The sequence below is a fragment of the Helicoverpa zea genome, chromosome 2 (genome assembly GCF_022581195.2).
Source record: "Helicoverpa zea isolate HzStark_Cry1AcR chromosome 2, ilHelZeax1.1, whole genome shotgun sequence".
NCBI lineage: Eukaryota > Metazoa > Arthropoda > Insecta > Lepidoptera > Noctuidae > Helicoverpa > Helicoverpa zea.
This window is the reverse complement of record NC_061453.1, coordinates 6693120-6803006: the sequence shown is the minus strand read 5'-3', so window position 1 is coordinate 6803006 and position 109887 is coordinate 6693120. Positions and strand designations below refer to the sequence as shown.

The 109887-nt window shown below is 36.8% G+C and overlaps 9 protein-coding genes across 22 annotated transcripts; 4 read left to right on the top strand and 5 right to left on the bottom strand.

Moving 5' to 3' along the window:
* Positions 1-4769: 4769 nt before the first annotated feature.
* LOC124639682 (small integral membrane protein 8) lies at positions 4770-5826 on the top strand. The gene is made up of 2 exons (XM_047177131.1): positions 4770-5246; positions 5503-5826. Exons 1-2 carry the CDS (start codon positions 5145-5147, stop codon positions 5656-5658), a joined length of 258 nt encoding a protein of 85 aa, XP_047033087.1. The 5' UTR covers positions 4770-5144; the 3' UTR covers positions 5659-5826.
* A 110-nt stretch (positions 5827-5936) lies between these two features.
* On the top strand, positions 5937-13352 carry LOC124639673 (rab-like protein 6). The gene is made up of 12 exons (XM_047177121.1): positions 5937-6575; positions 6653-6807; positions 7692-7882; positions 8091-8237; positions 8657-8831; positions 8992-9150; positions 9224-9348; positions 9431-9577; positions 9667-9980; positions 10133-10173; positions 10260-10695; positions 12179-13352. Exons 1-11 carry the CDS (start codon positions 6464-6466, stop codon positions 10449-10451), a joined length of 1758 nt encoding a protein of 585 aa, XP_047033077.1. The 5' UTR covers positions 5937-6463; the 3' UTR covers positions 10452-10695; positions 12179-13352.
* An 805-nt stretch (positions 13353-14157) lies between these two features.
* LOC124638808 lies at positions 14158-29216 on the bottom strand. Its single transcript, XM_047175919.1, has 10 exons — positions 27875-29216; positions 23692-23905; positions 23115-23271; positions 22872-23032; positions 22233-22399; positions 21628-21768; positions 20588-20752; positions 19874-20099; positions 19288-19444; positions 14158-18852 (listed from the first exon to the last, which is right to left on the bottom strand). The coding sequence occupies exons 1-10, from the start codon at positions 28715-28717 to the stop codon at positions 16941-16943; spliced, it is 4143 nt and encodes a 1380-aa protein (XP_047031875.1). The 5' UTR covers positions 28718-29216; the 3' UTR covers positions 14158-16940.
* A 307-nt stretch (positions 29217-29523) lies between these two features.
* On the top strand, positions 29524-73772 carry LOC124644477. Of its 9 annotated transcripts, XM_047183883.1 has the most exons (14): positions 29524-29786; positions 32168-32498; positions 46431-46947; positions 52858-52970; positions 60311-60428; positions 61825-61907; positions 65761-65882; positions 67875-68086; positions 68770-69122; positions 69931-70094; positions 70469-70624; positions 70981-71272; positions 71637-71803; positions 72012-73772. In XM_047183883.1, the coding sequence occupies exons 3-14, from the start codon at positions 46613-46615 to the stop codon at positions 72150-72152; spliced, it is 2256 nt and encodes a 751-aa protein (XP_047039839.1). In that variant the 5' UTR covers positions 29524-29786; positions 32168-32498; positions 46431-46612; the 3' UTR covers positions 72153-73772. The 9 variants fall into 9 exon arrangements, with proteins under 9 accessions (XP_047039839.1, XP_047039904.1, XP_047039887.1 ...); XM_047183948.1 differs by lacking the exon at positions 46431-46947 and having other exon boundaries at positions 29525-29786; XM_047183931.1 differs by lacking the exons at positions 29524-29786; positions 32168-32498 and adding an exon at positions 39147-39455.
* A 294-nt stretch (positions 73773-74066) lies between these two features.
* On the bottom strand, positions 74067-78137 carry LOC124644525 (zinc finger CCCH-type with G patch domain-containing protein). 2 transcript variants are annotated; one of them, XM_047183959.1, is made up of 10 exons: positions 77443-78137; positions 77138-77338; positions 76890-76964; positions 76609-76746; positions 76421-76515; positions 76219-76336; positions 75707-75893; positions 75320-75489; positions 75068-75238; positions 74067-74568 (listed from the first exon to the last, which is right to left on the bottom strand). In XM_047183959.1, exons 1-10 carry the CDS (start codon positions 77482-77484, stop codon positions 74152-74154), a joined length of 1614 nt encoding a protein of 537 aa, XP_047039915.1. In that variant the 5' UTR covers positions 77485-78137; the 3' UTR covers positions 74067-74151. The 2 variants fall into 2 exon arrangements, with proteins under 2 accessions (XP_047039915.1, XP_047039923.1); XM_047183967.1 differs by lacking the exon at positions 76609-76746.
* Positions 78138-78268: 131 nt separating this feature from the next.
* Positions 78269-83225, bottom strand: LOC124644537. 2 transcript variants are annotated; one of them, XR_006986079.1, is made up of 4 exons: positions 82832-83225; positions 82542-82703; positions 79019-80537; positions 78269-78755 (listed from the first exon to the last, which is right to left on the bottom strand). XR_006986079.1 is itself a non-coding variant. In XM_047183984.1 (3 exons), exons 1-3 carry the CDS (start codon positions 82879-82881, stop codon positions 79136-79138), a joined length of 1614 nt encoding a protein of 537 aa, XP_047039940.1. In that variant the 5' UTR covers positions 82882-83225; the 3' UTR covers positions 79016-79135. The 2 variants fall into 2 exon arrangements, 1 of the variants encoding a protein (XP_047039940.1); XM_047183984.1 differs by lacking the exon at positions 78269-78755 and having other exon boundaries at positions 79016-80537.
* Positions 83226-90216: 6991 nt separating this feature from the next.
* LOC124638234 (zinc finger protein 622) lies at positions 90217-94990 on the top strand. The gene is made up of 6 exons (XM_047175137.1): positions 90217-90848; positions 91227-91427; positions 91832-91986; positions 92210-92359; positions 93070-93198; positions 93712-94990. Exons 1-6 carry the CDS (start codon positions 90390-90392, stop codon positions 93821-93823), a joined length of 1206 nt encoding a protein of 401 aa, XP_047031093.1. The 5' UTR covers positions 90217-90389; the 3' UTR covers positions 93824-94990.
* Positions 94991-95055: 65 nt separating this feature from the next.
* On the bottom strand, positions 95056-101497 carry LOC124638245 (arginase, hepatic). 4 transcript variants are annotated; one of them, XM_047175157.1, is made up of 8 exons: positions 101372-101497; positions 98529-98688; positions 98008-98193; positions 97584-97770; positions 97180-97290; positions 96801-96928; positions 96342-96588; positions 95056-95463 (listed from the first exon to the last, which is right to left on the bottom strand). In XM_047175157.1, the coding sequence occupies exons 1-7, from the start codon at positions 101435-101437 to the stop codon at positions 96362-96364; spliced, it is 1065 nt and encodes a 354-aa protein (XP_047031113.1). In that variant the 5' UTR covers positions 101438-101497; the 3' UTR covers positions 95056-95463; positions 96342-96361. The 4 variants fall into 4 exon arrangements, with proteins under 4 accessions (XP_047031113.1, XP_047031104.1, XP_047031124.1 ...); XM_047175148.1 differs by lacking the exon at positions 95056-95463 and having other exon boundaries at positions 95958-96588; XM_047175168.1 differs by lacking the exon at positions 95056-95463 and having other exon boundaries at positions 95958-96588; positions 96801-96889.
* Positions 99456-100434, bottom strand: LOC124638259. Its single transcript, XM_047175191.1, has one exon. It carries the CDS (start codon positions 100432-100434, stop codon positions 99529-99531), a length of 906 nt encoding a protein of 301 aa, XP_047031147.1. The 3' UTR covers positions 99456-99528.
* Positions 101498-109887: the final 8390 nt, after the last annotated feature.

Here is a 109887-nt window from a genome sequence, read left to right as displayed (position 1 = left end):
CTAAATTTTAATGAGGTGATTAGCTATTTTTTTGAAAAATTAGCTAATTACTTATAAAAGACCTTTTTATTGTTTACAATAAGAACTCGAATCGATTTTTAACATACCTACCCTCATAAGTGCCAATTTTGGAAACCATATAAATAGGTGCATTACTTGAAGAGCATTAGTTGTAATTTCATCCTCATCCGAGTGTTGTCATTATGTCTTTTCACGGTTTCGGTACTTACCTCGACCTTTACATTTCTCTACGTGAAGGTGGTGATATTCGGGACTATAATCAATTATTTACGTCTCTGAAAACCAATAGTGATTTTCAGTTAAGAGACGCAGTTGAAAAAGAACTTAAAGAATGGTGTCGTAGATTTTGTTATCGGATCTATGCTAAATGGATGAAATCTTCAAGAAATCAAGAAGCATTTATGCGGAAGTATTCCTCCTGGTTGCAAGCAGATATCAAATGGCCAGAAAATTGGAAAGAGAATGTTATTATACCCGAAGAAGAAATAGACGAGGCATCTGAAGAACCAACAGCGACAACATCCGATTCTTTCACAAATGTTGTGATGAATCCGGAATGTCGGGTTTCCGACGCATCTACATCTACTTCGATAGAAAGCCGCAAACCTTTTGAAGAATTATCGAACAAACAAAAAAGAAGACGCACAGAATCGAGTTGCAGCTCCTATAGCACGGAAGAAATCGTCTTCTCTGCTCAAACGAGCCTCAAATCATCTGGAAAAAAAGATGTGGCTGAAATCCTGCAGTACCTTTTAGAAAATCCAGAGCAAGTCTCTAAAGTAAAGCAGTTTATTCAATTTGGAGAAATGAAAGAAATATCATCCCAAAAAGCTTTGGCATTATATGTCACTTTAAGACTATCAAAGTTTCGATACATAACACTAAGAGATTTCAGTGAAAAGGAAGGAATTTGTAAATACCCTAGTTATTATAAACTTCAAGAAGAGAAGAAAAAGTGCTACCCTGACAACAGTGCTGTAACAATAACAGAAACTTCTGTTAAGATTAAACTTCAAGCTCTGTTAGATTTAACTGTAAATAGACTTATTCAGTATTTGGACATAAGTCTTGACAAAGATGAACTCCTGCTAATATGCAAATGGGGGTTTGATGGAGCCTCAAATCAAAGTGTACATCAACAAAAGTCGGATTGTTCAAATCAAGAACTACAAAGCGTGTTCATGGCGAGTCTTGTGCCATTGAAGCTCACAACTCAAGATGGATGTATTATTTGGCAAAACCAACGGCCTTCATCAACGTCTTTCTGCCGACCCATTATGTGGAAGTTCATGAAAGAAACGGAGTTTAATGTTAAAAACGAAATGACTAATATAGAAACAGAAATAGAAAGTTTAAATCCAACGAAATGTGAAAATGCAACTATCAAGCATAAATTGCTCTTGACAATGATAGATGGAAAAGTGGCATCCTATATCTCTGGCACTTCTACAGCAGTTTGCGATTTGTGTAAGGCGCGTCCGAAGGAAATGAACAATATAGAATTGGTTCAGAAAAAACCAGTGGACGAAGATATGTATAAATATGGATTAAGCAGTCTTCATGCATGGATCCGTGCCATGGAATGTTTGCTTCATATAGCATATAGATTAGACATTAAATCTTGGCAATCAAGAGGAGACGATGCCAAAAAATCTGTAGATGAAAGAAAAAAGAACATTCAAGACAGATTCAGAAAAGAAACTGGTTTATTATTAGACGTTGTAAAACAAGGCAGTGGGACGACAAACAACGGAAACTCAGCTAGAAGGTTCTTTCAAGATCCAGCCAAAACTGCTGATATAACTGGACTAGACGTTGCTTTAGTGCAAAGACTTGGTGTGATCCTACAATGTATTTCTTCTGGTGAAAAAATTATTGTAAACAAATTTAATGAATTCTGTATAGATACTGCAAAAATGTTTACCAATCTTTATCCATGGTATTATATGCCTGTGAGTATTCATAAGTTGCTTATTCATGGAGCTCATATAATTGAGCATTTGTCTATAGTGCCAATCGGTTTTTTGTCAGAAGAAGCATCTGAAGCGAGAAACAAAGATTTTCGTAAATTTAGAGAGTCTCACTCGAGAAAAAGTAGTAGTATTAATTGTAATGAAGATGTACTTCATAACCTGCTTCTCACTTCAGATCCTTTTTTGACAACCATACGACCAAAATTGGATCGTAACGTAAAGAGAAATATGTTTAAAGAAGTTTATGAAATGATAGTCACAGAAGAAAATCAAGTAGAATTTTGTGACGTTATGAATTTAATATCTGATAGCGATTCTGAAGAATCTGAAATAGAATCTGATGATGATATTTTCTGTGACTAACACTTTCTTTTAGACTATTGATTTTTATGATGCTTTATGATGCTGTTCTTCGTTTTGTTTGTTACATTGAATATTTGTTTTTACTGTTTTTATCATGTCTAAATATTAGTGTCAACCAATTTAAAATTTTGTCCTTACTTTATCATTATGAAATTAGTTATTAGTAAATTGTAGTTAAGTACTTCAATAAATATCTTAGTAATAGAATTGTAGGTATATTTTGATGTTTTTACATATTTTATTATTTGTAATTTATTATTTTTTTAGTAACTAAGCGTGACAATAAAATATTTTTTTGTTTTTCATAAAAAACGACTGCTTTTATTTAATTTAATTTCAGTCAACCATGCGCCTATTTATATGGTTTCCAAAATTGGCACTTATGAGGGTAGGTATGTTAAAAATCGATTCGAGTTCTTATTGTAAACAATAAAAAGGTCTTTTATAAGTAATTAGCTAATTTTCCAAAAAAATAGCTAATCACCTCATTAAAATTTAGGTAATAACAAATTACCAAAAATTAACAAATTACCTCATTAGTAGTATATAATTATTTCCAGAGATTATATTATCGGTGCACCAATGAGTTATGGCCTGACCATATCAGTGAGTCACCACTGAAGTGAGATTCAGAGATAAAATATGTGAAACTTATAAATAAATATGTAGATGATATTGCAAAAATCGGTCTATACTTGTATCTTAAAACGGGCACATTTATCGCACCATGTTTGTTTGAAGAAAATGTGCCAAATATATGTCTTATTACCATATAAAAAATCAACTCGAAAGGCGAAGGCAATCTCGAGATACATCAGTTTTTAAGTCACTTCCCATACATTTAAATCACATTTTGCGCTATAGCTCTCGATGTAAGAGTCCAATCAGAAAATGCTAGTAACATTTTTAACAGCTAATAAGAAGACAAATACGATGGCATAACTCGTTTTTCAAAAATTGACATTTGGATATTTAAATATCCTATGTCCCAACGCTTGTATGGCGTCGATCTACTGTGCGTCGGCGCGCCGGCCGCGAGGTATAAGCTTGCTGTCACCGCAAACTCAATATTATTTTAAGACGATTATGATCGATGTTATAATTGAACACGACGTAATGAAGTTGTTTCGCTGCCGGCTCGGAGTCGGCGCGCAATTAGCACGCCGTCGGCGCGCTGTACGCATGAGGTCCGCTCGCTTGCAGCACGCGGGCGGCGAGTCGAGTTGTGTGGAAGCGGCAAGCACGCTGACTGCTCGCCGTTTGCTTTTTCATATTGACATTACGAAATATATTATAAAATACATGATTTAATGCTCTAAATTGAATGACAACTTAAATGCTGGTGTGGAGCCGTGCTGTTGCGGTGCCGCTATTATGTGCCATAACCTTGAATCTGGAAGGATCATATAACCAGAGTACATCTTGATTTATATATGACATTCAAATATATTCAGTAGTTTAGTGAGTAGTGGCCTAGTGGGCAAAGAACCAACCTCTCGAGTATGAGGGCGCGGGTTCGAATCCAGTTCAGGCAAGTACCAATGCAACTTTTCTAAGTTTGTATGTACTTTCTAAGTATATCTTAGACACCAATGGCTGATAAAAAGGTAAAGGAAAACATCTTGAGGAAACCTGGACTATATAGTCTGAAATCACCAACCCGCATTGAGCAAGCGTGGTGATTAATGCTCAATCCTTCTCCGTGTGAGAGGAGGCCTGTGCCCAGCAGTGGGACGATAAAAAAAAGGCTGAAACTGTAATTGTAACTGTAGTAGACAGAGGATATTAATTTTATTATATTTTTATATTTGCCCGGTATATGAGCTTCGCTTGGGGTATACATATAAAAGACTGCGCTATTGTTGTTCAGTGCTTGGAATCCAATACTGTTTGAACATTCTTGGTCACTGTTAAAGCCCCCAGTACACATTGGCAAAAGCACGGCCAATACACGCCATCACCAATGTGTACACGGGGTATTGGTGCATGTTAGCGGACATTTGTCAAGGTTGGCGCGCATTCGGCGAGTTGTCTGTTTTTTGGGCACACATCAAAGGAATCGTGGCCCAGCGTGGCGTGTGGTGTTTACACATTCTGCCAATGTTTAGTTCATCACCGACCGCTGAGGATAGTACACTTTTGTGTTGCGTTTAAAAATAAATATCATCATCATCATCATCATCATCATCATCAGCCTATCGCAGTCCACTGCTGGACATAGGCCTCTCCAAGTGCACGCCAAAATAAATATAGTAGTGTAGTATTTATACTAATATGTATAGTAGAGTAGTATAATATAAATATATATTGTAGTGTACAAATAAATAGCCGCAGCCTTAATTACTTTGACGTCCATCGCAAGTGGTTTGCCAGGCAGCAATGAGCCATGCGCCAATGTGTAAACACCATTTGATCGTGGCCTACATTTGTGCATTGCAAAGCTTGGCCCAACAAAGGCCAATGTGTACTGGGGGCTTAAGGACTGACAATGAATGACAGGCTGTCATACAATGCTGTCATTGTCATGTGTCATGTGATAATATGCTTATGTTTACATCTCGACTTTCGTAGGTTAGTTTTATTTGAAGATTTGAGTTAAGAAAAAGGGAGTAGCAACCTGATTCAGAAATCCAAGCAATTGATAAGTTGACATAATTTAGTTACGAAAATCGCAAACGGCTCAAAGAACCAAATAATTATGGATCACTATCACAACTTCTGACAGATAATAAGTAAAGGCGCTATAATTTCTTGAAGAACCTGAGATCCGCAGCAAGTGCGTTAGACATGGACTCCAAAGATAAAGAACAGAAGCCCGGAGAGGGTATACGATCAATGAGATCGACTACAGCATTTCGAGTGATCAATTTCGAGCTCTATGCAAAGCCCGTAAGTAAAACTGCATACCTAACCTAAAATATTTATGTAATACAATACAAAATTTTGGGACAAAATTTTACCCTATCTAGAATATAGTGTATATTTCATCCTAAGAAATTATAATTTAGTATGTATTGCAAAAATTGTTAAGATAGAATAAAATTACTAGTACAGATAATTACTAGTATTAGGTACAGAGTCCTTTTTATATGAAGTCTAGACAACTTATGTTCCTATATTAACACTCTTAATACTTTTGTTTCAGAACATTGTTATTATGACTATTGGAGCTGCATGTTTTACTTTTGCACTTGGTTATATTGCATACATGCGAACAAAATATGAATCAATGGGATACTACGCTGCTGTAGATAAAGATGGTAAAGAGATTTTTGAGAAGAAGAAATCTAAATGGGACTAAGATAAAATGTTTGTTAGATGTAATCAGAGTTAGTGATGTGCAGTGAACTTTTTATAATTTACAGTATGTTTGTTGTTTTATTTACTGTACAAACTTCCATACAAAACTGTGCTTTATTTATTTATTTAAGCTATTATTTAAATGTGCAAATAAACTGTTAGAACCATATACTCTTGTCTTTCTTCACTCTTTTATTTTATCTACTATCATGCACATGCAGGTGCACCCATTCCTCTGTGTTCATTTAGGTATGGAGGTGTTGTGTTTTACATGGAACTTAATATACCCACAAGCTCCCCTATTTTGGAGATTCATGTTAAATGATTACAGATTAAGTTTGATTTGATGAACATCTTTCGTAGAAGGAGTATATGCAGTCTATGGCTAAAACCAACAGGGGCTCCGTTGTGTGACGGGGCCGCGCAAGCAGCGTGTTCGCAGCGCACCCGTAATGCATTTTCTCATTTGCTGCTCGCCCGCATCGCCCCGTAGCCGATATCCTATTCCGCTTGTGTAAAAAACATGTTTTATTTATGGTTCTACGGCCTCCTTTTATATCTGTGCTGTTTTTATGTGTCACTTTGACATACGAATGACATAGATAATAAAACGCTACGGATTTCGTTTCATGATTCGATGTCGTAGATTTTGTATTATTTGTATTGTAGTTTTTTCGCTATCATGTTTATATTTTAATATTTATCTCAGCTGGTTTACGTCCCCGCAGCTTAGTACTGTGGTGTATTTACTTATATATTGCTCATGTTACCTTTCGGTTAAATTAGCAAAGGAATAAATATTAAATATGTTTTCTGCTCTCAAGAAACTAACGAGAAGCGGAGATGATCGCTGTCCAGCTCCTTTGCCCATGTCTTCTTCTTTGCAGAAGAAGTTTTCCAAGGGGGTTCATTTTAATAGTAAGTTATGTGAAGAACTGCAAAATATATAATTTGCATTAGATCATTTTTAAAGTTAAGTTATTTATTGATTGTAGTGAAAATACTGATAAAAGGCGACAGGAATGTTGGAAAATCGTGCCTATTGCAGCGTTTACAAGGTGGACCCTTTATCGAAGATTATGCGCCTACTGATCAAATACAAGTTGCGCCTATACACTGGACATATAAAAATACTGATTACATTGTTAAGGTAAGTGAAAGTGTATGGTAAACATTGTACACTTGCTTATTTGTTCGGAAGATTTAGCTAGATTTATAAATGCAAGTTTATTTGAGCTGGACCGGGATGGTATGTTTTAATTTACATATGTAAAATATTACAGTCAAGCTGCACATGAAAAGAGAAACAGCACACTAATATCTAGCTGGCTACATATGGTAATCTGTGCTCATCATTAGCTAATACTTAATTAAAATGCAAATATTCCCATAAATTTTAAATTCTCATTTGCAATTCCACTTTCACTAAGAATTTTCTTTTACGTTGTGTAAACAAACACTAATCTTTTATTAAAACTACCTTTTTCTAATTCTTAGATCTGCTATGTATCCATTATTCACTAATGGTACAGTTCTTGCAAAAGTGAATGGTCCACCCATTTCTTTCCACTTCCATTCAGTCCTGGATTTATGAATAGGCTGTATAGGCGGCCTAGGGGCAGCAGCGTCTGAGTGGCAGCAGATTTCAGAAAGATAGACGTCAAACACGTCCACTCGCTAAAAAAAAAACAAAGGTCCCCTTGGCCGAATTTACAACAAATGGAAAGTTATTATTTGTAAGGTTGAAGGTACATGGGGCGGCGGAAATAAAGTTGCCTACACTCATTAAAAATATAAATCGGGCACTGCTTCCATTCCTGCCACCTGCTGAACCAAATCATATAATTAATTCGTCATTGCTGAAAATGTCAGCTCAACAAATAGTTTGGCAGGATTAAGTTTTTGACTAGCTGTGTAAATTGTCTTACTGCTGAGGCAATCTCACATTCGCAACTAGTGTGACGTTTCATAGGCCTATTTGAAATAAAAACAATTGACTGTGACAAATAAATAAAAATACTAATTCTTTATCAGGTAGAAGTATGGGAAGTAGTAGATAAAGGTCGTACAAAGAAGAAACCGCCATTAGGCTTAAAACTGGAGAACCAGTCCGCTGCAGCAACCACAGAAGATGGTTATGAAACCCCAGTTCTTGATGCCACATTCTTAGATGTATATAAAAATGCCAATGGCGTTATTTTGATGCTGGATATTACAAAGCCTTGGTATGAATTTTTAAGTTTTCTTTTATATGACTTTTTTCTCTATTTCTACATACTACATAGGCATACATATAAGCCTTAATTGAGATTTTATTGAGCTACAAGAACAGCAGTTAACATCCTGATAAGATGTGTCTCCCTCATATATTGAAACTACATAAAACTTATGTCCTCATAGGCTTTGCATTATATCATTTCTCTTATCTTCTAGGACTTTTGACTATGTGGTAAAAGAGTTATCTCAAGTGCCAGCTGATCTACCAGTTGTGGTGCTAGGCAACCATTGTGACATGCAGCACCACAGACAAGTGCATCCCCACCATATTGAACAAGCTCTTCACCATGCCAAACTTATAAGGTACCTCCTGTCTACTTTTATGATCATCTACTTATCATTGAAATAAATATTACCTAACTAGGTATCTACTTTTAGGATCATCTACTTATCTTCTCTTTAACATAAATGTTATCTAACTACTATTGAAATAGATTTTCTGAAAAATAATAAAAATCGCGAATTTCCAATGAGAATACCAGGAATATTAGGAGCCATTCCTAGACCCACTTGACTGTCACATGCGGTCTTAGTTAGATTTGAACCAGTGAATATTGAATATTGACCCACCTTTGGTAGTCGACCGCACGACACGGAAGCGTGAATCTGAATTAGCCAAGATCAACTCGCGTAACATGATATATTCACATTAACTGCTAGTTAAGTAATCCTTTCAAATTTCTGCACAAGTATGGTGAATAAGTTAAGTTTCTTTTGTCCAGAACTGCTCCTGTGCGTTATGCGGAGTCTTCAATGCGAAATGGGTTTGGACTTCGATTACTGCACAAATTTCTCAGCGTGCCATTTTTAAGGCTTCAAAAGACAAGCTTATTAGAACAACTACAGAGGAATCAGAGGGATGTTGAGGAGATTGAAAAGGAACTTGATGACTTCCAGGTTAATAACTAAGTTAGCACAAAAGAAATGCAAAAAAACATCAAAATTGCGATTCTGCTCTTTTTTGGGAAGTCTGTTAGAAATACTTTGCACAGGCCTCAAGATTTAATTTAAAAGGTCTAATGAAGATTGATTAATTCCATGAGTATTATTGTTTCAGAATTCTGAAGAGTCCCATTACAATCTGTTTGTGGATCGCCTTGCAAATAAACGACGGCAAAGCGCGGGCCAGCTTGAACATCGCCCAGCTAATGATCGTTCTCCTAGCATCGTGCTTGGAGCTGGCAAACCTATCGTACCGCCTAGTGTCAATCCTCTTGTAAGTTAGATAATATAACTACTTGTTATGTTCTTACTACTTCCATGCGTGGTAACTTCATTATTTATTCCAGGTAGCGCAATCCTTAGCTGGCAATGGATTGAAAACACAGAGCCACTATGTTAGCTCTGAATTAACAAAGCCTAAAAATCAAGTTAGTATGGAAATGACGCCACCTCGACTACCTCAACAAGACAGGTAGACAGTAGCTACGATAGAAGCCAATAATTATCTTTGAGTTTTTGATATACTTACTAATTTATATGTTTGCGTATTATAGTGGACCGAGTACGCCATCTGGCGTTAATATATCCGCCTCATCTGGATGTCTGGATGAATTTTATGCAGGTACATTGGACAGTAGCTTTTTGGAAGACCTTCCAGCAATATCCACCACCAACCAAGAAATTGCATATGACACGGACAGGTACTTACGTTTCGCCAAGTTATGGCTTAGGTCTGCTGTTGATTCTTGAAATACCTAATAAATGATTGTGATCGTATCTTACTTTTCAGTGAAGATGAAAATACTACTAATCCTAAAGTAACAATCGATCAGGAAGACCTGGACTTCGAAATTAGTTCATCAGCGGAACTTAAAATTGAGACAAAGTTGCCAACGGAAAAAATATCAAGAACAAACCAAGATGAAGACAACCTTGATAAAATGATGAGTCGAATGAAAATGGAGGAGGATGTTGATAGCCATGGTTCGGATATAGGAGTCACGCCTATATTTGAAAAAAGTCGTCATATTGACTTGCAAATTTCACTGGACAACGACTTTCCACTGTGGGCTGGCGATACGAGTGCAAGAAGATCTCCTGAAGGTCAGCTATATTTTGATATCGACTATTTACCCGCGTCTTAAAAATACTACTCTAAATACCACTACTCTACCTTTAAACCCAACATATACAAAATTTTATCCAAAACATTTCTGGTTCTTCTTTGTATTTTTTATAACGTCATTATTATGCAGGTGGTGAAGATCCTGACACGGCTAAAGAACCCAGTGACAAGGTATTCAAGTTTATTATTTTTTACTGTTCCATTTATATAAAACTTTCGTTATCAATCGGTATATTAAAATTTTTGTTTCATCTTAGGAAAAAAAGCACAAGAAGAAGAAATCAAAGGACAAGGACAGAGGAGATTACAACGAGAAATCCGAGAAAAAAGAAAAGAAGCATAAACATAAGAAATCAAAAAGTGATAAAAAGCCTTCTCACCCTCAACTGGACTTACTGGCACCGTCGTCGGCAACAGAGTTTAATTATGAAGAGTATGATAGCATTTAACATCAATATTCTATTATTTGAACTTCTACATTCCATTCGTCTATATTCGTGTGATTTTTATAAATGTCTGTATGATATGACATAAATATAATCTTTATTATTATAAACCAATAGTAAAGATGACGGCATGTTTCTAGCCATTGTTTTCTGCAGCAAATTGATGGCTCTAAATACAACTGCACAGCATGGACTTCATATAGTCTGACTTACAAGCACCATAATTTTTCGATTTTGTGTAAATGAGTTATGATTAGGGCATGCAATACCGGTTTATCGGTTTCGGTTTTACCGGTAAAACCGCCCATTTTCGCGATTTTTAATTTACCGGTAAAAATAATATGTAACCGGTAATTTACCGCTTTTTACGTTTTTGTGATAATGTATAGCAATTGTTCATTTAACGTCAAATCTTCATTATGTAGCCTGAACATAATGTAATATTGCATACATTACATATTGTAAGAGTGTTAAAGTTGCTGTTTTTTAGGAAAGTAAACTTATGTGACTCCTTAACTATCTCTAGGTTACATACAAATCTTCATTATCATCTTAATTTATAATATCTAAACAAATTTTATTCATTCGGTTATTCTGAATTTCCTCATAGCTGTCAGCTCCTATTAGGTAAAAATGTAGCTTATGCTTATTTGACCTACTCTATGACCTTATTGAGCAAGGGCTTTTAATTCACTACCATGCAGAAAGCTCTGAGGACACGGTGGAGCACACAGTCTAGGTATGCACGGCCTAGGAAGGGTACCGCCGTGTCGTCGTCGAGCCAATAGGCAGCGGCGACCTCTCGCGTCCGGCCCTGGTTCAAGCCATGGTCCGGAGCGAGAGGGAATGGGAAGCCGTCGCCTCCTTCTGCGAAGCATTCATGCTCGAGAAGGAGATGGTGGAGCGCCTGCGAGTTCGCACCTCTCATCCAAGCCGCAGTAGTGGACCAGGAAGACACCACGGGCGCCGAGTGTCGAGAGACAGCTCCCGGCCACCGTAGGCGTCGGTCTGTGGGCGGTGAGTTCGGGTGGCTCATCGTTCCTCCGTCTGCATAGACAACAGACCAGTGTCGGCGGCCCGAGTTGTTCCACGCGCAGGGCCAAGGCCTGCCGGGGCTGCGGGATTGTTCGAAAGACCGCGACCCTGGTCCATAAAATGCCTACGATTTACTATAAAAAAGGGCTTGCACTTCAATGAAAAAAATGTTTTTTTTTTCACGGTTATTCTTAGCGTTTATCCCGTCTTGTGACGGGGTCCGCTTTCCGTATCTTCTTCGTCCACTTCAATTTATCCAGGACATCTTCCTCTTCGAGTTCGTAGATTTTCATGTCATTCATTACGACACTCAACCACCACAGTTTCGGCCTGCCTCTGCGCCTTTGACCGGGTATATCGAGATTGAGTACACAACATTGGCGATGTATTCAGGTGGTCTCCTTTTTACATGGCCGAACCATCGCAGCCGTTTCTCTTGCATTTTGTCGACGACATCGCGTACGGATGGTTCTGATATGTTTTTTTGTTACGGCCCACGTCACAAAAAATGTTTACCACCTTATACCTTGTATTTTTAATTATTTTTTGCTTTTAAACTACCCAATCTTATTGATATCATATCACATTTAAAAAAAAAATACTAAAATTACCGTTTTACCGGTTTACCGGTAAAAATATTTTAATTACCGAATTTTTACCGGTAATTTTTATTTTACCGAAATTGCATGCCCTAGTTATGATAGAAGTACCTCGCCAGCGCATCTGGACTTTCCAATTTATACTTTTGAATTACCGGATGTCTAGGCATTCATCCTGAAGCACTCAATTAAAAAAAAAAACTTTCAATGCATATGCAGGCAAGCATACCCATTACCATATATAACAAATATTTTTATTAATTTTAATGTATTAAATATTTAAATAGATACATACAGAAATAATAATAATCGGGAAGCATAATTTATGGAATCTCAAATTTAGTATTGGCAGAAAGCAAATGTAATAAATTTTCTAGTATGTAAATATAAAAACTAGTTTAATCTATCTATAGCCATGAAATTAAAAGGTCAAGCACATTATTTTTCCAGTATTCTTTGCAATTTTTTTGCATATAAATATAACTTTGCAGCAATCATTTGATTAGAATATTGCATTTGAAAGCTGCTTATTTATTTCTATGGGTAAAGGAACAATACAACACACTGGTAACAATACAATACTGGTATCTAGTGCATTATAATTTAACTAGCTTCTGCCAGCGGTTTCACCCGCATCCTGTGGGAACTTCTGCATGAACCCGGATAAAAAGTAGTCTATAGCCTTCCTCGATAAATGGGCTATCTAACACTGAAAGAATTTTTCAAATCGGACCAGTAGTTTCGGAGATTAGCGCGTTCAAACAAACAAACAAACTCTTCAGCTTTATAATATTAGTATAGATACTCCAGTTATTCCACAGATACGGTTAATCCAGTAAACTTTCGTAAAAAGTGAAGTGGTACCCCTGGGACTAAGTATGTTAAAATTCAATAGGGTAGTTTCAGGACGCTGACTATTTTGTCTCTGTTCATAAGTTGAGATAGATTTGCACTTATTTGTATGTCTAGTTATGTCGAATGGTGCCAAAGTGGATTCTAATTGTAAATCAGATGATAATGGCCTTGGATGTGCATTTATTTTTGCAACGGATACCTATTGATGAATGTCTGCCTTTTTACTGACATATCCCTTTTATAATATATCTAGCTTCGTCTTAACAAGTCTGTTATTATTGAAAACGTGCAATGCAATTCGTATAATGTTTGTAATCGTAAGTTAAAATTGAAATTAAATACCTCGTTACAGCATAAAATATTTTATCATGTTATATGTATGCTTGTTGTCTAAATAAAATGTTTTAACAACGCATTTCAATTTTATTTTTTTGGCCACTATTCAAAAACCATACCAGTCATGTGAAATTTTTACTGTCTAGCTATCAAGGTTCATGAAATACAGCCTGGTGACAGACGGACGGCGAAGTCTTAAAAATGAGGCCCTGCTTTTCCATTTAGGTACGGAAAAAGATATTATTTTCAGCATGATAATAATTTTACAGTATTTTTTTCTAATTTTATGAGTACCTAAGTGTTGAGAGCATGGGGTCCAACTAAATGAATCTGCGAATGTTTGCTATACTTACCACTAGCCGTTTTCCCGCGGTTTCACCCGCGTCCCGTGGTAACTACTGCCCGTACCGGGATAAAATATAGCCTATGTTACTCGTGAATAATGTAGCTTTCGAATGGTGAAAGAATTTTTAAAAACGGTCCAGTAGTTTTTGAGCCTATTCATTAGGGTCGGTTCATATCTGACGGAAAATGCGTCGAGCGTATCGTAAATGTATGATTGACGTACTATATAACGCATCATCGGTTAGGTGTGAATGATTGAATGTTTTATCGTATATTTGTCTGTTTTGGCGTAACGCGACCGAAAATACGCGACGTATGTTCCGTCAGATATGAACCTACCCTTACAACCAAACAAACAAACAAAGTTTTCCTCTTTATAATATTAGTATAGATGACCAACCTTTGTCTACAAGAGAAGACAACTATTTAGTTATGGTGTCGTGAATTGGGTAACCTGTATCTTCTTCGTTTCGTAAGAAAATGCTATACATTCGCGATAGCTTAAAATCAAACGGGATATGTGGATTAAATAGATGGGATGATGTTTCTCAACAAAAGAAGTTTAATAAATAGAGTACATTCTATTCAAAATGTAAATGTACAACCACATCGATATTTTATTGGTTAGATTATAAAAATTGGACCACCTGTAAGAAGTCCGCGCAGTAGTGTAACAATATTACAAACAAAAAATCTCTACATAACAGAACTTACAGATATTAGTCAACTTTATTTTATACATACTATAGTACACGATTATTTAACATAATATTTACCTAATATTATATTTATACATTCTATGTATAGAAGATAATAATTTTTCATTTTTTAATAAGTTAATAAAACTATAAAATATCTCTTCAGTTAAAAGTTAGGCATTTATAAGGCTAATGTAGGTATTGGAAACAATATTTGGTGGTTTTAACGGTCTCTTTAAATACAACACGAAGTATGTACCTATGCAATATTATATATATCATTTATAAAAAAAGCACTTTGTACTTGGCTTTAATTTTAAATAAATATTTAGGTTTGATATTTAGATTTCTCTTTCTATCAAAATCTAACTTTACTAATAAAAAGTATAAAAATATAAAATGATGTTACAAAGTCAAGCACAATCAAAATATCGAAAAAGGAATATATGACAGTGGATCTACAGTTATAGTAGGTAAGATCGTGGTTGTATCTACTCAATTCAAAATGTTTTGATATTGAATGTTCTAATAGCTGTGTCTTTTGAGATTCTTATTCCAATTAGTCAATACTGCAACTCTAGATCCATATTCGTTACATTAACAAAACCTTTTTGGACATGGATATTTTATAAAATTGAAATATGTATAATACTTCGATGAAAAGTAAGATAAAAAAATCACAAAGACCATTATTGTGAATCTGGTGTTACGATTTATGGCATGATTTAAATTACCAGGTTAGACAATTTCATAAGTTTAAAATGCAACAAAAAGTAATAATGATAAATAGAACACGCACGCACTTGAGTTGGTTAAGTGCTTTAAAAAAAAAAAAAACAAGATTGGGTTTTATTTATGTTTTAAGCCTTTTCGATAAAGGTAACTGTCAAGCTAGAACAATGAAGGTGAAAGTGCTACTAATGAAATGTAAAACTTATTATCTATTTTGATTGTATTGCATTTCTTTTAATAAATGTAATCTTACTTTCAACAATTGCTTTATGAGTGTATTTAGACGTTTATCGAAAAGGCAGCACTCAGGTTTATGTAATGACTGTCTAAACATAGATATGAAACTGTTGAACTAAAGCTAGAATACAAGAAACCTACTGTTTTGAATGACACTTCAGTTAAAAGCACATGATTGATCAGTTTCTGAAAGCCACTCACTTTTTTTGATACCCAATGTCACGTTTGGCTGTAGTAGGTATTTGTATCATGCATCGCATCAGATAAATTTGGATCATTATCTATGTAACAAAATAATATATGCAAATTGGAAATGATTAGACCATTAAAATATTTAATAGGTGTCAATAGTAAGTTTTTTAACATTGATACACTATTCAAGTTGAACTCTGCTAGGGTTGTTACTTGTCAGTATTGATCAGGCTTTCAGAAATCTAGCACTAGTAGGCAAAAATCTGTAACATATGTATATAATTTAATGTAGCTGTTTATCTTATAAAATAGCTTGCATAATTAGCTGCACCAACTTAAACATTAATTGTGTTATTAAAAGAGCAAATACTTCATGTGTTTTTGATAAAATTTCATAACCAATACCTATAACGAACAAATCAATTGTGTGTTACCATCTCATCTCTGGTGCTAGGAGCCTGATCAATTTTCCGTTTAGAACTACTTAGTGATTGTATGATTCAAATAACTACCAACACCAATCTTATCCCTGTGACATGAGACTGTTTTGTAATGAAAAGGCTCTCAGAAACTTACGATTATTTATGGAACACAGCTTGCAAAGTTGTAACAACACTGTACAAACATTTAATATATAATAATGACATGCTACTAGTCAACTACTTTTTCAGAATCATGTGTTACATCTAACGCAATTAGACACCCATCGTGGTATTCCCTCTTTATTTATTTGAGTTACAAAACAAAGTATGTAAACTTTATACCTACGTTTATGGCCTATACTAAAGCATGTCAACAATAAAACTTTCCATTCACTGTTAACACAACAATATCTAAAATATCTAACAACGCAAATAAATAGGTTGAGGGGGGCAGGCAATTTTAGATTGAAAGGGTGATACAATTTCAAAGTCAGTACAAAACGGAATGTTTTCTATTGCAATGATTTAATCGAAAGTTTGATAAAAGATTTTATAAAAAAGTGACCGCTTTTAGAATGGAACAAAAATGCACATGTTTGCTGAAAACTATTAAACTCATTTCATTTAACATACGAAAATATAAAATTGGATAGAAATAAATTAATTTTGGCCTCAGTGAAAACAGGTTTTGGCATTTAAAATAAAGACTCATTTTAAAACCTAACTCATGAGTATAATCCAACAATATCTAAGTCGATGGATGAATTTTACTATCCTTAATAATTATAATTTTCTTATAATATTTTATATAATTTCATAAACTATCGGCTGCAAAATAACATTAATGCATTCCTAGCTTCATTACTCTTAATTCTAACTAAATAAATCTTATTTACAATGTCTATCATTTAATTGTTCAATCATTATTAAATACAACATCACCCTATACCCCTCCAAAGAAGGAATTTATCATATAATATATTTTGTCCATAACAACATACAGTTTCATTCGAGTAACTAAGCCGAAGGCGGGTCGGAGTGTCATTCTACGCGAGACGTCTCTGGAAAATTGTCGTCTAAATAGTTCTGCAAGGAGTGCGCCTGGTGGCCCAGGTGACTACTCAAATCGAAACTGTTCTGATCTACGAACGTGTTGTGCACATGGTGAGGCTGCTCACGGAATTGACCAAAAGTCCACGGATCACTTAAATCGTCATTAGGTCTTGAAACACTAGTATCGAACGATGGTAAACCGGGCCACGTCTGTGGCGACGGCGTGTTGAGCATGGCGGGAATGTTGTCCACTCGAGGAGGCAGCGGAGCCGGCTCCGTGTTGAACGCCGACGCTCCCCACACTAGCGAATCGATGCTCGCGCTTGCGGCGTTACTTAGCTGATTATTAAATCTGTCTATTCCCCAAGAGTTGGGTATTTCCGGTTGCGGTGCACTACTGTGCATCATATCGAGGGTTTTATTTACAGTTCTTCCATAGATGTCTTGTTGTCTGCTTCCCATCGTAGGTCTGGTGGTTGAACCTCTGTCTGGGCTAGGTAAGTGACAATCTGGGCGCATCATTGGGCTGTAGTTACCGACTCCAGGACTTTTCTTGTTACTATAACTCACATCTACACTTGGTCTGGGAGAATAAGGGCTCTGGTGAATGCGATCTTGTCGTGACATTGGACTATATTGTCCTGGAGTTTTATTAGGATTACTTCTAAGGTTTTCACTTTTTAAGCCTATACCTGGGTCTGGACTAGCATGGGTTGATGGATGAGGAGAAAATGGTGGGTGATGTTTGGGCATAGGACTGTAGTTACCGGTGTTCCAAGCACTTGTCTTCTGTAATTCGGGTTTAACAATTTGACTTGTGTCTGGGCTGGGTTGAGCTGAATAGGGACTAGGCTGTGAGGAGTAAGGGCTCGGCTGTGTCGAATACGGACTAGGCTGTGTGGAATAAGGGCTGGGTTGAGCAGGACTCGGTTGAGCGGAATAAGGACTTCTTTGAGAGAATTGACCATCTTGTCGGGGCATCGGGCTATTAATAGCATAGTTCCAGTTATTAGGATTCTTCATGCTTTCTTGTTTCATACTATGGGTTTCAGGACTAGGTTTATTATCGTGAGAAGTTGTTGGACTGCATTGCTCTATAACTTTACCATGTTTTAATTTAGTGTGACTTTCTAACCTACTTAAAGGACTGGCTTCAGACTTGTGAGTGGGTGTGGTTTTAAACTGTCCAAGATTCCAAGAGTTAGTCTTTATACTTTGATTTAACAATTCTGTCTGGACTTCTGGACTATTTTGTACTTGACTGTCTGGTTTTGGTACTGGACTGAAGTGGGGACTTCCAAGATCTTTGGAAGGATCCGATCTGGGCGTGGAAGAGGAATCTGGTTTTGACTGTGTAGCAGGACTGAGTAGTTTCGGAGTGGACCCTCTTGAGGATCTTTTCCCTTCAGGTACTAAGGCTATCATTTCCTTGCCCTCTTTACCAGATTTCCTTTCAAGTGTTTTACTATCTGGTGATCTTATCGGCGTCTTCTTAGAAGCTGCGGTAGAAGGTGATTCTGAAAAGCTTTTCGGTTCTTGAAATACGGGCGACGAGATAGTGCCTTTAGATGAAGAAGACTCTGTTTTGGTATCCGATTTATCGGATACGTCTGCGGAAGGTTCTTGTTTTATTGATTCTGACTTGGAATCAGCTGCAGACTTTTTAACACCTTTTTTAGTCTTGACACTTTCCTCGTCTTTTTGATTTTCTTTGGCTTTAATTTTTTCTGGATCTAAGCTATCTTTAAGGTCTTGTATTTCTTTCCCCGTGTACAAGCGTTTCATTCCCCTAGGAAGAGCGCGACAAGAACTCAGGTTTATAGACTCAATATGTGGGCACTTTAGAAGGACTTTCTTAATTGGTTCCAAGGACACCGAAGAGCCACATAAGTTTAGTATTCTGAAAAGTAAGGACATAGGTATTGAAAAAATACGACAAAGATGCTTTCGACTAGCGCTAGTCCTAAGGGCGGTATCGTGACGGCATGGCACTCGTTGACATCTGAACTCATATCGTGCGAATACGATATAAAAACCAATTTTGTAAAATGAAGTCGTAGCATCGACATATTATTGTAGAACATATAGGCCAGATATAGGTCAGAATGCTATGGCTCAGTTCTACTGGTTACCGATAAAGCATCAGTAAGTTATCTGATAGTTGATGCTATCTGCCAGATAAAGGCTGCTTAAATTTTTTGCCAGATATCGCTATCCGAGACCAAAGTTATAGTCAGATAAGTTCCTGATAGACTATCATATTCTTTAACAGACACCCGTGAAACTGGCCATCATAATTATTGCGTAATTCTATCTGGTAGTAACTGTAGCGTACCTGAGCTTGCTGTCGGGCGAGTCGGCGAGCGCGGAGACGGCGTCGTCGAGCACGCGCGCGGCGGAGGCCCACGACAGGTCGAGCTCCAGCAGGCTGTGCGACCACTTCTCGCAGATCAGCTCCAGGCACGCGCTGCTTTGCCGCGTCACGTTGCAGCCTGCGGAAGATAGTATGTGCTCGGTTAACTAAGTACTAAGTATATAGGGTGTATGTATCCTGTGCTTTTAGCAAGTCTTATATCTTTTAATAGGTTAACGAGTGCCCCATACTTGTTGGAGCCTTACAAAAGACTCAGCAATTTTACCCCTCTAAAGCTTGCAACTTCTAACTGTGGAGCAGTCTATTGTATAAATAAATTATACATATGCGTCAGTTAGGGTGCATCTACATGGTGCAAGTAGCTTGCGTTACATGCATTTTAAAAACATGCGGGTCCAGCGACTCGTGCATGTACCAAAGCAAAATACTCACCCGCGTGCTCATCACTTGCGCATGTTAACTTGCTCCAGCTACATGCACCGTGTAGATGCACCCTAATAAATGGTTCAGTTCTAGGACGTAAGCTGTAGATTATAATAACTCTTACCTCCAAGAAACAGATGTTGCAGGTCCCACGCCGGCACCCTAACGAGGCCGGAGTCAGTAAGCCGCTGTAAGCCGCGGAGGTCGAGCAGCCGCAGCCGCGTGGCGCCGCGCACGAGCCTGGCCAGCGCGTCGTCGCCGAGCCGGTACTCGCCGACGCCGACCCGCTCCGTCGCCGCCTCGCCTGCTATTGATAGCTCCTCGAGAAGAGGCCAGCCTTTGCATTCCATCTGACGGGAATAAGTGATGGATGGATTAGATTAGTTATTTTAAACGGACTTTCCAAAAAGGAGGTTCTGAGTTTGATTTTTGTTTGTTTGTTCTCAAACCCTAAGAAAGTCCGTTCGGATGTTTGTAAGTATATTTTTTTTTATGTTTGTTCTCAAGCCCCAACAACATCGCAGGTGTTTTGGCTAGTCTCAACTGTTGAACATATTCACTAATTAATAAACGGCTTAGGTATTGTGATGGGAAGCCGTTAATAATACTAAAAAACAATGTATATGCATGAATACAATAAAACGATTTCATTTTGGGCCCATTGTGGTACGCAAAATTTTTGTGCAATTAATAGCTGCAATGTTGGGAAAAATTTGCCTGGTCATTACAAAAATATTTAATATAAATTGACGTCCGAGCCGTGCAGCTGCAGCCACATATTGCACAAAAATCTAGCCCATCTAGACGCGCCCTTTATTCAATGATTTTCAAAACCAACCTGTTGCGAAGTAGTAGCATTAGCAAGCACCAGCTGTGAGTTAGCGGCGCGGAACACTCGCATCTTGGGACAGCCCTTCTGCAGCGCCTCTAAAGGCACGGCGGCCGGGTGCGACGCCGCCAGCGTCCCCGAGATATCTAGCACTTCTAAGTTGCTGCAGTATGTCTGGAAATAACCAAATATGTAGAAGACATGGATATTTTGCTGGAATTATTTATAGTATTTAGGTGTCTCTAAAGATTCAAGCCTTTTAGTAATTTCCCAGCGTTTTATCCGCGTTCTAAAAGAAAAGTTCTTTTATACTAACTAGATTTTGCCCGCAACTTCGTTCGCGTGGAATAGTGACCTCCGGCAGATTCATCACCAATCATGAAGGGGTAAAAAACAAACTCGCATTTATAAAATTTGGTGGAGAACTTATTGTTATTTTTCTCGCATGAGACAACTTTTTTTTATGAAGGAGGAAAAGATTGAACAAAACCCAAGATCGGATTAAAATTACTCGAGAGTTAAAACTATCACGATGACTAAACAAAAACCATACCCTAATTTGAGTTACGGCAATCATAATTTCGTGGAATTTTCAAATTGATTCATGAAGCATTGAACTGCTGTCATAAAAACTCGTAATGAACTTCATACAATGGTTACACGTGGTATGGTGACTCACTAAAGCTCGACGTATCGACCTGTCGATGTTTTGGCGCCATTTAGGCTGACGTCATTAGATGTCCTTTGTAATGTCTCCCTCCATATTAGCGAGTGTTTTGTTAAGGACCTATATTGTTTACTGTTTCTCTGCGGTTTCACCCGCGTCCTTCTTCCCGTAATCGGATAAAATATAGCCTATGTTACTCTGGGATTGTGTAGCTTCCCAACAATGAAATATTTGTCAAACAGGTTCAGTAGTTTGGGAACCTTTAAAGTACAAACAGATGAACAAAAAATGTTTCTTCTGTAACACATTAGTGTAGAAGCGTAGATTTAATAATCTTAATTTTGTAGTAGGTAATTAAATCCTTATCTAAGTTTAAACATACCGCTATTGACTGCAGTATCTGCGGCATTGCTATGAACTTGTTGTTAGCCAGCATGAGATGCGTGAGTCTTGCGCCAAAGTTCTCCGTAATGCGCGTCATGGAGGCAGCTGACATGCACGTACTAGAACCGCCCGTTTCAGACTGTAACAATAGAAGATGTAAGCTTAGTGTAAATAATGTATTTGTTCAGTAGTAACTAGGATGTTTGATCGAGTGTTCAGGTCAGGCAATCCTAGTTGAAATGTGTTGTATGACAATCATTAAAACACGGAGAGATACCCTCTTCGAAAATGTATGTAAATAAACATGTAAATCCATATAAGGTTTTGCTTGAATTGCCCTTTGATTGGTCCATGTTTGATTCTTATTTGAAAAAAATAAGCTTTTTATTTTTTTAAGCTTTTCATCTATCGGCCTTGCTGATTAGGCATTTTAGATATGGCATTTTTAAGGTTTTTACAGGAGCATTTTGAAAATCGCTGAAAAAGTCCGCTAAACAACAAATCCCTTTTCTTTTATAATTTAATTTTCCTTTTTTAAGAGGATCATCGCGAAAACTCAACAAATTCACATTCGCATTCACAATATAAGCTATTAAAACATACCGTGAGCGACAAATCGATCCTCTGCAGCTTAGGCAGAGCCTGCATGAGGTCGAACAGCTGTTCGGACGTGATGCGGCTCCAGCCGGCCACGCTGAGCTCCACCAGCTGAGGACAGTAGTCCGCCACGCAAGCCAGCACCCACGACACGTTACTCACTTTCCACTGAGCTGGAGGCAATACAAATATTGTTAATAGTTGATTCTGTAGTTAAACGGTCTATGTTTTTTAAGATCTCAGAGGAAGAGAGGGATAGAGGATTATTAAAACCTCATCATCTTCCGAGCTTTTTCCCAACTATTTGGTTGGGGTCGGCTTCCAGTCTAACCCGATGTAGCTGAGTGAAACCTTTACCTACTCTTAAATTAAGAAAAGCTTCGTAAAAACTCTTTTGTATTTTTTTGGTTAGCAACAAGATTGTCTTACGTCATAAGCACTATCAAGAAGTAAACATAATATTCGTAAGAAGTTCCGTGTGTCTACCAGAGTACGATTGCAGGTGCTTTTTGCGAAGGACCATATTGATATACTATTAATATACCATTTATGAATTTTAGACGCAAGAAGTAGGTAACAGACAAAATATATACATAATTTTTGGAAACCGCCTTTCGAATTTCCTGTTATGAATTGTTCACTTACCAATATTTAAGCTTTGACATTGTGACAACCGGTTTTCCAGGAGCCACACGAGTTTATAATCCGTTTTACATTTTTCACTAGTGTATTGCGCAAGGTCTACATTCTTCCACAATTCTGGTCTGCAGCTTACACTGTGCCATAACCTACATACTCTACCAATTCTGAAATTAAAGGTTCAATCATTAAGTAAAGTTTTATGTGATTAATGAATTTTAAATTAAAACTTTGAAGTGTCAAATTTACCTGATCACAGAAGGCAATGTGCCCTGAGAGGCCACAACATATTCAAATATCTTTAATAGAATTTCCTTAGGCATAGAATGTCCCCAAGGACTTTGTGGTCCAGTATCTTTACTTTCAGCTCCACTAATCCTAGTTCTTTCAGTCTTTTCACTTTTCTCTGTAATATAAACATAATTAGTAGAAAGACAAATAATTGAGTTTGCTGTTACATCATCAAAAAAAACGTAGGTGTTTGTGGTGTAAAAGTATTATGTATTACATGGTAGTTTAACTATGTCAAAATAAGCTGCAATTTATTGTTTGCCTAAGTTTCGTACGTAAGGATAACCAGCAGCTAAAGTTATTAGGATCAGAAATATATGCATGTGTCTATAATGTACAAAGGCTATGTTATCTTGTTATCTCTTGGAGCTTATCAAACTACAAACATGAAATAGGCAGCTGAGCCAGGGTGCATTTCTACATAGGGTATAAGGCATTCAATGTTGTGGTGTGATTTGAGAATTATTGTATCGGTAGATAATTAATTATAATCATTATTATGAAGATAAATAAAAGTTTGTAAGGTGATACTTACTTTGCTTACTTTTAGAACTGGTTGATTTCTTAGGCTTAGGAGTCTTAGGTCGCGGGTGGCGCGGCTTGGGCGCGGCGACGCTCATGGCGGCGGCAGTGTCCCCGCGTGACGGGTCGTACTCCTCACCAGAGCTCACGCTAGCCGGCGACGCCGCCCGCTTCTTCTTAGACTTCCTTTGACCAATATCGGCAACCGAGGTTGGCGTTGGCGTTACCTGTAAAATTTTGTTTACATCAATTATGGTTTTAATATTTTCCTTATCCAGTGATAATATTAAGTTGTGTATTACAGGTCTTTGATAAATCCGATCCATGATCCAATAAAAATAAAAAATAAAGTAGGACAGATTAACCCAGCCAGTAAATATTAAATTAACTAGTATATTACATAACTATATGAAAGCACTCCTTTTGGAATATGGATGGCGATACGAGGACCACAGTGTCTTTACCACCACACTGTAAAGCTATATGCCTGCTTTTCCCATTTGAATATATAGCTGCGATGGTATGTACTTTAGCAGAGGAATTAAACAAGATATGACCAAGGGCGGATCCACCGTTGTGGGCACGATGGGCATGCCCACAACCTTATTACCTAGATTTGTGACATCACACTTTTACGGTTTTTTTAAATCGATAGGCTGATGATAACACTAGGGAACAAAATAATACTTTTTAGGGTTCCGTAGCCAAAATGGCAAAAACGGAACCCTTATAGTTTCGTCATGTCCGTCTGTCCGTCTGTCCGTCTGTCCGTCTGTCACAGCCGATTTACTCGGAAACTATAAGTACTACAGTGATGAAATTTGATGGGAATATGTGTTGTATGAACCGCTACAAAAATATGACACTAAATAGTAAAAAAAAGAATTGGGGGTGGGGCCCCCCATACATGTAACTGAGGGATGAAATTTTTTTTTTCGATGTACATACCCGTGTGGGGTATCAATGGAAAGGTCTTTTAAAATGATATAAAGTTTTCTAAAAAACATTTTTCTTAAAGTGAACGGTTTTTGAGATATCAGCTCTCAAAGTCGTAAAAAGTATGTCCCCCCCCCCTCTATTTTTATAACTACGGGGTATAAAATTCTAAAAAAAATAGAGGTGATGCATGCTAATTAACTCTTTCAACGATTTTTGGTTTGATCAAAGTATCTCTTATAGTTTTTGAGATAGGTTGATTTAACTGTAATTTACGGAACCCTTCGTGCACGAGTCCGACTCGCACTTGGCCGGTTTTTTTTTGTTGCATTTAATTTTATGACTGTTGTTTACTAATTCGAGATCACCATATTTTTTTTCTTACAGCTTCAGTTTTTGAGGTACTTTTGTGTCCCAAAACTCAAAAAAATTCGCGTTCGCTACGCTCGCGGCTTTTTCACTTTGCAGTGGTTTAAGTCCAATGTCGAAAACGTTAGATTAGTTTAAGTTAAAATTGAAAGTAGAAAAGGATAGCACCCCCATAACGCCCTCTTTCAGGACTTTCTGGTTAACAAAAAGCGAAGAACAAAACAAACTTCCCAGCAACACAGCTGTCAATTACAATAAAATTATTATTATTTACAATAGTCACTATTTTACATTTTTTTGTACAAAACAGTACCAAAACTCAAAAAATCTCGCGCTCGCTACGCTCGCGGTTTTTTCACTTAGCAGTGGCTTTTTTTTTACTCGTTTCTGTGATTTCGTGTCCCAAGACTCCAAAATTTTGCGCTCGCTACGCTCGCGCTTTATACGGTTTCATACCACGTCTTAATAAAAACGTTTTTTTTAGCATTATTAGATTGGTTCGTAATTTTATTTTGTCGTTTTTTTTTTTTGGGGTGCTCAATAGGTAGCTGCCCGGGGTGCCACCCGATGCTATGCCGTCACTGGTAGTTGAGAAGTGCACCAAATGCGTCAAACCCTTCCTATATTGGCTTACTGGCTACTAGAAGTTATTGATTGAAATAGGTTTGGATCGAAACTATTTTTTTTATCGGGTCCAACTTCCTCCTAAGTTTATTTTCATTCCTAATGCCAAAGTCCTGATGCTCAGAAAAAGGAAATAATTTCATTCAAAAGTTCATAAACGACTTGCATAATTTTTAATGAGCATGTTCATGCTCCGACTTTTACTTTTCTAGTAGCCGCTTCTAGTTGCGATTTTCTAGTAGCTGTGACCACAACCTTTTTTGGGGGCTGGATCCGCGCTTGGATATGACACTGATATCAGATGCTTATCATGTGCTTCTTATTTATATAGAACATAAAATGTAAAAATATAATTAGATCATTGGGTTTATTTTTAAAAGACACCATCGTCCATAGAATTGATGAAAATAACTGCTGACTTTAAAATTTTCCATAATTCCGGTCCACTTCCAGGTCAAAAGGAAATTGATAATTTTATAAGTTGATTAGCTTGTTTACTACAGATCTTATCAATAAAACTTGCGCCTTTCAAACCATCTTAATTGGGTACCTACTATAGCATGTCAATAGCAATATGGCTTAATGCAAGTATACTTATTTACAAGTATACTCAAACAAATGTTGTTTAGTAAGTAAATATAATTAAAAATTTCAAAGTCAATCAATTTTCTCCTTAAGTTTCCAGGAAATCATGTTATATCTTAGAGTACCTACTTAAACATTTCTTAGAATATGATGACTATAATGGCATCATCTACCCAATTAAGTATCTAAGATCAATTCTATTATATTATTATAAATATGAAAGCTTTATAATTATGCATATGAACAAAATCTTTATAATTTAATTTATAGTTTTTGGTAAAATTATTTGGCATTACAAGTTGCCCTTTGTCAACTTTTAGGAGAATAATTTATTTGTTTAAGGATCTCTGTTTAGGGACTTTCAAAAAACATTCTAAAAGAATAATAAGAATCCATTCATTTTCATCAACTCCCGAGACTTTTCCCAACTATGTTGGGGTTGGCTTCCAGTCTAACCAGAAGCAGCTGTGTTACAAGGTATGGTATGTATCTAACACAATAATAAGAATCCATTAAGAGCAGATTAAAGTGTTTTGTGTGTAATACAAACTCTTAGGTACAATAGCACAGTTATCATTAAAACTTTCTCTATTTAAATATTTCATTAATTAACCATAGCTACTTTCCATCAATGTGCACTTCTATTACTACAGTAATATGTATTTATGATTTTTTGTACAATAATAGAAGAACATCATTTGGAATCAAAGTGAAATATTATATGCTTTTTGGATTCTGTGTTAATTTTACATTGCCTTAAGTAAGATGTCTGATGGCTATTTCCTCTGAAAATACTAACCTTTAGTGATAAGTATTTGCTATTCTATAAATGCTGCAATAATACTTAATAAACTATATCAGACACATTAAGATAGTAGTAAAAACCCAGACTATTTAATTAGGATCACCAAGTTTCTGATTGGTCTTTTATATCACCTACATTTCTTTGTTTGTTTACATCACAATTTATCAATACTTATTTGAAAAATTATGCAGATCTGCAAAAGAGCTTTTCAGAGTACATATTATACAAGTCTTTGATTGGAAAAAATACCCTTTTGGTTGATCCAGGATCAGATCAAGATCAAACTAAATGTCAACTGTTTATGTTTACTATTGGAATTGCAATAACAAGAAGTCGCTCATATAGTTTTCAGTCCCATATAGAACCTATATGATAAACTGCACTGGAACTCCTATATTATAGGAGCTTCTCTCACTGATATAGAACACATAAATGTTTAAGACAATTTTGTTTCAAACATACTAAAATTGTATGTCAACTTTTAGGAACCTCCTTACATAACAGAACATTATATTGTAATCTGTATTTCGTATAGCTATATCCAAAACAAGTTGTAGCAACACAAACAAGTTCAGTTCAGAATGGAAAGTGAAGATATCAGTGAACATTTTGCTACTCTTACATTCAATGCATTGTTGTGAGCAATAACAGCTCATGTACATATTGATTGGATAGATTGTAACCATTATTGATATTACAGGATTTTACTTTGTTATGTTAAAACAATATTCAAGAAATGAAAATAGCATTTTAACTCTTTATGCACATTTACATGCAAAAATAATCTTATGTTGTTGCACTTGATGTTATTATTTCTGGTAACAAACTGTAAATTTCCCAGTTGATGGTTTGTTTAATAAATAAAGCTAGTACTCACAGTTTCATGAACACTTGTCCTCCTAATCTTAATCTTCATAGAGTTAGTATCCACTATCTGGCTTCGATATGTGGGTGTGCACTCAGACTTCTTGGATTTCTTTTTACTACGCGAACTGCGAATGTCCAACATAGACCTTGGCTTGCCACTACACGGTATAACTGCATGAGTTCTATGCTCTCGAGAGTCCTTTTTACTCTTTTTTGTTGATAATTGACTAAGTTCATGACTGTATGGTTTGCCACTTTGCCGTGGCATTGTATTTAACGGTAACTTTGAATTGCGCTTGAGCTGTTCATCATCTGAACTTTCACTTTCTTCGGCTTCATCTTCATCTTCCACTTCTTCTTCTTCCTCCTCCTCCTCCTCCTGCACTTCCTCATTGTCGTCTTCATCCTCCTGACACTCACTACTACTCACTAAATTCAAGTTTTTACCACCTTTCACTTGTGACACAACACTATGTTTAGAATGCGTTCTATATGATGAATCTTTTGATGAGTCTTTTCTCCTTTTACTTTTTGGAGGAAGACAACCATTAACGGTTGCGGATTGAGAACTCTGTCGGGAGTGGTGCTTGTGCTTTCTGTGGCGAGGCCGCGTAGGACACGGCAGAGCCCCATTAGCTACTTGCGCTTTATGACTGGCTATTTCGTCTATGCTCTGTTCAAAATCAGTCTCCAGCTTGACACCAGAGACTGACTCGACATCTTCTTGGTCGGAGTCAGCACCAGACTCACCAGTCGCCAGCTTAGGTAGACGAACCTCCGGGAAGAGGTCCTTGCGGACGGTGAGCCTTGCGGCCTCGTAACCGCCGTTCACGGGACTTGATCGATCAGACATGCCGCCCGCCTCCCGCCGCCCTCGCGTACCACTTCTACAAACCACTCACCTGTCCGCGAGGTAAACAATCAGTTTGACACATCACATTTTCACTTTTGTGACCAAGCAATTCACCGATCGTTATGCGATGGCATGAAAAGGTAAATGATTGTCGATAATCGACGTGCAAATCATTATAATTACTTCAGTTTACACTTCTTGTGAGTCCCAAACATCTTTTTTTCTTCACATATTCGCATTTTAGGTCATCCATGTTCATGTAACGTTGTGATTGCGAAAAACAAAGTACAGATCATTTTCGCGGACACTTGTACTTGAATATTTGGTGATGACACATAAAATATACGATTTTGGAAAGTATGGACATAATATACACTTAATTTTGATTATTTTCGTTCACTACGAGTTGATGAAAACTGTTGACCTTGTTTAGAAGCTTATTATGTTTCAAATTTTAATCAACAGATGCAGACATTGTCACAAAAAAAGTTGTACTTGTTTAAACGCAGTAACCTTGAAGCGACGTTTACTTCGGAGAGTTAATAAATGATACACTTGTATAATCCAATATTATATTATTTTGACCCTTGTTTCTTGGTTGTTATATTTTTTGAAACTATTTTATTGATTAATTCTTTAAAAAAATCGGGAAATTAGCGTAGTCGTTCCTATAATATTCATAATATTACCTCTTTTCAAGCATAATAGTAAATGTCAAATGGCTGTGTTTTCTATGGCATTGCTAAATGTTTTTCAAGATCTTTCAAAGATGGCAGCACTTGTAAAATTTACAGAAATTCAATACCTACGCAAAGATTTTGTTGTTTTTTAATGTTGCTTCTCTTTCTCTCAAAACCTATACGATAATGCCTGTAGTAGAAATTAGTTACATTCGTTGTATCTAAAATGATATTGTTTAGCTACATTGTTTAGAATACATTGAAAAACTCAGAAATGTTGAAGTGTGGGCGATTTGTGACGACGTGTGTGTTCAATGTATTGTGTGTGACGTTCATCAATAGTGATAATGATAACCTACACGGTCTTTCTGTAGCAGAGTACATAACGGGTGAGTCATATTTATATTTATTACATTTGCTATATACATATCGATGATCTCATACATAAAATTTGTATACCTACTTGCATACTTCATTGCTATGCTTAATGTTTCGCCAACAACATTTACTTCATACTTAGCTGAAATTTGTGATTCCACAATTTTTTGATTCTAAATTAATAAATATTCTGTACTACAGAGGTTACAATAGTTAAGTATTTTATTAAAATACATGTGTTTTATAAAATAACGCCTATTTAACAATAATTAAGTACAATTTTGTTTAATAACTGTTAATGTGATTGTTATATCTAGGCCCCTATAAATTCGATTTATAAAAATTGATAATTAGTATTCATTATTTAGGTATACGTATGTGTAGAAGACCATTGTTCTTAGAATTTGAATAGGTACTTCTATCGTTAAGTTAAATTAGAACTACCTATTAATTTGTAGTGAAGTAGGTAACGTATCTGTCAATTTTACCAACTCGATAGGGTACCTCCCTAATTTCCAATGATCCTAAGGAGGTACCTACCTAATTAGTAATTATCCAAATAAACTATGCCCTGTTCAGGATTTCGTCAGTTTTAAGACTTTTGTTCCCAAAAACGCAAAACAGCACCCGTTACTAAGACTGTCCGTCTATCACCAGGCTCTGTCTCATGAACCGTTATAGATAGGCAGTTGAAATTTAAATAACTTTGGGGCTAAGCTATCACGGTTAGTGAGAATCAGCCTAGTGACACCAATTTGAGTTTTATTTCGCGAAAACACTAAGTAATCCCTAGCCCTTTCCATCAATTATCGTAACTCCACTCCACTATACTTTCAGTTGCGTTGCGTTGCGTAAAACATCCCGGGAAAGCAAAGGCTAACAAACAAAGTTAGTTTCAGATTGTCGGAATGAGTTAGAAGTCAAGTTTTTGAAATTCTCCTCCTCAAATTGGCCAAGAATTTTCGGTTACGGTGGAAAACTTATGAAACAAATTTGTACGAAAGCTGTCGCTCAGAACTTCAAGTAATGGTGCATAGGTTCTTTGGCAAATAAAAATGAAAAAGAACTACATGCCTTTAAAAATAGGCCTATACATAAGAACAAAAACCTCTCGCTGCCTGCCCCATGGTGTTATCAGCGGGAGGAGTTTTAGCGGAGTCTCGCGTCCGAAGTATCGTGTGGTATCCTCCAAAAAGATCAGAAGGCTTTAAAAATCGACCCCCTATGTATAACTAACCAGCAACCCTGTCTGTGTGTATAACTAGGTCCCCATTCGATTCCTGAATCTGATCAGATTCATATCCTAATCTGGCAACCCTACTGTTATTCAGTGGTACCAAGGTTAAGATATACATTCAAAGTTCACATGGGAATATATGGTTCATATTTTGGTGTAAAGATCTCGTCAATACGAATTAATTGAGCCCAATCACTTCATAGTATATGGATACCGAGTTCCCTTAATTTTCTGTCCAAACCTTCACGATCAAAAGGACTCATCCGATATACTCAAGAACATCGAGTTTCTACCCGATACGAGCCTATAAAAGAGTCGCCCTCGATTTCTCAGGGTTTCCATCGTCAGATCCTATAGGGCCTAAATCCGAGTATCTTTCATATCTCTTCTTCTTCTTCCGTCCCAGTTCCCGTTATCTGGGGTCGGGTCTCCTGACACTACGGCGCCAGGTTGGTCTATCTTGGGTTGTCAGTTTTGGCAACTGGGCTTTCTTTCGCTGTTTGACCACTAGGTCAATGGCCAATTCCTCCAAATGGCCGGGCCAATGGAGTATCTTTCATATAAACACAGAATTTTTCAAATCGGTACAGGTGTCTTCAGAAAAAAAAAACGGGTGACTTGAGAACCATATCCTTTTTTTCGAAGTCGTTTAAAAATTATCGCAAGAATGACATAAAAACTCAGCGATAGAAATGTGTAGTTATTGATCAGGGAGATGATTTTTGATAGATATATGATTGTATTCTATGCCACTGGCATAGATGAATTATAACAATATCAGGAATTGGATTAAAAGTATATTGACCATCATCGGCCTAACCTTTTGTCAACTATGTTGCGATCGGCTTCAAGTCTCATCAGCATCGGATGTAGCTGAGTACTCTGCTGACCTCATCAACCCAGTTACCCGGGCAATCGGATACCCCATACTAAGATTGGTTGCCAGACCTTTCTGGCTCTTAACTTCTGGAATTACTGACAAAAATGTTCCAATGACTACTTCCGATACTATGGTCACCTATTCAAGGAACGACCGCACCATCGCTTAGCCTTGTGCCTTGCCCATCAATTTCCGTGATTCTGAAATCTATAGATTATGAGAATAATTGCTGAAATTATTGTTGTTATATTTTAAACTTGTTATATTTGTTTCAGGTCACCTATGTGTTCTGGGTGCAGCCTTGCAATCGTCGGCATAGGCGAAGTACTTTAATTTGAAACCCCACACGACGGTATCGTATTAAATAGCAACCTCAAGTGATCAGGTGTCAGGCAGGCAGGTTGTGAGGGTTCTGTATGTACATTGTGATGTCAGTGTGGTAGTGACGGTGTAGTGGGTGGTGGTGAGGTGACGGGCGAGGTGGCGAGGTGGCGCGACTCGCAAGTGATGCCCATCGCGGTGATGCAGAGGCATGGTAGACGCGGCTGCGGAGCGCCGGGCCGCCGCCGCCGCCGCGCGCTGCGATGCTACCTCCAGCCTCACCAAGTGAGTATACATTCAAGTAGTAGACTAGTAATATTTATTATTAAGCGAATTAATCAAACAGCCAAGAACGTATACTTCTCTTCATATTTACCGTTATCAAATTCCTGCATATTTTGAGTCACTATCCGCAAAACCGCTAAGCTTTTTTATTGAAGTTACTTATGAAGTCTGCTCAGAGCTCAGAGAAACTCATATTTAATATTTATTTCAATCGTGAAAATGACAAATATGCTTTTCCTTGGTGGTCAAACGCATATTCAATCTCTATTTGCTATGTCTCCTTCAGTGTACCTAGAAACTAGTAATAGGCTAACTAGGTTTTCGTATCTGGAATAATAAAGATGTTATCAAGAATATGGATGTTGTTGTTGTACTTTTGATGGCAATTATTCATTCAGATACAAACGCTACCAAATATTAAACGAGTTACATTCGAGACAAACAAAATATTCTTGGCAGTAAAATAAGAGTTTAATTGATTGATTACTATTCAGTTCGTATGTCAAGCCATCATTATTGACCGTTGGCATCCCGCCGCTGACCCCGATGCTCTGCAATCATTTTATTGAGCTCACATTATTGGCAATGGCCTGTCAATAAGTTGATCTTTATAGTATTTGTATTACCTTATAGCACGTTGCTAATTGTGCTAAAGTATGTATCATATAACACACTCTAAAAATAAATTAGTTCTAGATTCTTGAGCTCGCTCTGGGACTTGATTATCTTCCTCAGTATTCGTGTTATGTCCCCCATCCATAATTGTAAAAGTTAAATGTTTGATTGTATTTTGTGCAAGGCAACTTTGCCTTTGTGGCGGACTTTTTATAGGAATAATGAGGTATTGATGGAATCTTTCTTTTGTCGCTTGCTGGCGATGGCTTCTCGTTGTAAGCTGTAATAATATGGGTTTAAGTGTAACAAATTGTTCGATTGGGTGTAAGCCGAGCTGGGCACGCAATTCGAGTTGGTTGGTTAATGAGAGCACCGATACGTCTCGTCAAGTCGTCACGGCACCGCGTTATCAGGGCCGTGGGCGACTATGTGTGCCATATTGACTACGCAGCGATTTGCGAATGTGTGCGTCCATAGTAGCGCTTCCAGGAAACGCGAGTAGGTTTCTCGGAACCGATTCACTGTCGCGCACGTTTTCAGCAATGAATGGCTTAGCAAACAGTCTTCACGAACAACCGCATTTCACTTTATAAAAATAATTATTAACACAACGATTGCAGCGCTATCTTATCGGCCGGCATGGCCCCATTCTTAATGCGTTGGCATAAAGACTACATCCAAAGCATTTACTTATATTTTAATTGTCCCGTGCAACAAGCACAAAACGGTCAACTTATTAGATCACTGCGTAAACAATAATTTAGACGTTTCGTTACTTACTATTCTGTACTTTTAAACTTGATTACCAGGTAAAGGTAAGCTCTTGGTTTCCTTACCATGCAATGCAGATAGATGCATGACAGATACCCTTAAAACTATTCAGCAAACAGCAGTTATACGTAAGTGGAAGATAAAATGTTCTCCTTTTTATCCTCTTATTTAAACAGGGAGTGAAAATTTGATTGCATAAAAAACCATAAAGGGAGCTACGTCGCAGCTATAGGTGTGTTAATATAAAGTATATTCACTTGTGTGTGTCCTGTGGCTACGTCAACTGCATTTTCGATTCAATTATTTCTTATGCCGCAATTATAATTGTTTACAAAATCAGAAAACGTACTTAGATTAGAATAACGTAAAGGGACTCAACCGATTCCCACCGTATAAGACATTTTTTTTTCACTGTTCTTTTGTTGTTTGTCGGTCGTGTTGCATGTGTTTTGTTTACATGAGGTTACAAGGTTCATTTTGAATGCCGATTAATTAAAATGCTTCACAAGCTACAGAAAAAGGCATGGGTGCATGAGCTGATGGCGTCATTAAATCACGAGTGACCTGTGAGGATGTTTCCCACGCAACGTAGCTGAATTGGCATAGCGTTATGATTACATTGTGTGTATTGGGCGGGAAAGTAAGTTTAAAAACTAGGTAACGTATATAAAAAACTTAAATATGTGACACACAAAAAGCCACAGAAAGGTAATATTATTATAATTTGAGAAAACCCCACGCCCTCTCACTTTAAGCAGAAATATTGTGTACCAGTTGACACATCTTAAAATTTTCCTTCTAAAAGCCATCACCATTTACCTTATTGTTAGTACTATGAAAATAGTTGTAGTACACATACATAACACTTACATTCAACTAAAAAAATGCATCCATATCAGTGCTTTCGTTTCAGTCCTATAATGCTACTGAAAGATGACATATGCACCTGCATGTCAAGCTTATAGCATTAGGTATGTAGCCTCTCGTTGTAGAAATATGTAGGTGAATTTAAGTGTGTTATATGCATAATTATATCTGTGCTACAAGTTGATCCACCGATTTTTTTCATTTACTTTATAATTTAGGTACACGCTGTTAACAACAATTAGAAATAGGCATAATAAAATTGAGTCAAAATCTAAATAAAAAATCATTTATTCAGACTTAGCTGTAAAACAGTATTTTCGAATGTCAGAAAACAAAAGATAGGCCCCAAAACGCACACCCTTCACCACTTCCTATGTGTTTTTGCTAGGAAGAAGTGACGCAACAAACTCCCCAGCAACACATGTCTGTCTGTAGGTTAGACAATACCTTTCAACAATAGATTTATATGGGTTCCAGCAGAAAATGCCCTGTGAAAGGAAATGTTAAGAAGAAAGATGCAAACAGACTACAGTGTGCGACAGTTAAAATAAATGTCTTGGTAAACTTAGAGATATTTTCTTGTTTCAGCAAAGGGAAATTGCCCATGATCTTTGCTTGCTTCAGCATGTAGGTATGGGAAATGCGCGACATGACCGACCATATATTTTTACTAGCTGTTGCCCGCGACTTCGTCTGCGTGGGCAATATAGAATTTTCCAATTTCGTTTATTTAATCGTTCATTGCTCAACCCCCGTAAGTGATAGCGTGATAATATATAGCCTATGTGTTGAACCGGCTCCCAGGTAATAGTCATGCAAAATTTTATTTAAATCCATCCAGTACTTTTTGAGTTTATCCGGGACAAACATACAGACAAACAGATAAACAGACATACAGACAAAAATTCTAAAAACTACATATTTGGGTTCAGAATCGATTATGGATCATCCCCTAAGTATTCTTTTAAAAAAATATTCAATGTACAGTTTTGACTTTCCTACCATTTTATTATATGTATAGATTGTTCAGATTTCTAACAGCTTAAGGGGGCCGCTGAACTCAGTAGATACGGTTACAATATTGACTAGTATAACAATTAGACGGATCAGTCAGATGGATGGATAACGAAAGAATTTTATGACATTTTCTTTCCTTTTTCCTTAGAGGTCTATAGGTAAAAACATAGCATAAATTGTACTTAAAAATAGCCTTCGCTTAAAATAAATGTAATAAAGTAACTTTATGGAAGTTTTATAGTTAACGGTATTTCCTGTTTCTAAAACCGTTCCACTTATATTAAGCGAGTACATTTGAGGTAAACCTAAATGATCTATATTATTATCTTTTAAAATAAAACGTATGTTGTCATCAGCAGTGCTGCACTCAGTAGGGCTTGCTTCTGCGCTGAAAAGGCGGCCATCTGAACTTGTAAATGGATTGTCTTTGTCGGGTTGGCATGGCTGGTCGGTGCCGTTGTTGAATGCCGACCGCTTCACTTGCTAATTCGGTCGGTGACGAGGCGAGGGGCCGCGGTCGGTAGCGGGGCGGGGACTATTTTCGTCTGGCGGCCACGTTTGGAAAAGGCGCGGTGACGTCACGTTCTTCCATAGCGATGATGCCATCAGGCGCCCGCGACACGCACTGGTCGACTTGCCAAAATATAGCAGCGTGCTCCCCGCGATGCTCTGCGATCAACTTTATTTTGGTCATTGTCCGACAACGGATGTTGTGTCAGTGCCTTGAGCAATGCATCTGCGTTCTTTTGATTGATGATTGTTTACTTGAATAATGAAAAAATAAGAATGTGTAGGAGGTGATAGCCTTGGCTGCTGCCAATGTCAGTTTAGCAAATTGTATTCCAGACAAAAAAAAATTAAGCTTGCATAACTCAAGCTTTCCATAAACACGTCAGTTCAGTTTTGTTCAACTCAATTAAGTAATTTTTAAATACGCGTTTTTAATCTCTACCCAGGTTTTGAGTACTTTTGAGTATCAACTAAGTACTCAAACCCAGAACCAACAAATATTTACATTTGCCAGGGCCATACAGTATACATTATAAAAGACGCAGTAGTATCTTATCAGACAATTAATTCCTACTTGTTTGTTGTCTAGTTTTGTCATTTCAATATTTATTTTGTAAAATTGCCAAACGAGATACGAGTACCTACGAGATTTTGTAAAAAACTACACATTTTTTCATAAGTGATTAAAATGGGAATATAAGTTCCGTATAGTGAAGAGCTCCTGGGTAAGTCAAAGCTGAGCGGAACGATCGATCTTAGGATTAAGCAACGCTTGGCATGGTCGCTCCGTTGATGGGTGACTATCTTGTCATGCTTTGGCAGTCAGAAGCCAGAAAATCTAAAAACCAGTCTTACTTTGGGGTTGTTCTGGTAACTGGGTTGAGGAGGTCAGATAGGCAGGCAGTCACTCCAAACTCGCCGAGTAATTTGGCAGAAGGCCTGTTATTATTAGGCTCTGAAGTAGAGCACAAAAAAACAATACCAATTATGTTTTAAGAGCGGCGCCCATTTCTTGTATTTGTGTCTCAATTGTGTGTATGCATGTAACACAATTATTATTAACTTAATTATGGTAAAGAACTTGTTAGACCATTTTCGTTTAACACATGTTATTATACAATTTATACATCCATAAAGGCGAAACATTCTTTGTTTGTTGGAAGTACCCTTAACGCTCCGAAACCACTGAAAACTATTTTCGAGTAACATAGGCTATATTTTATCTGGGAACGGTAAGAAGTTCCCCCGGGACGCGGGTGATACCGCGGGAAAACAGCTAGTTAGATATATAACTTCACAGTGTTTTATTTTTATTGTTTTACTCTAGTTTTTTTTTGTGTTGTAAATATCTATGTATATAACTATGTAAATAAACTTCACATATACTAGTCAATTAAGATTATTTATACTGAACTAAGTTCCAATGGGTATTACAGTATCCTAAGTACATTTTTATTTACTGAACCAATTGTTCCTGAACTGTACATAACATGTAAAATAAATGGTAGGATAGCCTGTATCGAGGAAGGCTATAGCCTACTTTTCAACTCCGTGTTCGATGAAGTTTCCTGAAAGAGAGAGAGAGAGAGAATTTATCTGGAAACGATTAGGAATGTATTGCACTGTGTATTTATTTATTTATTTTTATTTTTTATTTAACAATTTATGTACACAGTGAAAATATAAAAGAAGTATACATAGCATAAAATAGTACAAAGGTACTGCTTATTTCTAAATCGAAATCTCTTCCAGCAGACCCGTAGTAGGAGAGTTAGAATAAAGAAAAGTAGATAGACTGTGTAAAAGGACATAGTAAAGATATATAAATTATACACATATATATATATAAAGCAAAAGATAATACATACATACAAAAATAATTATTTTATAAAATGACTCTATGAAGAAGAGGAGGACAAATAGTAGCTTTTGAGTTTCTGTTTGAAAGTTGCAAGGGTTGCGAAGATCATGCGTAGTAGAAGCGTAGGTTCTTGGTAGCAGTAGACGCGTAGCAGCCGCATAGCGTAGGTACCACGTAGTAGGACGCGCACAGACAACGTAGTCGCACCTATATGTATATTTCTATTTTAAGACGCTTTACCAAATTAATATCATAAATATATTTGGCCTATACTCCGTTTAAGTAGGCACTTAATTTAAGGTAAGCATTCTTGATAAGGTTTTTTGATTTAAAATCTCAGCTTAATTATAAAATGTGCTTTTTGTTTGAATTTCTATAAAATATCCTCTCAAGATTAGTGCCTACTCAAATGGGTACAGTTAACCACCCTATTGAGATATGACCTAATAAAGGTGCGTAGTAAAAAAATACTGCAAATCTAACTCCCAAGTTGAAGACTTAAATCTGTAAATGTAAAAGCATCGTTCGGTTTTTAGGGTTCCATACCCAAAGAGACCAAAAGAAACAATGTCTTCGCTATCCATCTATCTGTCCTTCTGACCGTCCGCCACCAGGCTGTATCTCAAGAACCGTGATCGCTAGACAGTTGAAAAAAAATGTATTTTAGAGGGGTGCCATCCATTCCATACAACAAACGTGATATTTTATAAATGATGGGGGAGAACACTTCATGTGCGAGTCTGAGTCAGCTTTTTATATGAACCGATAATAAAGCTTTTTCCTAATTCGTTATCATTAGTCCTTCTGTAATTCTCGATTTTTTTTATAACTTAGTAATGACTACATTTTCTCCGTAAATTCTTTTATCAAGTACGTAATTAAAATAAAGCGAATGTATTTTATATTGTAGAGCGGAATCAGATAGTACGTACGTATACGCAGTTGTTATCAGGCCCGAGCAGCGAGGCTACAATACAATGCTTGTTTAGCATCGGCGGTATAATCAGTAGTAGCCGCGATGGGGCCGCGTTCGGCGCGGTACTCCGTGTTTGCGATGCTGTTGCGTTAGTGCGTGTCGTCACCGGTTTCGTGGTACCAGCCGTAGGGTCGGAGTGTCGCTATCGTTCGCCGGTCACCAGTGCTGCGCGATCAGCTCCGCCGCGTGGTACATGCGCGGACACATTACGTTCAAGTTTTAAAAATTCCGCTAATTGAACAAACATGCCAGTTTATTTGCAGTGACGTTGTGTAAAACTGATTTATGAACATAATACTACATTGGTGGAAAACTGCCATAGCTATGTTTAGTTTAACGGGTGAATAAAGCTAGAAACATACTTTTGTTATGTATGTCAGTAATGGATAGAATTCTGTAGACTTACTGATTCTTGTATGCTGCACGTTATCGAACTGTGCTGTGGTATATGAGAAACGGTTTTTTGAGAATTGGGTGGTGCAAGTGTTGCTGAATCGTCACTATGTGCGTGGGTATATAAACACATAATATATATCATTATTATTAAGATCCTTATTCAAACGCTTCGTTTTGACTATTTAGTTCCGCTGACGTTCATTTCACCAAAGTTTGGCAAGCCACCAAAGACTTGGGAATCAAAAAGTACACTCTTTTAAATTATTTCGACAGATCTTTACGTGCCTTGATTTATTTTGGGATTCATAATTTATTAAGTTGTATTTTATTGATAAATAAGTTTAGTTAAGAAAGCACTGGAAGAACTCGCTTTTGTAGATGCACGTAATAATCATTAGAAGACCTGTAACAGGTCCAAACACTGCTACGATACGATATTCCACCATGAATTCCAGCCTTCCGGCTTCATCAGTAGAACTACATACTGCCGCCAATTTTCATGATGATGATTCTTGGAAGATGTTTGGATTCGCTACCTTAGATTTCATTACATCCTAGTAAAAGCATGTTAAAAATCGTAATACTTTATAATGAACATCAATGTGAGTTTGTTGGAAAGAATGCTTATTTTAAGAGTAATTCATTGAATAGGTAGAGGTACGAAATAAGCGCTAGGGCATAAAAAGATAAAACTTCTCCAAACAAATTAGGAGCTGTTCAAAAAGGGATGCTATCTCTAACTGATTATACATATTGCAACAATATCAACATAGGTTATTAGACATATCATATCTCTATTATGCATGTATACATACAGTCCACAAGCAGAGTGTGATAAGGTAGATTACCTTTACATTACAGCGCTAACATACACCTAAAAATGTTACAGTAAACTATTGTACTATGGCCTATGGGATATCAAAGTGGTTTATTCGTGAAATGTAAACAGTACCAAGTAGAGACCCACTGAAATCATTGTAAAATGTGATAAAACCCGAGAATGAGCTGATTAGGAGTAATCATAGAAAACGCTCGGAGTTGAATGACCAGTTTTAAGCATGTATGTAGTTTAAAAATAGGCACATCTTTTTTGAAGTCGGTATAAAAAAGAGCAATAAACCAACCAGATTTCATCATCATACTGGATGCATTTAGACTAACCCAAGAACTAAGGAATTTAAGAAAAACAACGCTTAAAATGTGTCAAATATATTATGTGCTTATGGCAAACATTTCCATTATCTTGGGCATGATTTGATTGCGGTGGCCGTTTCCATGTTGCTCGCGTTCGCATTGGTGACGAACATCGACACCGCCAACGATGACTTCATTGGTCATGTGTCCATTTTTTGTTAAACTTGCTCATGTACGGGATCGTAATATTAACATATATCATGTTAATTTTCGTGCCAAACCACGATAAACAATCGAACTTGTTGACGGGAGGTCTAAAATTATTTATCAAAATGTTGCCACACCTATAAAGGCGACATTTGTTCCTGTTAATAATTATGTTAAAAATAATGGATGATCAAGGTTGACAATAAATTCCACATAAAAATTATATAGGCTACGTACTGATCACGACTATCGATTATATCACTCTTCATTATAAACAGATTTCATAAGCATAGGTATACACCCAAATTTTATGTAACCTTGAAATTGTTTCAGATCAGATAGTATTTTGTGTAGCAACTTGATGAATTTCAAATACGTAGAAGACGATATTTAAATTGGGGACTTTTTAGATAAGATTAATATTAATTTATGCACGATTCGTATAATGTCATTATGACTATAAATTACGATTTTATTGTTGTCCCCTGTGTTTACTAACTCACACCAATTTCCTGCTTGGTTTATGCCCACTAGCAATATATAAATCAAACCACATCATTATACCGTATGACTAATAGAAATACCTCATATGGCTACAATCAGAATCCGGAATACTTTACATTCTATTTCGAGATATACGTCGTGTGAGATAGACGCTCCATGTGCCATGTGGAGGTCGTATACCTAAATCTGAGCGCTAAGCTAATAAGCACAAGGATTACTTGCTTATTCTTTGACATACTTGAAGTAAAATTTGTCCAGATAAACGGGGACTGGTTACTATTTTCATTTGCAAGCAGCTTACAAAGATATTCTGGTACTGTTTAGATTTTATATGAGTGTAAATAAAATGATCCCCTAACGGAAAGAAAACCTAATGCTACTTCGCTTATATTATTTGATAGAAGGTATGTCTAAATTATTTCAATAATCATCCTAGCATGTCTTCTTCCTTTAACAGGGACATTATTTGTCATAGTTCGTTTTACCAAAAATTTCGTGGTGGTGGTTGAATTACGTTCTCGTTTTGAGCCACGAGGTTTTTAAACGGTTTTATTTAGCTTACCCCGTTTGTTTTATTTATTCATTCTTGGGTCAAATTTAGTAATTCAAATTTCACCCTCTTCCTGTCAACCGATTAATCTGAAATTTTGTATACACCTTTAATTCCGATGACAATACAATATAGTAATATCAATAACATTGTAAATCCAATATGGCCGCCGGCACAAAATGGCGGATAACGTAGATTTTATCAATCCCATCAATATGGGTATCAAATGAAAGGGCTCAACAAGCAGAATACAATATACTATAAAAAATTGAAATCCAAGATGGCGGCCGCTACAAAATGGCGGATAACGTAGGTTTTATCAATCCCATCAATATGGTATCAAATGAAAGTTCTCAACCAGTAGAATACAATGTACTATATAAAATTAAAATCCAAGATGGCGGCCTCTACAAAATGGCGGATAACTTAGGTTTTATAAATCCCATCAATATGGGTATCAAATGAAAGGACTCAACAAGTAGAATACAATTTACTATAAAAAATGAAATCCAAGATGGCGGCCGCTACAAAATGGCGGATAACGTAGGTTTTATCAATCCCATCAATATGGGTATCAAATGAAAGTTCTCAACCAGTAGAATACAATGTACTATATAAAATTAAAATCCAAGATGGCGGCCTCTACAAAATGGCGGATAACTTAAGTTTTATAAATCCCATCAACATGGGTATCAAATGAAAGGTCTCAACAAGTAGAATACAATTTACTATGCAAAATTGAAATCTAAGATGGCGGATAACGTAGGTTTTATCAATCCCATCAATATGGGTATCAAATGAAAGGGCTCAACAAACAGAATACAATATACTATAAAAAATTAAATCCAAGATGGCGGCCGCTATAAAATGGCGGATAACGTAGGTTTTATCAATCTCATCAACATGGGTATCAAATGAAAGGTCTCAACTAGTAGAATACAATTTACTATGCAAAATTGAAATCTAAGATGGCCGCCGCTACCAAATGGCTGATAACAATTTTTTATCAATCCCACCAATACGGGTATCAAATGAAAGGGCTTCACAAGTAGAAAACTGTCAGTAACTCCAGCGGGGCCCAACAGGGCCAAGGCCTGCCTGGGCTGCGAGATTGTTCGAAAGAGTTACCGCGGCCCTGGTACATAAAAGACCTACGACGGAACAAAACGGTTTCTAGTCAAGAGTCTGACACTCCCTCACCGCTGCTGACCCACAGCAGGAGAGGTCATGTGATGATTTTTGGGGTTGTTAAAAAAAAAGTATCTGGAAGGGCTATGTATTGAGGAATTAGATTGTAATAAATTGTCAGGTAAGAGACCGTGTAATAATGATACACTAAATGAATTAGATAGAATGAGGAATATTCGGTACGCATTTTCATTAAATACTAAAAACTAGAAAATAAAAAATCGGTAAAAAAAACTTTTAAGTTAAACGGTTTTATCTTATGTGCACTGAAAACTAGAAAATAAAAAAATAGTTACTTACCTGTCAACCTACGTAGGTGGTCCCGGTCATATTAAACTAAAATAAAAACGTGGGGCCCCTGTGAAATCCTACCTATGGCAAAGCATATCTTTATACTTTGGTAGATCATGAGCTCGGCGTTCGCTGGTGAAGCCGCTACGGCTGATTATTGATTGTCAAAATCTCCAGTTACGATTATAGTAAGTCGATGCAATCCACACCTATTATACCTCTAGAAGAAAGTACTACAGCAATAGTTAATGGGCCCCACGTTTTTATTTTAGTTTAATATGACCGGGACCACCTACGTAGGTTGACAGGTAAGTAACTATTTTTTTATTTTCTAGTTTTCAGTGCACATAAGATAAAACCGTTTAACTTAAAAGTTTTTTTTACCGATTTTTTATTTCCTCCCAGGAGTTCTTCGCCTTTAAGACCACTTCTTTTTTTTATTAACCTTATCATTGAAGTGTTTAAATGGAGATTTGGACCACATTATCGTACATACAAAGATTGTAGCGAAAAAGGATGTTCTGAAGTCGTTCTTTAGATGAGAACACAATCGATGTGGCACAAAGTCTGACCTCGGACCTCGATTGTTAGCGATCAATGGACAAATACTTTAGCCTCTTCGTAGCGACTCGGCACAATCGTTCTCAAATTACCGGCCACATCCGCGTGCACACCACGAGATGCCGTTAAACCTGTTTAAGCTATTATACCAATTGTTAACACCTAACGGTTTGAAAACGTTATAATAAATTGTTGTTGAATTATACCTTAATAGTTTAACATCACATATATTTGAGCATTTCATACAATAAACTCATTGGCTCGTCACTGAATCGCACTATCTCCTGCGATTAATGCGTACATCTCAAAGTGGAAGTGTATAAAGTATCTTTTTGTCTGTATCAAATAGGTGTGCGCATCTCGCCGGTCGTTTAACATCACGTCATGAATTCAACAGCTTGTACGCACTACAGAACACACCACCCACGTACGGCGGCAGGCGACGGCTCCGCGCCGCATCCGTCCCGCCGTGATTGATAAACCAATTTGACATCATTGCCGTGGGAAATGTGGGGATGCATAGTGCTTTACAGTTCATCAACATCACCATACTACAATTGAACACAAAACGTGATTGTAGGCTACTGATTCGTTCATAGGATTCACTGTGCTTAATAGGCACATAGTAATCGTATCGTATCACCTGAAAATTGTTTATTTACATAATGTAATAAATAACAGCGTAAGATAAAACTACGCATACATATGTATGAATAAAACTTTATTAGGTATACCAATTATGAAATATACATTCATAAGAAATAGATCAAAACACAGTGTCATTTTCGGTCCCGTAAATACAGTAAATTCGGATTATGCAGCATTCCAATATTATGCATAGTAATAAAAAAAACAGTACAAATTCGTAGAGTTGCATCATTTAACTGTTACGATAACCGAACTATTTTCGGTTGTATTCAATGTGCGGGAAATTCACAGCTGGTTATGGTTTGGTTATCTTTATAGTTAAATGGTGCAAACACAATATTAAGGGTGACCTTATATGAGTTTATATCATAATTTACAATGAATAAAATTAATACTGAAGCTGAAGAGATTTAATTACAGCGGCCTTTCAAGTAGGTCTCACAACTACTAACCCATAGCCGATGACTATTAAAGTTTGAAGTGAATTAATGCTAATTGTTATGAAATTAGGTAATAAGTGGTTGTCGTGGGCGATATTAGCCTTGATCTCTGCTGGACATTAATTGATTTTACGCTCATCTTTGAGGTTTAAAACATTGTTAAATAATATTGTTCGTGTGAAATACCTTTGTATATGATATCGCATGTCTATGACATTTTCTGAATTTTCCATTATTTAGGTAAGGGTAAAGAGCTAGCTTGTGTAGACGTACCTAATTTTAAATTTTATTTCAAAATTAATTTTCATTTAGGTATAAGTATCATTATTTATGTAAGACCCACGTATGATGAAATTAATATTCCATATTAAAAATATAGCGTGTTAAAGTAGAAAATAGTCTGGTATTGATTTTGAAAAGGTTTAAATGAGTTAGAGGGGAGGTGCGGGCGCGCAGGCGGTGCCCAGTGGGAGGCAGTCGACAATGATGTAAGATCGGCTGGCTCCGGCGGTGATGTCAGCGCGCCCACGTCCTCCCCTCCACCCTCCGGCAGGCCTGCGGTTCAACAGCAAAGCCTTCCGCAAAATCGTGATCCTTTCAACACACAAAAAAACTAACATTTAAGCAGAAAATTGTTCGTAAACGGAACCAATGAATTAGAGACTAACTCTAAATCTGAGATAAACCTTTATTTTATCAATATTTTGATTAAGATAAATTCACGAATACTTTTAACGATTTTAGTATGAGTCTTCGCAATGACGTTGTTACACGAAATCGATGCCGCAATGCAGTCGAGCATGCATCTCGCCAAGTAGACCGCAACGCTACTAATTTTGCTAGCGAAGTAATTCGCTTCACCGTTAGCCAGTCGTTACTTGTGGGTGGTTAGGCACATAAATAATGTCATATTTAGTCATCAAATGATACTTAATTGCAATACCTTTTAGCTTTTATAGATTAAGGTCAAGTTGTACAAGATAATGAACCAAGATGACGTAGTCCTTTGGTGACTTGCAAAACCGAATGCCCACCTCATATTATGTATTTTAAATTTAAATGAGAGCAGGATCTCGATGTGCGTGTGAGAATGTTAACCTGATCAGTTTATTTATACATCTCGCGTGATCTATTGCTCACAAGAACACCTACTTTAAAAGTAGAATGTTCCCATTATTATTAAAAGATTAACGAGGAAAATTTAGTCGTGATAATCTGCTGCTAAGTTAATTTGGAAAGACTTTGTCTTACGAACGTACGTCATTATTGCATATTTCCTATAAAATTGCACCACCCGTATGTCTCTATTATTATGGATATAATAATAATTTTATTTACTCGCAAGAGTAATTAAATTTATTATAATATATCTATAAAAAGTTTTTTTTTCTGTTAGTTTTGTCTTATGCAATGAAAACGACAGTGGTTGATAGACGAAACTCTTGTTAAAGTACAAGAAGTTATACAGAATAAACTAACATGGATTTAAAAAGGTGAAACTCACAGTGATGAAGTGGATAAACTCCACAATGGATTCAAACATACATTTTGTGCAGTGAAATAAGTGTGGTCGAGGAGATGAAGATGGAGGGCGGTGTACTAAGTGTTTCAAGTAATAACAGCAGATTCAGATCTCATCTAAAGAATGCAGCCAGTGCATTGTGTGCCAGAACATTACCGAAACAGAGGCGTGGCGAGGCATCGGCAATCACCAGTGCTCGTCACCACACCTATCCACGAGCGACGCCGCCTAAACGGGCCGCTATCTCATGTCGCATGGAGCCGCTTGCATGCGCACCATCTCAGCATGCCACCACGTTCGACCCGCCCCAGCCCATTCAGTGCGAAGTTGTCGAGGACCACACGGCGAATAAAGGCAACGGCTTAATCAAATGGAAGGGCACATTAGCCAGGTAAGACAATCATATTTCAAATTAAAATAAGTAGATAAAATAAGACTACAAGACACCTGCGTGCACAATCAGTTTTCTGGCGATGATTTAATGCTCAACTTTAATCAAACAAAAACAATAATAGGTATACTTTAGTAATTAAAATCTACAGATGTTATACAATCGCATTAAATTATGTTTTGTCATCCGAAGTTGTAGCACATGTTCATAGGAACAACAGTCGCATGGTTAGGTCAACAACATCAGCGGCGCATGACATCATGGTGACTTGTTGTTTACCCAGGTCGCGGGATGGAGGTGATGTCGTTAATTACGATGCTACATTAATTGTTGACTTAGACTAGGATTATATTTGAAAAGCTCTCACTTTCCAAATTTATACCTAAAGCTTTTTTTTGGTGGATTTCGTCAATTTCGAAAAAGTATCGCATCATAGACTTTATCTCTCTATCGCGTCTATGATGCGAGTTGATGCACAATCCAAAGTCCAGATTGCATAAATTAAGCACTGATTTAAAAATATTTTATGATTACGCAGATGTTTTTTTGGAGCTTGCAGCCCTCGTCTGCTCCCAAAATGACTTTCAAAATTCATATCCACCTCTTGAGTCAATTGTTCTCTCACATTTTGCGAAGAATAATAATATGCACATTACATATTTTAATTTTATTTTTACCTTGAGACTAATTCGAAATATGTATTAGGTGTTCTTGAGATAAAATATTTTTTTAAGATAAATAGCTATTCCTATTATTAATCCGTGATTTCTGGCAATTTTAAATATTAAATTTATTGTTCAAACCCATCTATAAAAGTCTCATTAGCATTTCTCGTCTTATAGTTTTTGTTGCAATAGTATACGTATTCTTAATGGAAATATAAACATTATAGAAATTAGACATGATATCATCGCCATTTGTCATGTTATCCTTTAGGTATTGCGTTATATATTTTCATTCGTATCGCTCGGACACTCGACACACCTACACGAGTTGTGTGTACTTCAGATATTTAATTTATTACTAATTGGGTAAAGTGACTGACTGGGAATCGTAAACATTAATTACCCACTACAACCCATAAAAGAAAATATACTTATAAAGAGAATATATTTCTGCTATAAACCAATAAGATCCAGCTATATATTTTTGGAACTTGAGTTGATGATGAAAGCCTGAACACCTGTCACGTGTTATTGAAGCGTTGGTGCAGATGTTCTGAATTGAAGCATAGAGGTGAATTCATATAGTGAGTGATGTGTGGACGTGACATCAGGTCAACAACTTTGAATGACGTCAAGTCTAAAAGCTTTCTTACTCATGGCCTTTATGCTCCGATGGTTTTGTCGCCTTTTGCAAAGACATAGCTTCTGTCTATACTTAGGGATTAAAAATGCATGAATATCTATGTAACTTTATTTTGTATTTATTGAAAGAGAAAGATACGGTTGCATTTAATATAGACTATCCTAACATAAAAACACGGTTCTAATAACTAGTTAAAAAGTAAACGGAACTCTTTCTAACGTTGAATCTTTCATAAAAGGCAATTTGGCAGCGCAAAAGAAAAATAAGTTTATGAGTAGCCATTTAAAGCTATTCATTATAATATAATATCTAATTTGGCATACATGATCTCACCCTATACAGCTGAACAAAACAACAAGCAGTCGTAACTCTGTTATCCATGCGGAAATGGGGCATGACAATGTTTTTACTTCAGAGGAACATCTACTTTAAATGTGCTAAAGAATTTAGTTGTTTTCATCGGCCTTGTTTTGTTTAACCACCTCTTAATCGCTATTTAAGAGGACGAATTGGAATTTTTGGCGCCAAGGATGTCAATTTTTCTCAGTAAATACAAAACGGATCAAAATACAACTTGGTTACCTGAAAGTTCATGATATAAGCCTTATTTTGTTAGTTGTAGAAACATGATTAGGTAACTTTTATAACAGAGAAAAATATATCAAACATACCTCTTTTTAAAAAGAGATTCACATATTATGGGCAAACGGGACCGATTTAAGCCTCTTAACTTTTTTAGTAGTTGAGTATATACATACTCTTTAAAATGGTAGTAGGAATTTTTATTAAATTATCATTTCTAAATATTAAAATTACAAAACCATTTTGTCGCTTACGACTTTTAGTTATAAGCTAGCGCGCGTATTGTTATCCTCGCCCCGCTCAGACGCTCCGACCCCTTTTGGCGCCTTAGATGCGCGTGCCGGTTATGGAATTATTGTTGACCACTGCCTCGCCTTAATGTCGACTGCCGAATCGAACATACATAATCGAACACGAATGGAGTAAATGCACTCGTGTATTTATAAGCGTGCCAGTGTGAGCGAGACGGTAGAGCACGTCTCTTTCGCACACCATGATGTCATGGTATATTTTTGTAAGCACTCAACTCGGTCGCACGCGCTTTTCGTTTGTAATTTTACTATCGTATTGGTATTGTTGAATGTCATTATACATTTTGAGTTGAACAAAATAAGAATATAATTCTGATTGTGAAACGAGGCAGTTTGAGACGCAATTTTGTTGAAAAATTACGTTCATATCGTTCATCGCTACATGATGTATAAATGTTGAGCTTGATTTCACGATTTATTAGATTACGGAAGTTTAGCATGAGTTAGCGCTAGATTGAGTTGTTTTCATAGAGATCTGCGTAGGTATAGTTCGGCCATTCAGAGAATGCGTTCCTGACACGTCGCGATTGAACTGACGACGTAACTACATTCATTGATTATTGATATAATAATGTTGTTTTAATGCTCCTCAATTGTTAAAACGGTAAACAACCAGCAAAAATATTTTTATCGTAACTGCAACGCCATTGCAAAGTTACGTCGTCAGTTCAATCGCGACGTGTCAGGAACGCATTCTCTGAATGGCCGAACTAGACCTATATCTATACAAACATGTTATACCTACGTAAATAATGTGTAGCATACAGCCTTTTGTTTGAACGGCTTTCGTGGGCGAAACTGTTCATGACCTAGATGGGTAATCCTTTTTCAGGTAAACGTCTACCCCATAGCGCTCGGTCAGTGACCCCTTGAACTTTAGTTAGAGTTATATGCTTATTAAGCATGTACCTACCGATTCAGGTAAATAACTATCGATTCTCTGCTGCTAAAAAGGATTATAACAAAGGCTGCACTGTACCGTTTTTGTTTAATTTCCTGAAAAACATTATGAGGTAGAGGAACTTTAACGACTGGTATTTTGCAAAAAAATACGATAAAAAGGTTGCAAGTATCTAATTATTCAATAGTCGTAGCAGTTCTATGAATACTTAACCGACGAATTATGTTTTATTTTATTAGTTTCAGACGAATTTATATATATTTGTACTTGATTTTCGGTCATATAAGTAGGTACTAATAATTACGCATGGTCCGCAAAGGCCAATTAAAACTAATAATACTAAAATTATTTCCTGAAAACTAAATTAGAAGAATAAGTACGTAGCTTTTTTTCAATTAATTGAATAAATCGCTTTAAGAGAAGTTTATCTGTTGTTACTTTATGAGGTGTTTGTTTACAATAATATGATATTTTATCACGACTTTATTTTTTACACTATACTTAGTGAGAATAGAGTCACGGCAATTACCGTGATAACCTTCGTATTCATCCGAAATTTAAACAGCTAACCTCTATTTTGACTTCTTAGAACATTAAATTGAATGATTGAGGTTTAGTCATGCACCTAACCGTTCTGTTTGAAGGGTCTGACAATGAAATGTCATTATGACTAATGTAATGGTCAACTTTACATTCAATAACTGCCTACCGCTTATTGCTCATGTCATCATCAGGTCTAGAAAACTCTTTAATGTTGCATTCCCAACAAGTTATTGTGTGTCACAACCTCGTTCGTAGTAATGATGTAATTATGTAATGTCCCTTTTAATCCAATCTTTGTTTTAGATAAAATAGCATATTCCAGAAGCAATAAAAATAACTATTTGCAGAGTTGTTCATTATAAGTCATTTGTTCATATGCTGCCAGTAAAAAACGACGTCTTTTTATTTTATACAATATAATAATTGTGTCTCGCGGTTTCACTTGACGGGCCAAGGATAAAAGGTAGCCCTATAGACGTCTATAAGTTACCACCTGTTACTGGACAATCATTTAATTAATGACTCTAGAAACGTCATAAACAAACGCATTACTGCATTTATAATTAACACTGCTCGAGGTTTTACCTTTTGGAACTTTTTACAACACTATATCATGATAAACCAGTAGCCCATGTCCCTGTCTCTAGCTCTAATTATCTTTGTACGCTTAACGTATGTACAGACTTACTACGGAATTCGACTTAAAATATTAGAATGGATCACGTTATAAATAAATGACGAAGATATAAACGAAAAAGCTTGTGTAATTTTAAAAAATAATGAATCGTTTTATCGATTACATGAATAACAACTACTTAGACATATACAGTAAGTACTGAGTCTGTTTTAGGAAAAGCCAAACAGCCTTATAATTGTCGAACGGTTATCGTTAGGGTCAATATTGCAAAGTCGACTGGATGCAAACCGCGCTAATATTACTGTGAACAGATTATTCACTTATAAATAGTGTTTGTTTTATGCGAAGCCAGTAGATGCAGTAAGCAAGCACCGGGAGCAAACCTCATCTTGAATCAGTGATATTATCATTAAATAATGATATTATTAATTGAAAGTGCGTTTGTATTTTTTGTTGTCGGTATAGAAGTGGTTTTTGGCTTATCCAGTTCTTGTGAATGTGGATCTGTTGAATATTCGTAAGTTATAAACGTTTTGTTACAATGAAAAAATCAGAAACTCCAAACTATATATTTAATTTGTATAAAAGGTACAGCATAGGTGGTCATGGACTTTAACTAGACCCCATGCTATCTATGGTATTAATTTTCAAGTTATCGCCGCCGCGCCGGTTCTTTTCACGTGGGAACATACGGTACCTATTGCATGCGCTATCGTCGTTTGTAGGTAACCTAACGCCCTTACTTGTCGGTCTGTCTGCCGACCGCCAGAATGGTATGTTGATTGTTGACGCATGCGCATACATCCAGTCGGGATCTAAGAAGTGAGCTGCTGATGCAACAGAACTCGGCGCTGTCTCGGCTTCCCACATCTTTATTTATGCGTACGTTTAGATTTGCATGCTACTAGTGGTCACTCAGATAAAATGTTATGATTGATATTATCATTGCTGCATCGAGAAAGCCAGGCAGTAGAACATTAAAATACATTTTTATTAATTATCAACAGTAAACATTAAAGTAACAAGTGCCTGCGTCACGATACCACAAATTATAATGTGTAATTGCTGTTTTTCGTTAAGTTACCTATACTGTTGTAGTTAATATATTTGTCGTTTACTTTGATGGGGTTGTGGACATTGTGGTTATTCTACTAACATTAATCACGTAATTGCACGAGTAGGTACGTAGACTGTACAACTAGGTACATAGTATGTGGCATGGCGTCACATGTATGACATAGCCGTCCGATTAGGTATCTACAATATTTATACGGTCTCCTTATCTTTGTTCTTCAGTTAACACCAATATTTGGAAAACGTTACAGATTCATATGAACTGCTTCCAGCTACTAGTGCCACTTTCTACTCATATTTATTATCACGTTTTCAAATTTTGTGGTAATAATCTTAATAAGGGAAACAAGAAAAATTTTATCGTTTTCCGGTACAAAGTTGAAGTGCTTTTGCGAAATGGTGATATTAATTTTATCTGGACGTAGGTAGGTTATTAAGACGATAGGATATTATAATGACGATGTTGATTAGATCAGCATTTCGGAAGTATCAGATAAAGTGTAGTACGTATCTGTTTGTGTTGTTATATGAATGAACGTTTGTTGTTGTTACAGGGAGGTAGCGAGTGCATGGGAGTGCCGCGTGGGCCAGCCCGACCAGCCGGCCTCCCCCGACCGCGTGCAGAGTCTTTTCAACGACATCGAACTATACCCTACTAAGACTCAGGGTAAGAATCTTATTATACTCAATTACTCCAAAAAGAAGTCAACCTACACAATAGACGCTCAATTTGTGGCAGGTAGTGTGTACGATCATAATTAAGCTGATAGCATTGAAATGGCTGTTCATTTTCTATAATGCCATGATATAAGTTGCATTTCCTGCGTTCACTGAGCTATAGTATAGTCGACTGCGTTTGAGTAATTACGGAAATCTACTACAAAGTCAACTTATAAAATAACGACAGCTCTGGTTCATTCAATGTGCAATAATGTTTTTACTAAATGCGTGTAGAATTTTAGAATGTGGTTACATTTGATAGCATGAGCTCCAAATATAGGCTGATAAGTACTATAGCAGTAAAGACATTATAGATTACATTACCGTCCTGATGACCGTTCAAGATGACTATTAGGTCGGTTTTAATTGGCCAGACTTAGGTGACGAGTAAATACGTAATAATATATGTATGTACTTACTTATTAGACTTGGTAAAACAACTAGAAATATGATGTCGCTATTTAGATTACATACCTACCATACATACCTAATGTTAATGTGAAAAAAAAAAGTCCAGTTCGCTACATGCATCCAATCTATGGCACATTTCATAAAAAACGAGCTTACAAATATGTATTGTTTGGTATTCGCATTAAATAATACTACTTAGGTAATTTAATTATGCAGTATCATCAAAGTTAGCGAACAATTAAACAGCTTAAAGAAAACATAACTTCTATCCTACCGCTACAAAATTATTTGTCGCGGTGCCTACGAGCTGCCTACGCAGCGTGTACGCATTTGCTACGCAGAGGCTACGCACTTGCTACACACAGACTACGCGGCACCTACGGAAACGCTACGCACTTGCTACGCATAATCTACGACGATGCTACGCAGCTTCTCCGCTGTCGATGTCTAGTTGCTACACAGCCCCATTACTTACATTTAATAGATGTTTGAAAGGGTCTTTGTCTTATTAGGTAAGAAGGTTTAGACCTTCATATAATTAAAATTATTTAGTGCTTCCTTTAATGAAGTCCGAACTTATTTTATTTTAATCTCGAAAGCTCAGAAAGATAAACGGAAATATTATGTGCAGTGATAAATGACGTCATCAACATTTATTATTGTATTGACATTTATTTCCAAAGAATAAGTAGCTAACAAGATACACTTTTATCATTGGTTGACGATAAATTGTACATTTAAGCGATAACGATGTCGTTGCCAATAATGTCACTGATTGATTATTCATTAATTACTTAATTTGAGTCGTACCTACTGATTATACTGCATTCTTTTAAAATCGTATTGTCTGATATACTCATTAATTTAATCTTTATGCTAAGGTAAAATGCGTTATAAAAATTTGCATATGAGATAACTGTATAGTACTGAAACACGCATTTTTCACACACAATCTTAAGATTTCCGGCTACTTTCTATCGATTAGCGAGATAGTGGTTTTATTAAGAATATAAAGGCATCACAGAGTTTTGTGAACTTTATATAAAATCATGTACTAAAACAGCGTCATCCAAGAATCGCATTGAATAATACAGATTACTTCATTCCTCGCTATCTGTTCAAAAATGTTTATGTATTTTTTATCAGAAGGACATACGTGTTTTCCTTGTAGAAAATCCTTTAAATTAAGATAGATATGCAATTTACGGAATTTTATTTATCATGGATATAAGATAAAATGATGAGACGCGATTATTTCTTCTTTTATTTATTGAATATATTGATTAATCTTCGCGTTTAAATAAACATGCAACAATCTGTTAACATTAAAACGTACACATTTGTCTAATTAATTCAATGTGATTGATACGAAATTAATAACATTAATTAAAACCTTATTGATCTTTCAATAAGTCGTGTCAATAACCATGATCTTAGGTTACGTTACAGAAATAGCTATGTAAAATATGATATCATTGACATGTAGCGAAGGGAATAAATATACTATCGATCGTATTTACCTCTGGCTGTGTCTGGAATTTATTTGCAGGTATGTACCTTTGAATATGTAGTTAGAGTGGATAAAAAAAAAGAGTAGGTCTAGACATTGAGTATGATTAGTAATTTATACGTAGAGGCCAGTGATTGATACGCTTTGATGACGGCTCACCTAGTGGATGAGCGATATCGCGGTGACGTCATCACTAGGCTGATTCAACAGATGTCAATACGCCAGTAAAAATTACACAGTTTAGTTCCGCGTGTTGCCAATTACCGCTAGTTGATTGCCAACTATGATGTATTGCAACAGTTAGTGCTACACACACAATGATCTGGTACCTACTTATTCATTGCATTTTATTTTTTATCTGCAATCAAAGAAAGAAGCGTGTCATAACTCATAATTGCCTATAATAAAACACGGTTACTCCAGGAAAATTCGTTATTTTTATCTAGAATTTTCTATAATTTATCGATGCTTGTTGACTCAATTACATTTCAAATACTGTTTAAAGTTATCCAAAATATCGATGATTCATCAACAAATACAAATACTTAACCTCTATCTGATAGTATGTACATATATTTGCGAGTACAATCGACGTATAGGTATACCTACGAATTATTTTCTTATGAATCATTAACTGATAGAATATGGTGTAAATGATGAATAATCCTGGGTTTGGGATATAACCATTAAGTGATAAGATTACTTTGATATATAAGGAAAAAAGTCCCTAGCGGAGCCTGATATGTCAAAGTAAATATCATTTTGGTAAGAAGAGAATTGATTTATAAGTTTCTATTTAATTATAAATTCGGGAATTGAAATTCGTAAGGATTTATGCAAAAGTGGTGTAGTTATCTTTAGAATCAATGTTATATGGCTTATGAGGTTTTGCCTGTGATATGTCAACGAATATCTATACTAATATTATAAAGCTGAAGAGTTTGTTTGTTTGTTTGAACGTGCTAATCTCAGGAACTACTGGTCCGATTTGAAAATTTCTTTCAGTGTTAGACAGCCCATTTATCGAGGAAGGCTATAGGCTACTTTTTATCCCGGTACGGGAAGTAGTTCCCACGGGATGCGGGTGAAACTGCTGGCAGAAGCTTGTTGATCAATATATCACTGCAACAAGCAGGAATCTTAAGGCGGCGATGGTATCGCAGCGGTACAAATGTATTGTACGATTACTATCTGTCATATAAAACAATTTACGGTCTTGCTACGTTAAACTTCGCCTCTTTTGTATATTTATCGTCCATAAATCTAACAACTGCAATCAACTCACAGGTCACACAGTTAATAACCACTAACAAATATATATATGTACAAGTTTATCTACGTATTTCTGTGTACAACATTGTATCGAACGTTGAAATTGAAAGGGACTTTACCTTTTTACCCAATAATAGAGCCTTAGATCATTTTTGTATTTGTATAATTTACATAAAAGATTTATACAAGCGATAAAGGAAGTTAATTAGGGCTTTAATTGATAAGTTAATACGGGTCTATCAATCATTTTTTTCAGTAGTCATGATAATTATGTCATGGTGAAATTATCTATGTAAAAACATTTTTTATTATAAAAGTACTAAATAAGTACCGAGGCGATAAACAACGCTTTATCAAAATCACAACATGAATTATGATTATCTACGTCATTTTCAGCGGCCTTTAAATACGCTATAAAATGCAAGGTTTTATTGAAATACACCCTTGTTCTATTATTATTGCTTTCAGAACTGGGTCAATCCAATATCGTTGACGTTCTGTTTTAGGTTCTAGAACGGATGCGTGATGCCTAGATTCCATAAGTCACGCAACTATAGCGACTTCGGTCGAACTTTATAATCATCTTTTGTTATTTTCTCAGTAAGACCTCAATCACAATTAAGTAGGAGAATATAATAAATATAAAACTCCAAAACCATATTTATTGATTGTGCAGTTAAACTAAGTAATCATATACAACTATTATAGGTTCTAATCTAATAAATACTTATGTTCTCTTGCGCATTTCGGTAAAATGTATTATTCCTTCATACATACATGCCTATATTGCCCATGTCATCAATATTTGTGTATAAATCTTGCAATATTACTATGTACTTATTGTAGAATTTTGGAATATATATCTATAGTGAAACGTAAACTGAATGATATGTTAAATATATCCATTTGCAAATTACACCAATTTTAAATTTATTCCGCTCATCATTTTAAATAATAATAAAAAATATTCTTTAGTAGCATATAACTACTGATATTCTTTAGAGTACTTTAACAAAGTATTCAGGAAACAGTTGCGGTTAAATTACACGCATTTTTTTCTCGTTCTTATAGGCCTCAAATTGATCTCTGTATACGTAGGTACGTGTTAGCTGATCAAAATCATAGATATTTATAATTCGAAGGTGTATTGGCAATCATAACAATTAATAACGTAATCGTTTATTTTACGCTTGGAATAGGATACTACGTGTATAATTACGCTAGATATCCGCTATTGTTATTGTGGCAGGTGTGCGCGTGCGCGTCCAGTGATCTCACCGTTATTGCTCACTGATGACCAATTGCCGCCGAATGAGTTCATGACTCCACGTTTGATTTGCCGACTGCTCGTTGCACGCTTCACGCGGATGTACCAACCTGTCCCTTTATCCTTTGTAGGATATTATTAATGCGCATTAAGTCTGACGAACTTTTATTGCGCGATAATGTTTAGAAAAGCTGTTTCCTTGAGATAAATTGACTAATAACGTTTAAGTTAAGCCTTTAGCAAAACTTTGTTTGCTTAACCTACATAAAGAACAAAACTGATGTTTAACATGAAAGAATATTCCAATATAAAACGCCTGAAGTTGTAGTAGTTGTTAATAGAGCTTCGGAAGAAGCTCCACCGAACAGAACCCATCGTCTATCTTTTTTGTAGTCACTAAGGGACATTAACTTTTAATGATAAATACAGCATCTTGCAAATAAGTGATGTTTTGGGGACTATTCAGATTAACAAATATAATTTTTGGCAAGCGCCTCCTATGACCCATTATGGCTGCGCCGTATTTACTGTAACTTCGTGTCTGCTTTGTCGCAGATGGCTTTGCCACTTCATCAGGCAACAACGATACGATTTAGTGCAAAAATGTTCAATTAGTGTGTTCAATTTTCAGTAGTGAATTACAATGTTCCCTCATTTTCAGGCAAGTCTACAAATATCCGTTGGTTATAGTATATTTTTTGTTAGTCCTGTCAAAACTCTATTTGACTAAAACTAAGATGTGATGGATGTAAGACGTAATAGGCATGATGACAGTAATCAAAAATCATTAAAATAATATATTTATTAAATTAAACTTGAAGCTTGGAATATAAAACGCGCATTGTTTTCTTTATTAATAATGTGATTAATATGTATTTTTATAAAATAAAATTACGAAATAAGGCAATCCGCCATGATATCTTGAACACCAATCAGAGCTCGTGACGTCATTTCTCAAAACAACTCGCGCGAAAGCGCGCGAACGTCACATTTCGTTATTGTGAACTTCCACTGCGATCTTTGTTTTTAATTAATTAATTGTTTATAACACGAGTTATGGAGCCCGGATTTATCAAGGCAAACAGCGCTAATTTGCCTAGAATTGATATCATAATGCTGGGAAAGTTTTTGGCATCAAATAAAGATTTTTGTTCAGCTGAATTTAGAAATGTTAAAACTTCCATGTAAGTATACTAGTTTAATTAAAAAACAATGAGAGATGAAACCTAACCTCGAAATAGTTATTTACATTATAAACTATGCTAGAATCTAGAGAACTATGTAATAACTTACATCAAAGTGATCTTCACAAAAATAAAGTTGTACCCTGGGCAATATTGCTTTTGAATCTCGCCTTGCAAGTTTAAGCCACTTGTTTCGTATTTTTTTATTGTGAGGAACGTACACAAATAACTTATCAGGAGTTGTTTTGGATGTGTTCTTACACTGGGGGACCCCACAACACATATGCCCTTTCGAATTCATATTTAATAACACAAAAAACTTAATTATTGCACGAGCGTTGTTAACTTGCGTCTTGTAATTTCAGTCGTGACGTCACAAGTGACGACATGACACTGACAAGCGTTTTCGCGCCGGATTCAAAGTGGACAGAGAAAAATGCAATTATTTGATAAAAAAACTTCGCATTTTCTTAAAATTAATAATTTTTCATATAAAATAGACGTATACCTACATCATACAAAGGAATTTAAAAATTTGTCATCATGCCTATTATACTAACTACGTGATAGTTTCTATTTGACGTTATTTATACACACAGTTGTAAAGTTATATGACAGGTATAAAGTGAGGATTTAATGTTGTTTTTATATTAATTAATGTATAAGTTGCGAGATAAGTGTAGTGTATGTATAACTAGATAATGACTGTCTTTGTTATCCTCGCTGTTGAACTCTAGTAAATAGAACCGGTTTCGTGTCTATACATAATATCGAAAGCTATAACATTTAAAATCTTGATCGCCTCATCACGTCCGGTTGTTGCTGGAATTATCATATTCTCAATGTAAGTTTCTTTCGGCGTAGATGGAAATTGATCTGAAATCAATAAAGATGAAGTTAAATTCTACCATGCAACATTAAGGGTGAAATCAAGTACCATATAAATGGTTCTATAATTATTTCTAAATATATGTACCTTAATTATTAATAATAACTTATTATTTGGACTTCAACCTTTGTCGCCCTCGTAAGGTGACGTTACTCTATAGGCACGTTATTATTCGAAATGAGTCTCGTCTCGCGTGGGTTTGTCGTGTAAATTAGAAACATTTAATTAGTATTGAAATGTGGTATAGGCGGCGGTTCTACATAGCGACATTTTGGAACAAAATATTCACGTAGTCGATCGTCTATAATATACATATTAAAAAAAAATCTTGACATGAATAATGTTATTTTTATTTATTAACTTCAAAGCTTCTTAAGTAGGTTTAAGTAAAAAAACAATACGTATGTGATCTGAATCATAAAATTTCTTTGAACCGTCTAACACATAACAAGAATTTAATGACTACCGCTTTATCATTCTGGGACATAAAAATTTACATAATGAGCTACGTAGCATCCGTATACACATCGAAGATGTGTACCTACTACTATAGAGCCTATTAAAGCTTACCAGGAACATGACGTTTCAGTTACTGACTATAAAAATAAGTTACTGGAATAGTTAACATTAGTTTCATTCCTACAGTTGTCAATAGCGAAATATTTGATATCATTAACCTGGTTTCCCCCACCTCTGACCTTTGAGGAGTGCATTATTTGTTTATTGTTATTAAGCCGAGTTGTTATTGTTTTAGTATTCGAAATGCTGGTCTGCGCGCGGCAGTGTGCTCGCCGCAAGTCCCTCACTCTTACATTCGGAGAATTCTGCGTGTTCGCAGCTGAACTGCGTCGGTGTTCGAGGCAAGCCAGGCAGTAAGTGTTTCATTTGTTTCTACTTAACTATTTTATTTTGTGTATTATAAGCTGCATTTTTGTATACTATATATGTATTACACTGTTTATAGTAGAGAGCCAATTTCCGACCTGAAAGTTGTGCAAATGTGTCAGCCCATCAATTTTTGAAAAAATATAGACTTAGACTTCAGTTCAAAATATAGGAGAAGTCATCGATGTAGATCATCTCCTAGCTCAGTTGGAAGGATATAAGTGACTTTAATTTTATGACGTAACTATCATAAAATTGACCTTATCTTTAAATTATAATCAAAGGTTTTTTCTGCCGAATGTTTTTTTCGCTTGTTTGCTCGCTTTCTGTAAAAAAAATTTCCTTAACCTATGGTTTCCTGATTCATACTTGGCAAGATCTTAACCGTCTAGACTATTTTGTACATATCCGTTTATTTAAAATTCTATAGAAAATATTTTAGTCACACAGCCCTTGTGACGTTACAAAAGAGCACATGGTTGTAACAAAATTAGTCAGTCGTTAGTCAGTTTCTGCTAATTAACCGTTTCGTGACCCACATTACTTCCTTCCGCTCAGTTCATTCCAGATCTTTTGCCAACAACTTTGTGTTTTCTTAGCATGAAAAACTATTTTCCGTGTTAAAAACTTGCCCCTATTTTTCAGTCCAACTATTTTGTAACAATCAGTTGGAATCAGTTGGAAATGTATTGGTTAATCTCAACAAAAAATGAGACACATTTTGGATGACACTCTCTTAATTTTCTCTGATATTAAGTACACATTTCTACAGTGCTACGACTCGCTACGAAATGATTTTTATTTTTTGCGTTTCTAGAAAATTATTCCTACTTTTTTGTACAAACATAGCTAAATATTTTCTTTGGTACTGTAAGAATATATAAATACATTTTATATGAGAAAAGTTCATAAGAAAATATACCCATGTACTTTAGAGGCATACCTTACATGAAATCATAATTTTATTTATAATTGTACTTAAACAGGAAACCGTTAAGAACCTAACAAACAAAACTGTCATGGGAATTCAAATACCGTAGTAATGTGTTTTCAATTTACCTACTACGATACCATTAAAGAGCCAAGCAATGTCCTTATTCGTTGTTGCGAGCACAACATGAATCAGGTTAATTTTACCGATGACGTAAAAATGATCTGTCTCCTTTTCCTCGGTCTTGAGCTCAGGATCGCGGGCTATGTATGACGCGTACATTGACCCTTACATGCCATGCTTGCATGCATATATCATGCAAGGAATTGCCTTCATCGTACCTTACAATTTCGTCCTAAAATTATTTTATTGAGTCACTGTCATGCGGAAACACCTTCGCTTCGCAAGTTCATCGATCGTGTTTTATTTCTAATTTCAGTTTTCATTCGCAGGAGTTCGAACAAACCTGAGTCGCCACAATGGAACGTAGACAAGGAGCTCAGAGATAAGGACATCATTTGTAAACATGTGAACGGTGAGAATTTTTTGTTTAATCTTAGAACAATTACAGCGGTTTTGTAATTAAGTTGACCTTTCCGTCAGTCACGACGTTACTAAAATAGTTATTAAGGCTATTACTTGAAGGAATTGTTTTTCTGTAAGTTTGGGAGACTGCTTCTGGATGCGATCTTTCGTGTTGCGGAAGGTCGATCGTCCCGTGATGAAACAAATGGTGACTAAACTTTCCGCACGGTACTAATCCAGAAATACACATTGGTAGTCCCTATGGCTACGCAACAATATCTCATATATAATTCTGTGTCGCCGTCTACTTCCCACGCTATCATATCTGTTATCAGGGTTCTATTGGTACATAGAAGCTAATCGAATATAAATAAACCTTGATTCATTTAATTGATTTCGAAATTAAAAATAACTTCTCTTTGATCAGTATGTATAGTTGATTAATACACACGAAGTACTATTTATTCACATTAGAGACAGTGGAAGCAGTTCATCAAAGACAGCGGAACATAAATAATTTATAGTTACATATCAATCAGAAGCTTATCAACAGTTACGTACCCGTTCCGTTCAGTGCACAGTAAGATGACGATGATGTTCATATTCATAATAACAAATAGGAACTAATTCACATTCGTGGGGCATGTGGTCATCACTTATTGCGTATATCTATGTTTTTAATTGTTCTGCTATTAATGCGATTGCCCTATGCTACAGTCATTGTACGATCGCTCCTATTTGCACCCGCACATGTAATGCTCGGATTTGCGTCAATCTCCCGGCGGATCTGACTAATGTTATAACATTAGAGACAGCTATAAATGCTTCTTTTGAAGTTTCAAAATATTATAAAAAGCATCTTTCCCTATTTTTGGAATCTTAGAGAAAGTTTGAGTTTCATTTTCATTATATGGAAAGAAATTACGTGATTAGATTTGAACGTATCTCGCAATATCGGAAAGCGGTTCCGCTTTCGCACAGTAATTCGTAAAAGGCAGAGATCACTAAGTAAATGATGCGTGGCCTTCCAGGCTCTTCCGCACATACTATAAACAGAGTACGGAAGCGAGGGCGCGATGCGACGTTCAGTGTACTACGCGCCCACGATTTCGGCCGCTAAATACTGCGAAAACATAATACAGATGACACCGCACTACTACAACTACAGATACAGCGTAAACAAACTATGAAACGATACTGCGTCAACTTCCTTATCTTCCGGAAGAATTATTCTATCAGATGACGACTTGAGACAAACAAACAATCATGGGTCTTGGATGGATCTATTTGCATAGTAGTTTCTTTACCTAAATGGAAATTTTCAATTTCAGTTATTATTATATTTCAACTTATGTTTGGATTTTTAGAGTATAAAATCATTTTCGCTTGCTCCAATTTTTTTTCTTTGTATATTCAGATGGGTAACTAAGGTAGGTATGAGTGACGTATAGCTTGAATGTTTTTTGTTCGTTTAATATAATCCATTAAATACATCTTGTAATGACTAGGTAAATCTGAGGTATCGTCATCTAATAATGTGATTCTATGAATGATGACATATGCTCATCTTTATCATTGGTGGATGAGATAAAAAATACAGGTTTACGGATGATTTATGGTCAACATCAACACCACAAGTCTTTGTGCCATGTCTTTGTAGTGCTATAGAAATAACGGAATATTTTAAAATGCGGAATTGGCTAGTACTTGGGCGTAGATGTAAGTTGCAAACGGACGCCAGTTGGCCGCCGACCGTTCGCGGGTGGACAGCGTGCACGCCGCCATCGCCAGCGCTGCACGATACATCCGCAACCATGCCGCCGACTACAATGATAGTGCCCTGTGCGTTTACACATACTTGTTTACTATTTTCATCAATGAAAAACTTTTCGCTTCACGACACAGTGTATATTTCAGTTGATCATGTAGATTTAAAATCAATTCCTACATTCAAACATATATGATCTGTATGTCCCCTACAACGTCAATATCTGATATTTTACAAAGTGGCACCAATTTACGAGGATCGGCTTTACATAGTGGATTTTGGTTCATATGGCGAGTTGAGTTCACGTAGAAGTTGTGACAATTCAGGGACAATCTATTCAAATCTATGTATGTGCGGGCGGAGGCAACCGATGTTAGTGCGTTTGTTGATCTGGCGTCGTGTTTACGTTTTCGTTTTGGCATTGAACGAAGATCCCGAATTGGATTGATGTGTTTGGTTGGCTACGTTTTATAAACTGCAGTGTAAACATGAATGAATTCTTACCTGTGCGTGTCGTTCTGTATTGTGTCTCTAATGCTTTGGTGTTATAAAATATTTTATTCAAATTGATATTCAGCGTAGCAAATACAAAATGCCTTTGGTATATTAAGTGCCTAGGTAAACACCGTGTTGTTCTGACTGTTATCATCCCGGAGTGTGGTGACTAGTGACTTCGGTATTTGAATGTCGCTATTGATTTAATACGTGTGTTTTTCCAATGTGAGAAAATAAGAAAGTGTGAATCTTAAAAGAGTCAAGCGTTTAGTTACTCTAAGAGTGAAGAAACAGAGACTCACATGGATCTGTTGGAGTAAGTGAGAATGGAACTGTGTTGTTTAGTGTCTGTAATGAATGATGTTTTGTATAAAATTTCTCTTGAAGCAGACTTACCACACCGCGGGATGAAAACGTGAAGATATCCACGGTCTATCTCCCTTTTATAGAGAGAGATATGGAAATTTACCATCTGTATATAATTTTATTATTATTTAAATTCGAAATTGGTTACTAGCAAGACCAAAAATACAAATTAAGGTCTTTAGATAGGAGTCTACTTTAATAAAAATATTGTTAAAGTTGCCCTGACCGAATACGCGACCTTTTATGGCGATCATTAATCTACAAGTAGGTGTTCAAAGTAGTACGGTGTTCGGCCCACATATTATGTGCATCCTACGCAGTCGATAGGTCGATACTCATCAATCATTGACGATGGGTACCGCTGGTTGAACGAACCCAGCACCGGCACTCACCTTGCCGCGATGCTTTCTAATCCACGCCGTATGTACTCATATTGCTATGAACTGACATTACGATTGAAACACTTATCATAATTGTTTGATCACATTTGCATACTAATTGATTGTCACTATTTTTGGTATGCATCTATAGTTCTTTGTATCGCGGATAATAGTTTCGGCGCCAAAGCTTCCTGAATTGTTATTGATACCTACCTATTGAATCTATTGAATTTGGTATATGATACGTAGATCGAACGTCATGATTTAAACATAAGATACCGGTTCGTATAGTCTACTCATGAATCTCCAACAAATAGAAACAAACCGCTGTGGTTTGAGCTCATTGCTTGCGTGCTCAACCGCAGTACAATTGTTAACAATTAACAGTAGTTCTTTTGCGTGCCTCGAGCCCATCTTAGAAATAGGGTCAACTCATCCTATTACGAGTTGTGTCTCAAAGAACACATCAAATATTGTTCACATAGTGATTGATTGCCTTGTCCTTCATACAAATATCTATGGAATTATTCATTCTATTGACGTAGACACGTTAGACTTGGGTTTAGCAACGAAAAGCGTGGGAAGATAACCACGTGATAAGAAGATCTGTGTACATCATCTAGAATAGATTGGAAGTCTAAGCTCAATTCAAAGCGCCCATAAACTCGTTAGATCTGTATCTTTATTAAGTATGTAAAATCTATTCGTACCGAGATATGAAGATCGCATCTAGACGATTACGTTGATATGAAGTTGCTAATAAGCATTTCCTGTGTTAAGTTTCCATTAAAAAAAAATTGCTTTTAAGTGACCAATGCGTTTTGTGACATTTTTTGACGTATGGTGTTGCGCAGGCAGCGAGGCGCAACCTCCGCCATGCGAGGTGTTCCTGGGCGGGTCCTGCAACCCCACTACTTGGAGATCGGACATAGCCATTCCGATGCTGAAGGAAATGGGCATTACATATTTCAACCCGGTGAGTTTTTCACTATTATTTAATATACTATAAGAGATAATACAAACGGGTCAAGTCTTTATTACCGACAGAGTGAAGTTCTTTGCTCAAACGTAGACGGACGGAACGAAACGTTGGCCTCCACGCCTGATAGGTAGTTGTAATTCTGATACTTACTAAAATGAGTTGAATTCCTGTTTACACACATTTTTCCTGTATTGATAGAAAAATCTTCTGAAAAATGGAGTCGTAAAAAAGTTCAATCCCGTCAGTGCCCCAGACTGTGTGTACATTGATAACTAGCGTGCATTCGCTACATGACAGACTATATTATACCAAGTTATGTTGAATTTCATTATAACTGCGTAACGCCTTGTTGGTAAGTATGTAAATAGAGATGACGTACATCATTGATAGAGTATAATGTGATAAGTGTCTTCGAATATTCAGTTTCAGCGTTCATGTAGTTCAAAGTCACCTACAATAACTTATTACGGCGATGTGTATGTTAATGCAGTAAACAATTGAACATTGTTCGCCAATTACGGCGCGATATGAAGTCAATTAATAGTTCAACAATACTGGAAATGAAAACCTGCATGATATAATCCAAACGTTACAGGTCAGCTGTATTTTGTCGGCTCGTGTCCAATTCAATTTAAATGAAAAAATATTGTTGCGTATTATTGAACTAGTCACATGTTGTGGTGCGATACACGCAGCTTTAATAAATTGATTAATTTGTTAATGGACGCTTATCCCAACATAATATTTATAGTGGGGCTATAACCGTGTAAATCGCTGGCAATAGACCAGTTCTTCTCAATAAAAATATCTTCTATGAGATTAACCTTATTATTCAGAAAAAGTGTTATTAATGTTACTGTTGACCGATAGGGAACGGTGTGCGTTTATCTTATTTTTTTCAGTTCTAGTGCTTCTCACTCGAGCTTATCAGCTAGTTTATTAATTACCGAGGATGACGTTATCAATTTGCAAATTGAATTCGTTAGCTGAATTGTTTTTCTTGCGCTTAATTTTAAACAGACTATAATTAGGTACAATTATTATAACAATAAGGTGTGGGTGAGCATTAATATTCATAACGTTGGCTGTTATTACAATAACATCGGGTCGCAACTTTAAAAGGCCGCAGATAATGAGTCGATATAATACAGAATTAGCTGGACTTACGTGCAAACATTAAGTTGGAAATATTCCGAATATCATCATTTCCCAGTTAAGTAACAGATAATGCGTATGATAACGCATGTTTGTTTGACAGCTTCTTTGAATGGAACGTGCTTGCGATAAATATTTTGGTAATTAGATATGACACGTCCTTTTTAAATATCAAACACACAAATGTATGTAATAGATATCTTTTCATATGTAAACTGTTAGAAATATACATGAAATCATATCTTACGTCATGCATGCTTTTTAACTGAGCTCTTGAAGCCAAGTATTTAACGATATGGGATCAGCTGTATTTCTGCGTTAGCTACGTAGAACATCAATTTCATGTTACATAAGCACCTACTTTACAAGTGACACAGATGGGTAATTTGATGGATAACGTATCATTGAAAGAGGGACTATCCTATTATCTGTGAGCTACGTGTCGAGGTTGAAGTATAACTATTATAACTAACGTAATTTGTGCTTCGCGTATAATCGTCGTACATTCTTCTGGCAACAAATGTATAAATTAGGGTAGTTTGTTCTGACCATAGTTTAGCAAGCAACATAATCGAAAATTGCAGCATGAAGCTTCCAAAACTTGATTATGAATGATTTTTTCATGAGGAAGAAAATCAAATAAGATTTGAATATAGAACCTCTTGAATTGTTTCGGAAGTCAGTTGAAAAGCGTATTGTTAAAAGCGATTAACATTTTGGCAACATTCTTGGGCCAAAATGTTTGGAAATGAACTTGGCATCCACATTAGATTTGATCCATATTACAATCAATGTTGAACAAATGTTCTTACGTGTAAACTTTATCTGCAGCAAGTAGACGACTGGTCGATGGAGCTGGTGGAAGTGGAACACCGGGCGAAAGCGGCGGCGCGGGCGCTTCTGTTCGTACTCGACAGCGAGACGCGCGCCGTGGCTGCCAGCGTGGAGGCCGCACACCTCGCCGCCGCGCCCCGCGACCTGCTGCTCGTACTGCGCCCCTACTCGCGCCACCAGGCCATCGGCACCGAGACCATCTCTGACCAGTCAGTATACACTACCTCTTATAGATGAGCTTAGTTATAAGTTATAAGTTCTCTTTTGCTTCCTCAATCCATGCTTGGCGCGCGGTTCTAAGTTCAGTTAAAGAATCTGATGAACTCATGCATGATTTTATAGACACCTCCGTGTCCTCCTGATACCAGATCTACAGCCATTGACACGATAAAGATGATTCATGTCTAAACTTTGAAGCGCCCTTTGATGAGCGACGGATGTTTGTCATCTCTGACAGATTGAGTTCCTAGCTATCGTTTTCCGTATTAAATTCTCCGTATTGGGATATTATCTGGTGAATGACTCTACCAGAGGCAAACTGACGGAATGACTAAAGCAACACGTACCTATTTCATTATGTCTGACATGCCGACGTCTCATGATACACTGTAATACGGTGGATACCTGTGGTGGATACAACATGACTTTCAAAGAAATAACCTAAATGAACTTGTCAATTGTCCGCATGGTTTTGCAAATATTAGCACTTCAGAACATTTGTAACAGCCGATAAAGGAGGAGGCACGACTATCTCGTTAGCCATTGACGTCATGTCATAATCCATGAAGTTGAGATCACGCGCATGGCTCGTTGCCTCCATGTGCCGATGTGATTCTATTGTGATAACTTGTATGTAGAATGTTGCCTCAAATATTAATTTGTATGACTACAGCGAGTACGTGGAGCTGTCGCGTGCGCGAGCCACGCTGCAAGAGGCGGTGGAGAGGCGAGGGCTGCCCGCTTTCACGGACATACCGACGGCGCTGCGGTGCGCGCGAGCCGTGCTGCGCGGCGCGCGCACGCACCCGCGCCACTCGCTCGGCCACACCATCCTGCGCCTCAAGCGCGCCTACGACGCGGCGGGCGGGAGGAACTCGCGCTTACCGCGCGCCAAAGCCGTCGACGCGCTAAAGGACGCGACCAGAGCGCCTCGTGAGGTCGCAGAGCGGTGTCTACCGCCCACGGCCGACACCGTCGACTTCGAGACGTTCTGCGCCGCCGTCGCAGAGCTCGCCGCCGACGCAGGTCAGTACGACTCCCGCTTTTATGTCGGTAACGCTCGTTAAAATGCTGTCAGTTTCTGCTAATACTCCGTCCATAAACTCATTTGAATGTGTCATATTTGCTGTTTACGTTGACATTTTCAATATTATGGCGTCATAGTAGAAATTTTGGCAGAGTTTTGACGCTACGCAGTAATGTGTAGTGGGTAGGTCGCGGCGAGGTGGCGGGCTGGTGGTAAGGCTGGTGTTTGTTGAAGGGCGCGACAGTGCTTGCGCGGCGGAGGGCTCGGGCGTGGCGTGGCGCGTGCGGCGCGCCTTCCGCTCGCTGCGCGCGTACCTCTCCCCGCCCGCTGTCGGTGCGTGTGCGCACTACTCACACATCACCCCACGTCACCCGCGTACTCAACACTTTATAACCGAATGCATTTGAACCGCTTGCAACGCATTCGACGCCAACGCTCTTGTTTCATATAGTTCTAATTATTTTTCTCAATCTCAATTTTTGTCTTTTGTGGGTGCTATTGCTAAATCGTATTGAAAAATTCTTGATTGAATGATAGCTTGTATCGCTTTTTTAAAGTATAAATTGTTACTTCTTATACAAAACTTTTATTGATCATAACAAAAATCATTGCTTGCGGTATTTATGGGTACTTCACTACCATTTTTATTCCCACTGTTCTTACAACTATTCGCAATCATCATATCATGGATTCGTTCATCTGTACTTTTGAGTTTTAGTTTTGTTTTTGATGAATTCTCTTTGTCTGCTGTAAATATTCCGCTTCCAAGTTTAGTGCAATGTGTCATGTGATGTGTTTTATTTGCAGAGTCTCAGGGTCGCAACGGTCAGGAGACGGAGGCGACGGGTGGGGAACTTCGCTCGGAGGCGCGGGGATTTGAGCCCGCGGCACGAGACACTAACAATGGACTTCGCCTTGTCAATCCCCGGTTAAAAGCTTACGGAAGAAAGCTTGGTTTATTCATTCCTAAGGTATTTAATATTTTATATAAGATAATTATATAGTCCATGGAAAATTGACATAACTTTCTGTTTAACAAAAATTGACATAACTTTTTGATCTTATTTAGTGAAGATCATTGTTTACTGCGAAGAAAACCTAGCGCAGTCAACTCGGAAATACGTCATATTTAACATTCTCTAGTAAACTATTAGAAGACCAACTTTCCGCAGTAAACAATCTAGTCTTTGTGTCTCTATTCAATCGTATTTATAGAATATACCATGTATATAGTCAAAAGTATATAGAATATGTACCATATATGTAGTATAGTATATACCAAGAATGTTAAAGAACAAAATTTAGGTACCTTTTAATATAACCTTTTTACCTTGTTAACTTTCAGAATGGCGGTCACCGCGCATCGTTAGACAGCGCGGGCGGCGCGGCGGGCGACAGCGGCGACGCGGTGTTCACGCCGGGCACGGAGCGGCGCCTCGAGCGCCTGCCCGCCATGCTCGGAGCGCCCACGCACGACGTCTATCTGGGTGGCACTTTCCCGGTACATGACATGCCAATTTACTGTTCAAAAATACAGTTCCCGTTAAATAATTACAACCGAAAGTTAGTTTATGTGGGAATCGGATATAAAAGTCAACTAATTTTGACAAAAAAATCATACCCACAGAATAAAATAGTGTGTACATTTTTAGCTACAAGAGCATACCATCATCATCATCTGCTTAGTCTTTTTGGAGTACCAATGTTTTGCAATCCTCTATTATCTGATCTCCTCCATCCAGTTACCCGGGCAGTCCCATATCCCTTTGGTTGTCAGACTAAGTACCATACAGAATAAAGTTGTACATTTTTATACTTACTAGAATATAAAACTAATTAAGGCTAATTTCCATTTAGAGCAACAACACTCGTCCAGAAGAAGTTTTACGAAGGGAAGGCTTCACGTACGTTGTTCCCCGGGCCAACGACTACACGCGGATGTTCTCAACGCCCGGGCGTCGGGCCGCTCCCGCGCACCCCGAGTCGCCGCGCCGCGACAAGAAGCCGCGCCCCGCCACGCTGGAGCCCGACGACCGCGATGTTCAGCTAAGGGACCGCGCCGCCGACGACCGACACGACAGGAATGATCGCCTCAGCGCCTCCGACTTCTATACCGTCACCGATGACGTTACGCCGCAGCCTTTCAAAGGTACTTGTTCCGATACAACATTATATACTCTCCACTCACAAAAAACAAGATCCCCCTAGTTGCTGGTATAAGTTAGAGCAGCAATAAAGCTCGTCCCCATGACAATTATGTCTCTATCGATCGCGGAACTAAAGGCAATTGCTCAAGTGCTTGATGAATATGAGGGGCCTATATCCCATTTTATTTGTATCGTATAAGTATAGTGATAAGTCATCGATATCAAGCCGCAACTAATGGGCAACATTTTGCAACATCATCACTATTATCAGCCGACTTAACGGCTATCAATCCGTCTACAAAATTACAAACAATGACGGTACAATTCTGTAAGTTTCGACACGTGTTAAGTATCGTTTGTTTACAGGAACGTACGACGAGGACTTGTTACTGGGGTCGCGAGTACTGGTGTTCGCGATGAGTGAAGACGCGCCATGCTTCGCGGCGATGGTACTGGCCGCCCACTACATGGGACTACGGCCTGCGAACACCGTGTTGTTAGTACAACCCATGGACCCACAGAAAGCCCTTAATGTAAGATGAATATAATATCTACATTTTTATGTCCCTCATTAGGAACTTAGGGAACTACTTTCCGAACCGGAATGTGACAGTCATTTATAACGAAGAAATCAAAAAGAATTTTCTAAATGCATCCAATAAGAAATTACCCAATCAGTATAGGTCGTTTTATGTTACCCATTATACTCAGCAAAACACTAATAAGTTATGTTGTCTACAGTATAGCGAAGCAGCTGTGAAGGATTACAACCGGGGCCGCCACTACCTCTCCGACTTAGCGAAACGGTCCGGTGTTCCCGTGTTCAACAATGTCGACTCAACGATGGCGTGTGTCGTCAGCCGGCTCCGAGCTACGCTATAGCATCAATAAGTGCCAGTCCCCGGGACTCACTACATACCTTATATCCACTGATGTAAGGATCATAACTGTGTTAGACACTCGAATATCGATTGTTATCGGTATATCGGAATTATTTTAATAAAGGCAGCAGTGATAGCTGTCTGTTATTCACTAAAGTCCGCCGCTTCGAATTTATAATAGAGTAATTGAACACAACGGCAGTTGAAGCGAATCTCATGTAAGCATCGTCACTGTTGTGATCGCGATTTGATTTCGTATTCGTTATTTGATTGCGATGCTTCGAGAAGCGGCTTAATCACAACTCACATAATAAAGACATCACAAAAATATAATTCATCATAAAACAATCATAGGGTAATTACTTTTACTTGCGTGGCGAAGAGTCTCATAAGAGTGTACTTATTAATTTCAAGACGTTTAGTTTAGTACAAAGAATGTCTCTCTTTTATTTCATCACTCTCTATTGCATTATCTAATGTAATATATAGATATTAAAATAAATATAATTCAATGAATGTATGAGCGAGAATGGATGGTGACGGTAATCTTGATGAGGATATAACAAATCTCTGTGATGAATTTGTCTAGGAAATTTTTATAGTACTTTCAATGCATAAGCATATATTAGATGATAACTATACATATTAGTATTGTTACAAACTCAGGTACAGGTAGTAGTCACATGATAGCGCGTGTGGTGGAATATTGTCTAGTGTACACAACGAGCTTTATAAACGACTCAAAGTCCAATCAAGACATCATAGTCCGAAAAATTGGCCTCCATCAGTTTGCTCCTTTTAAAGTGATTTGTAGCATTCTTTAGTACCTTATTTAGTTAGAAAGAGTATTACCTAGGGACACAAGAGAGTGAGTGTTACTGATAGGCCATATCTCTCTAAGTACTTGTGTAAAATACATGTGACGTTCTACTTTTATCTTTACTACCTATTTTCATGAACGCACAGTTTTATGTTGATCATGATTTACTGGGGCTCACATTGGTTCAAACAGCCGAGTGAACTTCGCACAGTGGGTCTATTAGCCAATTTCTAAATCTTGTTAGTACTAATAATATTGCATTGGCGAATGCTTTTGTAGACATCAGCACTTTACGAAAACTGATTGAGAAAAAGTACAAATATCTTGCTCACGTAGCAATTTTAAGAGGTTTTAGTAGTTATTATTTGAATGATAGCAATGCAAACTAAAATTTTATAACATTTAATATTGTATACTCATTTTTTATTATAATAAATTGTACCTTTTCTAAAATATCTAATATGCGTCATTGTTAACGCTTGCAAGTGGATAATTATGAAATTAGGTTATTAAAGCCACAATTCCATACCTAATTTAGGTATAATCTATAATATTGAGTAGTTTAGTGGTAAAAATATTTGACCCACTGTCACTAAAATTAAATTCGTAATAATAAAATCCAGCAAATATTATTTGCTAGTCACACACGCCCATTAACATTTTAAGTACTTTGTTAATATTGATCGATAGTACAAATATCTAATTTATAGAAAAATATGTCATATATTAATTGTAATTTTATGCCATGTACGCTTATTTTAAACTAAACATCACATATGTAAATATAGAAATTTGTAATTATCCCAGTGTTTCATTGTTGCTGCCAATTGGCGTCCGCTACCTCGAATACCTCGATACAACATTACTTTCTCTTATCAAAGTGAGAGTCCGTATGTTAGACGCCGCACGCTATTGAATATATTTATAAATGAGTACAGCTGTTTTCCACAGGTTCACCCGCGTCCCGCCTCTTAAGTATTACTCACAGATGTTAAACCTTGTCGACTATATTTTGTAGCCATTTTGGGTTGAAAATTTCAAGACTTTCAACTTAACGCAATTTTCTTTTGTTAAGCCTATGTAAAAATTAAATCGTATCTCATAATTTAATTTATTTTCAACATTGAATTATAAATAATTCACTTAAATATAATGCTTAACACTACATTGAACTAACTTATTAAAATATGGTCATTTTTTCTTTGTCTTTTCTATGTGATTGTTCCTTAGAAATCTGCTTTTCTTTCTGTACAAGACTGTCCAGCTCTTTATTTTTCTCTAAAATCTGGAGAGTAATGCTTCTATGCCCGTTAGATCCAGAGGGATACTTAATTAATGAACTATTCAGTTTGATTATCTCCTTTTCAATTCGTTTTTTGTCTTCAGTAATTTTGAATTGTTCTACGTTCAATACTTTGCTTGAAGACTGTTTGACGTCGAGAGAGGTTTCGGGTTCGTTATCTGGCTCGGTTTTATCGCCTAGAGTTCGATTTAGGAAATTGAAGACATTATGTCTTTCCCGCTCTTTTTCTCGTTCATAAGCTCGTTTGTTACGTTCTTCTTCCTTTTTCTGCAGCCTTCGCAACTTTTGTTCAACCTATAAGTATGAAGGTTTAGTTTAGATGTTAAAAATATAGCAATTCCACATTTCTGTGCAATTTATCATCATCCTCCGAGCCTTTTCCCAACTATGTTGGGGTCGGCTTCCAGTCTAACCGGATTCAGCTGAGTACCAGTGCTTTACAAGAAGCGACTGCCTATCTGACCTCCTCAACCTAGTTACCTGGGCAACCCGATACCCCTTGGTTAGGCTGGTGTCAGACTTACTGGCTTCTGACTACCCGTAACGACTGCCAAGGATGTTCAATGACAGCCGGGACCTACAGTTTAACGTGCCATCCGAAACACAGCCAATGGTTTCTAAGATATACTTAGAAAGTACATACAAACTTTGTTTTTGTAGTTGCATTGGTACTTGCCTGACCTGGGATCGAACGCGCGCCCTCATACTTGAGAGGTTGGTTCTTTGCCCACTAGGCCACCACGACTCTTCACTTACGACTTGCGCAATTCTTTATGTATTTAAAATATTTTACCTTTAATGGGTCTTGAGCAGCGTGTTTCTCAGAGATAGCCATACACTGGTCTAGACTCTTGCCCACTGGTAGAACGCGAGCCTCAACCGGCTGAACACGACCGTCGCTTGCCGCGCCCAGACCAGTTCCCGGAATATAACCCATTGCTAACATCATCTTTGAGCCCATACCCTGTAAAACATAGGTATTTCAGTAACTATCGAAGCCAAGCATAGCTTTAATTATTTTTTATAAGATTGAATACATACTCACTCTAGTATGTCGCTCCCACTCCCCCATAGGGGTGTTATTTTCATTAAGAAGACTTTTTTCAACAAGTAGCTTGGTATTATCTGTGATATTATTTTCACATACTGCTTTGCTTTGTGGATACTCTGTATCACTTAAACTATCTTCAGAGTCACTATCCTCGTCATTTTCATCTGCAAATTTAACTTATTTTAGTCTTTAACAACCAGAAGACAGTTCAAGCAGGTTTTAGAAGAAGGGATAAGAGTTCTCAGGAGGTAACTTTACCTCTTGCAGTATTACTTTACATCTTTTTACATTACACCGCCATGCCTTATCTAAAGTACCCTTTACAATATTAATGAAGTTACAGCAAATAAAATACAGTCAAATTGTTAAAATAAAACTTACTATTCAATGGGACAATTTCCTCTATTTTAACTTTGTATTCATCAGCACCCTGTTTCCTCTTCTCTCCAGTATGCACACCATGCTCCAGTTTAACTGAACAAGTTCTTTTATCTAAATCTATGCTTTTTATCACTGCTCTATGCCATAAGTGATATTTTTCTGTAGATTTCTTGACTAGGGATATATCCTGTAATCAATGTGTTTTGATTTATAGATTTATATTAATCACAAGTTCCAGCCAGGCCTAGTAGGTACTACTTGGCACACATGGATAAAAAGTAGCCTGTATGTAAGACGATAAATAAGCTATATTATTGCCAAGTTTCATTGAAATCTATCTAGGGTTGAAAAAGAAACAAACATCCATACATACAAACTTTCACATTAATAAATATTCTTGGAATTGAGGATATCCTAATATTGTTAATCTATTCTCTAGATAGTGACACTTTATTAAAAGATTCTGAAAATAGAAAATGCTTAAAAATTACCAAGTACATTTCAATAATTACCTCATTGTCTGGTGGTTTTAGTTTCATCAATATTCTACTACCTACTTTAATTGAACTAAAATCAGGCTCTATTGCTTCTTTTAAATTTGATAAATGCACTAATGCACCATGGGAATATCTGTAATGTTAAATATTTATGTTTAATTTATACTCCCAACAAATTGTAAATTGTCTTATTACCTATTACAAATGAAGTACTCACCTACATTGTTCATCATCAAACTTACATTCACCATCAAGATAGAAAGGACATGGTAACATTTCAGCATGTGTTGGGTGAGTAAATAGAACACGGACCTGAAAAGGATTAGTTAAAAAAGGTTTAATAATACATACTTAATTTGAATAACTATAATACAAATAGAAATATCATTGGAATAAGACTCATACCTGAAGATCTTGGAATTGGTCATTATCCTGCCGAGGTACAACTGCACTGACCATAGCATTGTATAAGCCAGGCTGACCACCCCACTTGTGTGTGTGGTACACAGCACACTTCATACCCAACAATGAAGACAGCTCATCCTTTAAAAAATATTAATTGAGAAAATAAATAATAGTACATAGCTTCTTGTTATATAACTCCAAAAAGATCAATGCATAAGTTTAGATCGACATTGATGTCTATGCCTGATTCAAATGTTTAAAAAAGGTTTGACTGGGTATACCTCTATATCCTCCTCATCACTGTCAGATTTATCCTCCTTAGCTGATTCATAAGCCCCACTTTTAGCCATTTCTTGCTGGAAAACATGATGCATTAGTTTACACAAAACTTCTTTTAGAGATATTTGAATATAAGGAATGCGTAAGGAAAGGGACAACCAAAGTTACAATGGATAGATTTTGGGAAAGTCAACATAAGGGCAACAGGATGATTATGATGGTATACAAATACAAGTTTCAAAGTTTTTACCATGAACAAAGCGTACTCGTCGTCCAATTCGCCTTTATTTTCTGAAGTTTGGGGTTCAACAGGCTTGTCTTTAGGAACCATTGCTTCTAAGTTTTCTTTAGTGAGTTCGATAAGTTGTTGTAAATCTGATCGTAGTGACAACAGAGACTCCTTTTCCGTTTCATCATTGACTGACTCCAGTGTGAGATTGACCATTGCAAGCTAGGAATATAGGTAACAAATTATTATTGATTGATTTACAAAGAATTGTTAATGTTTATTATCAAACTTTATTGACACTATGTTCATAATGAAATCATATTAACCTGTTCTTCATACTCATTCAGGGACTTCTGCAAATCGTCCATTATCGATTTCTAAACAAATAATTGAGTTTTTACAAAGAACATTAAACAAAAATTGCCTAAATTAAAATAATATACCGCAGCCACACACACATGGCCTAATTATTTTGACACTGACATGACATTTTTTCAGGAATCATGGGTTACCAGTTACCAGATTATAAAATCTCATAATAAATAATAATCAGATAATAAATAATAAACACACTTTCACCCGCAAACCCAAAAACTATCTCGCGCACCCGGATAAAAGTAGCCTATAAGATATCGTTCCTCGATAAATATTAAGGGTATCTAACACTGAAAGATTTTTTGAAATCCTACCCTAATGGTAGGACCTGCGCAGAAGTGATTTATTGCCATAAGTGTACGGTGCGCAAAGCGATCCCCACTCTTCCGCCGAGAGCTCATTATCCGTGCCGATAATTATACCAGGCAGCATTCGTTGTAGTGAATTATTTTCTTTAGGCAGCCTCGTTACTGTCGTATGATTTAGAATTACTCGAAGGGGATAAGCAGAATACATTCGTTATCAATATGAATTCTTAAAAAATTGGATTGTGTGAGATAATCTGACTTCAGAAAGCCGTGCCACCTATCCTATACATTTTTGATGCTTGATAATGAATTCCGATTTAATTGCACAAAAAGAAAACATCAGAGAAAAACTTCAATTCTAAAGTATGAAAATTAATTTTGTTATCATTAGTTGTATTTTTCATAATATAACACTACATGGAACATGCTTAGCTAAATTCTTGGGATAGGGTTTAAAAATAACACTTCATTTCTCGGTTATATCATAAGTTTAATTACAGTCGTAAGAAAGTAAGAAAGGCTACCATAATTTTTTTAAAATACAAACTCAATAGGTATTACTGGTTACGATTGCTGCCTTCGCTATCTATACTAATATTATAAAGCTGAAGAGTTTGTTTGTTTGTTTGAACGCGCTAATCTCAGGAACTACTGGTCCGATTTGAAAATTTCTTTCAGTGTTAGATAGCCCATTTATCGAGGATGGCTATAGGCTACTTTTTATCCCGGAACGGGAAGTAGTTCCTACGGGATGCGGGTGAAACCGCTGGCAGAAGCTAGTGTAAAATAAAACTGCTATCTGCCATCACTTTCACGTCATAACATTCAATTATTGTATCGAGTCTCCTTGCCTCTTTTCACCCATTCAAAACAAGAACCCTAAAATGATATTATGGTTCAATTTACATCATCTTTTTCTTAAGGTGTTGACTACAATCATAAGTTGACTATATAATACGGTAGTTTCCAACGAGTCAAATTCATTACTTTTATTTAACTGTCAAAAACTGTCACTTTCTTTGCAATATGTATGAAAGCGCAACTTATGACGTCACAGATTTTTCACATCAAACTGGATTCTTATTTAGCTTATATTATCAATAAAAAAATTTAATCAATTATTCCATCAAAACGATAAATGGAAGTGACATTATTTTTAGATGCTTCACTAAATGAATATGACAACGTAATTTATTTTTGACCTAGTCATCCACCCAATTATAATGCTATACAATAACATAAAATAATGATGTTTACAAACTAGTTATCAATAACATAAAATTAAATTAAACTTAGAATAAAATTACAAGGAATTACTGGAAGTTATGGCAGTTATTCATAATTCACTTAATGTTTGAATTGTAATTTTCTTTATAACAGTTGCTATGATTTTCTTTACGGTTTCACCTGTATAATTTTCATTGTTATCAAAATTAATAGAAATGGTTTGGAATGCATCATTCATGATATTTTTTATTTTATCGCCAATATTTCCATTATTGACATTTGTGTTGCTGACTAAATCGTCATATTTCTTCAACATAGTAGACAATTCCTCATCCTTTTCTTTAGTATTGTTTTCTAAATTATTTATTTTCTTTAATAATGCATTTTCACTACTAGCTTGGCTGCTTCTCTCTTCGTCATATTTACTTTTTAATATTTTGATTTCTTCCTGAAGACATGATATTTCTCTGCTTTTTTCTTGGTTGATCTTTTCTAATTCAGAGACTTTATTCTTCAATATTTCATTTTGATTGTCATTCTGAGCAAGGATTGGTCTAGTAGCATGTTCAATACTTTTATCTCGTCCTGGTTTCAGTAATTCTTCATAAACTTTTATTTTATTTTCATACTCAGCTAACAACTTCATCAAAATGTCTGAATTTATACTTGAATTTCCTTTTTGTTCAAAGTTATTGATTTTTTCTATAACAGAGTCCACTTTGTCAGTTATCCTGTTCATATTTATTCTTAGCTCACTATTACTTATTCTCTGTTCTGATATAAACATGCCCATTTCATTGCTGGGAGTTGATACAAGATTTGTGCTTGTAACTGGTAATAACTGCCCAGTGTGAAATAAAGGAACATTTCCTACAGATTCTGTTTTAGGCACTATTATTCTCTGATGAGACTCTATCATCTGGTGTGAGTCAGACACGTTTTCTGGATTATTTCTTTTTAGAATATTTTTTGCTGGTTTGTGTCTAACAGACTTTGGTTGAGTCTCAATTTCCATTGTATCTGAGGAATCACTAGTTCTTTCTACAGGAAGGGTTCTTGTTGGCAAAACAGAATGGCCCATGTTTGCCATCCTGTTCAAAATGGAAGCTTTTGTTTTTCTATTAATTGAGGAGTCAGTATCACTACCCTTGTCAATTTTCTTGTTTACATCTGGAGTATCAGCAATCTTGATGGCATCCTCTGATGCTGGCTTAGGGGGATCTTGATCTGTATAGGTTGAATATTTAATGTTTACTTGAAACTTAGTTAAATATTCAGCAACCTTTTCCACTTCTTCTTTTGTACCATATACACTCCAGTACTTCCTCTGATTATCATAATAAGACACATAAGTGTTGTTTTTAATTGTGACCTCTAAATTGGATGAAATTGTGGTACAAGACAAGGTAGTTTTGTTAGAGTCATAGAGTACAATGTTATGAGCACCAGTTTTCTGTATTTTAACAATGGCAAAACCTATTTTCCCTCTTGCTGTGTATACATTGTTGAACCTGAAAGACAGAAATTTATATTGTCATACTAAATTTATGAATGTTTAGTTTGTTTCATATTTTTATCATTTATTTATTTTTGAACATATATTTTACATTTTTAAATATTAAATATAAAAATAAAAAACATTTAAAAATATAAAAAATAGGTTGCCACCGATATCGGGCACAGGGTCCAAGGTACCGGTGGTTAGGGTCCCAGAGACAGAAACCTCCGCACAATACGCGCCGTATCAAGGAGTACTGCCTCCTGAATCAGTCCCTTGATCCAGCCGCCTAACGAGAGCCTCCTGAGGTGTTGGTCGAGGCTCTTGGCTATTAGACCATTGGCCGTAACGACAATCGGCACAATGACAGCCGTGTCGACATTCCACATGGCGACAATCTCGTGCGCTAAGTCAAGATACTTTATTTGTTTCTCTTTCTCAGCTTTCATGAGGTTCTCGTCATGCGGAACGGCGACATCGACTATCATCGCGCGGCGCGCTAATCGATCTATCACCACTATATCAGGCTTATTGGCTGCAATAGTCCTGTCAGTGATGATAGATCGATCCCAGTACAACGTGATATGGTCGTTTTCGAGAACTGGGTCGGGCGCATACCTGTAGTACGGTACCTCAAGATCTACAAGTTTGTACTGCAGAGCAAGCTGCTGGTGGATGATCTTGGCCACTTGGTTATGTCTATGCAAATATTCACCGTTAGCCAAACGAGAACAACCAGAAATAATATGTCTGATAGACTCACCTGAATGGTGACATGCCCAACATATTGCAACCGTCCCGTCTCTCATGATATATCTCCGGTAGTTATTCGTAAGGATAACTTCGACCATAATTGCACATACAAACCCTTCGGTTTCTCCAAATAAGTCACTGAAGCATAGCCAAGATACGGACGCTTTGAAGTATACATCGGGGCCATGAAGAGCCCTGAAGAAGCGTCCGTGTAGCTGTTTGCTCTGCCATACCTTCTTGCGATCATGGGTAGTTAGTACCACAGGTTTGCGCCAGTTCTCATTTGCCAACGATAGCGGGGTGAGTCCTCTGTCCACTGCTACCACATCACGGTGCATACCCACGTCGCTTTTGAGAAAATACTCTTTGTTGGTTGTGGAGCGTTTTTGCATTTAAAAAGCCTCGACCTCCACATTTCCGCGGGATGTACAGTCTCATCACCAACCTCGCGGGTGATGCATTCGTTCTGCGGTCAACAGTGTGCGGACTCTCCTATCCAGGGCATCTAATTCAGTTTGAGTCCATTTGAGTATGCCGAAGGAGTACATCAGGACTGGCATGACCCAACCATTAAAGGCGCAAACCTTGTTGCCGCCCGATAAGGAACTTTTTAGAACCCTATTCAGGCGGCCAAAGAAACGCTCCCGTAATGATTGTTTCATGACAGCCACATTGATGCCTAACCCCTCCGCCATACCCAGGTATTTATATGTATCGTTTGCGGAGAGTGATCTCAGGTTTATAGAATCTGAGAGTTGTACTCCCTCAGATTCCACAATTCCTCCTCGCTTTACATGCATGACTGCACATTTGTCCACACCAAATTCCATCCTGATGCAACTACTGAAAGTTTCAGTGACCTTCAGTAGCTTCATCAGCTGCAATTCCGTGGTAGCAAACAGTTTCAGATTGTCCATATAAAGCAAATGGGATATAACCTGACCCCCTCTCCGCAAAGGATAGCCCAGCCCCGAACCCTCGAGCAATGTGCTCAATGGGTTCAAGGCCAGGCAAAACCAAAGTGGACTCAAACTGTCACCCTGGAATATTCCCCGCTCGATCTTAATGGGATCGCCGGTCCCTTCAATTTGTCGACATCCTGGATAGTGAAGAACCGTTCTCTATTGCTCCATACATGACGCAAGAAAGGTGCGTAAAGTTGTATTTATTTTATACAACTCCAGCACCCTCCTAAGCCATGCATGGGGGACCGAGTCGTAGGCCTGTTTCATATTATTGTTATTGTAGTTGCAATTCAACTTACCATTCATGTCCAATGAGTGCACAGGCAAATATGCATTCAGTTGTCTTTGCTGGTTCTGGTTTTGGAACAATGTTTTGTGGCTTCGGAGGAACGTACTTTAATGAGTCATTTGCTTTCCCATCGCTTTTTGTCACATTACCAAAGATATTGGCCAGTGATGTGCTGTAAGATCAACGAATTCAAGAATTATGGAAATTTATTTAAATAATAGATAGGTCATCAAGATAACTACGGCGAGTCAAACATGAAATATCAGGCATGATAAAAGTTTATTAATATACACAACTTACCCAGCTACTGGGGTAAAGAAGTCATCATCAACTTCATCAGTTTCTAACATCTTGCTTTGTAATATTTCTGCTAATTTACTTCTATAATTTCAATTGAAGGCGATAAGAGGTCATTGCTTCCACATTATATCCATGTTATTGAGTTAAAAACTAAATTATGATAATGTTTTGATTTTTCCAGGCCTACTGCCTACAGTAGATAGTGTCAATCAAACTTGTCAAAGTACCGTACTCTCAGTCAATGTCAAAACGGAGTTTATGAAAACCAATGAAAACGCAAGGAAAATTAAACTCGGAAGAACGACAATAGAGGCCAATTTTCTAAATATAATTCGTTAATTATTTTAGATTGTATTTAAACAAATCAAGTTAATTTTAAGGCAAAAAAAAAAATAAGTCGGCAACTTAAAGTGATAAAAAGCCAATCAGATAAGAAATCGTGTCGTGTTGTACGAATTGTAAACTAAATCGACTATATTTTGCGCCTATTTTTATAAGGTCAGAGTAGATTCTATCGATTTGAATATTTGTAATTTAAGTTAATGAAACATTACATTAAAATAATAAAGTAAGAACATGATTACGTTTTTCAAATAATGCATTGCGATAATAATTTTATTACTCACTTTTACCTCGTAACAAAGAATAAATTGCTTTATGCAAAGCATGCACGTCAATCGACTAATTAAGAATTCGTTGTATACAGTTGAGATTACAACTCTATATTGACTGATTCACGTCACACACACTGTCCTGTGGAAAAGCGCGGAAAACCTGAACTTTGGCGGACGTGTTTTCTTTTGCTCGAGTTGAAAAATAATTTTTATATTGGATTAGATTAAGTTTTTGTATATATTCTATCCTAATATTTTGTAGTTTAGTTATAGTGTTAGTGTAAATTCTATTTGGTAAGTTTTTTATTTAGTTTCTTTTTATAACATGGATCCTCCGGATGATCCCGGAGGAACATTGCCGCCCGAAGTTGGGCATTATGTAACAGTGTCGAATAACGACACCGGAGTAGACACTGATGGCTCCGCCGTCAGTACTACTAATACAAAGAGAAAAAGGGTATCCACACGTAGCCTTTGCAAACAGTGTAATAAGAGAAGGCGCAAAAATGGCGCGAAAACTCAGTCGGACTGCAGTTGTGGCGTGGTGGACATGGAGACTGATAGTACGTCTGTTCCTATTGTTAGTTCGCATATTGATATCCCAAATGTATCTCCACAGAAACCGGTTTCGGTAGCCAGATTGGTATACAATTCTTCCGATGCGGCACCATTTCTTGTACATATACAGAGAGAGCAAACTGCTCCCAGCGATAATAGCTACTTAAACCCAATTTCGTTTGGCAGGTTTTTAAGGAGGAATTCTTTTAAAGGCATTGTTAACGGTAGTTTAAAAAAAATTGGTCGCAATCGTCTGGTTGTATCTTTTACTACATACCTAGACGCCAACTCTTTTATTACCAATAGCTTATTAGAAAAAGAACATTTCAAAGCTTTCATTCCAACTTTCTCGGTGACCCGCATGGGCGTCGTTAGAGGCGTTCCCATGGAGTGGTCTGATGATGATGTCCTCGAAAATATTTCAGTCCCAATTGGTTGTGGAAAGATTTTAAAATTGAGGAGGATCAAACGTAAGACTGTTGTAGATGGCAAATCCGAGTTTAAAAACACTGAAACTGTTATATTAACTTTTGATGGTCAAGTGTTACCAAAGCGGGTGTATATGTGCTACACTTCATTAGCTGTAGATCTATACATTTACCCTACAATACAGTGCTATAATTGTTGTAGATATGGGCACGTTAAAAGTCAATGTAGATCTACTCCTAGATGCTACAAATGTGGTCAAGGTCACTCTGGGGATGGGTGCAACATCTCTGAGGACAATTTGCATTGTTGCCTCTGTAAAGGTTTCCATGAGGCCACTAGCAGGAAATGTTTAGAATATGAGAGGCAGAAAAATATAAAGGAATCTATGGCCAAATCCTGCATATCATATGCTGAAGCCTCAAAACTTCATCCCACAATTTCCAAAATTTCTTATGCTGATGCTTTGCTTTCCTCTCCCACAGTTTCAAGCAATATAAATGCTTCTGTTCCTCAGGATTACTCTCCAACAAAAAATAAGACATCTTATAAAAAAACTGTATTTATTAAGCCTCGTTCCCCCATTCAGTTTTCAAAAGGTTATGATCAGCAATTCCATCAAGAACTCGCTAGGGGTCTGCCTCAACCAAAAGATGGTTGTGCTCTCATCCCCAGAGATGATCTATCATCAGCTTCAGTAAATGAGTTAATCATAGCACTAATTAAATCTTTAACCCAGACTCAACACCTCTCACCGACCATCGCTGCCACTGTAATTAATGCAGTTTCTGAAAAGAATATTCATAATGGAACACAAAGCCAAGGCAATACAATGGAATTGTCGAAGCGCAATTAATAAGAAATCAGATATAATACATCTTATCAATAATTTTAAACCTATAGTTTTTGCCCTACAAGAGACATGGCTTAAACCAGGGTCTTTGTTCAAGATCCCTGGCTACGCCTGTCTTAGGGAAGACCGTTCTGATGGGTATGGCGGTGTAGCCTTACTCATCAGGCATCATCATTCATTTTCACTTTTCTCACTCCCATCTCATAATAATTCATTCTCCATAATTGCAGCTGTTGTAGATAGTATATGTTTCGTTTCTGTATATATTCCTCGTCCTTCTTCTTCAATCTTTAACGAACTTGTAAATATTTTATCTCTTCTTCCCAAACCATTTATAGTTTTAGGGGATTTTAATTCTCAACATGAAGTATGGGGTAGTGCTACAACAAATAGTTACGGTAGTACTTTATTAGATATGTTAGATAATATTAATCTTTGTATTTTAAACACTGGGTCGCCTACTCGACGCACATCTCCAAATGAAGGTGCCAGTTAGAGATGGGTAACTCAGGAGTGATAGATACAAATGATATGAATCATTCCATTTGAATCAATCACTCTTCATATCTTTACATATCCGAATGTGTCAGTAGTTCAGTATATCTTTCTTTACACCTCACTCACTCGTCGGTCATCGCGTCGGGTACTAACTAATCTGTGGCGTCGGATAGCTTCGTCGCGCGCCATTGGTTGAACGTCAAGCGAGCCGTCTCGCTCGCACCCATATGATTACGAATGTCGTTACTTTGACCACAATAAGTTGACACCCAATAATAAGTTGTTAACTCTATTGCTCACGCATAAGGCTTATAATTGTTTGTCCTTAGTGAATATTTCGGTATTATAATCTTGTCACATGTATTGAAAACTTACCGCCTACCGAACAAACATGTTTTGACTCGAAATACACATTTTGAACTAAAATTTAATTTTCACGTAAATAATTTCGTAGGTAGACAGTCCTAAGCCTGTGTAAAGTATGAAAGGAAATCAGAAGGCTATTTCTATTTTTATTTTCTAATACTTACTAAACTAATGCTTATACTCAATACTAGATTGCGATTGACTATTCATTGAACTATAGTTCGGCCATTCAGAGAATGCGTTCCTGACACGTCGCGATTGAACTGACGACGTAACTACATTCATTGATTATTGATATAATAATGTTGTTTTAATGCTCCTCAATTGTTAAAACGGTAAACAACCAGCAAAAATATTTTTATCGTAACTGCAACGCCATTGCAAAGTTACGTCGTCAGTTCAATCGCGACGTGTCAGGAACGCATTCTCTGAATGGCCGAACTATAATTAACATAAAAGAAGTAGGTTGTACCTACAGTCATAAGAATAGTATTTTTTTTTAATTAGAAAAAAGTTGTTCAATCGCAACCGCTCAATATATCAGAAAGATGCAAACAACAACCAACCTATCACTATATCTGAATGATCTATTTGAATGAGTGAGCCGCACACGAGTTGCGAGTTTAAACGAGCTACTGAGTTATACTGAGCTACTGATATAAAGATATGAAAGAGTGATTCATATCCCAGTGATTGAAAGATGCATATCTATCTTTTCTTTTCAATGACACATTTTGCCCATGTCTATATAGTGCCAGTGCACCTGACCTGTCACTATGCACTAATAAACTAGCCTCGCATTTGAGTTGGGAAGTTATGCCTTCTACTTATGGTAGTGATCATTTTCCCATAGTTTTAAAATTTCCATCCAGCCAAAAATCTTATTCCAGTCGCCCTCCGCGGTTGAAGTATAAACTAACCGATATAAACTGGCATACGTATAGGGAACACTTGGATAAAATCGTTTCTAGCCTTCCTGAAATTCAAAGTGGGAATGAACAGGCTTGTGCTGATGCTTTATCAGATGCCATGATAAAAACTGCCGATAATCTTTTTCCTCATAAAAAACCACAAAACAAAATCCCATTGCCACCATGGTGGGATAGGGATTGCACAGATGCTATACACAAAAGAAAGCAGTGTGAACTGTTCTACTTTGAAAATTCTACCGAAGAAAATTTTGACATTTTATGTGAAGTAATTTCAGACACCAAAAAGTTATTAAAAAAAAAGAAGTTTGAGGGCTGGAGATCATTTTGTCTTTCCATATCACCAAATGTTAAACCTTCTCTTGTTTGGCGCAACATAAGAAGATTCAGATCAGCTTTCTCTGAACCGGTTACTGCATGCCTTCCACCTCAATTAAGAAATAGTTTTTTAGATAAATTAGCTCCCCCATACGTCCCAGATAATATATCTGCGTATCATATGCCTTACGCATTATCAGATCCTCCCTGCGTACTCGATAATCCATTTACTCTAGAAGAGCTAAAAGGTGTTTTGTACCAAATCAAAGACTCTGCCCCGGGTGCAGATGGTATACCTTACTCTTTTCTGGCTAATATGAGTGATTTATCTCTTTTATATTACTTAAAATTAATTAATCAAATTGTGGTTTCTGGTAAGGTTCCCATTTCTTGGAAATCGCAAGATATCCTACCAATTTTGAAACCCAATAAAAGTCCTTCTGACTGCTCTTCTTATCGATCAATAGCTTTGTCATCTGTAATGTTAAAGGTCTCGGAACACTTAGCTAAAAATAGATTAGAATGGTTTATAGAAAGTAAGAAAATATTAAGCGAAAGTCAATTTGGTTTTAGGCGTGGTAAAAGTACCCTAGATAGTCTAAGTATCTTTATCACTGACATTAGATTAGCATTTTCTTCCAATCACTCCATAGTTTCAGCTTTTCTGGATATCACTTCGGCTTACGATAACGTTGTAATTTCTATGTTAAAATATAAACTTCTGCAGTTAAATGTGCCTATAATGCTTGTAAATTTCATTTTAAATATATTATCTGAGAGGTATATAAAACTTACTCACGAGGATTCTTGTGAATCTAGAGTCCTGTGGAGAGGTCTCCCTCAAGGTTCAGTTCTTAGTCCTCTACTTTATGACATTTATACTTACGATCTTGAATCTTCTCTAAATAATGAAGTGAAAGTGCTCCAATATGCTGATGATCTTCTGTTGTATTGCCCAAATAACTCTGTTACAACGGCCTGTGATTCATTGTCATCGGGTCTCACACTTTTAAAGAAATGGATGGATAACAATGGTCTTGAGCTGTCTACCGCAAAAAGTACTGTTGTACTTTTTTCTAGGATGCGTCTTCCTCCTCCTGTGTATGTATATTATGATAATGTTCCTATTCCTGTTAAATCATCAGTCAAGTTTTTAGGTCTGATATTAGATAGCAAACTTTCTGGACTTCCACACTGCGAATATATAGCAGCGAGGTGTGAACAAAGAATAAATATATTAAGATGTTTGTCTGGAGTTTGGTGGGGGGCCCATCCATTCTCATTAAAATTAATTTATAATGCAATAGTTAGAAGTGTATTAGACTATGGTACATTCTTACTAGAACCTGGTAATTTAGTTGCTTTTAAAAGATTGGACGCTATTCAGTCAAAGGCTTTACGAATTGTAACCGGAGCTATGAAGTCAAGCCCAATTAATGCCTTACAGGTCGAAACGGTTGATCCTCCTCTATCCCTTCGACGTCAGTATCTTTCCGACAAGTTTTTGTTCCGTGCCTTACAATTTTCCAATCACCCTTTACGCGCAAAACTTGAGTCTCTTTTAGAGGAAACCAACTCTTCTCACTATTGGTCTCACAAATCACCTCCCTGTCTTGTTGTTAGCTATAAAAAGTACCTTGCTTTGCAAGCTCCAACTTATAAATCAATAAAATTTCCTCTTTTTTGCAATTCTTACGAATCATTAGTGTTTACTCCGAATGTTATTTTAAATTTTGGCATTAATAAAGATGATAATTGTATAAAAGAGTTATTCAACTTTTCAAAGAGCATACACTGGGACAATTGGCATCATATTTACACGGACGCATCTAAACACTCTTCTTCTGGTAATGTCGGAGTTGGCGTTTTTCACTCCCAATATAATATAGTTCAAAAAGTTAAGCTTCCTCCTGAGTCTTCAGTGTTTACTGGAGAATGCTTTGGTCTCCTCAAGGCCTTAGAGTACGTCCGCTTAATGAAATTGGGTAAGACAGTAATATTTACTGACGCATTAAGTGCTTTGCAAGCAATAAAAAAATATCCTTTTAAATCTAAACCAGTATTTCCGATTATATTAATCATTAGAAGCCTGTTATATCAATGTATTAAATTAGGTTTTCAAGTTTCCTTAGTGTGGATTCCGGGTCATTGCAACATCACAGGAAATGTGAAAGCTGATCATCTGGCTAGCGAAGCGGTAGAATGTGGTGATGTATTTCCATATATAAATTTTGCTCATGACTTGGCTAGTCTACCAAAGAATTTTCTTTGGGATGACTGGAGTAAGTCATGGGCAAATAGCAGTATCAATAAAGGTAACTATTACGCTCGTATCCAATCATGCATCCCAAAAAAACCGTGGTTCGCTAAATTAAATTTTAATAAAGCTGCTACCAGTTGCCTAATTCGTATGAGAATAGGTCATAATTGTTCCAAGCTTCACCTCGCCCGACTGCAGATCGTTGATAGTGCCCTTTGCGAATGTGGTGAGATCGGCGATTTAAACCACATGTTTTTTTCCTGTCCTCTTCTCGATCACGAACCTTTTATATCAAGTCTTTTATCCTATAAGATTCCTTTTCCTACCTCTATCCCTGTCTTGCTGGCAACTAAAGATCCTAATATATATATGTATTTAGTAGCATTTATCTCTCTGAATAATATACGTATTTAATATCCTAGTATTCGAATAATCCTATCCAATACCTATCCAAATTCCGTTACCTAAATTTTATTTCATTCCTACCAAGTTTCCCCGTTTTTGTCGGTGGCAATGCGCATATAGCGACTAGCCAATTTAAAAAAAAAAAAAAAAAAAAAAAAAAAAACTGTCCTGTCACACACATCCTATTGTGCGTTTCTGTTCGTCTTATCAGTTTTATCACCATTATACAATTCCTCCTGTCTCTAAAATATAACCGAATAATCTCATAAAATCAATTCCAGTGTTCATTTATCTGTAATAGTACATAGTAGTGAATTGTGAAATCACAAAAATGCCAGACACATTTACATGTATAACCTGCCAAGTTATGTTCAAAACGCCTGAATTACAGCGTGTACATTATAAAGAAGACTGGCACAGGTACAACTTGAAAAGAAAGGTGGCATCAATACCTCCTGTAACGCTTGAAGAGTTCGAACAACGGGCTAAGGAGCACAGAGAGCAGACCCAGAATATAAATCGTGATGAATCAGAGTACTGCAAGTATTGCTCCAAGTTATTCAACACTAAGAATGCCTTTAACAATCATTTGAACAGTAAGAAGCACAAGTTGGCCGAGGAAAGATATGTAGAGAATGAGAAAGAGGAGCATAGTGGGCACTCAGATACAGACAGTTTTGTGAAGGTTGAACCCAGTGCTAATGTTTCTAAGGAACCAAGCAAATTTGTTGTAGTAACTGCAGATGACTCAGGGGATGAGGATATTGAAACAGACTCAGAAATTGAGGAGGTATGTTGTCAAAGCTTTTATTTAGTTTACACACTTTAGGGTAATATTATGATAGCAATGTCATTGTATTGTGAAATAGTATTGTATTATGTCATCATATTTGTTTACAATATTGTGAAAAAGGTTTCTGATTTGAAAATTCCCATCAGAGTGTGCAAAGGATGTGAAAAGCAGGTTAGACTGAGGAAACAAATACTATAAACAATAACATTAAGGGCTGATTTTTCAATCATCAGTTAACTTCTATCTGAAGAATAAATATGGCGGTTTGACATATTTTCCATACAAAAGCTGTCAAAACGTCAAACATATTCCTCAGATAAAAGTTATCTGGCGATTGAAAAATCAGCCCTAAATCAAATTAAACTTGATTTTCAGCTTGACTCTGATGAGTGGGAGGAATGTCGTATCAAGGGCAGTGATTCTCTGATCAAGCCTCGGGACTGTCTGTTCTGCGGCCATCACAGCAAGAACATGGTCAAAAACCTCAAGCACATGTCTGAGGCACATTCATTCTTTATACCAGATGTAGAATATTGTGTCAATATGAAAGAACTTCTTTTATATTTAGGAGAAAAGGTAAGATTTAAAATTAAAACTAAGTAGCAGATTGTATCGGTATATATTCTATACATATATTCATGTAGCTTACTAGCTGTTATAAAACATGAGATATCATACATGACCTTGCACAACAATATAAATATTTAAAGTGCAAAAAATTGTTAGTTAGCTTTTCTTTTCTTCTTGTTCCTACAATGTTTCCAATATATTTTGGGTTGGTGCAGTATGTTTTCCACTTCCATTTGTCTATAACCAGCATCATAATTATGTTCACTCAAATCATTGACCCTTTTTATTATTTGTTTAACTTTTCAAGAAGTATATGCATTTTTTCTTCACCATACATTTTCATTAGTTGCACTTTCATTATTTATTTAAATCTTTTGTACTAATAATGTATTTTTTTATAATATCCACAGATATCACAAGGTTACATGTGTCTATGGTGTAATGATACTGGCCGCACATTTTACTCTATGGAAGCGGTGAGGGGCCATATGATAGACAAGGGACATTGCAAAATGTTGCATGAGGGTCTTGCCCTAGCAGAGTATGCAGATTTCTATGACTACAGGTAATTTAGGACACATTTTTTTGAAATTTTATAAGATCATACAATTGAAACAGGATTCTGATGTCATAAATACTTAATTTTTTATTAGCAATCCATATATTTTACAGGTGGTACATTTTATATTTTATAAGACACAATACAGACCTGGCGGGGCCAGTAAATACATGATTAAGGTCCATAAAGAATTAAGTTTCTGTTGACTAATACAGTGTTGGTCTTTTAGCTCATCATACCCAGACCACAAAGATGATGATGGTGATGATGAAGGAATGGATGTTGATGAAGAAGTTGAAGGTCCTGCAGCCCTTCAGGGTGATGACTTCCAACTTGTGCTACCTTCAGGCGTCGTCGTCGGTCATCGATCACTTATGAAGTAAGTTTAGAACTATTAATTGTAAGAGGTACATATAGAGAGAGACTGTAGTAATCAGTGAGGAAATATGTATACGGATAGGGATTTTAGTATCATAATTTATTTTTTCACAGCTGGTGCATAAAACAATGAACATCATTGTAATTTTGTTCAATACAAAATCCAATTAATGAAGTAGTTATTTTTTTTGTGCGCAGTTATACACAGCTGTAACTAAACGTGACGCGTGCGCGGTTAAAAGGTGACCTTCGCTTCAGAAAGCTGATTGGAAAAATATAGCACATAATAATGATCAATTTCCTTTCGATTATGATAATTTAAAGAACTGTATTGTTTAAATACACATTACACACTCCTTTTTATAACATAATCTCTACTAATATTATAAATGCGAAAGTAACTCTGCCCATCCGTCTGTCTGTTACGCTTTCACGTCTAAACTACTGAACTGATTTTAATAAAATTTGGTACAGAGATAGAGTTAACCTTGAGAAAAAACATAGGATAGTTTTTATCCCGGACTTTTGAAGAATTCTCTTGGAAACGCGATATAACCGGAAACTACGCGGGCGAAGCCGCGGGTGGAAGCTAGTCCTAAAATAATTAGGTATTTCTTTAAAATACCTAATAACTTAAAACGGTTCTTGATTTCTTTCGTAAACTCTATTAATAATTCTGTATATTTAAAATGTCACTTTTGTTAATTGCAGATACTACAAACAAAACTTGAGTCAAAACAGTCAGGCTCTAGTGAAGAAATCGGATCGCAAATTGCATAGGTTGCTGGGTGTGTACCGAGCTCTCGGCTGGGCGCCCAAAGAACAGGCGCTAGCTGCAAAGTAAGTACTCCACAATATTATTAGCTTTTCGTGCAGCCTAGTGTCCCCCTTTTCCAGTCTTTTATTTCCTGATAATAAAGCCGAAGTTATTCGAGGTTGGCACAATATTGTTTTCCGCTTCCATTCCTATGCAACCGCGTCCTGAGTATCCTATTTCATGTACTCTATTACTTATTTTGAATTTGAGTGAAAATTACAATGAACGGTGCTTAGAAGCTTTTTACTTTATGCGCACATAAAAGTGTAGCACTGTCGCCATATTGTCGTGTATTAAATAAGCAGCCATTAAACACTCAATAACGTGTCTGCACAATACCTATGAGAACAACATCAAGTCGCAGTTTCCTACTACAGCTACATTCGTTTGCGTGTTTCGTCTAAATCGTCGATCTGTCGACAATTTTATAAGATTAACAAACGAGTGGGTTCAAACTTTGTCGTTTTCCAATATATTATTTGAGTAGACCCTAACTTTTGTTAAATAACCGTCTACAGTACCCTTATTTTTTACAGGAAAGCCCGTGACATCCACTTCATGAAACGCGTACAAGCGAAATGGCAGATGAAGTTGTCTCTCAAAGCGAATAAGTTCCAGAAACATTACCGAGCGCAAGTCAACTTCTAGTCTAGAGTAAGACATGTTTGTATTATACATGAACTTGTATCATACATTGTTTTAATAGATAGTTTAAATTTATTTGGCACCCCGGGTGATCCCAGTAAGCCAGCTCAATCATTCAATCATTTGTTTTGTACTTTCTGAGATATGTTTAATCAGTACCACGTACGTAATGTAGTTGTGTCATACTTTAATTCAGTTGGGTCCTCACGACGCATTGAACATTGAGAATTTCTTCTCGAGATTAAATTGGAATTAATTTCATATTTTGCCTTATTTTTACTTCGATTATTAGACGAAATACAAGGTTTTATTTAAGATGATTTTTAAACCAACTTTGTTTTTATTTCAACTTATTTCAGTTTTAAAACGCAGATATCATTAGTAATTAGCCCGCTATCTTCAATATATCTCAATAATTCAGTGGTCAGAAAACTTTTCAACTGATATGTAATATATTTAATTTGGATAAATTTCTCTTTTTATGATACTTATCAACCTAATAATGATATTTCAGTTCTTTTTCTTTGTACTTTTGTTGGTGCTCTGAAACATGTTTTTTTTGTTACACATAATACTAGTTGTTCATGTTCATGCATACTGATACATGTTGGCACTCTTTATTAAAATCGTATTGATTCATAAATAAGATAAGATATATATACAATGTGTCTTACGATCTAAATGGTTTACACGGTATTCATCTCATAGTAAATTTTACCGGTTATACACATATTTCCATTGCTTACTATGTTCTTTTGTTTTTTTATAATTATGTATGAAGCAGGTCTTCTTTGATGTTATGCGATATTAATAATAAGTTGTTATTACGTTAGTATTGTTACATCATGACGTTATAATAGATAGAAAATAATGCGCAAAATAGAAAACTGATAAACATTATTTTAGTAAGTTATTACGTAATTTTCCTACAAATTGTTATACATTGACTTTATCGATCTTCTAAAGAAACGACAATAGTAGTGTTCCGATATCAAAATGTTGTTAAAAAACTTAAATGGAATATTCTGCTGTAATTTTCAACAATGCAACAATTATTAATGTAAATAATAAAAGTGTGCTAAGTTTAGCTCAATCCTGTTATACTGAGTTAAATTGTTAGTACGTAAAGATAAAATAAAAATGCAATAGAAATAAAAGAACCAGACAATATATGTGCTGTTTTATTGTACCTCCGCCGGGGGTGACGTGGTGGGGGGTGAACTTGCCAACGGCGACGGGGATTCCGTTGACGTATCTGATGTCTTCTTGGATTTCGGCAGGTCCTTGCTGCCTACTGATTTCAACACTTTGTAATGTCTTTTTTTTCCTTTTTTACCTGTCTTTTCGGACAACTCTTTATAAACTTCATTTTCGCCTTCTTGCCCCTGAACGTTGTCTATAGTCCATGGAATTTTCACCGGGTTTCTGTCTAACGTCAAACTAATCTTGTATAGGGGTAAAGGGTTGACCTTTCCCTTAAAATAGTGGTTTATCACCTTTGATAACTCGTCGTTGATGACGTAACGTGAGTTAATGTCTGGTATGTTGCTGATATACTTGCCGATGATGGTTTTTATTTTGTCGGTTATGTTATTGTTTGCTGCTGGCTCTAGACAGCTCACCACCGTAAGCAAACTTACAAGCTGTAAGTAAGGTTTTAAAAAAATCTTAATATGAATTACTTCTACAAAAAGATCTTAGCTGAGAGGTGAGTGGTGTGAAATCCTATTTCACATTTTCCACCCGAAGTGTTAAGACCTAAGATGCGCAAAAAGGTAGGTACCTAAATAAAGTCGTAAAATGTGCTCACAGTCAGTTACGGTTGGTATACTACGAAATCGGGGAATTGAACCACAGCCCTAATAAGTTAAAATGGATTGCAATGTATACTAAATGTTCTACTTATATCCTTCGGCTACATTTTAAGTGACTGTATTAGGTGTTGTCAACAGTGAATTCCATATGCATGAGTACTCACCAGAATCACAATCATGATGGTAAGGGTATTGAAAAAATCTAATACCTCAATAGAATAAGAAACATAAAACAGTATTTCGATTACAATGCGTTACATAGGTACGACACGCTCATTTGAACTTGACTCTGTGTGGCTAGGCAGTTAGCAATAAAACAAGACTTGTTTACCTAATACTTTATTGTGTCACTCATAAACTTAATATAGTCGCACATTTTACATTTCCATAACAGCATTATCTATGTCCTTCAAACTCTCATAAATAGATTAATTATTAGGTAGTCGTTGGTTATATTTTTTGCGTCGAATAGGTAAATGCTTCAAATACGGTATCAGGTACATACCTAATACATAGGTACCGTTTACCACAAAATATTACATTTTCATGTTTGGTAAGTTAATCAGATGAATTAGATAGATAACTAATTAAAATACTTTAAAAAGTGCAAGCATTCGTAAATATGTAAGTAGTTATAAATATGGTAGGTCTAACTATAAAAATAATAAGAAAGTATAGTGTTATAAGTTGGACTTAGTTATACGTACTAATCAGTCGATTTCAGTATTCAGTCCTGAATTGGTAGGTCCAATACTCCACGAGGCGCGGTGCCTCGCCTCGAAAATCCAAGTGCTGCCTTCAGAACACACATTCCTGCCTCGATGGTCTGCTTTCGGTCATTCTCGTTACCAACTGCAGGGTTGATCTCCACAAGATCCACGGCTCTCAGGCGACCAGTCGCATACACTATTTCCATTAGACTGATAGCTTCCCGAAGGGACAGTCCACCTCGAACTAAAATGCGAAGTATGATGTAGTGTATTTACGTAATTCTTTATAGACTAAAAGCTCGATATCTCGCAGTGAATAAAATAGTATTTACGATTACCAGGAAAGTTGTCGTTAAGAATCTTTCTAATTTTCAGATAGAAGGTTCAGGTATAAAGTCTAGGAAATACGAATTGTCTATCACAGGACTAATTTATCTATCTAAAATTCATACCAACCTGGTGTGCCAGTGCTGGGAGCTTCTAATGCGTCCAAAGAGTCGATGTCGAAGCTGACGTGGATAGGTCTGCGGCCTTCAGGGTCCAACCTCTTTAGAACGTGTTCAATTGACTTCTTGATTCCATGTCTAAAAAGGATGACCAAAATATAGCATCTTCGATTAAATAGGTATTTTTAGTATCTAAGTAAGAGGAAGGTTTTAGTCATGAACGTGGATCATGGATGGGCATAGTGGAAGAGGACGACAAAGAAACGATAGAATAGACGGATTGCGTGAAAGACGATATGGCTAATACTTGAATAAGGTGTTACGTGTGAGATGAGGGCAGTTAGGGCAGGAGAATGATGATATTTGCTATCCTGTATGTAGGTACTTACTCCTCAACATCCTCCATAGCAAACGCGGGTACGTTGTATTTCTCTATAGCCAGACGTTCGTAATGATCAACGGACCGCAGACCAATGTATCCCAAACTGTTTATGGAGAATCTGCAATAGAAGAAAACATAAGCAATCTTGGGTTTACTTAATCATTAGATATCGGACGTCGGCAATAGGTACTGACAACATAGATTTTTCATAACGTTTAGTGGTCGGTACTGGAGTAGGTACCTAACTAGAGTTATTCACGTGTTTGATTCAGATTTTGTAGGTACATGAGGTACGACATCCGAATGCATGAAAGTTGAGACAGTTTTGTAGATAATTTTCATATTTGGAATACTTATTGCCGACGTGATCATAAATACTGAAGAAAAATATAGTCTTCGAAATTAACTCACAATGGTTCTTGCCAGTCCATCGTGGGTAAGTAGGGCCAATAATGAGAGAATTCCTTGACTAGCAGAGCAACTGGCATGCCGTGTACTGAACCCGAATCTGACGTTTTGTTGGTGTTGATATCTGCATGGGCGTCCACCCAAATGAGGATCATATCATTATTGACCTGGTAGTGGCCATCCACTGTGCCTGAAATAGTTAATGTCAGCCACTGAACAACTGTAGGTCTCTATAACCATTAATTTATATGTAAATGGTGAAATAGCAACCCAGCATACGTTTATTACCCTCTTGTTGATTTCTTTAATGTATGTTTAACGTAACGAGGAACATGGAAATAAAATTACTCTAATCTTAATGCCACAGCTTAACAAAGCAGATAAGTGGGTAGCTGTTGTTGGTATCCAACGGTTGAAAGTTCCTTACCGACGCCAATGGAGTGATCACCCCCTATAGTGACGGCAACACGGCCATCATTGATGACTTCAGAGACACGCTTAGACAACTTCTTGTTGCAGGCTGACACCAGAGCCAAGTGCGCCATGTTTTCCATCGTCACCTCCTCTATGCCGGGCGTCTCGATGTCACCATAATCTTTCACGTCGAGGCCATCTAAATGTTATTGTTAAGTTATTTTTTGTTTTCTAGGCTATCTCAGAAAACATTTAAAAATAAAACAAGTGAAGCTAATATATAAGCGTGTTAAAAAGAGGTTTTACAGACCCTGTGCTAAGTTCATTTCTACTACCTATCTACAAGAAAATTCAGGTTCATAAGAAAGAAACAGGAAATCAGATAGTTTTATGGACATAGGTTGGGTCAGACACTGTTTTCGTCATTGGCCATTAACAAGTTCAATGTTATTACAGAAAGTTTACCTAAATCTAAATTATCCTGTTCACATAAAATCTGGAAAGATTGTTCTTAAAAAACCAGAAACATTTTACCAATTTCAGAGAGTTGTTCTATTAGGCCGGCGTACCGGAGAGCGGCCGGAGCCACGCTCACACCATATTTCTTCTGTCCTTTCTCGAAAGGCACGCCGATGATGCCGACCTTCTTTAACGGCTCCCATTTCTTCGCTTGACTCATATTTCGCACTAACACCTTACAAACATTCATTTTCATTTAATTTTGTATTCTAACTTCACTAACATAATACGAGACCTTTACGGTCGCATCTCACGCTGCGAGATAACTTACTGGGGAGCATAGACGCTTATCATTGGGGAGCCAAAGTCAAAGGTTAAAATTATTGTTTTGAAGTAATTTTTTCAACTACATCATCTGATCTTTGTGTCATGTGATTATAGTAATCAGGAAATCATGTGTGCGATAAAAAAAAAGATATGAATAATAGTGAAAAAGTTTAATGAATTGCAGAGCTTTGTTAAATAATTACGATGCATGCCTTACTTGTTGATAGATTTGATTAGGGACATCGTAGGGAGTAAGTAATTGAGTATAAGTCTTGGCAGGGTTCTCCACTTTTTTTCTTTTATAGTAGAGGATCAGTAAAATAATCTTATCAAAGCTATATGTATATATATGTAAAGGGCTATTGGAGTTCATACAAACCACAAGAACTTAAGTGGAAATACATACATTTCTGTATATCTACTGCAAAACTACGAGCAACTCAGATTATACATATCCTTGCATTGCACTTTTGACACATTGTATCTTCAATACCCATATAATTGTTTAAAATATTGTTAGAATAAGTTAGTTATAGTTACTTACAGGATCACACTCGGACGATGATTGAGTTACTCACGATTGTTGACTTCTTTTTTATTCGTCATCAACTATTTACGATCCCTGCTAGTGTTAGGTCGTAATACATGCTAATTTCCGATTGAATATTAGCGAGTCAATGGGTCTATCACGAGTTAATGAACCTATTTTAGTCCTAAGGTTCGATAAATAGGAAAACCAGTAATAACTTCATGCAAGTGCTTTACTAATCACTAATAATATACAAAAAGGTTTGAATAATTGACTTTGTTTCAGGCTGGTGCCGCCAGTAGTACTTTTTAATTTATGTTTATTTACTGTGTTCATTTGTGATTTATCTATCCATGGTAGATAAGGTCCTATGACGGTAAATATATTATATTTGATTCCCAAGTTTTTCATAGTTAGAGTTCCACAAGGAGTTGCAGTGATGCCGACTAGTTCAGCGCCATACAGTACCGGCGCTCCGGTGCCGAACTCAAAGTTGTACGTCTTCGTGTACGACGAGTACTCGATGCCACACACGCAGTAGTACCATTTCGGGTTCGTACATGGGGTTTGATGGTAAGCTTGATGCTGAAGTGCTACCGTATCTGCCGTACCGAGTCTTCCAAAGCCAACGGCTATTAGTTTTTTCTCCTTTAACTCCGATGCGTAATAGTTGCCAATGTCAGCCGAATTAATAAAAACTTCCAAGACGGGTCGCGTCACAAATACCAGACCAATATTGCTATGCATGCGAGTGACATTGGGATCCGAAGTTTTTAGATCAAATATGTAGTCTGCGTGGAGTTTGGTGTAAGCTACTTCGAACACAGTGCCGTTGTTAACGTGTTTGTTGTACATGGCAGCACTAATCAGAGCATATTTGGGATCGTAGGTGACGCAGCTGCCCGACGTCAAAATCGATTGCTTGCTGATGATACTACCCGTGCAGATGTAATCTTTCATGCCATTTAAAAGGCCGACCACATATGGATACTCTTCTGCCAGTGACTCTATTACCTTCCAGTCTTCGGGATTCGAAGTGGGCGTGCTCCTGAGCGAAAACACCCGACATGCAAAAACTATAACTATCAGGACTTTGGTAATAAGTCGCCATGTCAGAACTAGCATTTGATAATTGTATTTAAACTAATTGAAGAAAAACATTTCTCAAAACAACCATACTAAATGTCTGGCAGATGACAGACATTTTTGACATTAAAATCTTTTTTAAAGGTAAAAAGTTTGTACGCTTTCTGCTCTTGTCTGTGAGTGATTTTCCTAATTTCTTTTTTTTCATGCTCTTTTGTGTTATAGAATTTGATCACTCCTTTAGTAACAACGTGACCTTCGGAGTTCAAGAAAAAAACGCAAGAATTTTGGCGTACCTACCGCGGCAGTTACAGGTGAGTGTGAAATTGACGATCACAATGTGGTAAAATCGAGATATTAAGTGTGGATCGCAAGCGCAAGATTGCCGATTACCAAAATAAAACATGTGATCAAATGTTTATGATACAAGTAGTGATTTCAAAATTAAAAACATTTTATTCAATACCTATATACTTATAGTTTCCACTTGTTGTTTGGTCCACACTCTGTGGTTCAAAGCTAAAAAAGTAGTACCTAGGGTCACATTAGTTTTAGTAGTGTAAATCGGACTATTTTACCTACTGAAATTAGCGATCTACAACAAAACTAAACAAATATACTTTTCTGATATTTGTATAGAATGTTCTTTCAGCACAGGTCTTCTAATTGTTGTGCCATTTTCACAGTTCTTAAATTTTACCCTATGTTTTGTATATTTGTCCGGTTAGATGGTAAACAGGCTTATGATCGCTTAAGATAATGTTAGATGATCATGTTTTATTTCGACAATCCAAAATAAACAAATATTTGAATTGCAAGGGTATGTTGTTACATAGCCTTCACTTTATATGGGTAGTTGAGCGAAGTACGAGAGATTATATTTTGGAAAATATAATAAACCATCCACTGTACCTACTCTGAAGGCTTCAGTACCTTATAATTCAATGATAATACATAACATCAAACTATTACCTACCCTGGGGCTGAAGGCGGGTATACAGTTTGTTGTTTTCAAGGCAGACTGCTCCAAATAGAAGGACATATTATTGTAGAAACATATAAACTTGTCGTCAACACATGTTTACTGAACACGGGAACTTCCATGACTGGCAGTACTTGACACCGGCTCTGCTGATATTGTCAAATTGCCATCATTCATGACGGACAATACAGCGTTTTGCTGATGCTAGTTCGAATTTATCGTTTGACCGTTTTTGGCACAGTTGACAGTTGTTGACAGTCAGTCGGTGCCACAGTACCTATTATAGATCTAATACATTAGGTACTGATATTAAAAAAAAATCTAAATACCTAGTCAATTACAGGGAAATGTTGTTGATAAAACAAAATTTTCAATTGTATTTTTAATAAAACCTTCAGATTCTGCAAAATAAAACCGAAAAAGTTTAGAATAGCAGTTTTGCGTTGTTTCCTTATGTTCAAGATGAAGCCTAAGGAGCTCTGGTTTTATGAAAAAGCAGGTGTTCTCGAGACGTGAAGTGCGCTTGTATTTCCATTTCGCAAGTCAGCGCGGAGGCGAGAGCGGTGCGGACTGCGTGTTCTATCTACGCGATCTCGGCTTGTAAACTTCTTGCCGTGCGGACCGCGAGCTTCGCCTGAAAGCCTGCGCGTGATGCGCTGTACTCAAATATTAGGTACAATATGTTGCCATATTGAAGTACTCTTCAAACCGTGTAAAAACTCACGCGTAAAGAATACAGCTTCTTGTAAATTGTTTTAACGCTGCGTGTGTTTTTCTTGGAGAGAGAATATGGGCACATTAATAGAGAACTAGCTGTTCCCCGCGGTTTCACTCGCGTTCCGAGTGAGTTTTTTTTATAAATAAAAAGTATACTGTATTCATTCTAGTACCGCCAAGAATATGTGTACAAAGTTTCATGATGATCAGTTAAGTAGTTTTTTCGTGAAAGCAAACAAACGGACTTCTAAAAATAATATTAGTAGGATTTCTAAAAATGGGGTTGTGGGATGGTTTTATTCCAATTATTCCTTGGAAACAGCGAAGCGTAGCAACTGGACAATAGCATTTGAGTAGTTGAATGAGAAGGAAATTGCTGCTTTCCATTAGTCGAGTAATATAACTGTGGTTTTAATAATCTAGCTTAGCTTTCCAACTTGTAGAATACACACGCAGTAAGTGCTGCACAACGTTGAACTAGTATCAAGTACTTAACTAACGTATGAAGCTCGATGTTTAACTTGCAAGATATGTAAATATGAATGCATGCAGTTTCAAATATATCCATTAGTCTGGAATTATTGGAAGCTCGAGACTGCGGTGGTCGAATTCAAAGTTAAATACTCATTGTATTTACACGTATTATGAAGGAAACTGTCCTGTAACGGACGTTGGATAGCTTAGCTGATGGCCTCAATGATAGTTTTATAAGGTGTTTTATGGATATGCTTAGGTGTTCCCTGACTGGGAGCATCACAATGCTCAAATTAAATCAGATTAAATACCTACATTACAGACGAATGCTCCTGGTGGACTAGTAAGCACTTTATGGTTGAACAAATAAGTATAAATGTGTGTGTTTACCTAAATCTACTTTGGCAATAAAATAAATTTGAAATAAGCTGTGCCTTTGTACTATCTTTTCTATTTTTCTTCTTCTCTGTATTCTGTGTGTGTGTACATAAATTGTTAAATAAATAAAATAAATAAATAAATAAATGCGATCGATCTTGCCAATCGGCATTAGAAAAAGTCTTGATTTGAATTTTCTCTACCAATTTATTTGAGGTTCTACGAAATCTTTCTAAGACCTTGCAAATTGTACATTTGCTCGGCTTGTCTTCAATCGATTGGAAATTCCGACTAATGAGTGTACAGTGGGAAGAAATTCTCGGTAGACAACCGAAGGCACGCGCGACAAAGTCGAAGCGAAAAAAAAAAACTAATTTCCGTCGGCGGGATTACAAACGATGGAATAATCTAGAATCGATCCTGGAAAATCGAGATTACAAAAACTACTTTGTGGGTTACATTTATTTTTGTTTCGTTTTAGCACAGATAAGAATTAGAAATATAGTGTTTGATATAAATAGAAAGTTTATTTTAAAATATCACGCATATAAATTTTTCGTCTGTTTAATTACAATAGCTATTCTTTATCAAAAGCGTTCAACCGTAAATAAAAAATACAGGAGGTACTTTAGCTCTGTTACCGCCGTCAAACGTCCATTTGCAAGAATCGTAATTTTATTTTATTCTTCGTATTAAAATTGGATATAAAAGGTACACTAATGGAATTAATGCGATTTCTATTCGTTCTTTTGAAACAGAACTTTATTGAATAATGAAATAAAAAGTCAATTGTTGCTGAATAGACTCGCCAATGTAGGCATAATATTAAATGATATGAGCGTATTGCCATAACCATTAATTGTTATAAGCTTTATAACCGTTATAAATGAAATATTTTCATAAGTGCAATCTTATTTATATTTCAGACGATATTTTTAGAATACGTTGTACTTATTGAAACATGTTTCATTTTTGTGTGGAGGCGTGATAACTTAATAAAGTTTGCCAGTGTTTGCGTTGTTCTAATTAATTATATGCGAGGCCCTAATAAGTAGCTGTTCTGAACAACATAATACGTAATGTTTACTTAGCCATTAATAAAAAGGTTTTCATGATATGAAAACATGGCATTCAAAAGGCTTCAAAATAAAATTCTTTGTTAATTTTTTATTAACTCTCTTTTTGAGAAGAAAAGAATCGTAAAATTCGAAATGTCCGAGAAATTCCAGAAAAACTTGAGATAGAAGGTACGCTCTTAAGGAATGCTTTTAAAAAAGAGAGATATTTTAAAAATGAACAACAATGTGACGCTGCAGGCATTTCCGTCGTTCACGACTCGCTTCGAAGCCTTTAAAACTGCAGGCGTTTGATTTTATTTTATTTAAACGTGGAGCGCTTTCACGCGCCCCTGACAGACACAACACGACACCTCGACGACTGAGGTGAAATATAAACTACCCTTTGTTAATGCCCTTTGCATTGAGCATTTATTGCTTTGCCTGTGCATAGCCTGCTTTCTTTGTGCTACGTAAGAACCTAGACTTGAAAAATATGTGTAAGTACGTACACTCGTTTTGCGAAGAAACATTATGTCTGTATAAGTAAATTTTCCAATATTCTTAAACGATATTTTCAATTTTCTCGCTTTCTTACTTTATTCCCTAACGTAATAAAAATACATTTGTGGTCACATTATTCTTTCTGACACGGTTTCATAGCGGTAGTGACCTGCAGTATTCGATATTCGCGCCTTTAAAAGCACTTGGATCGAGTTGGACCTTTCTTCTCAAAGCGCTCAAGGAAAGGGCTTTGGGTTTTCATAATACACAAAAAGAACCTTTTTATAACATGGCACAATGAAGGCCAAATCACACACGTGCCTATCTTAGGAGGGACAGGCACACGATTGTTCTCCCACGGGGTGCCGCAAGATTTTCACAGCTTTATATGTATCCCTCTCCCTCGGGCGCAGCTTTCATTTGAATGGGTCGTCAGATTATAATAACTTGTGCGGACGTCGGGACGCCGACGTGATAAAGCTGGTGGAACAACTTTTCGCGTACACCATACTCCCGAGGGTCTCGGCTGGCGGCAAATTAAGTCTAGATCGCACTAACGCATCTAATGTTTTCATATTTTTGTAAGCAAGGCGCCCAAATTACATACATAATAATCTTTTTATATGCAGGTAATGCTTGTCCATATACATAAACTGAAACTTGTGGTACTGTGTAGAAGCATAACGATCTTTCTTTGCGATTGTTAAAAAAATCTTTGACCCTGTATGCTGACATTTTCACTATGAATACACACATTTTCCAGAGTGTACTCTGCGCGTTAGAAACCTTTATAAAACTCAGCCATTCGTGTGGGTAAACTTTTGCTCTTTTAAGATGCAAATATATGGGGCGTTCGTCATTTCTATGTTCGGAGGGGACGAACCCGTAAAGTTGTATTTTCATATTAGATCTTGCATATTATGTAGGAAAATATAGTCTTTATAATCTGGTTTCGATTTTTCTTACTTTATTAAAAGTTTTTAAAAAGTAAATTCTGACCTTATGTAATAACACCCCCAACATCTCTACGTCTTCCAGTCATTAGAACGTTGAAAAAACTTAAGAGGTTTGAGAGTTGAGACTATTTAATTTCCTCTCCGTAGTCCGTTGGGATTTGCCCACATTTAAATAAGAGGACTTTTCGCTAAAAAGAAAGCCCAAGGATACGGAGTTCGGTGTAATTTTAGTGGAACACGTAAAACTGAAACGGTTGGAGGTCACCGGGTCACGATGTGAAATGTGGTTCACATAAATGCAAATTGTGCGTCTGAGATTTTATACGAAGTCGAAGCATCGCAGTTTATTGACTTTCGTTAAAGCTGCTGAATTTAAAGTATCGAAAATGTGTTTGAAACAGAAATAGGTTCAGTGTAAAATAAATGATAAATAATGACATCAATTGAACGCATGTTCAATGGGCGCAGTTAAATAAACACCCTGTATGTCTGGTGTAATCTATACTAATATTATAAAGAGGAAAACTTTGTTTGTTTGTTTGGTTGTAATGGATAAACTCAAAAACTACTGGACCGATTTTAAATATTCTTTCACCATTAGAAAGCTATATTATCTGCGAGTAACATAGGCTATATTTTATCCCGGTGCGGGCAGTAGCTCCCACGGGACGCGGGTGAAACCGCGGGAAAACGGCTAGTAAACAATATTCGTACAGTATTGCTGTAATAAACCACACAGTGGGCCATTATTTGTTCACAGGTGGACACTGTACTGCTATTGGTCATTGTTCTGAAATAATCCCGCGGTCACTCTTACGATGCAATGTAGATGTGGTTGAATTTCAGAAACTTTTTCGTAGTAATCTCAAACTACGCATTTCGTTATGATTTCTATGTAAATATGAATCCAATTTACACATTACAAAGCAATATATTTCACTCATACATACAAAGGACCTATAGCAATTATTCATTGTAAAGGACCTTTTCCTCTTTAAATAGCTATGGATATTACATTGCTTTGTTTGATGTCTGCATATTGCCAGTGTTGTTGTGTGAAAGGTTACAGTAATACAGTCGCAATAAAAGGCTTCGACAAAATACAACTCTGGAGTTTTTGAAAGTGGGCTTCGACGCTGGAAAGTTTATTTAGAAGGGTCTTATTTCAATACAGTGAGCGCGACAAGTCCTGTACCAATATGTGATTGGTCTCGTTATAAATAATAACAAAAGAGAGTGAGCAGGATTTATATGATACTTTTTATTTTTATTTATTGTTTAACTGAAAATGAAGAAATGAAATAGTAGGTAAAATTGCCACAGTGTCGGTGTCGGTGTTCAGAGTTAGCAATAACGGAGTATGAAATTTGGATACTTGGTAAACTTGGTACTTTGGGTACAATATAGTAACTTACCATCGCATCGTTGAGAATAATATACCTATGTACTCACCTGCCTTCATTATACCACGAGTGTTAATCAACAAAAGTTCAGAGATTGATAACGCCTCGAGCTCTGAAAAAGGGAAATTAACTGGGAACCCGTTTCTAATTAAAGTGGAGATGACGAAAAAAGGTTGCGTAAGTAGGTTTGGTGCTTTCAGACAAGGGAGGATTTAAATTAGAGAATCGAGCGTCAGTGAAGCAATGAGAAATGAACGCTTAGATTAGAGTGAGATTTATGTTACCAAGTTCTCCGTGCCGATCGTGGAATAGCACGATTTACAGCTACCTGCGAAACTGCAGTGGACTCCAGGGACTTGCAATGAAAATACAGACAATAGGTACATCCATAACACAAAAAGTCGTGGTGGCCTAGTGGGCAAAGAACCAACCTCTCGAGTATGAGGGCGCGGGTTCGATTCCAGGTCAGGCTAGTACCAATGCAACTTTTCTAAGTTTGTATGTACTTTCTAAGTATATCTTAGACACCAATGACTGTGTTTCGGATGGCACCTTAAACTGCAGGTCCCGGCTGTCATTGAACATCCTTGGCAGTCGTTACGGGTAGTCAGAAGCCAGTAAGTCTGACACCAGTCTAACCAAGGGGTATCGGGTTGCCCGGGTAACTGGGTTGAGGAGGTCAGATAGGCAGTCGCTTCTTGTAAAGCACTGGTACTCAGCTGAATCCGGTTAGACTGGAAGCCGACCCCAACATAGTTGGGAAAAGGCTCGGAGGATGATGAGGTACATCCATAACACGGAAGCTACGTTTTATTGTTTCTTTAGAGTACGGACTTGTGAGGATCGTGTCGAGCCATTGATACGTGTAGGTACAGTTACTCGATATATCTTCGTTATAGAACTGGTATCCATTTCTGTCTTTGTCTCCGTTACCTAGTGGTATATTTATTTAACATCTGAACTGATCGGTGCTATATAGGATACAGATAAGTAAAAGGAATTAAATATAGGACATTTTATGTTTTTCTTGGATGCGCTTTCTTGCCAAGTTGCCAGTTAAGCAAACTTACTGTTCAAATGACTGTGGAAAACTAGAGTGAAAATAACCGTAATAAAAAATACTATGGAAATACCCACATGTGTTATTGTTTGATTCTGTAGGTACTTAACTTCACGCTAATTTAAATTGCAGAGCAAGCGTGTTGTTGCGAGAAATCCTAAAGTTTTCGCGTTAAGCAAACTGGACTCCACAGCATAAGTTTTGGATAGGTACTTCAGCGCTATTTACCATGTAAAAAGTTAAGTTAAGATAGTATAAAATACTTCAGCATAAATCAAGGTATGCTTCATAGTGCCTAATCTAGTGTTGACGCAAAAGTTATAAAAGCGACCGGCACTTAAGAAGCTTGAAAAAAGCATCCAGCCGTAAAAGGTAAACATCATCACTGGAGTAAATTAACTCGTTAGCTGTGAGGGCTTTAGCCGGGTTTTATTAGGATTGTCGAGTACCTACGCGGTACTTCACAATCACGGTACAGCGGTAAGGTGTAGGCCGCAGACACTCCACGTCGTCGGCTCTACTTACAATGTAGGTTAATGCGGTTGCCAACTCCTAATTACCAGAACATTCGATTACGCCGTCAGAAATGATGTACCTGGATTTTATCGATTATCGATATTGTTTGAAAAGTTCGAATGATTATTGCTGTTTGTCTTAGACTAGGGTGAGTAGGTAATTTCAATTAAAATTACAAAGGCGAACCGTCTTACCACAAAAACTTTTAAACGTCAGTTTAAGACTTGTCTAAAAAAATGTCAAATTCTGATGTTGACATATGGTTCATTTTGCAGCCAAATTTTTTTTAGACAAGTATAAAACGGGGTTTTAAGTTTTTGTAGTAAGGCCATAAATGTTTAAGGAATAAAGACCAATATTGCGACGGGTGAATTAATAAAATAGCTTGACATGTTGGAGAATTATTATAGAATCATTTCTTAGATCATCATCCTCGGAGCCTTTTTCCCAAACTATGTTGGGGTCGGCTTCCAGTCTAACCGGATGTAGCTGAGTACTAGTGCTTTACAAGGAGCGACTGCCCTGCCTGACCTCCTCAACCCAGTTACCCGGGCAACCCAATACCCCTTGGTTAGACTGGTGTCAGACTTACTGGCTTCTGACTACCCGTAACGACTGCCAAGGATGTTCTATGACAGCCGGGACCTACAGTTTAACGTGCCATCCGAAACACAGTCATTGGTGTCTAAGATATACTTAGAAAGTACATACAAACATAGAAAAGTTGCATTGGTACTTGCCTGACCTGGAATCGAACCCGCGCCCTCATACTCGAGAGGTTGGTTCTTTGCCCACTAGGCCACCACGACTTCCCGAATCATTTCTTAGATGTAAGTGTAAATATATCTAAGAAAAATCAGACTAAAACTGTTTTTTCCGTCTTCAGTGTTTTCAATTCTGGAGCATGCAAGCGTCGAGCGGAAACCCATGAATGATACTCAGAAGGAGGAAAGGTGTCTGTAAGTATAAAAGCGAAGTTTGAGGCTTAGAAAACTTTCTAATTATCGGTGGAGCGAATTAAGCCTGTGCTTAGAGTGGAATGTTCTTTATTACAGCACTTAGTGAGTAGTGTGAACACCGTGAGCATGGAGTACTCACTACATGTGGCGCGAGTCCTTCACTAGTGACTTAATTAAGTGAGTGGTGAGTACCGACGGAATGCCATTAGCTGCTGGTTACGATGAAGTAGCTTCTATGTCGGAATTCAATGGCTAGCCGTGCCTTGAAGATTTCTGTTCACATAATTTTCGTCGAGTTACAGATAACCTTAGAATCCTCTTACTAGGAATTTAATATACTGAATGCAGCAGTTCCAAAAATACACTGTCAGCATTTCTGTAAATATATTCAGTTTCTCACACTCTTAGACGAACGAATGTGGGTATCCAAAATGATATTCTGAATTCAGCAGGTTCAAAGGCGACGGCTAACTTGGCATCGGTTATCA

Bases quoted from the DNA above. Each gene is read 5' to 3' on its own strand.
- LOC124639682 (XM_047177131.1), top strand. From the start codon at position 5,145: ATGGACTCCAAAGATAAAGAACAGAAGCCCGGAGAGGGTATACGATCA. The intron at 5,247-5,502 runs GTAAGTAAAACT...CTTTTGTTTCAG, and splicing joins TCGAGCTCTATGCAAAGCCC to AACATTGTTATTATGACTAT.
- LOC124639673 (XM_047177121.1), top strand. From the start codon at position 6,464: ATGTTTTCTGCTCTCAAGAAACTAACGAGAAGCGGAGATGATCGCTGT. The intron at 9,981-10,132 runs GTCAGCTATATT...ATTATTATGCAG, and splicing joins TGCAAGAAGATCTCCTGAAG to GTGGTGAAGATCCTGACACG. The intron at 10,174-10,259 runs GTATTCAAGTTT...GTTTCATCTTAG, and splicing joins CTAAAGAACCCAGTGACAAG to GAAAAAAAGCACAAGAAGAA.
- LOC124638808 (XM_047175919.1), bottom strand. From the start codon at position 28,717: ATGTCTGATCGATCAAGTCCCGTGAACGGCGGTTACGAGGCCGCAAGG. The intron at 23,033-23,114 runs GTAAATTTGACA...CTTTAATTTCAG, and splicing joins ACATTGCCTTCTGTGATCAG to AATTGGTAGAGTATGTAGGT. The intron at 19,445-19,873 runs GTAAGAGTTATT...TATCTTCCGCAG, and splicing joins GCAACATCTGTTTCTTGGAG to GCTGCAACGTGACGCGGCAA.
- LOC124644477 (XM_047183883.1), top strand. From the start codon at position 46,613: ATGAAGATGGAGGGCGGTGTACTAAGTGTTTCAAGTAATAACAGCAGA. The intron at 46,948-52,857 runs GTAAGACAATCA...TTGTTGTTACAG, and splicing joins TGGAAGGGCACATTAGCCAG to GGAGGTAGCGAGTGCATGGG. The intron at 70,625-70,980 runs GTACATGACATG...ATTTCCATTTAG, and splicing joins ATCTGGGTGGCACTTTCCCG to AGCAACAACACTCGTCCAGA.
- LOC124644525 (XM_047183959.1), bottom strand. From the start codon at position 77,484: ATGGACGATTTGCAGAAGTCCCTGAATGAGTATGAAGAACAG. The intron at 76,516-76,608 runs GTATGAGTCTTA...AATCCTTTTCAG, and splicing joins ACCAATTCCAAGATCTTCAG to GTCCGTGTTCTATTTACTCA. The intron at 76,337-76,420 runs GTGAGTACTTCA...TTAACATTACAG, and splicing joins TTTGATGATGAACAATGTAG to ATATTCCCATGGTGCATTAG.
- LOC124644537 (XM_047183984.1), bottom strand. From the start codon at position 82,881: ATGTTAGAAACTGATGAAGTTGATGATGACTTCTTTACCCCAGTAGCT. The intron at 82,704-82,831 runs GTAAGTTGTGTA...TTGATCTTACAG, and splicing joins TTCTTTACCCCAGTAGCTGG to CACATCACTGGCCAATATCT. The intron at 80,538-82,541 runs GTAAGTTGAATT...TCTGTCTTTCAG, and splicing joins GCACTCATTGGACATGAATG to GTTCAACAATGTATACACAG.
- LOC124638234 (XM_047175137.1), top strand. From the start codon at position 90,390: ATGCCAGACACATTTACATGTATAACCTGCCAAGTTATGTTCAAAACG. The intron at 90,849-91,226 runs GTATGTTGTCAA...CTTGATTTTCAG, and splicing joins CAGACTCAGAAATTGAGGAG to CTTGACTCTGATGAGTGGGA. The intron at 92,360-93,069 runs GTAAGTTTAGAA...TGTTAATTGCAG, and splicing joins GGTCATCGATCACTTATGAA to ATACTACAAACAAAACTTGA.
- LOC124638259 (XM_047175191.1), bottom strand. From the start codon at position 100,434: ATGCTAGTTCTGACATGGCGACTTATTACCAAAGTCCTGATAGTTATA.
- LOC124638245 (XM_047175157.1), bottom strand. From the start codon at position 101,437: ATGTCCTTCTATTTGGAGCAGTCTGCCTTGAAAACAACAAACTGTATA. The intron at 97,771-98,007 runs GTAAGGAACTTT...TAACTATTTCAG, and splicing joins TGATCACTCCATTGGCGTCG to GCACAGTGGATGGCCACTAC. The intron at 96,929-97,179 runs GTAAGTACCTAC...CATCCTTTTTAG, and splicing joins GCTATGGAGGATGTTGAGGA to ACATGGAATCAAGAAGTCAA.